Source organism: Struthio camelus, chromosome 5, assembly GCF_040807025.1.
Source record: "Struthio camelus isolate bStrCam1 chromosome 5, bStrCam1.hap1, whole genome shotgun sequence".
NCBI lineage: Eukaryota > Metazoa > Chordata > Aves > Struthioniformes > Struthionidae > Struthio > Struthio camelus.
The window spans coordinates 7,242,598-7,348,841 of record NC_090946.1 but is presented as its reverse complement, the minus strand read 5'-3'; the positions used below and the strand labels follow the sequence as shown (position 1 = coordinate 7,348,841).

Sequence of the window (106,244 nt, the reverse complement as noted above, 5' to 3'; positions counted from 1 at the left end):
AACTCCACGGCGGTGCAACCCCAGCTCGGGCTGCTGAGGAAAACTAGTTTTTGCACAGAGCTGGCAGACGGTGCGTAGAAAGCTGAGACCGAGCTACGCTACAGACCGAAGAGGACAAACAGCAACAGAGAAAGGGTTATAATCCCAAAGAGAACGTGGCGTCGACAACCAGCTGCTCCACCAGACACCGGGAAGTCGGCGTCGTTGGCGAATGATGGCAACGGCTCCTGCTCGGGCGGCGACGGTGCTACCGCGCTGGTCAGAGGCCGGCGGTCGCTTGGGCCGCGACACGGCCGCCGGGGCGCGTTTGTCGGGCACCATCACAGCCGCAGCCCCGCGTTCGTCGCCGAGGCGGCCCCGTCATGGCGGCCGCCGCCACCCCGGACTACGCCTCCCAGCGTGCCGCGCGGCGGCCCCTGACGTCATCGGCCCGCGACACGCCGGCCTCGTCCGCATGGCAACGGCCGCCGCGCTCCCTGCGACAGCTTTGCAGGAAGCGGCCGCCACGCGCTGAGCGGGGACGCGCAAACAGCTCCCCGCCGGCTGTGAGAGCCGCTGTGGCAGCGCGGGGGAGAGGGGTGTTGGGGGGGGGGGAGAGCCCCGCTCTACCACCGCGACGCCTCGGGGGACTACATCTCCCAGCATGCCCCGCGCACGCCGCTCGCCGCCTCCTCCCTCCTGATTGGCTCAGCGCAGTGCGCCTGCGCCGTCAGCGCCCGGCGCGGGGCAGGGCGGGCCCCGGCGCCCCCCGGTGGCCGCGCGGGGCAAGGCCTCAGCGGGGCCGGCGGCTCCGGTGTCGCCGTCAGGGCTGGTAGCCGCGGGGAGGGGGAAGCCGGGCTGTGTCGCTTGCCAGGGTTTTTTTCCCTTCCCCCGAGGTGCCAAGCTCGTCTGAGCGCTCGGGCGGCCTTGTGGCAGCTGAGGGCCGGCTCTGGGGCTTCCTTTGTGCCGCGCCGGCCGGCAGAACGCGTGGGGTTTTTTTTGGGGGGGGGGGGGGGCCCTTAACGGCAAGTTGGGGTCACGGGGGGGCTGGGTGAGCCCTGGGTGCCCGGCCGGCGTAGGCCTCGGAGGAGGGAGAGGCCCTGATGTTACAGGCAGCCTTAGGCCGCGCAGCGGGGCGGAAGCGTCGCTCGGGTCCGGCCTTGCTGAGGGGAGGGAAGGCTCGGATGAGTTATGACAAGCGGAGCTAATGGATGCGAAGGCCAGCAAAGTGGAAAGTACTTAGAGGGAAATGAGGTTTCTGGCTTAACGATGACAGGATTAGGCAGGCGTGTTAGCAGTGCAAATGGTGATAAGTACTGGAGGGCGCTGCCGGCGGTTGGCAGCTTTTTATTGCCCTCCTCACCCCCCCAGTCCTGTTAAATCTCTTGAGTTTTGGGGAAAGGGGTTGAAAGAGGAGGAGGCGGCGCTGGGAGCGGTGGCCGCTTTCCCTGCCTTGTAGTTGTGGACTGTAATCCTCGTGCTGTAAGCAAAATGGGGATGTTACAAAGGTCTAGGAAGAGCTGTAAAGGACAGGATTGTTTGCGTGATGATTGAACTCTGAAATTAAAGCTAAGTGCTGCGTAACCTTTCACATGCTCCCTGACCAGCAGCGCGGGGTGAGGACAATCCACTTGTTTTCGCTAGGGAAGAAAGATGCTTTTTGCAATTTGCTGTTAGCAGATGAATGGTTTCTCACTGAGTTTGATTATTGCAAATGTCAGAACAAAGAACGTGGCCTGAAAATGAAATGCTTTCTCCTTCTGAAGAAGGAAAATGAATAAATGTCATGTGCTGGTCAGGAAGGGACTCTGTCTGCTTCCCATTTCCCAAGCCTTAGGGTTTGGTTGCTTTCGTAGCAGCTGTTGCTCAGTCTTGATGTTCCCAGCTAAGAGGAAAACAGGAGATGACCTAAACAAAAAGGAGTCTGTCTAATTACAAAACTCCTGGGGTGGCAGGGGAGAGGGGAGAAGGGGTAGCACTGTCTCCTGCCAGTTGTTTCCAGAAGAATGCACTTCTGAAGGACTCTGGACAAGAAGAGAAGGTTTCCAGTTAGTCTCAAGTGATGATGGTGTCACTTTCTTCCCCTTCCTCGCTCTCTCCCACGCACTGCTGTTTCCTAGGCTGGATGTGGCTATGGAAACAGATAGGTTCTCTGCCCAGGAGTGTTAATGGAAGCTGAAACAAAAAAGAAAACAAAGTAAAAAGGGGAAAAAAGAAACCCTCAAGGAAAGCATCTAGAAGAAGCTGAGAGCTCCCGCCGAAGGGTTCCTGACTCAAACTTCTCCGCATCCCCTGAGAGCTCGTGTACTTTCTAGTCAGTACATTAGGCTTCAAACAGGCCACGCCGGCTGCCTTTCCCACAGCTGGAGAGGTGCTCGCGGCTCATGTAGATGAACCAGACCTACTGGCATGGGAGGCCTGAGGATTGTACAAGTCTGCGGGGTGGGGGGAGGAACGGACAGGGCTCTGCTTGTTTTCTCTTTGCTGCCCCTGGTTTCTCTTCTAGGCAGATGGTGGCCCAGCTCCCTAGACTCATGCTGCAGAACTGTTTGCATGTTCTTTAGGGGGAATACGGATACAACAGTCTGGAACGGGCTCCGTCCTGCCCTTTTCTCTCCTTCCCGGCCTGTAGTGGGGTGTGGGCTTCAGCTCCTCCCTTGAGACCTTGCAGGAAATCGAGCGTTAGGGCAGAGCGGGGAACAGGTCACGTACAACTGAACTGCGATGCCCCCAAAGCACTGCATCCCTGGTACGTGACATCAAATGGGAGAGAGGTGTCCCCTGCCTTCTTCCTTCTCGGCCTCCTGAGTTTACAGCTTCATTCTTGGCTCATCGGTTTCGTTACTGTAGGTGTCTGTGTGGCTGGGTTACTGTGATGTGACTAAGGGCCAGGTTAAAGTAAAGTAGTTCTTTAGAAAGTACTCTTTTCTCCTGTACTGAGCCACTTTAAGGATCAAGCTGCCTTTCTGGCCTCTAGAGTACAGCAGGAGGGTGCCGAACCCTTCCCACCTGAGGAGGTTTGTGACGACACGGGGCCTTGCAGGCAGGAGTAAGGTGAGGATGCAAAGGAGAAGGATTTTCACTGGCAAACCCTGGAGGTAGATGCTCTTCTTCCCCTTACCAGGCTGAGAGCCGCGGTCTGCCCTGTTCATCTTGAGAAGTTCAACCTTACAGGGAAGGAGAAAAACACTAGTGACATCGAGGCATGTGAGAAGATGGAAGAGCACAGAGAGGATCTGCACTCTAAACACAGGCTTCTCTTTAAAAAAAAAAAAAAAAAAAAAAAGCTGCTGGGCAAATAAAGTAGCTAGAAAAGTGGTGGAGAAAATGCTGGCAAAGTGCAGTCAGGTGGTTTTGGCTCATGAGGTTTCTTGAATCCCCAGTTGCTTTTCAGCAGGGCAGCGAAACAGCCTTCTCCTTGTCTGATCTGAACTGCCTGATCTAAGAAGTGCGTGATAGGAGAGTGGGAGTTAAACAAGCACGAGGTTTTGATGGCAAATCGGTTTGAGCTTGCTGCAGAAAGCGTGGCACTCGGGGGGAAAAGAGTGACTGCGGGCTGGGGCGCACACTCCTTGCTAGGCAAGGAACAGGACTAGGCAGAGCAGTCTTCTCAGGTAAGGCTCTGCTTTAGCGAGGCTGGAGTGTTAGCGCTAGGGAAGGAAGTAGGAATTTCCTATGTCAGGCAGAGTCTTCGCTGCTACTTAAAGCTCTTTATGGCCAGGTATGCAATTGCTTGTGAATTCCGGTAAAAGGTCTGGTAGCTTTTTTGTATGGTCATGCTGAGCCAGTTTCTACAGCTGACTTTTCTGACGGAGTTTCCTGGATTAAGTAACAATGCTGCAATTTGGGTTTATTTTTCCTCTCCATCGGAGAACTTATGTGGTGTCCGAAGTAATGTCCGCATGGTTTAGCATCTGAGTCACTCTTCACCATCCTGTTATTTCAGCTGATGTCAGCGTGTTGCTCAACGTGCACCTCCTGACTAGAGAAACGCTTTGTAAGAGGACTTAATACCGCAGCTTCCATGTTGGGGCTGCTTGAAACATCTTCACGGCTTAGTTTCCTGATGTCTGGGCCAAAGTGTTCGATGGGCAAGGGTGGGGTTCCCAGAAAATCCACTCAGGTCCACGGAAAGACACTTATTCTGTTGTTACACATTGGAAATGCCATTGTGAAGGGCTGTTCATGGGATGCATGGGGAAATCCGCTCTGTTCTTGGTGGAGACGTGCAAATCTCTGCAGCGGGCACCTCTGTGAACAAACCCCCGGATGACAGGCAAGAAGTGTCCTATATGGGAAGATCTCCCACTCCATTTTGTTCCCTGCTGCAGTGTTCGGCCTTTGCTGTTCAGCACGGCTCCGTGTCGGAGGAACGGCTGGCCGCGAGCCGTCTCTGCAGTGTGGCAGAGCTTTCAACGTGTGCGCTGGGTGCTGGGGAGCTGCTTTCTGTGGTGTTAACTCAGGCTTTGAGGGAGAGGTTCTCATTTTCTTTCTCCTCTTGGTTCCTGAGCGTGCCACCCATGTCGTCCCTGCTCTGCGCAGGCTCAGTAACGCAGCTGCGGGTCTCACCTCCAGCTGTCCCGTGCACTGACGGTCCTAACCCTGGTACAGCAGCGCGCTCGGTGCCTCGCTGCCTTGAGAGCGTGTCACAGACCTGCACGCAGTGACCCTTACAAAAAAAAAGGCTGTGGTTGCCTTCTGTTTTGTTGTTGTTTTTTCCTTTTCTTGGGCCATATGTACCGGAAACTTTTCATTCCGTGTGCAGAGGTGTTCTGGTGGCAGCATGACAGCCAGCAGCAAGTCAGAGGACTTGTCTAAAGAGGAAGTTACGTGGAGCAAATTTTGGCACTGGATATATACCCCAGGTTGAACCCCTGTGCAGTTACGGTGTGTGTCTTGGCCACATCACATGTGACGAAGCACGCTCTGGTTTCGGGGAGGGGGTAGGCTAGTAGGCTAGCTCTCAAGGATGGGGCCATGGCACTTGAAGCCGTTCCCTTCTGTCTCCCCACCTTCTTGCTTCACGTGGCTGCTGAGCTTGGCCAGCCCTCCCTCACCACCACGGCATGAAGGCATAACCTGAATCAGCCCTGAAGAAAAGGGCTCAAGGAGAGTGACTGCCTTTGCCCTGAAGCAGGTGAGGAGGGCTTCACGCCACACTGCGTGGCTCAGCTCCAGCACGCGAGCGATAGCCACAGCATGGGACGCTTGCTCCTGCAGGCCCCCGTGGATGGAGCTGTAAACGCTTTTCTGTTTATACGTTGGCAGCGCGCTCCCCTTCAGCTAAGAGCGTTAAGTCAGGGCAGCATAGCGGTGCGCTGTTGACACCGTTGCGTTTATTCCACTGTTAACAGATCTTGAGGACAAAGCTGCCTGTTTATGGGCGAGCTGATCCGACAACCTGCAGTCCTGTCCTGCTCTGGACCCTGCCTCCCACCCTGCACCTGACTCTGGGGCTCATTAGACCTGATCATCAGCCAAGCCGGCTCTGGAAACTGGCCGAAAATGCTTGACTTTTCCCGTTTCGCTTTACTCTAGGATCATGAGCTGAACTGGTTTGCAGAGGCCCTGATGAGCACCGAGGCTAGTGTGCGGTAAGCAGGGTGGCTGGGGACAGGGAAAAGGGGCAAATCAGGTGGGGAGGAAGGAGCGTGACCTCCCCGTTTTGACAACCACAAGCTGTGAAAGCGTTTCAGCCACGTGGTGTGACTTTGAGCCTACTGCTGTCCTGCAGGTCCTGCCCCTCCGTAATGGCTTTAAGAAACAACTGAGGGCATCAAACAAAAGGCAAGGAGTCCAACCTGTATTAAAAAAGCGTGGAGCGGAAATCTTTTTTCTTGTCCGACTGGAAAGTTCCTGATTTAACTGGTTTCAGTCTCAGTCATCATTGCCCATTTAGACAGGTTTTTGGGCAGTGCAACCACGCATGACTGAGCAGGTCTACTCATAACGTAGAGCAACCAAAGGGAGGGACTGATTCCTTCGGGCAGGGAGAGCATATCACAGGCCTTCCTAAACCCGAAATGAGGCTGGCAGCTATCCTAGAAGAGTCTGAGAGCCTTGCCAGACTGCCATCATTTGCTGCCCCAGGAGGCTGATGAAACAGCTTTTAGCTGGAAAATCTTTCCAGCATGCTGACCGTAAACGTGGAGCAACATTAACCGATGGCCGAGATTTAAGAGGCTAGTGCTCTGCCTGGGTTTAATGATTTGTCCTAGTCTGTTCTGCAGAGCATCTATCAACGCAGTTAGTGCTAAGGTCTGAAATGGCTGGACGTGATTCCTGAGGAGTCTGCATGCTCCTTTTTATAGAGGCACGTACTCCTGTAACTGTGCGTCCATGTTACCTAGCTGGCTGCATGGGCCAGGTGGCTGGTTCTGAGACTATTTTGTTGATTGCTGAAATGACACTATCTGTGGGCCTAGTGCAACATCTGCCAAAGTTAATGGAAGGACGTCTGTTGGTTTGCACAGCCCTTGCCTCTGATCCTACGTATTTATAGGCAGGTCAGGTCTTGACCCAACTAGAGTCTGCTGGCATCTGGCTGTTGTCTCCAGTGGGCATTGGAGGAGGACCCAGTGCTTACGTTCATCTTTCGTCACCAAAGGTGATGTACAAGCATGGACTGAGTTCAGCCAGCCTCAGTGACATGTCTGTGCCTGGGAACTTGCTCTTAGCTAAATAACAGCAGGGGAAAGAAGGGACTTGCAAAGTCTCTGGATGGAAGAGGGTGAATTCTGTGGTTTTCTGCTTACGGTAACGTTAGCCGCTCAAGACTGAGTGCTTCAGGCCCCTTTCCCCTCAGATTTTGCAGGATGATTGTAGCCACTTTGCTGTGGGAACAGCCTACGGTTTTCCCTCTATTCAAGCTGGAAGAAAACCGGCCTTTGAGATTGCCCGTTGCACTGGTCAGCTGTCCTTCGGTTGCTCGAAACATGCCTTTCACTGCATCTTTTGTAATCCCCGCTGGCTGACAAGCCACGAGGAGAGATTGGAGGGATGTCGAACGCCTCGCTAAAGTGGCCGAAGGATCGGCGTGCTCTTGGGGCATCCCCGGGAGCTGGGGAGCTGCCCTCACGGAGGTGGCACATGTCCCCCTGTGAGATGGAGGTGGCAGCAGCCAGGGTGAAGGGGATTCCTGGCTACTGCCTGGGGCAGGGACGAGGTCCTGCTGGAGCAGCAGCTGCCAAGCGCTTGCCAGTGGTTTGAGTAGTGAGCGTGATGTGGTTTCTTCCGCAGTGGTTAGGTTAGACAGGGTTAGCTCAGCCTGCTGCTGGGGCTCCCCCAGCCCAGCTCCAGGCCTCACCTCGCTCACAGGTTCCTTGGAAGTGCAGCTGTTCCTCTTGTGAGCACAGGGCTAAGTGTGAGGTGGGACCTCCAAACTTGGTACTTACCAGTCACTGTGACTAGCCGAGGTGCTAACTGCATGAAAACAAGCTGACGTAAGTCAACCCTGTGGCAGAGGGAATGGCCTTTGCCTGCCAACTATAAAACTGGAGCTAGTTTAAATATTAAAACAGCCTGTGTGTGGAAGGTCAGGGAAGACGTGGAGAACTTGGCTATTGTTTTTTGATGTCCTGCAGTTATATTTTCCGTGAGTCCTTCTGCTTCCCACTTGCTCTTGCCAACCTCTGCCTCACCTCAATAAAGAAAATCCCTCTGGCTCTTCTAAGCCACTAAAAAGACCTAGTCTCCTCACTTCCTCTAAAAAAAGCCATGAAATGAGTTCCTGGAGAGACCTGAACAAGAGCAGCAGTCTTGAAGGGCCCCCCGCCGGCAAATCCTGCCAGAGAGAGATCGTGACATGGGCTGGTGCTTGTTTTTGTGGTGGAGCTGATGTTTTATCGGGCAGGTGCATGTTCTTTAAGCTGGTGCTTAACTGCCAGTTCCATGTAAAAGCTTGTTTCTTTTCATCACGCTTGAAAGCGTTCACCCGCCTGCCATTTTTTTGGGTAGCTACATATAAAAACAAGCACCACCTACTCTAGAAGGCTTAATGCTGTATTAACGTCTGCTCAAACTTGATGCCACGCAAACTGTCAAAAAGACATCCCGGGGATAAACAATAATTACAGGCGTGAGCATGCTTAGGCAGGAGGATAGCCCAGTTTGGGGGGCACGGTCACGGGATACGGAGCCTTTCACAGAGCTGCGTGGCTCCAGCTTGCATCCGCACCGGCGTGGCGGCCTGATCTGCTGAGCCCTGACCTTGCTTCCCCCACAAGCCTCTGTCCCTTGCTGCCCGAGTGCAGTGCCGCCACGTAGGTCCGGTGGACACCCTCCAGCACGCTGGGAGCGCGTGAGCTCCCCGTGTCGCAGCCGGGGCCCGAGCGATGTGCTGTTGGCATGCCAATTCCAGCTTGCGTGCTCAAGGCTCCCCGTCGTGCATCTTCACAAAATGAACTGACGGCCTCAGTTGATATCCTCTGGGATGTTTAACGTTTGACTCTTTGACAAGTTCCCAAACGAAACCTCATCTTTACAAAAGGCTGTTTGACGTGCGCATCCTACTCAGAATGAAAGCTGTCTGATCATTCATGAGGACGTGAATGCTTACCAGTGTCTTGCAGGGGAATTCATACTGGAAAGGAGGTGATTTTTGGTGCATTGAGGAATTTCCCTATGGTTGCTGGCTTTAGCTGTATAGTTTTATTCTTTTTTCCCTAGCTTTTCAGTATTTGAGGAAGAAGTTATTAAGTTGGACATAACAGCGAGGGAGAATGAACCCCCTGCCTTGTTTTTAAAGACTTTGTAATATTGCAAGGAGGAAAAAATGGAACTCGCGGCTACAAGAGGATGATGACAATATAGCAAATGCTGTGGACTGTGGCACGCGTTGAGCTGTGGAGGTATGTCAGCGTTAGTCTTAACTGTGGCTTTTGCAACTTGGCAACTCTGCGGCATCTTATGAAAGCTCCGGTACGCCTGCCTAGTGCACGTGCCATCACTGGAATCAAATGTAAAGCTTTGGAATCGTAAAGAGTGGAGCCGGTCTTAAAATTAGGTTAAACGGAGCTGATACATGCCAGTGAATTCACCAAATTCTGCTTCTGGCCATGCGTAGCAAACAGTGTTGTTGTATTAATAACATTGTTCTTATTCGCTCTCCTGCTTCTCCAAGCACTTTTTTTCTGAGGCATTCCAAAGGAGAAAAAAAATTAGATTAAAGGGTATTCTGAGCAAATTATAGAACCGTAATCTCCTGGGGCGTTTACTTTAAACTGCCTATGTGCAAAAGAAGGAGAAGAAAACTGTGAAGACACAACTTAGAAAATGTTTGTCTGTCCAAAATGAGTTTTGTATTACTCGCTTACAAAATCCTGTAGTACAAACTGTTGCATTTTTGTTGTCTTTGGGACTTTCTTCTATAACAGAACAGCTTGCTGTTTTGTTGTCTTTGAAGCAAGTTCTCTCAAGCGACTTTGAACACCCTCTGTGTTCCTGATTTAGGACGTTTCTGGGAACTAGCAGTTCCATGTAATCCAGCCTTTTGCAGTCTGTGCTGTTTGTAAGTACTCGGTGAAACCTATTGCCTAAAACCTGAGTTTCCCTGATGCCGAAATTGGGCACCTACAAGAAATGACTGAAAAATTTGCACAGTGTTTTGCCAGAGGAGCTAGAGGAGGAGTTTGGAGCTGAGCAGGATTTCATTTTTAGGCTATCTTACAGAACAAGTGGAGCCCAGATGTTTTTAGTAAACGGCTTTCAAAACTCACAGTTGAGATCAGTGTCAAATTTCCAGCCACATGATCCAGCTTGGAGCCAAGTTTGGGTTGTTTTTATATTTACATAATGTCTGCAAACTGAAATACAGTGAAGTTTGTGGGTGGGATGGAAATTCTCCATAACAAATATTTGACTGGATGTACATTTTATCTTGTTTATGGGACTTTGAGCATTGAAAAGGAGTTACTGTCTTTTTGTCCATGTAATATTTGAGGCATGTTTAGCTATCTCTTGCTGACTGGGTTGGGACCAAAGTTTGTGTTGCTTTCTGCTCAGTTTTTAGGTCTGTGGTCGTTCTAGCCACCACGGTCTAAATTAACGTGGACGAAGAAAGCATTTTAAAGCAAGAGAGGAAGTTCCAGTTAAAAGCAGCGTTTGAGACAGCTGCTAGTACATAATGTTTCCTAAAGCAATGGTGATGCAGTAACTCAATTGGAGCAGGACTGAGACCACGCTTGGACTTTCAGAAAATTTTTGTGCCCTTGCCACTTCCTGGGGACGGCTGCTGTGCAGAAGATGAGCTGAGAGCGCTCATCCCGACTATATCAGCACAAATCTGGCTTCCATTTTTACAAGTTCAGAGTTTGCTTTCTGCAAATGTTGTCCAGCATCTGTTTAAAAATCATGTTTTCAGCCCACAGTCAGACCACTGCCAGAATTTGGATAGGTCATGTACGAGGAGGGCCCAGGTAGAGTCAGGATGAATTACATCTAAAGTAGATTTAGCAGTCACGGAAACTTTCCCTTTTTCACAGCTTTTCCTAGGTCTTACCCTGTGCAAAGTCTGTGCCACCTTCAAGTGCTCTTGCTGCATGGTGCTATGCACAGCTCTGTCTGCCCAAGTACGTATCGTGTCCTCTTCAGAAACGACCCTGAGCTCCCAAACTAACAGCCGGTTACTCTCGGCCCCTGTCTGGGGCTCTCGCTCTTTCTGCTACCGCAACACCCAGTGCTGAGAGGTGTGTGCAAACAGAGCCTTGGTGGTTTTTTTCTGCATCTAGGTATATCCTGAGCAATGTCAACCAGTTCTCGGACTTAATAATCTCCTGTATGTCTATGCAAACATTCATCAGAGAAGCTGAGGTTATTTTGCACACTTAAAATGATCTCTCCAGCTGTCATGTGAGGAAGCTAAGCGTTACTGTCCCTGAAATGCCTAGTGTTCAGGTCTGTGCTCTACACGTAATAGCTGAGCTGTAAACAAGGGAGCTGGCTCCATTGTTTCTGATGGGATCTCGGCCAAAGGAAAACAGAGATCGCCTTCAACAATTTGGAGCCCCTGTAGGCGGACAATGCGTTGACTTTTGCCTGTGGGCAGCACGAAGCATGCCTCTACTCCAGCCCGACCGAGCAGCAGCGCCAGCCTCTAGAAGCAGCTGAGAGTGGACATGAATTCAAAGTAAGGCTGCGGGTGCAGACTGCTGAGAGGATAGATCAGGCCCTGCGCAGCTGCGACGTTTGTGTGGGAAAGCGTACTGAAAGAACTAGTTGGGACTACCAGTCTCTTTTTTCCTGTATACACTGAGATCTTTAATCTTTTGGATTTGAACGAGAAAAGCCAGGATCCCCCACTAATTCTGAACAGTTTAATGAATAACGCTCAGGGGTTGTAATTAACTAGTAGCTACCGAAAGTAGTAGGGGACGAGACTAGGGTGCAAAACATTGTCAGATGTAGGGAATGATCTTGCAGTTGCAGAACGTGAATGTTATTTGATGTGAGGTCCAGCCTGACTACGATGATGCTTCTAGCAGGCTTCTTCCGAGGAACGCTCATAAATACATCCTTCAGGTAGAAAGGCTCAACCCAAGCCATAGTAGAACAGTATGGAACAAAGTCCAAGTTAAACACAATGTGACAGTAGTTTGGGGGAAGTCAACAAGTGAACAATCATCAGAAAAGGTCCTTGTCAAAGCTAACGCTAAAGTCTCGTAGGACCAGACGCTCTTCATGTTGGTCACCAAGCTATTATGAGGCATGGCCGTACCACCCGACGTGTCCTGTTCTGGCCAGGCGTGCTTTGCGTCGTTGAAGACAGCGTGTATGTTTGTGCAGTGCAATCGATCCAGAAAGCAGAACGTAGGACATTCCTCGTCTTCCTGACGTTTAGCCATGGCTGGCGCTGACTGTCCAAATGACAGAGGAAACGTTCCTTTTATTGATGGACTGCTCGCTCAACCGCTTATAAACTGTGCTGTTGCACAGCCTTTCATAAAACAGCGTAGTGAGGATTTATGTGGGCTTGACCATGACGAGATTGAAAAAACCAAACAGCAATAGCTTGCAATTTGTAAGCCACCAGGCAACTTCCTTCTGAGAGTTCCCGTGCGCCTTTGTCAATCACAGACAAAAAAGTTAAGTGGGAAGCAAACACAAACATAATTTAATTAAGAAATGGTTTAGTGCTTTACAGTTTCAGTATTAGTCTTGCTAGAATACTGAAACATACTTTTTCAATGAACTGCCAGTACAGAGGCCTGCCTGAGATCTGCCCAGCAGTTACTTCTTTTTTTTTTTTTTTTTAAATTTTATTTACATAAGCTTCTAGTTGGGAGGGGAACATAAGATTTCAAGTGAGAAGTACCCGGCAGCCTGCCAAAGCAATAGGTATAATCCACCTTAAGTTATATATCTAATTGCTTTTGATGCTTAACTGACAGAAGCAACGAAAACCAGTAAAGCAGAGGAAGACATGGGCTGCCTGTTTCCTTAGGACATTCAGGAACGCCTCTAAAACTGCCTTTGTGCTGACACAGGTCCCGCGCAGCTCTTCCCACGCAAGCGCACCCCTGTGCAGTCGCCCGTGGGAAATCACGCGTCACCGGGAAGAGCTGTTCAAAGACTGAATAAACATGGAAAGAACTGGTTAGAAGAAGAAATGGCATTTAATTATTGACAGTCCAGTGAGTAGTGTTGCCAATACCTGGGCTATTTCTGCTGAATTTCAACATCAGCTGTTGTTGTTAGTAAAGACCGAAGTTTTGGCAGCCCAGTGTTATCTCAATTTCCCTTTAAGTGGGCCATCTCTAGCCCTCCACGTTGCACTTACAATCAAGAGCCTGCTTGAATCTAGGAAATTCTGGAAAAAAAAAAATCTCAGAAACTAAAAGAACCCAGTGTTTATTGAAAATAAATGACCGCACAAACTGAATGATCATGGTAATACTGAAAGGAGCTAAAATAATGATCCTATTATCAGGTGGCTCAGTGTGTTCCTTTTGACCTTTGATTTCTCAGTTGCCTCTTTATTATTTGGCATTGTGTTTTAACTGGCTGTAGGCTCCTCTCCCAGGTCTCACCCTCATGCAAATCAAGCATCTGAGGGCCGATGCTTGGCCTGCTTCCTCCTCCTCCAAAAAAAAATAAAAATAAAAAAAAAACCCACTCAGCAATGATTGCTGCGGGTGCCCGTTGATAACTTTGAACCACCTTGAAGGGTGATGGCATCTTTCACCAGTATTTGTTCTTTCTTCCGTTGGGTTGGCTCGTTAAGGCTAACCAAGGACTTTGCCCTTTACCTAATGGTTTCTTACGTTCCTTCGGAGCAGTTTTAGGCCGCTGTCCAAAGTAGGGCACGGTCACCGAAGAAAGAAGTCTGGAAACTTCTCAGGTCTAGCCATTGACTCGCCTTCTGTTTTACTGCTGTGACAAGCCTAAGCTGCCCGCTGCCATTGACAACCAGCTGGACTTTATAATAAAATCTTTTCCAGTACAAATTACCACCTTCAGAATAAGCTGGGTGGGGGGGGCGGGAGGGAAGGAACCCGCCATAAACTGACTTCTTTCCTTCCAGCCCATTTTTGTTCCCCTCCATGCCGGCGTGTATTTATGTACCCAGTGAAAAGTTGTCCTCAGCCTTTCGGTTTTGAGCGAGCTTTCCACCTCCATTTCGGCAGTCACCCTGTCCCAGGGAGGGGAACGACGCGGTAACACCCGTGAGGTGGGACAGCCCGTCCTGCCTGGCGGTTTAGGCCACGGAGCCAAAAATAGCACCGGGACCGCAGCGTTTTGGGCCTTTCACGGGTTTCGGGGGGCCGAGGTGACGCTACTGAGGGGCGACCCTCGGCCTGCGCCCCCCCCCCTACTGCCGGGAGCCCGCCCTGAGGGAAACCGCCACCCCCCTCCCCCCCCCCGCCACAGGGCGGGCGGCCCACAGGGCTGTCGCCCCCCGCGGCCGTTGCACGACCGTTGCCCGAGCCGCGAGGCAGCGGGCCCCGCCCACCGCGGCGCGAGGTGGTGGGGGGAGGGCGGGGAGGGGAGGGGAGCAGGGGAGGTGCTGAGTCACGCCGGGCCAGCAGAACGGCGGCGCGCGGAGGGAGAGGGGCGGGGCTGCGGCGGGGGGCGGGGCGTCTTAGTGCCGCCCCTGCCTCCCCCAGCTCCTGGGGGCGCGTGCGTCGCGGCGCGAGGGGGGGGCGGGGCCTGGCGCGCGAGATGACGCGCGCGGGCGCTATAAAAGGGGGGCGCGGGGGGCAGCGGCGGTTCAGACGCGCCGGCGAGGCTTGAGCGGAGCGGGTTCCTGCGTCAACAGTGCTTGGACGGAACCGGCCGCGCCATGGCTACGCCCCCTTCCCAAGTGCGCCAGAACTACCACCAGGACTGCGAGGCGGCCATCAACCGCCAGATCAACCTGGAGCTCTACGCCTCCTACGTGTACCTCAGCATGGTGAGCGGCGGGGCAGGGGGCTGAGGGCCGGCCCGGCGGGGGCCCTCTGTGAGAGGAAGGGGGGAGGGGCCCTGCGAGAGGGGTTGGGCCCGCCCGTGGCCTTCGGGCCTGCCGGGTGTGGGGCCTCCCCCGAGGATGGGAGCGGGGGTGGGGGGGGAAGGCCGTTGCGTGCGGGATCCCCGCTCCGTGCGATACCCGCCGTGGGCCAGGCGTTGCGCCCCTTTTTTTGTCCGGGGGAGGCCGAGCCGGGCCCGGCCAGCGTTGGGTGCCCGCCGCCGTGGCGGGTGTGTGGTGATGTCGCACCCTCCTGCGGCAAGAGGCGGTGGCCGAGGCGGGGGGTGGTGGGGGGGGAAATCTCCGTGGCCGCCCGCCCGAGTGGGGGGGTCGCGGTGCGCCGGGCGGCGCTTCCCCGGGGCGTGCCCCGGCGCTCTGGGGGCCGGCTGGCTGCCTGCGCGTGTGGTGCGTTGTTTGGGGTGTGTGTGGTTTTTTTTTGGTGCCCTTATCTCTGCGGCGAGCTTCGGTTGCGCGTTAACCGCTCTCTGTTGGTCGCCCTTGGCTGACCTGTTATCAGCACAGGTCAGCCGCTGCCAAGCGGCTCTGCCCTTGGGGCTGGGCTGGATAGCGAGGGCTGCCTAACGAAGAGATTGGCACCTGTCCCACAGGCGCCCTCCTCCGAGGCACGGTTTTGCATTCGTAGTTTTGGAGTGAATTAGTAGGAAGCCATGGTTTCCTTGGAGCTGTACTTGCATGTCTCACTTGGTGCGAGACTCCAGTTTTAGCCATAGCTGAGAGAAATAACTTTGAGTCCAAACAGCAGCTCTGACCTCTGTGCAGCAATCTCGAGTCACCTGCTCATCTAAAGCACTGACACTTCCTAGTGATGCTGCAGCATGTTAGGGCATTCAGGTGAATAACTTCCCTGCTTGCTTGGTTCTGTGTTACTGTGAAGGTCAGACCCTCAGCTGCAAGCTGAATGTAACTGTGTTGGTGGGTGATAGTGGTACACAGGCACCAGTGTCTCTCCCTGAAGCTCCTACGCCGCTGGTCTAATGGTGGTGAATTCTGTGGCAGTTAGTCTTGTAAATAACTGGCAGCTGATACAAAGCTTTCCATTGAATCCTGCCCAATGGCTTTGACCAAAAAAAAACAAACAAGCTGTGTGGTGGCTTCTGACTGCTGGTACAGATGCTTTTTGACTTGAAGATTTGTCTGGTATTTGCTGTTTAACTCTGGCGAAATACATGTTCAACTATCTTTTCAAAGTGCTGCTAGCTTTCTTCAGAAGTAAAAAGGGAATTTCTCAGTCTGTTGCCTCATAAGCCCGATGAGGCATGGGAACCTTATCCCAGAAGTATCTTAAAGGCCACCTTTAGCTTGTGTTGAAGAATCCTAACTCTGACTCATGGTCACTGTTGAACACAAACAAAGGGAGCAGGGGGAATCTCTCCTTGTAGAAGAGGAACTTGGTAGCGCTACACTTAATTTGCTGTGTTGAGGCATTTGAATGGTGCTCAGAACAGGCATCTTTGGTCCCCTTCTGAATATACTTAAGAAAAGTTTGTCTCCATTTCCTCAGTAAGCAAGTTTTGCCGCAGTCCCTTGCTGTCATCACACTGCTGCTACCTTTAGTTTGGACTCCAGCCATCTTGATAAAGGGCTGGTAGGAGGCATATCTGAAACTGCAGTACTGACTTGGGCTTGTGTGGCTGCTGTAGTGAGGGTTTGGTTTTTTAGCATGTGAATTTTTCTTTTCAGTCCTACTATTTTGACCGTGATGATGTGGCTCTAAAGAACTTCGCTAAGTACTTTCTGCACCAGTCCCATGAGGAACGTGAGCATGCTGAGAAACTGATGAAGCTGCAAAATCAGAGAGGCGGGCGCATCTTCTTGCAGGACATCAAGGTGAGAGAAATAGAGCTGTGGGTGTTTCAGGACTGTAGCACAGAGCTAGACTTGAGGTCTGTCTTCAGGCTGGAAGGAGAGGAATCCCCCAGAGGATCCTCTTGCTGGAAAACACTAACAGTAACTAAGAATACTGAATTGCTGGGATTGGTGTGCAGTGTTTGAGCTGCTCAAAATCTAGAGATGCTAAACAAAAAAAGGGGCTTTCCTGTAAGAAGAGGTGCATACACCTAACCCTGCAGCAGTTTGCCCCCCCCCCCCCCCGGGGGGGGAGGGAGGAGCAGGGAAGAAGGAAGGGGGAAGGTAACTGTAACACACTACTTGCCTTGTTCTTGCCAATGACTTCAAGATAGGGCCTTCTCGGTTCACTAGACTGTTGTGTAGAGACAATGCTCTTTACTTCATGTTCCCATGGCAAGAGAGTCATATTAAGCTTCCAGTTTCTTGCTATGGCTTATTGCAAGACTTCATGGCACTGTTTCCTTGAAGTCACTTTAATTAGATTATTTAGAACAGCAGAAAGTAATGTTATATTGTTATGCAAGACTTAACTCTTCGTGGGGAAAATGGCAGAGTGAGTTGACAGACGTTTTCAGCAGAATCCTTTTGCTAGAAGTGAGTATTTGTAAAGACCAGACTTCCCTGTTCTGGTGTATAACCTGCTTTATTTCTGAGATTGTACCCATTGCCTACCTAGGTAGGTTGATGTTTAGGCTGTTAGCTTTTGATGGGAGGAGGAGGGCAGTAGTTCTGACTTAACTACAGGAGTTCACTAAACTGAATTTGAGGAGATTTTTAAGGGAATGTGGACAGACTTGGAACCTGCTGTGTGCAGAGTGTGCACTGTGTGGGAGTGCCAAGCTTTTTGAAGATGCCTTAATGCCTGAAATAGCTCTTGCTCAAAGAATGTGAGTGGAAGACACTTACTGGAGAACCTCAGAATGTGGCAAGCTGCTTTTCTAAACAGGGTTGAGTCTGATCTAGAAGACTCTTGTGCCCTTCTGCTCTATGGGTACTTACAGAAGCTGTGGTCCTGTGCTTCCCCTTTTAGAAGCCAGATCGTGATGACTGGGAGAATGGGCTGACCGCAATGGAGTGCGCTCTGCACCTGGAGAAAAATGTGAACCAGTCACTGCTAGAACTGCACAAGCTGGCAACTGAGAAGAACGACCCCCATGTAAGTGGACAGTGAAGCTGAGAATGTAGCTGTGCAATGAGTGGGGCTTGCATGAGTCTGATCCTGTGGGTTTTGGGGGTGGACTATCTGTCCCTGCTCTTCCTAAAGGTGAGAAGAGGTGTGAACTGGTCATGGGGCCCTTCTGAAGGGAAGGGTCTGGGTGATGGGCTGTACTGTGGCCCTTTTGTTAGGGTTATTGTCACCCCTTTCTAGGAGAGGACCGATTGCCTTGTGTAAGGGTGGCTAAGGCCTTCCTTACAGAACAGTGGGTGCATATGTCTTCAAATCTTTTTACTGTCCTTAGGAACAGGAAGGCACTGGTGTGAACAGCCTTTTGGAGAGAAGGGAGGGGAGACATGAGCTCTACAGAAAAGGATTGTTCCTGAGGGGATGAGTTTTGATCTTAAACCAAAGGATGCCTGTTAGGCATTTTCCTCTTAAGATGAGGTTTTAGGGTCACTTTCTCTGAATACTAAGCACTGAAACTTTGGAAGTTGGTGCCTAAAAGCAGGTTTCTTTACAGCTGGAAGTTTAAACATGAAGGTTTTATTGGCAAGGTTGGGTTGAGATTTTTTTCCCATTATTAGAATGATATTAGTGTGTGTCAACCAGTACTCTTGGAGTACCCTATGTAAGACAGAGGGAGGCAGAGGTGCTTTCGAAAAATCTTAACTGGACCATTCTGCAGATGTAAAGACTGAAGTCTATGAACCGATTTGCAGGGAGGTTTCTAAATATGCTCGAAATGTTCCTGTTGTGTGTCTTGATGGTGGGGGGGTGCTTCCCGAGTGGCCTGTTGTGAATTGTACTGTAGGGCACTGGATAAGCTTGCATCTTTCTGGTGGTGTTCTGGCACTGCTGAAGCAAAACTAAAGGCTGCTTTCTCTCAGGTACCTTCTGAAGCTTCAAAGTTGTAGTTCTGTATCTTGCCCTAGAGAAGATTAGTAGGACTTGTGTTCCTGCTTCAGCAGGATAAGTAGTGTCCCGGCATAAACACGAACTCTCTTGTCTCCCTTTCAGTTGTGTGACTTCATTGAGACTCACTACCTGGATGAGCAGGTGAAATCCATCAAAGAGCTGGGTGACCATGTGACCAACCTGCGGAAGATGGGGGCACCAAAATATGGCATGGCAGAGTACCTGTTTGACAAGCACACCCTAGGGGACAGTGACAATGAGAGCTGAAGTCTTGCCAAGAGCCACCCTGTTGGTTTCAGTGGGACTCCTACCTTGCTGCCCAGCAGTGCATGCGTCTTCAGCTATCTAGTAAAACAGTTCTCCTGTGCTCTACCAAATATCACCCCTCTCTTCTCTGGTGTTTTGTGTACTGCCCTCCATCCAATAAAGTGACTTGGTTCAAGATGGCTTTTTCTGTTTCTCTCTGGAGTGAGAGTCCCATACTTAAAGGATTATGCTCCATAGTCTCCCTTGGGGGCCTTATCTTAGGTTGGGCTTGGATGGAGGAATATGTTTTAGGGGGATCAGGTTTTACTTTGCTTGCTTAGCGCTATTTTATATATAAATCACTTTTTCCATCCAGTGGGATCTGCTGCAGTAATTGATGACTGAAGTTGCATTTTAAAATGGTTTTGCCTCCGAAGCTGCTGCTATAATGGATGTGTGAGGAACTGTGTGGGGGCTTGTCACCATGGATTTAGATGAGGTTACTGAAGGAGGGTGCCTCACCAGGTGCCATGTTTGTCTAACAGAAGTAGTTGCATCTTTTCCATGTGCAAGTGCACTGTGAACCAGGACAGAGCTGAGTAGTGTAATCAGGCTAGATTGAAGCAGTGGTACTGCAGGAACTGAGCCTAAGGCATTGAATCGGGAGTCTGGGTGTGGTGGTGACCCCTGCCTAAGTCTAAAAGCTATGCTTGGAAGACAGGGTAGACTTCTCTTGTGGAAGGAGGCCCTTTAAATGTAAGGCTTCAGAAGGGATCTGAGAGGAAATGGCCTGGAACTGATTTGCCACATCAGTGCTCCCTGTGTTCTGTATCTGCAGCTGTCCTTGAAGACTTCCTTGTCCTTAAAGCAGGATAACTTCTGTGGCTTGTTTTCTGAATTCCTATTGCTGCATGGAAACTAAAATGAGGAAATGAAACAGCTGGGCCTTGACTTCAGCCTTGCTTTTATTTTCTTAGGGAAGGTTAGTCAAAACTCATAGCTCTTAAATAGTCTGCTACCATCCAGAGCACTTCTCCTGTGAGTGCTTTCAAATCAGCAGCAGATGTAATGTGGAGCTTGTAAAGGAGACAACAGGCTGGGTAAATACCATCAACTGCAGCCACCTGTTCAAGTAGATACCTGCCCTGCCTTACTTTGTCTTTTTTCCCCCCAATATCAGGAAAATCAACTAGACTGATTTGCTAAAGCACTACAGGTCTGTAGTAAGTGATGGGACTTACTCATTTCGGTCCCTTCCTTTCCCTGGAGTATGTTCTGTCAGTAGTCCAAGTCCTGCCCAGGCTTGCTGTACTGGGTCTTGTGGCAAATGTTCACATAGGGCTTGAGTTCCAGTTCTTGCTGCAATGAGGATGAGCAGGTACCTTTAGGAATTATACTGCTCTTCTGCTGTGGTCTGTGTCTATACTGCGGGTTCTTGAGGCTGGCACCTTCTGAGCTACTGCTCTGCTGTTAGGTATTTGCAATACCTAGCGAAACTCCAGAGTCTCACGTGTTCTTTTGCTAGAAATATAGCGATGTTTTCATATTGCTGCGACACTGGAGTGCTGTGCCTGTTACTGTAGCTGAAGCCAGTAGCTCTGTGTCCCTGGTGTTGGATGCTCCAGCAGCATGAGGTGTGGCTGCCCTGCCACACCAGGATGAGTTGGGAAGGATGAGTGCCAGTGTGGCTGGGTGTAAAGATACTGCAATATCACTAATATGGCAGGTACCTTAACAGAATAGCATGTGCCTCTGTCTCCTCTAGCTGTACTGTTCTATCTGCTCTTCACATGTGCCTTCACTGGCTTCCATGATCACCTCCATCAGCCCCACATAGTCACCCTCAGCTAGAGAGATGCCAGAGTCATTGGGGGAAGGGTTCTCTGCTCTTTTTGGCCCTTTTGTAGGGTGAATGTTAGTACTTCCATTTCCGGCATCTCTTGCAGTCCCGGAAACCTCTGCAGGACGTTGGTCTGGAGCACTGGCTGTGTCTTCTGAAGTTAGGCTATGAGCATCGGGGCCTGTGTGCCCCATGTGGGACCTCTCCAGCACTGGAGAAGTGACAGGAGTGAATGAAAAGCAGAGGGAGGCACTGCCTCCAGGGGTTTTGTTACTGGGGGTGTGAAAGGCACTTGAATGGTCAGAGTTGGGGGTGACAGCTGCTGTGTTGTCCAAGGTTAGCCAGGGTGGGTGGCAGCCTTTTAAGCTCTTCAGACTCTTGAAGCTACCCTGCTTCTCGTGCTCTGGGGATTCTGCAGGGAAGGGGAATTTAGGGCTCTCTGATGCTGTGGAGTGAGCTCCTGGGCTTCCTGTGGTGGCAGCTTCTCTGCTTTTACTGTTGGAGTTCTCTTCTTCCTCTACCGTTACCACTAGGGAGTCAGGGGCTTTGCCCCGTTCTGCTGTTGGCCAAACAAATGTTTCCTTTACACCTGAGCCAAGGGAGCTCTGGCTCTTGTATGTATCGCTCATCTTGGAAGGTGAGTTGGCAATGACATCTCGAAGAGAAGCGGAACACGCAGCGATGCTGGAGAGCGCAGGGGGCTTCTTGCGGCCTTGGCGTCTAGAAGGGAAGATCATGGGGATGGAGCTGATTGGTGTCTGTGGGGCGCTGTAGAAACCAGGTCTCTCATAAAATGGTGTTGATATAAAGGCATCGAACTCCCTCAGTTTTCCATCCTCGCTGTCCCACTGCTCCTGTGTGCTGGGGTCTCCCTTTGGCTGGTTGATGCTGCAAGGGCTTCCAGACTTGACCATGTCTTGGTATGTGTAATGGGAGAAGGGGGATGTGGGGTCTCCTCGCCTGCGCAGCAAGTTCATCCGGGAAGAGGACCTAGAGAAGCTGGGTGACTGGACACCCAGGAGACGGCCCAGGTGTCCCAGTAACGGTGTGGAGTGGTTTGCCTCCTCATTCTCTTTAATTTGCTCCAGGGGCTGGAACTCCATCTCTTCTTTCTGCATGCTGGGGAAAGGCAGAACAAGGTGTTACACAGCCGCAGTAGAAGGCAGTTTCTGGTGGGCTGGGTCAGCGTTAGCAGAGGCTGGAAGCACAGGGAATGCTGCTGCTGTTGGCAAACCTCCGTCCTCCTCTATTGCCATAAGATGCCTTCCATAACGGGGATGCTCATATTGTAGTGGGGGAGGGGGGCCAAAGCTCAGAGGAATCTTTTTCCATGGAGGATGCTGGTTTTCACCTTGGGATGAGCCTAAAACTATCTTAGAGCAAGCTTTCACAAGCTATGGAGAAAGATCTTATTTTCTTATACTGTATTAGATAATATCCTATATGATGCCCGATCGAGAATGTAAACGCGATCTGTGTCTGACACCCTGGTTTCACTCGCCTGATGTCAAAGGTTGAGCCGAGGAACGATGGGCGCTTGTACTCAGCGGTGGCTGCGGTGTAGGGTGGCTGGGGGTCAGACTCGTTCCAATACAGGTCCTTCTCCAGAATGGGCAAATCCTGATGCATCTCATCCACTGCCATGAGGGAGACCTGCAGGGGACAGCAGGAACGTCACAATGGGTAAGTAACTGGAAGGAAGGAGATGCGAGAGCAATGCTCACTAGGAAGGAAGAGCTCTATGGCCAGGACTGTGTTAGGTGTTAGGAAAGACCAAAGGTGGAGAGTTACTGCCTGGAATAAAACAGGAAGCAGTTTTAGGGACAGGGTAAAATGTTAGGGAGAGGCATTCTTAACACGCAGCCACCACCTCAAAGAAAAGGCTTAGGGGAACGGGGAGCGCCTCTGTGCCCCACTGCGGGCAGGGCAGGTGGGTGACAGAGGTGTTGCAGGACAGCGCTGTGACTGCACTCCTGCTGGGGAGCTCCTTGCTGAGCTCTCGGGTGCAGTCCTGCCTCGGCATTCCTCCGCAGGTCGGGCTGGCCTTGTGGGATCTCGCCTCCGCTTTACCTGCAGGTTCCTGTCGATGAGCCAGTTGGTTTCAAAGTCGTCATCGTCCTCCCCAAAGGGGTTGATGAGCTGTTCAGCCACCTGCGTGGGGAGAGCGCACAGCAAGGGTCACGGGGATGCCTGCCCCCTTCCCTGTGGGGCAGAAGGCCTGGCGGGCAGAGTCCGGAACTGTGCTCGAGGGGGACATCCCCTGAATTTGGAGCAATGGTGCTCCTCCTGAAAAGGGGCAGGTTAAAAATGGAGGCTTGGCAGTGGCTGGGAGTCATTGGTGCTGGTGTGCACGTTTGCAGTGGGATAGGTAACAGCCCCTTGCTCACGCGGCCTTTTTGCCGTTGCAAACGACACGCAATACTCCGCAGGCAAAGTGTGCCCCACTGCCTCTCTTCTCCCCTGAACTAGCAAGGCCCAAAGCATAGGAAAGATGGAGCTGTTCTCCTGGGCTGGACACACGGAAACTGAGACAGTCTTGGCAACACCCTCAGCTCCTGTTGGCTCCCTGTTTGAGTTCCAGCACCTGGCATGTTGTCTGTAGGCCAAAAAACACAGCTGGAGTTGCTGGTGAGCACAAACTGGGAAAAACCCTTTTCTGGGTCTGATTCCGGGTCCGATTCCAGCTCCAGGCATGTTTCCTTGGACTTACCTTTAGCCAGCCAGCATAGAAGAAGAACTGCAAAAATGTAAACACAGGCACGAAGAGATCTAGTTCATGGCCAGGATATGCCTTTTCCGGGTCCAGGAACTGCCGCCCGATCAGACATGCCAGGAAGAAGCTGTAAACAGCCACGGTCACCACCTGGGAAAGAGGCCAGAGAACACACCAGAGGAGCTTGAGAGCCCAGCTTGCTTTCCCAGCGCCTCTCCTCCGTTCCACCCCACGCCTCTCCGCCGTTCCACCCCACGCCTCTCCAAACTGCAGCCAGCTGCAAGAGGAGCTGCTGGCTCTGTGGCCTTTTGAAAACCTTGTACTGACAGGCTTGTCCTCCGCTCTTTGCAGGAAGATGCATTTCCACAGAAGAAAGCTTTAACTGTAACCTTTGTCCTCTAGCTGCTATTTACGTTGTATTTCAGTCCACGCTGGCCCTGGAAGGACCTCTGTGTAGGCATCACAAAAAGCTGGCAGCAGAAGGCGGCACCTGACGTCCTGGAGAGAAAGAGCTTGAACAACTGATATGTGGCTGCGTGGTTGATCCGCTGCTGAGGTAAGGGGTGCTGCGAGCTCTTCTTATTCTTGCCCTTGCCTCTCCCGAAAGCTGCTTTGACCTCCTCATGGCTCAGCCTGCGCTGGCAGACCACGTCCAAGTCAGGGAGGGGAGATGCCAGCTCTGAACTGGCTCCTTCCTTCCTGCTCCTCACGCTGAGCTGTTTTATATTTGCCTGCTCGCTTGTCCAGACTTCAGGCCACAATGTGCTTCATGCTTTTCTCTGTAATCATGGGACTGGAAACTTCCCCTTTTTAAATTAATAGCAGCTGAGACTCTCAACACAGTGTCTTGATGCCCTGAGCAGGGTGTTTCAAAGCAAAAATGCTGTCTCTGTAGCTGAGATTCCCCTTGGTGCTCCTTGGATAGGGCTTTGGTGGAGCTGTGCTCTTTTTCTCAGGGGCCTGTGCTCCCAGGTGAGGGCTGAGCCTGTTGCAGGGGGCTGCAACGCTGTGCTGGGTGCCATAGAGGCAGTGTGCACCCTCACCCCAAAGGTAAATGTGGGATGCAAGTGCAACACACCGTGCTACTGCTTTTCTTCCTGGTGTGCAGGACACCGTGGTGTGTGCAGTTCCCAGTATATTCCCCATTAACCTTCAGCAATGCAGGAACAGGAGCAGTTCCCGTTTCACGGTGGAGTGCATTAGTGTTATCTGAGCAGCAGGGTTGTACAAGACAAAGGAGCGGTGTGGTGCCGAAACGTCTGTGTGGGGTTGCATCGAGGGAGCTATTAAACAGCTAAGTACGGGCACGTAGCTCTCCTCCACGCGCCTGGCACTACTCCATCAGAGCTGCCCTGCGCGCTGGAGCGGCGTTGCTGGCACATGGATCTCAGCTCTGCCGAGTAGGAGGAAACTGCTGAAGGGACGTGCTGCAGAGGAAGGCTGGGGGCAGTGCAGGGAGTGGATCTGCATGTGTCTGTGTTTTCACCATACCTGCATTGCGTGCATGTGCTTAGCTATCGCTGGAGAGCGTGTGCTTGGGTAGAGGTGAGAGTGTTTAAATAAATGGCTGGGCTGAGTGTGTGCAGGGTTACATATGTGAGGGAGCTGGCACAGGGTTATATGTGTAGGTGTGGATGAAGGGTCTAAGCGTACGTAAGCATCAGCACGATCCACGTGTGGGATATGTGTCAGTGGGGGCTTCCTAGCAGCATGGGCAGTGTGTGCAGGCAGGCAGTGGATCGGGAGGCGTGGGGGATGCCATTCTCACCTGAGTGTAGACCAGGGGGATGCTGATCCAGTCGTACCCGTACAACCGCCCGCACTGGCTGCGCAAGGTGTTGAGCTCCTGTAGCGGGGAAGAGGAATGGAGCATAGGCACAAACTTCCCATCTCCTCGCTGCGGACGCTGACTGTCTCCAGCCCCAATTCCCCTTCATTGATCCAGCCTGTCCCTTCCTACTCGCACCTCCTCTGGAAGCAGGGGGAACTCGGCCAGGGCTCCTGCTCCCTGCCTTTTCCCCATCAGATCACCAGCAGGGCCTTAGGCTTGCCCTGGAGGAACTCCTTGCTGCCTGGATGTCTCCATCTGAGCCCAGGCTCCCTTCCTCACTTCTAGCAGAGCTTATCTCCTCACAAAGCGAGCAGCTCAACAGATTAGGTACAAAGTGCCTCAGAAGCACCCATCTCTGTCTCCTGACTACACGGTGAGTCTAGATAAATAGCCCAGCGGGAGATACCTATCTCTGGGCAGATGAATCTCACTCCAGGTAACAGAAACAATGTGATTCTCTTTGCACATGAATGCCAAGGGAGGCTGAGCTGCTCTGGAGTGTTTTTCTTCTGTAGCTGGGCACGGATCACTGGCAGTCTTGCCCATGGAGCATGGCCTGCTTCCTAGGACAATCCATGGGTTTTCACTATAAAGTCCTCCACAGGGACCTCGGCTGCTAGTGATGCCTTTGAACTGTCCCTGTCTCTTCCCAGGCGCACGCTGTGCTTCCTCGCAACTTCTGAGCTGCGTCCTAGAGACCTCCGTTGGCCGCTGCGGTTGGCTGCTCTGGAGCGCGTGAAGGCTGGCTGTGTGAAAGAGAGCTGATCCCATGGCCTGCTACGTGGGTGCCTGCTATTACCACGCCTACCCGTGAGTCCCATGGTTCCTCCCAGGCCCACGTTCAAGAACGTTGTCTCGTTTCCCTCATCTCTCATGCATGTGACCTCACTGCCTTATGTCAGCAGGCCACCCAAAACTCTGCTCTGCCCTGAGCTGGGGAGGCTAGTGGGTGGCAGGGGGGGACATTTTCCATCAAAATTAATGTAATATCCCCAGGGCCAGGCTTGGCTCATTGGCTGGAAGTCCCACCTCACCACCCTTATTTCTTGCTTGGCCTCTGGAAATCCCTGTGGTCCCACCCAGGGAAGAGGAGCAGAATCTCAGACAGTCACCTGCTGCCTCTGTCACTCACATTCAGGATGCCCTGCAGCAGCACGCTGTCCCGGATCCTCCCCTCATTCCGTGCCTTCACGGCCAGATTGGAAAACCACACACACGGGATCCAAAACTTGTTGTGGGGGGAATTCAAGCTCTCAAACTTCTTGTGTTCTTCTGGTGTCATGAGGCCTAAGTGGAAAAGAGGAGGCAGGAAAGGGATGGCCATAGAGGGCAGAAGGGAATCAATCTGATCTGGAATGAAAACATCTAAATTTCAGGTAGCCACCTTAGCTCCCCTTATAATCACGAGAAAGATGGAGGCACTCGGTCTTTGGGAGATACCTAAAAGGAGGACAAGTGTCCTTGTTAAAACATTGAGTTACGGAGGTGTGAGGGGCAGGATTCATCTCATTTCTCTTTAGATGTCTGCAGCGTATCTTCCTTTGATCTGATCACAGCCAGCGGGGAGATGTGTTACTGCTGAGGGGGCAGTCGCCTGGCTTGCTTTAGACATTTGTGGAGAACGTGTGCCCTAGAAGTGCCTGTTTCTCTCCCTGGATTGCGAAGGCAGTCCAGGTGATGAGGGCAGGTGCAGACATCTGCATTTGGGCAGAAGCCCCTTCATCATCCAGACTACCTTCCAGCCACCAGCAGGATTACAGGTGGTGAGCAATAGGGAAACATAAATGGTTGTTTATTTGGGCAGAGCAGAGTAGGGCAAGAGCAGACGCTTAGTATCCGCTGCAAACATTAGCTGAGCATGTTGCAGCGCTATCCCTGTTCCAGTCTGGAGGTTGCAGGGCCTTCTCCAGGGCTCTTTGCCCCAAGCACAGCAGCAGGGTGCTGTCTGCCGGGGGCCAGAGATGTGCAGAAAGCAGTACCGGTACTGACCTGCTCTCACGACGTGCTCCATGCTGGGGAAACGCTTGTAGACAGCAGTGCTGACTGAGCGCAAGATCAGCACGCTGCAGAGGTTGCTGTAGCGCATGAGGGTGCGACGTAGGAGCCGCCCGTACTCATCCTCCCCATCCACATTGCAGGAGACCAGGTTCATGATACGGTCAGGCCATGGGATGCTCTCGTACTGAGCCCACCAGCGGGACACCACCAGAGCCACGTAGAAACCTAGAGGTGAGCTGAGCAAATTAGCCATCCGAAAGGAGTGGGAGATGTATGTGCTCGTGTGTAGGAAGGCTGGTACTGCTCATACAGGGACAGGGGCAGGCACGCCTAGAGGGCAACTCAGATCTTTGTGCCAAAGTTAGAGCGGGCAAGCCTGGCTTTCCCAGTCTATTCGGTGCTCTTTGGTCCCTACCCTCCTGGCGGGAGCCAGAACATGTCTGTACATCTGTGCAGTGCCGGGGGCATCCCTCACCGCTGGGACATAAGATGATGTACTCTCCGTGGGGAGGTTTTGCAAAGGCCAAGTGAGGGATCTGCTCAGTGAATTCTGCCTGCTTGCAAAGCTATATCCAGCCAGGGAGAAAAGATGCTGTCCCTTTCCCCTCCCCGCATCTTCCCAAACAGAGCTCGTTACCCAGCACAAAGGACACAGGTATCAGCTCAGCATAGTTGTTGCAGTAGAGCGCCAGCTTCTCAAACATCAGTCTTTGGCTCTCACTCAGGATCAGCCTGAAAAGGAGAAACAGAGGCATCAGCCTCAAAGAAGAGCCTCCCTGGGGCAAAGAAGATGTGCCTCCCTGGGCCTGCTGGGATAGGAGTCTGGCAAGGGAAGCCAGGGGTGCGTAGCCACGACACTGCCGCACTGTGAACCGGGGGAGTGATCAGGGTGAGCAGCCCCTGTGAGCGTGGCACATCAGCCCACATCCCTCCTGGGAAAGCCCACCTGAAACACCCTGCTGCCCAATCTACAGGAGCCGGAAGTGATCGCTGACGGAGAACGTTGTGGTAAGTGATACAGTCCGATGTCGGGGATTGCCCCTACGTTTCTCATTCAGGAGAGTGTTATCTGGTGCTTGGACGGGCACCACAGCTCATTTAATATCTTGCAGTCCAAGCCCTGCTCAGGCCAGCACTGGCTTTTACGACATGAGTTCCTGCCTCTTTCTTGAAGCTGCTTTCCTGCCTCCGTACTGCACCTGTGCACACTGACCTGGCTAGGGGAGCTCCCTGGCTTTCCCTATCAAAAACAGACCAGCCACAGAATACAGTTGCCTCATTGCAGATCTGTGGCTCCAGAGCTGATGTCTGCTCTCAGACCGGTGATACCCAAAGTATCACCTGTTGTGTGAGCAAGTGAAACTCTCTCCTGAAGCTCCCTTTTTTGGGACAGCTCCAGTACTAGCCTTGCCTTGGGCTCCACTGATCTACACATCATTCTTCTGTGGGTAACCATCAAATGCAACTCTCCATCCTAGAGAAGAGAAACTGTGTTCCTACCCAGCCCGGAAAAAGATCTGCCAGCTGCCAATATATTGAGCAGCTAACATATTGGAGCAGTGAGGAAGGACCTTTCCTTTCCTGACTTCTCAGTAGATGCGAGGGACAGGTGCTGTCTACCCTGGAGTCGATGAGCTCTGCACTTTGTGAATGTAGGCTGGCCAGTAGCTGGCCGGCTCCTCTTCACCAGGGCTACTGTCCCAGTCCTTCATTGCTCAGTTGTCCTACTCCAGGACAGGTTGAGAATGAAGGGCTGTGTTAGTGCTGGAGTGGAAGGATGCTCACCTGTAGACAAGACTGATGGTGAAGTAGAGAGTGATGAAGATAAGGAACTCAGAGTAGAGGAGTTTGTAGATGCTTCCTTTCCATTGGAGCAGGAGCTGTGAGAAGGTGCCTAGGCGAGCGTCAGCCACACGGTTGGTATATGTCACTGTCATTGCAGATTCTAGTGGAGACACAAAACAAGGAGATGCTGAGTCTGCCAACAAGCCTGCAGAGAGGGAGGAGACAAGGACAACCCCAACATCTCAGCAAGCAGGATGGAAGTAAGGAAGCAAAAAAGACAGCAAGAAAAAGGGACAGAAACAATGAGGTGAGATCAAAATACAGGTAAGACTGAGTGGGATAGAGACCAGGAAAAAAATTATGGTGGACAATTATTTTGATGAGCTTTCCGTCTTTCTCCTGTCCTTGAACTGCATGTGAGCTGGTTACAATGACAGAGAACGTATTTACCGGTGGCGCCCCAGTTTTTAGTATTTGACTGTCGGTGTGGAGCTGGTTGGAGTGGACAGCATCCACATGATACTTTTCTCTTCCACAAAATAGTTGTTTAAGGTTAATTCTCAAGGTCACAAACTCCAAAGTTGCTTACCGCAATTATTTTCTTGTAGTCTTTGGTTCAAACAAGTTGTTTCTGCAATCCTGCTTGTCAGAAAGTGTCTTCCTGGACTACTGCTGGCAAATAAACTCCAAAGGAAAGCAAGAACCCAGGAAAGAGATTTCTTGATACTGACCCAGACGGAAGTACCTTTGGAGATTTGACAATTTTTGTAGCACCCGCCCAACAAGTACGGCTGTCTCTCAGTTTGGGCTGGGGGGGGATATGCCTGGACTATGCTGGTCCTGGTCCTGCAGGCAGAACCACCCTCCCTATTTGAGACTGAGAGACTGAGTTTGGCCAGGCTCACAAAGCACAAATTCCAACAACTCCACCTCCCCTCTCCTCCAACCATACATTGCACAATAAATCAGGCTGGAAGGAAAAAGGCATTCAGGCTTGTAAGCTGCCTCCCAATCAGGCAGTGTCCCCAGTGCACAAGCTTCTAGCCTAACCCTGGGTAAATAATTATTTATCAGCAATTAATAATCGGACTGACAGTCACATCAATATGAAGATGTAAAAAACCAAACCAGTGTGTAATCCATGCCAGGCAGGCAGGTGAACGATCCCTTGGGAGCCAGGATTGTGGTTCGTGAATAATCATCCGATGTGAAAACTACTGGAATTTCTAAATCTAAACATGTTACCAGGATGTTACATTGACATTCGTCTAACAGAGGCACTAACATTAATATTTCAGGGACCTTGGGCTCTTCTCTGAGCGATGGAGGCAAAGCAGCATTTCAGGGTCTGTAGCAGCAGCTGAGGGCAGGGGAGATTGAGTCCATGCTCCTAGTTTAAGTATCTCAATGAAAGGCCTACAATTAGGTGGGGACAACTCAGGCCCCAGTGAGCTGGTGATGTGAAGAGAGGATGTGGAAAAACAGGAAAGTTTTTTGTTTGCCACCTCAGCCAAATAGCATCTTTGCCCTGGCTTTGGCTTCTTGGTGCTGCTCCTCCTTTGGGTTGCACTTTTGTAACTCTCCCTGAGTCCCCTCTCATGGGTTATATCAGAAGGGCAGAGCTGGCACCTGCCCTGCCAAGAGCTCCCCAGCTGCACAGACGTGCCTTTCACTAGGGCCTCATGTACATTCATGCTGTTTCCATATGCATTTCTGGCCAGTGCATGGGATTCAGAGGAGCATTTTTAACTGCCCTAGGCACTGCACACATACGAGCTATACAGATGAGAAATGTATGCAAACGCACATGAATTTGTTGGGGGCCACTTACAGGAAGCTGGCTATATTCTCTATGCTTTGGGTCTTGAAAGTGCTCAGGGAGACTTTTCATTGCGTAATTCAAATACAGATTCACTTTTTACCAAACATGGAAAACTTCAGCTCTTGTCCGTGTAAATAATGGATGTCGCCCATCTCCATGCAGTTCTGCTCAGGCACAGGATATGGGGTTTTTTCCCCAGTGCTTTTTCCTCCAGTCCCGAATGGTTAAAGCAGTTCCTTGTCTGCCTGCCAGTCTATGTGGGACTGCCCCGGGATGGCGCTTGGCAGCTGGCACACTCGAGTACCATCTGCGGTTGAGGTATGTGGTGTGAGGTGGCTCACCGCAGCGTTAGCACTGGCACACCAGAGTCAGCCGGGGTGGAAGACCCATCCCCTGCCTGCGAGCCCGCACAGCCTGCTCCCCATGGCGCTGCGGGAGAGCGCAGCGCCGCTGTCTCTGCACACCAGCTCCCGGTCAGTGCCTGAGCCAGCCTGGCTGATCCATTTGGACTAACCATTGCTTCTGCAGCTCATCTGACACTAATCAGACTGTAGGAGTCCGCAGCAATCACGATCCCGCAACAGAGAGCCAGAGGCAGATTTGCCTGCATCAGGTGCGTTGCCCACAGGCTAACACCGGAAACGGACATGAGCACCCGCTGCAAATACGCAGAACAAATAGGCACAGCGGAGAGATGGAGTGAGAGAAGGAGCGATGAATTCACGGACGCATAGAAAGACAGACAGATTGCCGGGCTAACGTTTGAAGGAGTCTGACTGCTCTTGTGAGAACAAGATACTTACAGTCATGGGCTCCTGAGCTGCGCTGGAGACTGCGGAAGTTTGGTCCTGCAGGTGTTCTTGCTGGGTCCTTTGTGGCCCACGCCACCACCCGCCTCCTCTTGCCCCCTCGGCTCATGGGGGGATTGAACCTGACAGACACGGTGCACTAAGGAGCCTGAAACCCACTTGGGAGCTGCAGCCGGTCACTTGATTCCATAATCCTTCCTCATTACAAAAGAGACTCTGTTGTCTTTTGCCCTGTTCCCTTCTAATCTTCTGAGTAAGCCCTGCGTGTTTATAGAGGCGGCCGAAGGAGGGGGAGGCAGGGCTAGCTGCTCCGTAGCTGCTGCTGCTAACTGCTGGCACAGCCTTGGTGGCTGCCAGAAGGGAGGCATTTTCCTCTAATTCTTTCCTGTTTGGTCCCTCTCTCTGTGTCACAATCTCACAGGAGCTCCAGGAGATTAAGTAGGGCTGGAATTTTCCACAAACGCTATAAAATTTGTTCCCCTTAGGGCCTGCGTGGCCCTCTCGTCCCTGGGCGTTGCTAGCTCCTCGGATCTGTGACCCCCCCTCTGTACTCAATGTCTCCTTTGGAAACACCTGGCTCATGCTCTCTCCAGATCTCGGCAGATGTTTCTCTGTCGCGTTCCCCACCTTCCTCACTGTGTCTTCTCTCCCTAGGTGAGTTTGTCATCTCTCCCAACTTGTGGTCTGGGTTCTGGAGACTTCCACTTTGCTACTGACTCCGAGACTCTTTCCGTGTGTTCACTTTCTTCGCCACCTGCTTCCTCAGAAGCGCTTCTGGGCTGTCACTCCCCTTCCTTGCATGCTGCCCTGGAAAATGGAGCTCCTCAGTCCCCAACCCAGAAAACTCTTTGCCTCCGTCTCTCCTGGGCTTACAGTCACAGGGCTCCCCTCAAGCCTTCCCTTCCCTTTTCTACCTCTAAGGTGTCCCTCACAATCATAAGCATTTCTCTCTTCCCCCATCTAGTGTGAGATCCTGTCTCTTTCCTGTCAAGCCCACTTTTAAGAGTCTTTTCTTCCATGAGCCTTTGAAGCAAGGCCCTTTCCCACCAATTTAGCCTCTCTGGGGCATGCATCCTTTGCGATCAATATGGTACATGAAATGCTTTGCTGTTTGAAATGCAGTGCGAGGCAGGCTCCCGGACCAGCAACTGTGGGCTCATGGGCACAGGGCTTTGCCTAACCCACAGCTCTTCAGGACACCTCTGCGGCTCTCCATCCCCTTTCTGCCTGCTCGTTTGGGAATTTGTCTCTATTGTACAAAGGATGACTGGGCATGGTAATAGTATCTGCCAACACAGGGGTGGGAGGGCAGCTGTAAGAGGTATCTCTCTGTTACAAGTGAGCAACACCTGGCACATGGCAGGACTGGGGGGAAGGAAGGGAGATTTCATCAGGGTGCCTGTGGAGCAGGGAGCTGCACCCTAGACGAGGCAGCTTGTCACGATGGATGGGCCTATGTCTTGGATTTCTCCTGATGGTACTAAGCTCCTCGTTATCGCTTTAGGCAACGAATGTCACCCCACGGAATCCAGTGGCCTTTCCAGAGATGCTGCTCAGCTTCCACTAACCCCTGGTGTGCCTAAGCCGCCTAGACACTTATATTTCCTCCAGTCAGTGCTTGCAGAGCTGCTACAGCAGTCACAGGCTCCTAGAGACAATGGGCTGCTGAGAGCCTTAAACCAAGCTATGGCCCTAACTCAGTGTCTGCGCCCAACTGCATAGGCGGGCTCTGACCCTCCTGCTCTCTGTCATTTCGCCAGCTGTGGGCCACTGTGAAGGGGGAGCATAGGTCTGTCCTGCTACGTGCAAGAGGTTTGTCCGAGTGTGGGAGGAGTGCTGAGTGAGAAGAATAGGCAGTCCTGTCTAGGAGGGCTCTGCCAGCTACTGTGGCTCCTCCGTGGAGAAGCGTGCTTGACCACACTGCCTTGTACTGGAGAAGTTGCTTTTGCTTCCTAACGCTACTTTTCTTGGCATTTCACTCCCCTCTGGTTTAGACAGCTGTCTAGCCAGCTTCCGAAAACCCTATCCTTAGGTGCTAATGCCGTTCGAACACAGAGCCTGGGACTTCTCCCTGGGTCTGGCTGCTCTGCAAGGCAGGAGCTGGGGTCCTGCGTGTGCAACATGCGGCATGACTTTGGATCGTGAGCTCTTCAGGGTGGGAGCTCTCCTGCCTCTGGGCAGCCTCTGGGTATAAGGCAGGGGCTGTTGTTCAGCTGCTATGCTATTGCCCGTTACTAGTCTGACTCTGCTCCCTCTGTGTTGAGATAACAACGTGAGCTGTGATACCACTGTGAGCTTTTGCTGACTGTCCTATGTAATTGTGTCTGCACAGGCCAGCAGCGCAAAACTGTGGAGATCCCCACAGCTAAGAGTAGCCAGAGACCCAGGCTCCACAGTGACACTCTCTGGAGTTGCAAAGTGTGCTTTTCCACTGTTTTTTTTTCCAGCAAGAAGGTAGCAAAGTCTCCAGTGAAAATAAATGAGGAGCTAGTTCTCATAATAACCTACCTTCTCTTTTGCCAGTCCCTCTGTTCCTATGTCTTGGGCACTTCTTGTTTAATATCGTCATCATCAGGGTTTAACTGGTCCCAGCTGTGAGTTTCTGCTCTTTGTGTGGCTGAGCCGAGACAAGAGGAGGGTGTCCTTTCTCTGCCTCTGCAGATGCTACCTGGCATCTGTCTAATTTGGGGATTATGGTTCAGTCCTGGGAACTGCTCTCAAGGATGGGGAGATGATAGTTTAAAGCATACGACTCAGTGCCAGTATCTGAGGTCAGATTTTAATTCTGATGTAGGCTGTGATATGGTGAATTACCTGCTTTCTGGTCCCAGTTCCTTTTTTGACGAAATGGTAGGAACAATTCTCTCTTTCTCTCTCTTTTTTTTTTTTCTCCACTGAATTTTTTGAGTCTGAATGCTGCTACTCGTGTCTGTGGAGCACTTGACCCAGGCAGGCCTCTGCTGGCATGGACTCTTGGGATGCAGTAATGAAAATAGGTGGGAATGGGGGACTCCAATAGGCAACCCCAACCATGCGTTACTGCTCTTAGACATTGTTCGTCTAAGGAAGTGACTATTTTCTGATCTATCTACTGCCAAACATGTGGAGACCTCCTGACATCTGCCAGTCTCTGGGTGGAGTCTGCTCTGTACTGGATCAGATGATGGGCAGAAGGACATGGGTGCGCATCTGATGGAGGATAAGTTGCTATATCTGGCCACATGACTAGGAGGCTGCTGTGCCATATGTAAGAACAGATATAATTTCAAGGGGAAGGGATGGACCCGGAGCACCTGGGCATTACCAGGGTCCCTCCAGTATGACCCCCCAACCATTGCTGAGTGGCTGCAGCTTCCTGACCCTGGAGCTCCCAACAGAGGTGACTTGCTTTAGGCAGGTGGGGGAGCAGTGCACAAGAGAAACCGCAGCGCAGTTGAGCTGCTATGTGAGATACTGGCCGAGTGGGCGAAGCCCGCGCGCAGGGAGGGCCTCTGGGAGAGTCTCGCATTCAAGGTGCGAGACTAGATAGGGCTGTGTGTTCTGCTCACGCTCTTATCGGCGGCCAGAGGCTATTGAATGAGGGGTTGCCTCACCGGCTCACCAGCAATAAACCCATCAGACTGACTGATGGGGCATGTAGCTTTGTGCCTACCCATCCTCACTGTCACTGAGCAGCACCTTCCAGCTCAGGGGAAAAAAAAGGAGCGTTTACAAGGAGCAAAATACCCCAGCTGTCTTCCCTTTCCAAAGCCTTGCCCCGGGAGAGTAGCAAAGCAGGTTCAGCACTGGCACGGCTACGCCTGCATGAGTGGCGTCCGTCTGGGCTGGGAGGGAGGCAGGGAGCTGTGCCCGGGTCTTGCTAGGTTCCTCGCTGCTGTCTTCCCCGATGGAATCTGTTCTGTTATGGAGCTGGGCTTGCTGCAAGGTCCCTGAAACCTCGCTCCTAGGTTGGGGCTGCTCCTGAAGGGCCCTTTTTTTTGGCCAGGATCTCAAGGCACACCAGAGAGATGAGGTTGTCCCACTGTAACAGGCTGGGATGGAGTCCCCAAGTGACTCAGGATAGCAAAGAAAGTCTCCGAACACCCAAAGAGCACTGAACGGGGGTAAGTGCTAAGAGGGCAGAGCCCAGCAGAGAGAAAGGGAGATCAAGAAACCTTCTTGTGGTTCCCTGAGTGCTCTCTCTCTGGCAGAGGATGAGCACAGAGGTCCACCCTCATCCTCTAAGCCTTAGCAGGGCTTACCATGCAAGGGCCCTGCTCCAGGGTTTGGGCCTCCCCTTTAGGAAGGTATCTGGAGAGGAAGAATTTGTGGATGGGCAGGTTGAGAGTGTTCTTGATGGCCCCAGTGACTGGGCCCCCCCCCACCCCATGGCAGTGGGACAAAAATGGTTCATGTGAGTGAGACATTTGCTGGAGCTGCTGGGAGTCTGCTGCTCCCTGAACTGAATTTTCCTCCAGATCCTGGTGGATGAGGGCCAGCAAAAGAAAATACCCCAGCGGTTCAGGCGTCCCAACATGAAACGGCAACACTCCAAGTGTCCTGCTCTTCTCAGAGGGAAGTGCTGGCATTTGGGGGACTCTGCTGCCCTCCTCTGAGAGTAACCCAGCTGGCAGCTCATGCAGCTCAGAGCTTCTGTAAGAAATGCATTAAAAAAAAAAAGCGGGATTCAATATGAAAGTAAACAACTGAGGGGCTTACTAGTGTGGCAGTGCTACTTGGGTCTCTTTTCAAGCCCCTTGTGGCCTCATTCCTTCCTGGCCTTGAGGAAAATGCCAGTCTGAAAGCCTGCCTTATACTGAAGGAGGGGAAGAAGTGAAGGGGCCCTTACATACGTGTTGAGTCTCAAAGCCCTTGTAGCGTCCCTGCAGGCCCTGGAATCATTCTCGTTATCTCCGTTTCACAGATGTGGAGACTGAGTTACTGTGACGGGAAATGAAACTCCTCCATGGGAACCCTAAAGCCCCATTCCATGTGCTGAGTGAATTTTGTTAGCTGCAGCTGTTTCTGGGAAGGGGACGGTGCCCTCCTCGCAGTCCCCCAGGCAATAACAAGTGTTTTTCTCTGAAGGACGCAGTGGGTCCCAAAGCTGAGTGAAATCCCTTCCCTTCTCCAGTTTCAGTCTGAGCGAGCGGAGATGGCGAGGCAGCTGGCAAGCAGACGTAAAACGAAAACAAAATATTGTGGAAAGTATCTGCGGAAGTGCTGTTTTGCACAGGCAGGATTGCCTTTGAGGTCTGAGCTGGCTGTGAACCTTTGAAAAGGCTGCAGTGGCTGTCACTGCTTTTGTGAGGACCTTGCAGGCTCCTTCTCCTTTACGCTGCAGGATCCATCACAGATTCAGTGCTGGCTGGTGGAGGGGAGCCCTGAGAGCTGGGGGCACATTAAGGATGCTGCCTGCTCCCTGGCTGGCACTCAGGAGCTCAGTGTGGTAATTTCTTTCTTTGCGGACCGTGTGCTGTTCTGATATAGGGAGAAGGGAGCTCAGTGCTGTAGCGGAGAGGGCCACGTCCCTGCCAAGTCCCTGTACCTTTTTTCCAGCTCTGTGACAAGTCAGAGCCGTCTGGCAGCACTGGGCTCGCTTCTCCTGTGAGGCAGAGCTGACACACAAGTGCATAAGTGGCCGTTTGTTTGGGATGGCACTGATGAAGCTGTGGGATGTCTGGGAATCCTGGACAAAGAGCTCAGGACACAGACAGACAGACTGTACATCACTGGACTTTTTTGCCTGCCCTTCTGGATACATCTAGATAGATCCCTGCCTGGGAGAGCTCAGCAGTACGAAAGCGTTACACCTATCTATTGCTTTGGGGTTTCAGTACCAGGCTCTGTTTCTCCTTCCAACTCTCTTCCTGTGTGTGCCAGTCTCTTCCTGAACCCCTACATTTTCACTTTGGGGGCCTGGAGAGTTTACGGTGTGACATCTCTCTCTCTCTCTCTCTCTCCCCCTCTGATGTTTTATTGTGTTTTGAGTTCCGTTTGTGCTGGCATAAAAAGGAAGAAAGAGTCCTTAGCTGGGTCCCCTTTTCCTTGCCTTAGCCAGCGTGGTGGGGATGAGGGATTGCCGCTGCCTCCTTGCAAACGTCGGGGGAAGGATGCTGGGCTGAGAAGTTTCTGGTTGGATAAACAGTAACCAAATCACCTCACAGAAAACAAGACCTTAGTAAAAAGCCGAGGGACGCTCCTCTTCTCTCTCTGGGTTCTCTAGCTGCTCTTCTTCCTTTTGCATCTGGTTTCTCTTCCCCTGGGTTCAGGCCGATCCCTCCCGAAGGATGCTACGCATGAGGTTGCTCCCTGTCAGCTGTCCACAGCTGAGAAGCGGCAGGGATCAGCAGCGTTTCCAGTGGGTCTCTGCACGTTGCTACAGCGTGACTGTTTCTAGCCAGCGTCTGCCTGAGAAATGGTCCCTGCTCTTCTGGCTCTCAGTCTGGGGCTGAGCATTAGGCTTTCAGTCTTTTCCTTTCACCCTGATTGCCCTGAAATGGGGGCTGCAGTTTGTTTCACACTGAAGGCAGATTCCCCTCCCTGAAATCGGAGCTCCTAGACCCAGGGATCCCAGAGGACTCTTGCTGAAGCCCTTCCCGCCAGTTGAGCAAACATGCTGCACAGCTGGCCAAGGCAGGAGAGAGTGAGGGGAGCGAGTGGGCGGATGAAGCCTGGCGTTTTAGATCCTTGTTTTCATTACCCTTTTATTTTCATGGCAATAACATCCGATCTGGCTTTGCTGGCTCAGGGGTGCAGCTCCCAGGACAGCTTTCCAAGCTCTAAGATAACCCCTGTTCCTTCTTCTTCTCATGGCCTGTGTCATTTTATTGTGGTAGCATTTGAATCTATGAGCAGCCCAAAGTGGGCTCTTTCCAATGGCTGGAAAGCGTCTGTGCTGGGCAGGGTACCAAAACTTTGAGAGCTGCTTTTGCTCCACGTGCAGCCCTGCACCTTATTTGCACCAAACTCAGGATTTTGAGTCCTGCTCTGCATTTATGACCCATTCAGAGGCAGGTGTGTGGATGCTCTGGGGTGGGCAATAAGAAGGGTCAGCGCGGTGCAGCAACCAGTGTCCCTGGGTCAGAGGAAGCCAGAGGAAGGGTTTGGGTAGGAGGGGGTGCCCTTTCCTTTGTGACTACAGGCCAGGCAGCCTTATGTCAGTCACTGGAAAAGTGATGGAGCAGCTAATCCTGGCTACCATTTCCAAGCACACGAAGGAGAAGCAGATGATCCTCATATGAGGAAAGGCTGATAGAGCTGGGACAGTTCAGCCTGGAGAAGAGAGGACTGAGGGGGGGGATCTGATCCATGCATCTGAAGGGAGGGTGTCAAGAGGATGGGGCCAGACTCTTCCCCGTGGTGCCCAGCGGTAGGATGAGAGGCAACAGGCACAGACTGAAGCACAGGAATTTCTGTCTGAACATGTGGAAAAACTTATTTGCTGTGAGGGTGAGTGCGCCCTGGAACAGGCTGCCCAGAGAGGTTGTGGAGTCTCCATCCTTGGAGATATTCAAAAGGTGTCTGGATAGGGTCCTGTGCAACGTGTTCTAGGTGACCCTGCTGGAGCAGGGGGGTTGGACTAGAAGATCTCCAGAGGTCCCTTCCAACCTCAACCATTCTGTAAGAGGAGGGAAATGAGAGGCTGGGGATGACGAGTGAGGGAGCAGAGGTAGTGGGAGCAGGGAAGATGAGGCATAGAACAAAAAGGGACGTGATTAAAAATGTCTGTGGCAGTGGGGAGGTACCATGATGGCCTCTGCAAGGGTTTGTGTCTTTTTGGGAACCTTTCAGGAGGCAGAATGGGCTTTATGACACTTTACTACCTAGAGGTCAGAGATATTTCAGCTTCTGTGACATGTGAATGGGAAATGAGGTGGGAGAGAGCCAGGTGCTTACGAGGTGCTAGATGAGAGTCAGAGCTTCCAACGACGCTGAGTCTTTAGTACTGTCTGTAGTTTTATTGGCCTCCCTTTATACCCGAGAAGGGAGTGGGGGACATGTATCTCACCCGCTGATGGGTTGGACACTTGAGGCCCAGCTCCCTGGGAGCAGCTAGCCTTGTGCAGAGGCATGGGGAAGGCAGCAACTTTTCCCGCCTCAAGGCAGCTTGAATAATACCCCATAGCCTGGGAGCGATACGAGCTTGGTTTTGCTCTGCTGGGTCTCCCCTCTGTGCTCTTGCCCCGTTCACCTGGTTATGGAGGGACCCAGCGTCTGTCCAGGCTTTGCCGTGGTGCTGCCTGTCTCTTGGGGAGCGCACACCACACTTTGGGGGCAGGTATCTCTGCAGAGGGCTTAGATTCAGCATCCCCAACTCACCCTCTCTTAATGCTTTTTGCCTGTGTTATCAGTGCTCTTCCTTCCTGCCTTTGTTTCATCCTGGAAGGAGTTCTGCCTTTCCAATCCGAGGACCCTCTGTTCCTGCTAACCAGGCCTTTGGAGTTAATAATTACAAGGACTAATAAGATCTAGTGCTGCCTTGCAAAGCTGAAGATCTTTCCCCTCCTCCCGAAAGTTTCCTGAAGATAATAAAGGCTGAAGCCATAGGGATAAACCTCTGAGACACTGGGCTCTGGGACTTCAGAGCACGGGGTCGGCCTCAGTTGTCCCTTTGGATTCTGGCCGTGAGGCAGAGCAGAGCGGCACTGCCTGCAGAGCCACACTGTAGGTGACATGGACTCCCAGGAGAGGCTGGGACAGGGAATTGTCCCCCCCCCACGCGGTATCCACAGCAGGACTCTGCCATGGACGCAGGGATCGCTCTAGCTTGCCTGCCTCTGGCCTTGTGCCTGGGAGCGAGGCAGGAGAGGGGGCAGCTGAGGCCAGGGGAGGAGGTGCCCCTGTGTCTGAAGGCTCTGAGGGAGTACTGCGGCGTGGGGGAAAACCCAGGGTAGCTGCAAGGTAGGAAGCAGTAGAAGAAGTGGGGCAAGGATTGATGGGGAAAACATATGGTTAGGGTGGTCTTGGAGGGCAGGGAGAGCTTCTGATCCACTGGTTGTGGAATCCAGCGTAGGACTGGGGCAACAGCAGGAGCATTTTGCCATTTTTATTCCTGGTGGGTAGATGTGGACAACAGACTCTGCGCTCCCTGGGGCAGCTTGCTGGGAAGGGGGGTCCCCAAGGCGCTTTAAGCCTGCCAGGCACTTCAGTGATAGTGGTCTGCGTGCCTGTAAGTGATGCCTCAGCGAAGAGGGTGAACTTGCTAGAACTGTAGGTCCTCTTGATTTCAGTGGCTCGCTGCAGCGTGGCTTGGTCTTCCGCAAATGCCCCAGGCATCAACTGCTCACTTCTGGGGCTGAGTGTTTTTGCTCCTCTGTGCTGTCAGGCCAGGACAAGACAGGAAAAAGCATTGTGTGTGAGTAACACCCTGGGCAAAGAGGCTCCTCCACAAGTGTGGTGGTGCAGAGGCAAGGAAGAGGGAGTGCACAGAGAGTGGTGCGCGTTCCCACTATTTTGCAGAGAGGATGTAAATCAACGTGGCCGCGTGACCGTTGGGAGAGCTGCCCTGCTCGCTCAGCCTTCCAGACACCAGGAATGCAAGGATGAGCTAGCTAAAAATCAGGGCCATGGAATCCAAAGTCCAAAGCTCAGTAACAGTGAGACCAACTCATCTCACTCAAGGTAAGGTGATGGAAACCCCAGTGCTTTCCCTGGAGGCTGCGAGTTTAAAAATCCTGGTCCAGTCCCAGCATTGCCCTGGACCATGCCGCTAACAGGAGCAGCCAGTTTGCCCACCTCTCCACGCGGCTGCCACCCGTGGAGAGGTTTCCCCCATCCTTTCCCTCTCCTGTATGCCCCTGCTTCTTTATCTTCCAGGCTTTCCTACTGAGCCCATAGAGCTGTTTCAGCAAGGGTCTCGGGGGATGCTCCGTGCCAGGGGGGATGAGGGGTTCGTGGCGAGCGTGAGGGGGGTTAGCGGTTGCTGGTATCAGTTTAAATGCCTGGCTGAGCACAAGCCTACTCGGAGGACCCCTCCAGCTGTAAGCGCAGTGAGGTCTGCTTGCACACAACTGCTTCCCCTGCACCAGCATGACGGCAGGGATTGTCTCTCTCTGCTTCTGCAAAGCTTGGCTTTATAAGAAGGCTTTTCACTAACCCCAGCAGCGCGCATCCTGGACATCATGAGGCGGCACCCACAAAATCAGGACACTGACTTAGAAAGTCTTGGATGTGTGGTTTTTACTATCTAGCCGCTGGGCCTTTCATATGGCTTTCAAACTCTTCCACGCAATCATAAGGGCTAGAAACATTATCTAGTTTCTGAGACTGGCGTGATTTCCAATTCCAGAAGCTGGAGGTGTTAAGGAAAACATTAGGTATCACAAGACTGATAAAACCATTGTTATTTTGCAACCTTGTTGTCCTACCCCTGGGCAAGGAAACACCCTGCCTGGAAGCACAGATCCCTTTTCGGTATCTCCAGCCTACTCTGGGAGCGATGACCTTGTGTCAACTGCGGAGACAGCAACTGGATTTCCGCTTGGGACAGAGTGTTTCCTGGTGACCTGGGGAGAACAGCTTCGCCCCCACTTGCCCCTCAGGGTGAGGATACGACCCCTTCCTGTCAGCCTTGCCCACGGGCCAGCCAGCGCCACGGGGCCCGCACTTGGCGCCGCACCTCGAGTCTGGACGGTTACTGTGACATAACGCGACAGAAAATACTGCCATACGGTGACAGCAAAGGAACACGTGAAGAAGCAGCCGCGGCGGCTCCTTGCGAGGCGCGAGGCACGGCCGCCAACGGCCGCCAACGGCCGCCGACAGCCCCGCGCCGCTGCCGCCCCTTCCCCCCCTTCTCCTCAGGGAGCCGCGCGCGGGGCGGGGCCGTGCAGGCGCACGCGCGCCTGCCGCCGTTGGAGCGGCGCCGGGGTCACGTGGCACGCCCCTCGCCCCGCCCCGCCCCGCCGCGGCCGGCGGGCGGACGCGTCCTTCAGGCGGGGTGCCGCAGAGCCGCGGTGGCGGCGGGTGGCTTCGAGCTATGGGGGTGGCGCTCGCTCCTTTTCCGTCGTGAGGAGCGGCGTCTTGGTGGTGGTGGTGGTGGTGGTGCGGCGGGACCCAGCATGCGGCGGGGGTAGGTCTGGGAGCCCGGAGCGGCGGGCTGGGAGGCTCCGCGCCGGGTTAAGGGGCGGCGGCGGCGGCGAAGCCGTTAGCGCCGGAGTGGGGGAGGGGTCGGGGGGGGGGCACTTCGTGCCCTGAGGGGAAGGCGGCGGGCGGGCGGGCGCCCCCGGGGGGTGAGAGGGGCGCCGGGGGACCGAGCCCGCGTCCTGAGGGCAGAGGCGTTTCTGCTGAGCCCCAGGCGAGCCGTGGCTCCTCGCCGCCCGTTGAGGCAAGCGTTAAGGGAGACGGGTTGCCGCGCTGCGCTCCCGGAGGAGGCTGGCAGTGCGTTGTGCGCCAAGGTAAACGGTTTTCGAGGAGTTCGTTGCGGAGCGCGTCTGTGGGGCCGGTGAGTAAACTGTCTGGGCGCGCGTGGCAGGTAGCGGCAGTGCGGGGTATCGGCTGGGCTCTGGTCTCAGGCACGCGTGGCAGCCGGAGGTTGCCGTGTTCTTCTGACTGACTTTTGCTCTGCTTGTGACAAGAGACCGGGATGGAAAAGCCGGCTCCTCTGCATAAGTTTGAGCACCACAGTATATAACCTGGAGAGACCCGCAGGCTATTCATACAGGAAGCAGTCCTGTCAGATCAGCATTAGAGGAAACATGTGGGGCCCGCTGGAAAAAGTGCGGATCCTGCACATTTTTTGCCTTTTCTACAGAATCCAACTTTAGAAGGTTGTGGGTTTTTTTTTTTTTAAAGTTTGCATTTTTTTGTGTGTGGGGGACCTTCAGAATACGATACTGAGGATTTTCTGAGGAATGTAGCCTCCAGTCAGATAAGCAATAGAAAGAAGGTGCTAGCATATGTTGTCCTTTGGTCTCGGTGGGGGTGTAGTTCAAAGCCCCAGCAGGCCAATGGAGATACAGGGGCTCTGCTGGGCAGGAGTCGGCAAAGCAGTGGCGATCTGGGGGATTCTGTTAGCACGGTGGAGAACGCACTGGTCTGTCACAGAAGATGGTGTGTTTTCAGGAGAGCTTTTTTGGTCTCTTGGTGTTATGGAGACAGTGTGGGTGGGACTGTTCTGTTCCTCCAGTTTTCTTCCACAGCAAGTATGCTAGAGTGCTTGCCTCCCAAGACAGACAATTCTCATCTGAGAACTTGAGAGCCATAAAGAAGCAATTTTTCTTCTTCCTGTTGTCTATAAGGGGAAGATTGGCTGTCTTGATAGCTTAGTGGACTGCTGAAATGCCCCTTTTGATTTATGTAGCCCTGCCTTTTCCCTTGCTCCTTTTCCTTGTTTTTCTTGTTACTTTTTACCAGCTGATCAGGTTTGAATTTAGCTTTTCCTCCACCCTCTGCTCTTTATTTCTTTCTGATCACAGAAGCTGGAGAAGCTAAGACTAACCCGGGCCACGTCGTGTCCGTTTCCCGTCTAATGCAGGAGTATCTGGAGAGATGTGTTCGCTGTAACTTAGTTTAATCTCAAAAGCCTGCAGCAGAGAGGGCTTCCACTACATCATCTGGAAGATGGTTTAGCTGTTGAACAGACCTCTCTGGAACACTTCCCCTGCTTCATGGCAAACCCAATGCAGAGAACCTCCCCTGATCTCTGTGGCAAGGATGGATTGGTCTCATTCGGTCTCCACCTTCCTGTGATTGGTTTCATTCCTTTCCTTTGGGTCATTCTCCTGCTTAATCCCTCCCCTTCCTTAGTGTTTGGAGCCTTTGGAGACCTCCTTATCCCATTAGTGATGTCACTGTTTAGGTAAGTGATTCACATTAGCTAATCTTGACTGTTCTAAACCATTTTATTTTTTCTGTGCAGTTCTGCCTTTCCTCTGATTAGCCAATGTGTCAACAGAGCAGCCAAGCTGGATGGAGCAGGCTCTGCACAGTTTGAACACCATGTAGTGCTATTTCTCTCTTTTCCTCTGACAGGCCTCAAACGGCAGATGCCTGCCCAAGCTGGGAGTTCTTGTTGGTCATGGCTCGCTCATTTAGACACATCCCTCTGACTGTGTGTTGCTTTTTATCAAGCAGTTCCAACCTGCTGAATAGCTTGATATGAATTATCTTTGCTTGGAGGCACTGGCTGTTCTTTATCCTCTGGCTGAAACTAATTTTATTTCCTTGCCTTTTCCTTTTCCCTCAGGCACCTTTTAATATTATTTTCCACATTTCCAGATTTATCATTATCACCAGGATGAACCTCCCCATCTTTCCAGTGGATGTTCAGTAGAACAGAGTGGAGTCAACAGGAGCCCAGTTCCTTCTCTAGCCTTTCTTACCTTCCAGCACTGCTGTGTGACCATCCTTCTGATGCTTTCACTTGTCCATGCTTAACAAAGACGTCAGCAACATCTTGGATACCACCTGCGTGTTCCAATCCCCTAGTGCCGAAATCAAAATGCCGTTCAGTTTGCATGGCATGGCCACCATGGATGGTTCCATGCTTGTGGCCTTCCAAAGGTTCAAGGAGTTTTCCTGTTGTGACTTTTCACATGCTTTTCTTTTTTACCTAAGTTAAATTAGCTGATGGCAGTTTTCTGGCTGCTGCTTCTTTCCCTTTTTGAAAAGTCATTGGGAGGAGGTGGGGGGGGGGGAGAGTGAAGCTTAGTCGGTATGCAGGAGACAGGGCATGATCAGGAGAGAGGGTAAAGAAGAGGCTGGAAAAAGGAAGGAACAGAAAGTGAACCTTGAAAGGTGGAAGGAGGCTCCTGTGCAGGAGAAGGCAGCGGGCAAGAAGCTGTGGCCAGAAGGAGCCTGGTAGAAGAGGGGTTGGTGCTGTGTGTGGAAGAGGACAGCAGCAGAGCTCGGCTAAGGCTTGTAACAGAGAGATAAATGGCAGCAGGTTAATCTGAATTGCAGTGTGTAAATGCTGCCGAGTGGCTGGACATGATAGAAAGCTTCTGTGTATGCAGGGCTTGATGGCACTCCCTCTGACTTCAAATGGCTAGTGACCATGTGAGGACAGCTCAATGAGTGAAAAAGGGGTGATGCTCACACCCTAGGCAACACTGTGATGGCAATGCCCCATCATGGGGACATTCAACCTTACATTTCCCCTCTTGGCAGACCCCAGCGGCTGCAGAGCCTAATGAATTCATCAACCTCTTCCAGAGCCTGTGATAGTCTTTTGACAAAATCCTACTGAGCACTGGGGAGCATTGTCCTGAGTCTCTTCTAGTTTCCTCTCTCTGTTCCGTCTGTACTTGCCAGCCACTGAAACTAAGGAATAAGGATTCATCTCAGCTCAATGGAAATACACTATGTTAGACAGCTGTGTGGAGGCCTTTAGTGGAAAACCAGCTAAACAGTTCAAACGTGGAGCCTTCCCCTCTGAAGCATGACTGGTGGGGATGGGGAAGAAGGCTAGGTTTGCAGTGAAGAGGGTTAGGGCTTGGGTGTTACTGGGGAATGTGTGAGCTATACTGTCTTTTCTTGCTACTCCCCTTCAGTTAGGGAAGCAGCGTCCCTGAACTTAAGCCCACTGGCTGTTTACCAGAGTCCTAAACAAGCCAGCTGCTGTCTCTCATTGCTCTGTGCTGTCTTGCAGGTGTGCTGACTTGCAGTGCCAAAGTTTGGGCACCTGAGTAGTTCTTCTAAAATTGGGGAGGGGAACATTCCTGGAGCAGCAGGCTTGAGTTCTCCAGCTTTGTCCTGAGTTAAAGTATCTGGGACACACCAGTTGAGAAGGATAAAACCAAGAGTTGCTAAATGCTTCCCTTTGATTAGTAAGTTGTGTGTGTGTCCAGGGTTAGCTGACCGTGAGGGAGTGCTCACTGTTGAGAAACCAGCCCTTCTTAAAAGGGATGCAGGCTGGGAGTCTTAAACTATGTGATGTGATTCTTGAAGATTCTAGGAGAGAAGTAGAGATTTTCCCCAAAGTCTTCATCTTTAACAGTCATTTCTTCTCTGTTGCTGGTCTGGAAGCAATCCATGCCAGAAGTGTCAACAGGGAGACAGTGCCTGCATGCAGTGCTGTTCACTGCATTTACTGGGCTTTGTTAGGAAGAGGCACAAGAGAAATGGCTCACACTCATGCTCTGCAGGTCTGCTCTAACTTTCAAAATTTGCTTAGAGTCAGTGTGCAGAATAGAGGAACCAAGGCACAAGTGTTTGATAGAAGTTGCTAAGTTGCTCAGTGAAGGTGAAGGAAGGGTGTGCGGGCTTGTGTGCTAGATCCAGCACTCCTAGTCCAGAGCAAGGCTGCAGCCCTGTCCTTTGCCTGTCAGGGGCAGGTGATGGTAAGTATCCAGCATTGCCTGTCGCTCGGGCTCCTTGCCTCTGCATGTGTATTTCAGCCCTAAGCTCACCAGATGTTTTACTGGTCCTTACAAGGCTTGATTGGACTGAGACTGGGTTTAGAAGTTGCTTTTGCTGATGGTAAGGAAGCTTCTGATCTTCCTTCGGACCTGTGTTCACTTCTTGGTGGTTTGATTCTGCTTGGCTGGGGACTGCCTGATGCAGAGATAAGGGAGGGGGAAAAAACATTGCTTGTCCACCTCTGTGTGAACTCTAATCTCCCTGGGAATTTGCTTTCTAACAGGCTTCCCTGGTGATTTTTTTCAATCCTTGTTTGAAGAACTGGATGGGAGGAATTGGCTCGTTTAGGACTTTCCCTTCCTAGAAGGGCCTCTGCTGAGGGAAAACAAGCCCAGCTGAGGAAAGGACCAGGTGCTGCCACTGAGCACAAAGCAGGTCCCCTAAGCTTATCCTGGCCTGTGCCTACACCATCTCCCTCCTGGCCTCACTTTAGTGCTTTGGGAGCCTGGAGGAGGAGATGTTGGGAGTGTTAGAGGAGGGCTGTGAATCGACTGCTACTCCTAGTTTTGGAGGAGGCCTGATGCTTTTCTGGCCCCTCATTCAGGTGCTGTAGTCGGATTCCTGCAGCACAGCGGCCCGCAGCCTTTTGAGTGCCTTTGGTTGGGACCCATTGCAGCTCCCCCAGCGAGCAGAGCTCACTGTTGAACGCCCTTTTAGGTGCAACGCTTCTCAGCCTTCTCAAAATGTTGGGGAAAGCCCATCAAGCCTGTGCTGATGTTGCCTCCAAGGGTGTTTCTCAGCCTGGCAGGCGTGCTGATCAGCCTCCATATAAAGCTTCACTGTGCTGTTACCCCACAGCCAGGCCTGTTTAGAGGAAGACGGCCGGAAGCAACCAGCTGTGGGTCACTGGAAGCCGCTAATGCCATCCAAAGGCGGCAAGGAGGAGCCAGAGCATGGATGCCAGGACCCAGGAGGGGATGAGAGCCAGTCCACTGAGCAGCTCAACGTCTCTCGTCTGCGCAGCTCCTCAGTGGAGATCCGTGAGAAGGGATCTGAGTTCCTGAAGGAAGAGCTGCACAGAGCACAAAAGGTAAAGGCCAGGGTTTGCGAGAACACCCGGTGATGAAGGTGCAGACTTGAGAAGTGGGGTTTTCTTAGAGGCGAGGGAGGGAAGGGGCTGAATGTGGTCATGCCGCAGTGTGGAGCATGTGGAAGAGGAGATGATGTCCTGCTCCAGAGTACTTTAGTTGGTAGGTTGGCCCAAAGCCTCTGTGCTAACATCCAAAGTAGTCCTGGAAACCTGCTATAGGGGAGTCTGAGATGCAGAAAGCAGCTTGAGGCAGGCAGTGCTGACTGTGTGGCCGTCTTGCTAATGGCAAATGAGCAATTGCAGCCTGAAAAGCCTACCGCAACTCATGGAGAGGTGCCTTTGGCGCCGGTGAAGGTGGTACAGAGCTTAGCGACAGGAGTCTTGGGGCTGAGACCCATGGTGTGATGGGGAGGAAGGGTGTGATTGACAGATGGTGGGGCAGGCAGACGTCAGCACAGCTGGGGCCTGCAGCGTGCGCACGTATCCCTGTCCATTCCCTTGACAGGAGCTGAAGCTGAAGGACAAGGAATGTGAGAGACTGTCGAAAGTCAGAGAACAGCTGGAGCAGGAACTAGAAGAGTTAACAGCTAGTCTGTTTGAGGTACCACCCTCCTTCTCTTCCCATCATTTCTTAATCTAAGCTCACTTCCATTGCCTTTGAGATAGGCTTTCCCTGAACTTCTAGCCGTACTCATGTCTCCTCCCTTAGTTTCCTCCTTCCCTCTGTTTTTTCCCCACTTGGAGAAGCAGAGTTGGGCAGTGCTGCAGGCAGAGCCTTGTGGAGGCTGATACCTGTTCCTGGGGAGGGTTTGCATGGGTTCCCCTCCCGTCCTGGCACCTGTAGGGTGACATAACACAACAAGTAAGTGTGGGTTCATGGTTGCAAACCCAAGCAAAACTGGATGTGGGGATGCGCATAGCTGGAGGTGAGCATGGCTCCCTGTCCCCATCCTGTGGCTACTCTGTCTGGACAGAAGCTGCTATGTAGTAAAGATGAGTGACAGGTGGCCCTAGCTCATGTCAGCCCTTGCCTGGGGCAGGAGCAACTGGAGCGTCCCCAGCATACTGGGCTCCAGTGACGGCTCAGAGGGCCTGTAGTTTGTGTGTGTATGTGTAAAATGGGATTCTGGCCAAATCCTATGCTGGCAAAATCCCATTTCCCACCAGCTCTAATCTCTAGATCTGACTGGCCAGTGAGGAAGGCAAGAGCCCAACTGCATCTTTGAGGCACAGGCTGGTGTTGCATGTAAGGACCCTGAGAGCGTCCCCCCTCCTGGAGATTTGGCTGCCTGGGCTCAGGGCCAACTTAGCGGTAGTGTAGCTGAGGGCTGCCCCATTTCCTTTGGTCACCTTAGAAGGAGTGATCCCAGGCACTGCTGTGGGGAGGCCTCAGACAGGGCTGACCCCACTTCCCCATGGGAGCAGCTTTTAAGCTGAGCCTCTGCTGTTTGGCCCTTGCCTGAGCTACTGCTCCTGCTATGTCGCGGCCGTGCCTGTGCTGTCGGGGAGCTGCGATGGCCTACTGCTCTGCCAGGGAAGGTGAGCTGGGAGAATAGTGCGACAAGGCAGGCAGGAGCAGTGCCAATGAGGAGCCAGGATGCGGAGCAGCAAGTTCAGGTCAGGATTGGGGCCAGAGGCAGTGATCGTGGTCAGATGCAGTCCAGTGATCACCCAGCAAGTCTGTAGTGAGAAAGCAGGTCTGAGGTCAAGCCAAGAAGCCCAGCCAGCGGCTCTGTGTCAGAATTGTGGAGGAACGAGACTGGACACAGACATAGCTGCTGCATGGCTGTGACATAGCACAGGTGGGGGCCAGCAGTAAGGCCTCAGCTTTAAAGCAGGTCTGGGGTGGGGGAAGGAGGGACAAGCTCGTGCTTCTAACTTTCTTCACAACAGCTCTTATCAGCAAAGGAGATGACCTTGGACTCGGCCAGCTAAAGTTCTAGAAGGGGGATGCACTCTGGCCCCGATGCTGAGAGCCTTGTTCTGGGGAGTTCTGGGGGAAGACTTTGCAGCTGACGGTGTAAAAACCTTTGGATGTGTCAGTGACTGTCTCCCTGCCTGCTCGCACAGAGCACGTGATATGGCAGAGCTGTGCCCTGCCTGGTGAACTCTGCGAGTTGGGGCTGCAGCAGGCAGACTAAAATTCTCTCTGGTCCAGGAAGCGCACAAGATGGTGAGAGAAGCAAACACTAAACAGGCGGCGTCAGAGAAACAGCTGAGGGAGGCACGGGGGAAGGTGAGAACTCTGCTCTCTGTGACTTGATCTCTGTGCTAGGCTGGTGCCATCCCTGCCCAGCCTCGCCATGGTGCTGTTTGTTGGCTGGAGGAGAGCAAAGCGTCTGCTGCTCTGCCTCCCTCAGATGCTGTGTGGGCTCTGCTCCCTCTCTAGCAGAAAATGACTGAGCGGGGGCGAAAGGCTTCCTTACAGTCCTCTGCTGATCCAGCTGCCCTTTGAGAAATGGATGCCAGAGGATCCATGGAGAAGCGACCTGCTGCTGTTCAATTGCCATAGCTCTGTGGATGGAGAGAGTAGGGAGCTGGACAGTGGCAATTTCCTGACTAAGCTGCATCACGGGGCTGCTGAAGTGTTGCTTTCTTGAGGACAAAGAGAAATTGCTTCTGGGTTATTGGGTTTAAAAAAAAAAAAAAAGCCTGGAGCTAAATGTGCTCAAACTGTTTAGGTGGTGAGGGATGGATTCCCAAATGCTATTGTTTCTTTAGTTAAGATTCTAGGTGATGGCAGGTGTTTGGGGGAACGAGGAGAAGGCTTCATGACTGGGCCTGTAGCTGGTAGCCTTATGTAGCCTGTCGGGGTTCTCTTTGGCTTTTGTGTTTGGTGGTGTGCTCCAGGCTCAGCAGGTGCTGAAGGTGCTGCTGACTCTTGCCTTGTCTCCTCAGATTGACATGCTGCAGGCTGAGGTGACAGCTTTGAAGACTCTGGTGATCACATCCACACCTTCCTCTCCAAACCGGGAGCTGCACCCCCAGCTTCAGAGTCCCTCCAAAGCTGTCTTCAGGAAAGGGCATGGCCGAAACAAGAGCACCAGCAGCGCGGTGGTCTCAGCTGCCAGCCAGATTGTGACCCCAGAGCCAGTCAGCCACGAGTGCAAAGAGGTAGGTGAGGGCAACTGACTCCCTCAGCCTTGGAGCACTGCTGTCACTGTGCTCCAAAGGCAAGGTTCTGTGCGGGGCTTCCTGGAAAGCTCTGTGGTTTTCAATGTTGCGAGAAGTTGTGTGAGCAGAAGTGTGACTTGTTCCCCAAACTGTGCTGAGCCAGGCCCTGGAGGGTTTCCATTTGTGGAGACTTCCTCTTCTGGGAATGGCATTCAAGGCTGCTTCAGGAAAACTGCTAGAGGAAGCAGTTTAGGGATCCCCAAAGGGCATGGACAGATCCAAGAGTCAGCAGTGCTGACGGTGGGTGTGTCAGGAGCTGCTGAGTAGAGAGCCAGTTTTCTGCTGCATCTTGACAGTTGAAACCGCTACCTACTCTGACATGATTGGCTTTGGTACCTAGTATGGCTTAATGGTTGGAGTCCAGGCCTGGATGCCAGGACTCCTCCATGAACTTCTGATCTCTTTTTCCTGTTGTTTGCTCTTGGGCATGTCACTGTTCTTCTTTGTACAAGGTATATACTTAATGTTTGTCTTCCTCACCAACCGCATGTTATTGAGAAGCATAAAAGGCATTTGATAATATCTTTCAACCAATCCTGTTTAATTCCCTTCACTGATTTTTTTTTTTTAATGATCTTTTCTGTTTGTTCCCTCCCTGCTGTGACCTTGGGTCTAAGTAACAGTCTTGCCTGCTAGAAGGACCTTTCCAGCTGAGACTAGCCAGATGTGTGCACAGCTGTGCCAGGGACCAGAAAGAAGACTGCTTGTGGAATTTGGTCAGGAAGAATGAAAATGAGCGAAAATACAGAGGAAGGTGGGGGGGTGGGGAACAGGTCTGCTGATTTTTCAGGAGCTGCAGCTTCTGTCTTGAGGCAGTGTGCAGGGAACGGGGAGGCACCTGGTCGCTTGGCACGCGTGGAGGACACGAGCATAAAGGCAGTTAATGAAATGAGCACCCTCACCAAACAAGACTCTGCTGGCGACAGTGGTAACCTCAGCGTTTGGCAATGAATTTGATGAATGTGCCTTGTTAGCTTTTATGTAGTGCTCTTGTTTCTAGAGTTTGGAGGAAATGCTTCAGGCAGTGTTGGCTCTAGTCCCTGTCCTGCGACAGCAGGAACAACAAGAGGTGAAGATCTTTAACTCTGCTCACAGAACGAGGATAGAAAGCTATATTAGAAAGAAAACTAAGGAGAAAATCAGCACAGTAACTGTAAAGCCGTGCTGCACTGGTTTCTCTTAGTCAAGCAGAGAAGAGTCCAGACATGCTAGAAGCTGGAGTCAAATATATAGTCAGTCAGAAGCTGCTTTGGGGGCCAAGAAGAAAAGTTTTTAATATTTAGGTCCTGTGACCTCTCCCAATGCTAACTATTCCTTCAGTGAGGACAGAGGAGCTGCAAACCTGAGGATCCCACCCCCCCACCCCGAGTTAGGTGAATCACTTGCTACCCTGTAGAAGTCACCCTGTGCCTACACTAAGCAGGGATAACTTTTGCCGACTGGGTCGTTCATTGGGCTATTCTCAGCTCAACCTCAGCAACGCTTGCGTGGATGTTGTTCAGAGAAATGCTAGCTCTTATAAATGACTTGCTGCTTGAAGGTCTGGACCTGTCAATGTTACAGATCGCATTTCTGTGTATAGACGTTTCCATTTGCTGCAGATATCTGTGGGCTTAAAATGCCAAGGCTTTTGAAGTGACTAAGTTCCCTAAGTAACTAGTTTTATGTATTAAGGATGACTGTGTTGTATATGTTTTGTTTTTCTTTTTTTTTTTTTTTAACTTCTTAAACTTCTGCCTCCCAAATTGCCTATGCGAGAGGTGATAAAAGGGAATCTGGCACTGGGAGAGTAAGTGCTCAGTGCTTTATGGAAAAACATGCACCTTCTTAAACTGAGCCTAAAAATGGCAGAACTGCTGTTCCCTTTTTTGCACCTCAGGCTGAAGTCCAAAGCGTGGCTTGTGGCCCCGTGATATCTTGAGGAGTGTACTTAGCTCCCAGAAGGAGAGGGGCTTCAGCCTGTCTCTTTATCTTCTGTTTGTCTCATGTTCTTTTTACGTCTCTTTCTTGCCTATCTCTAAACCCTTTCCTTGACTGTCTCTCTCTTCCTCTGCCCTCGAAGTCTGGGGTACCTGCTCTCCTCTCTCTGCTCCTTTGTATCATCCCTGGGAAGGCTATCCACATCACCTATGAACCAGGCTGGCAGGCCTTGGGGGCAGATGCTTCCTCATCCTTGTGGCAGGTAACCTTTTTGGAGGCTGGGCAAGGCATTCAGAACAGGATTGGGGAGGGTGGGACCCACGTGCCTCTCGCACTTCCAGCTTTTCAGTTCTAGCTTCCTTTTATGCTAACCTCCATTTTTGTTTTGTTTCTGTTTGTTTCTCAAATTGTTTTTCCATCTTGTGGCTCTGAAGCTGTCTCCTGGCACCAGGTGAGCGGTCTCCCTAGCACAGAGCGAGTGTGCTAGAACTCGGACCTTTCTCAGCTTTGTTCACTCATTCTCTGTATTGCTCAGTGGTGTGTGGTTTGTTTGTTTTTTCTTTTGTGGGTTTTTCTTGTTGTGGTTTTTCTCCTCCTTCTCCTTTCGGCAGCTTTAACAGGATTTGCTGGCCTTTTAAGGAGATGCTCTGTCAGTCAGGTTGGTGGTTGGGCTGATGCTACCATCTGGGGTTGAAGTGTTGGGTCCCAGAGAGTCTCCAGCCAGCCGCGAATGCAGGATGGAGGGAGTGACCTTCCTACTGGCTCAGGAGAGGGGAGCAAACTCTGTCCTGGGCCTCTTATTGCTGAGGAGTGGTAATACTTGCAAGCCCATCTGTAAAGGGAATGAGTAGGCATTGGAATCTGGATCTATTCCTGCTCTTTCAGCTCCCTTTAAGAGACCTAGCTTTTTACACTCGGCTTGCCTCTGCCAGCCTATGTGACTGCCCGGTGTTCCCATTACTTCTGAGGCTCCCTGAACACTCAAGTTCTGGACTTGGAGTGGTCTTTAAAGGGCTGGCACACCTTGTTACTTGGACTTGCTGATTGTAGTCTTGCTGATGGCTGTTTGTTGGTAGCTTTCTTCAGTTCATCCTTTCTTTGTAGCAATCCTTTGCTTACAGGGGTTCTGTCTCCTGTGTCCTGGGTGTCGTTGCTACTGTGCTTTGCCATTCAGCTGCCCTTGTTGTTCTTGTCATGGGCTGAGTGGGGACTTGGTCCATGCAGCAGTTGCCTGGTGGCTTTCCTGCAGCAAAGGCTCTGGCCTGCCTGGAGGAAGATAAGAGATGCAGGTGTCTGCAGGTTTCTGGCAGAATAAACTCACTATAGCTGTGTCAGTCTGGTGCATAACTGCTGATGGGTGGGAAACGGAAGACCCTGTGAGTGAGCCAGCTTCCATCAGATGCTTTTGTGATGTTTGAGCCTTTCTCAATGCCAAGCAGATGTGTTTAGAAGCTAGGTTTACCTGCTCGCTAACAGAAGCCTTCTGATATGGTACCTCTCTCTTCGTCCAAACTTTCCTCTTCCCGTCCTTCTTGGACACTTGCTGCAGGTCGACTCCATTTTATTTGCTGAGTTCCAGGCCTGGAAGGAGTCTCCAACTCTGGATAAATCCTGCTCCTTCTTGGACAGAATTTACCGAGAAGATGTAGGACCATGTCTGGACTTCACTAAGCAGGAGGTGAGTGCTGGGAAAAGAGGAGAAAAATTGCGCAGTTAGGCAGCACTGAAGTTGCACCCTCTCTGGAGGTGGCAGTTGCACGTCCATACCTGCAGTCTTTTCTCTTTGCTGCAGCTATCGGAGCTGGTGCGAGTAGCTGTGGAGCAGAACACACTCACTATTGAGCCTGTTGCTTCGCAGACGCTGCCTGTGGTGAAGGTGTCAGCAGTAGAGTGTGGTGGGCCAAAGTAAGGAACCTTTTTGTGCTCCCTTTTTCTTCCCTTGCCGCTGGTCTTTTTGCCACCTCTGCATGGTGTTTGGCCAGGCCTTGCACAGTCGCATGAGCTAAAAAGGTACCAGGGCTCGGCTGATTGTGCTCCTAGTTTATAATCAGCAGTAGTTCAGCTCAACTTAGTCCTCCATCTCATGTGAAGAGTTTGATATTTCGGCTCAACTGATGTACTGACACTGAGTATCAGTGGTGTGTTAGTGCCTTCAAGCTCAGAAGAGTGTGTCTGGTGGTTTTTTTGTCCCCCCCCCCCCCCCTTCTTCCTAAAAGGCAAACCCATTTTAATGGTCTCTGAAGAGTGTGTTTGTGCATACCCTAGGGTGAGAGAGCTAAGTGGGAGCTGTGTTATTTCATGTGCTTGCATCCCATGAGGTTTGAGCTTGCCTTGCACTGCTGACTTTGACAGTGCTCCAGGTGGATTTGGGCCTAGGTCATGAGAGACTCCTTCTTGCTGCTTGCCATCTCCCCCTGAGATGGCAAGGCTGATCTCTGAGGCTGTCACCTTACTATTGGAATTGGGACTGGGGCTGCTCCAGAGCTGCATGGCTGTATGTCTGATGTGACAAACAAATTACCTCAAGGAAAAAGAGCAGCAGCGGAAGGTGACGTGCCCTTCCAGGCCAAGAAAGGGGACTTCATTCAGCCATCAAATTGAAGTCTGGTCAAGGCGCTCTCTATTCTTCCTTCTTCTCCCTCTCCCCACTGTCAAGCAGAGCACCTTCTAGGCTAAGGTGTTCCTGTAACTGTGAACTCTGCTCACAGGCAGACTTCCTACCATGCTCTTCTGCATTTTTCTCTCGTCTCGTCTCGCAGGTTGTTTGGACACAATGTTCCATGAGCATGTGTCAGGCCTGTGCTGAGAACAACCCATCCTGTGTTTATCCTAATCAGTTTCCTTCTGATTTCTTTTGTCTCTTCACAGTGGGTTCCGGTCACAAATTGTAACGTAAGTGAAGTATTTATTTGTTTAGTCAGTGGTCAGAGATCTCTGATCCATTAACAAGTTACTAACTTAATGGGGATTAGCAGCTTTGAGGCCAGAATTGAACTAACCTGAATTCTTAATGCTGTTTAATTACCACCCAGACGAGGTGGTAAATAGCCTTGCTCTTGGCAATAAATGGCCCAAAAGGGGCTCGTCTGTGTTCAGATGCAAAACGCTGATTTTTAATGGCACCTTTGGGCATGTTGTGCAGCAGAGAGAAAGCAAGTGCCCTATTGCATGGGCCCCAGTCCAAAACTTTCAGGAGCCTAGGCAGGTCAGGACTGTGTTGGCTGCTGCGTTCTGTGACATTGTCCATGCAACACTGGAGTAAAATGCTGGTCTGTCCAGAAGATGCTGAGGCCTGATGGTGTGCTTGGCAAGGCACCTTGGTGTGTGGAGTGCCAAAGGGCAGGTGTTCTCATGTTTAGGTTACTCCTTGCTATAGTTGTGGTAACTTGTGTTACACGAAGTGGTACCAGTGCAGCTGGGAGTAACGAGCAGGATTCTCTTTTTTTCCTCATGTTCTGCAGTGCCTAAATTAAGGACCTCTTGAAGGTATCCGTTTTAGAAAGATACAGGTTGTCCTGCACTTTCTGAGGATTTAGTCCTCTTCAGATGTGTTAATGTTTGGGGAGCGAGCACATCTCATTGCATCTGAACGCTTGCAGCCCATGCTTCCACTTTTATCTGTTAGCTAATATTTGCTTGATAGGAGGGGAAAGCAAGTACTGACATACGCTCAGAAACTCTCCAGAGTGTCTGCTGCTGTGTTCGATGTCATCTTTTGTGGCCTCTGGAGCAATTCTTGCAGCTGGGGAGTGATGTCCCTCTTCCACCATGCAGACACTTGGTCTCTGAGACTGTGGTAATGACTATGCAGCAGGCAATTCTGCTTTACTGCATTAAGTGATGATGAAGGAAGCCACTGGCTGGTACTGAGAACCATTCATCGCTTTGTGTGAATAATGGAGGGAAATTGCAAGAAAAGAGGGGCATGCCCCCCTCTTGCTGATCACGTCCTTTGCTGATCTTCCTGGGCTCTGGGCCACCTTGAAAAGACTTCTGTTTTCTCTGCTTGACCTGCAGTCTCCTTGCAACCTCCTTGCAATTGTGAGCTAAGCTTTTACCCTGCCTGCACAAGAAGGGATTGACTTGTTCTTAGCAAGCCTTATTCAGAAACCTTTGAAATCGGTGCAAAGCCACTCCATGTGGCTTCAAGTGCAGTGGCTTCGATTTGGGCTCCAATTAATTAAAAGGAGCCCAGCATAAAGGCTGCCATGTAGCTTTTTTTGAGTTCCCAGTTTGAGCAGCTGGTGACACTATGGTTTGTGCCGCTTGGTGGTGAGAAAGGGTGGCACAAAAGCCTGAGAGGTCACGCAGAATTCCTGTTGGCTTCCTCTTGTGCCACAGAGGGGATCTCGCTTTTAAATCTTTCTTTTGAAGTTTCCATGTAACACTTGCAAGGTGAACAGCTGTCCTTAAGTGTTTTTCCTGGAGCGTGGTAGCCTTGTAGCCTTAGGTGTATGGTAAGGTCCAAGCAGGGACACCTCTCGAGGAAAATGCCACGTTGGAGGACACTGAAGAAAGGTGGCAAGTCCAGATGAATTTCAGGGCCCTACCAGTGATGGGGCTGATCCTACTCAAAAGCTGGAATTATCTGTTGTGAGACTGGGTTTAGTCCCCAGGCAGCATGTAAGTAACCCAGCAGGAAAACTGAGACGCTTGGGCAGAAGCTCCTGCTAAAGCCTCGCCTGGAATGTAGAAGAGATGTGCAGAGCCCTGATGATATTTATTATGCACTGCTTCGGGCTAACTTATTTCATGTTTTCTGTGGTTATAGGCTGTCTGCCACAGAAAGGATACTATCGTTGTTTACTTGGGCACGGACTATTTCATGGTACCAAATATGTAGTCTAAGGTCTCCTAAACCTGCTATTTCTGGAAGCTTCTGAGGAGCAAAAGGCTTGTATTAGCCCTGTTTTTTCTTCTGGAAGCTGGCTGACGCAGGCCTGGTTTCTGAGCTCTTGCTCTCATCTCTTTTTGGAGATTTTCTTTAGCTTTTTGAATTGCCAAGCTCTGCTGTGCCCCTGGATTGCCATAGGCTGCAGTGTTGTTTTTCTTTCCCTGCAGGAAGTGTGCTCTAAGTGGCCTCCCCAGGACCTGCAAACACCGGATCATGCTGGGGGATTCTGGGAATTACTACTACATTTCACCATCCTGCAGGGCCAGGGTAAGTTTTCCAGCTTCCCAGGGTACCTTGGCCTCCAAAACTGTTCCAAATCCCAAGATGGAAGAGCTCTTGGGTCAGCCTTCAAACTGACAGAGGCCTGTGAGGGTTGAGTTTGGTTCCTGGAGTTGGGGTGGCCCTTGGTCAGGGCTGCTTAGGGTGTAGGTCTCGGGTCCATCTCGGGGTATGGTGCTCTAGCTTATGTTCCTTCAGGCAATCTGTCTTCAGTGTGACAATCTTCCATGGTTTAATTCATTACAGAACCTATCTTCTTTCTTCTTTTTTTTTTTTTCCTGTTTTCCCCATTCTTTGTAGAAGACTAATTTTCAGCTCTTTAAATGCTGGCTTTTGTTACTGTTCCAGTACAGATCAATGACTCAAATGGCTATGAGAACAAACTGTCCTTTTTTTCCACAGGGCAGGGAGAAAGTGAACCATTTATTAATGTTGCTGTTGGGGTCCTGATTCAGCAGAGCACTTTAAAGCATATGCCCTGTGCTGTTCTGCAGGTTCTCAGCATTAAGCGTGTGCCTGAATGCTTTCCTGAGCTGCAGATCAAAAGAGCCAGCCCTGCAAACATGCAACTTTCTGAGACAGGCTGTTGGGTTTCCTTGTGGCCTTAATTTGACCTTTTTTTTTTTTTTTTTTTTTTGGTCACTTGCACCAAAACAGTGCAGTATGTCATGAACTCCCTTTACCTCCCTGGGCGCACACTTTCTGCACAAACCTTTAACTCCAGAGTTTTTCATTCAGGCAGGTGACAGTGTTCTTGAAGGAAGTTCCTGGCTTTGCAGCTACTTTCAATGGTGATTGCTTATGTCTGAAGCTGTCAATAATCTGGAGTTCTTGCACACTTTATGTGCCTTGGGTGGTGCAATATCTTGGGATGAGATTGCAGATGCCCAGAACTTTGTTATTTTTACCAGCTTTCTTCCTCTCTTTCGTTCTGACAGAATTGTGGTGCTATTTTCCAGGTGCTGAGTGTGTTGAGAGAGTACTCCTGCTGGGTACTGTGGCTGGCCCCTTGACAGGCAAAGCAGTTCTATAGCTGACTCCTGTTTCTCTCTCTCTCTCTCTCTCTCTCTCTCACTCTCTCTCAGATCACAGCGGTGTGCAACTTTTTCACGTATATTCGCTATATCCAGCAGGGCTTGGTGAGGCAGGATGGTAAGAGGGGATAATGGCTGGGTGTGGTGGGAGTGCCCTCTGTGGGCCGTTGGGAGCAATTGAAAGGTCCTGTGCAGCGTGGCAGAAACGGGGCCAGCTTGGGGTACCCTGAACTCTCTGTGTCCTTGAGAAACAGTTAAATGGCAGAAGAGAGGCAAGAGAGGTTAATGTCTGGGAGGGAGAGTAGCCACCCCTTCCTTGCTCATCAGCTTGATGGGAGCTTTGCCCTGGGGTTGAGCTGGTATGGGAGTAAGCTGATGGGCCTGCCCTGCTGGTCCCTCCAGCAGGTCTGCTTCCCCCCCTTTGTGGATGATTCTGGTTGGGCTGTGCCAAAAACATAGTACAAAATCAAGTCATGTCCAGCTGTGCCTTGCTCATTGTTTTTTTTCCCTCCTCTTTTCCCACTCCCTTTTGCTTTGCAGTGGAGCTGATGTACTGGGAAGTCATGCGGCTCCGGAGGGAGATGTCTCTAGCCAAACTTGGGTTTTTTCCCAGCGAGATGTAAGCTGGGGCCTGAGCGTGGAAGGAAACTGCTCCTGTTCAAATGGCCTGCCAAACATGGTTTGCCAAACAGATGAATGTGGTGCCTCTCCCGTAATGGGCCTTGCTTCCTCCCCTCCTTCGCTCCTTCTGCCTGATGCTGATCGTGGAGCAAGAAGCACAACTTTCCCCTTTGGCTGTCCCACTTCTCCTCCAACTGTGACTGGAATGCAGCCACCGTGCTGCCCTCTCAGAGCCAGGCTGGTCCTGGCTGCTCTCGGGGTGGCCACCTACGGACTGTCCTCTGTGGAGTCTCCTTTATGCAGTCTATATCCAGTTTTTAAACTTTTTGTTTTTATATGCAGTCTGCTTTGGCATAGTCTGAGGCCGGTCCTGTGCAAGGCAGGAGTCTTGGGCTCCCTTCTTTGTAAGCAAGTCTTTCAGGACAGATGCTGGCTGTCTGTCCACTCATTCCTTGGGGTGGAAGGTGCTGTTGCCCAGCCATATGCCGAGCCCCTGCTGATCACTTACTCCTCTAATGACCCTGCAAATGCCAGCAGCACACAATAATCTCATGGAGAGCCATGAACAGCTTGTTTCCAAGTACTTCCTTGCTCCTTTTAAGGAGCCTTCAAGAGAAGCTTTCTGCCAGCTGAGTCACAAAGAGGGTTTTGTTTCTGTTTTTAGCTTGCGATTTGGCACTGGGTTCTTGTAATCTGGGCTGGGGAAATGACCAGAGCTGAGGCCAGAGCTGTGCACCTGGGGCCTTCAGCAGAAGAAAGTGAGCAGGGAAATTGTATAACTCGCAGCTGGCCACAGCTTGGCTGTAGTCAGTGCAGAATGTTTTCTCCTGGCCTAGGGAATCGGCTGCAGTCATCACAGGCAGATGCAGGCCCTCAGGGATGTTGCCCTGTGACAGTCCTAGGTGCAGAAAGCCACCTGTGGTGCTCTTAAATACAAATCTTGGCCACGGACAAATGCCTTTGAGCTGTTTGTGCTGAGGGTAGCTTTGGGCACTGCTCTTCCCACTGTCCCGGTAGAAACCAAGGTCCCAAGCCAGCTTCTTTCTCTGTCCAGAAGGTGCGTGCCTAGGTTGGGCTCTGTCTTGAGACCCAGAGATTTCCTCCCCAGTATAACACCAGGCCTAGAGATTCACTTCCATTGGGGAAATTCAGCTTCTCCCAGGCTACCATCCCCCAATGGGGAAGTCTGAGACATCTTTGTATACCTGTGTGAGGGATGTGGCCACAGTCTGTTTCTGTATGCCTCAAGACATGCTGGGAGGGACGTGGCCAAAGCTTTTGGAAGGGAGGGGCCCTCTATAGCTTGAGCTCAGCCCCAGGCCCTGTCTATACAGAACTGTGTTAAAGCCATGGCAGTGTTTGATGCTGATTAGCTGCCTTCAGTGACTGTGGAATCATCTCTGTCACCACCCTGGGGCTTTCATCTCATGTAGCATTTCTGCACTCTTGCTCTGGGATGTCACCCTGTCTCTGCTGTCATAAGAGCTCCTGTCTTAGCAGATTGGTGCTCAGAACCACATCACCAGCCTCAGCTCCACTGAGTTTCGTCGTCTCCTGGGAGATGCTGCAGTAGGAACTTTGTATCTTTAGTGGAAAAAAAAAAAACCCTAACAGCTGCTGTGGTTTTGTCCAGGGGAGGGAGGAATAGACTGGAGAAGACCAAGTTCTGGTTTAGGAGCTAATGCAAGGACAGCTTCACAGCAGATCTGAGAAAATGTTGCTGTGGAAGACCTTCATGAGTGCATGCTTTTCTGTCACTGAGCAGAGACTTACTGCATGCTGCTGAGTTGCTTCTCAGGGGACTCCTTTCCTTATAGCCATACTGGCATACGTCGTCACTTGCCAAGGGTGAGTAGCCACGTGAAACCTCAGTTGTCATCCCCAGAGCTGGGAGAACGCACCTTCCGCTCCGAAAGGGCTGAAGCCAGAGTGGCTGTTACCATCCTGGTTCTGCGTTTGCCTCCCTCACAGCTGAGTGCCCCTGGCTCATGCTGTTGACCGTAGCTAGGTGGGTGCATGTGTCTGCTACTCTTCCACAGAGAAATAAGTTTCAACTGTGGAGTAACGGTATGGAGAAAACATCTTTGGTGTAGAGTCAGGCTGGGTCTTAAGCTGATAATAAACCTGCACTTTTTTTGTTGGTGTCTTCAGATTCGTGGCAATTTGACATCAGCTTTTCAAGAGGGAAAAAGTAGAAATGCTCTTCCCCAGCTGCAGATTTCAGCTCAGGTAAAGTCCATTCGTGGTAGTTTCCCCTTGGATCTGATCCCCTGACCTTTGGATGTCTACATGTTGCCCTGTGCCATTAGCTGCTGCATTGCACAGCAAGTGTTGCTGCATTGCAGCGGTGGAAGTGAGATGATCTCTGTGTAGGAGATGTTTTGGTCCGTGGGGTTTTTTCCCGCCCAGCGTCACTTTGTAAAGCACTTTGGGATGAAAGGAATTAAACAAATGCATTATATAAGGTTGTCTTGCATTTAAAAGAAAGCATAAAGAACAATTTGTAAATTAACCTGAAGTTACTCTGTTAACAGCGGGATGGTTGCACCCTACTCTTCATTAAAGGAAAATAAACATTTGCTGTTAACCTCCTGAGGTCTGGTTGCAGTTCAAGGGGTCAGGCTGGTACATATGTGTGTGAGAATTCAGTAGCCAAAAGAAAAATCCACTTGCCATGGGGGAGTTTGGCTGGCTCATGGTCTGACCTGGGATAATAGGTGGGAGTTTGCGAGGAGTGGTTGAGTGATGAGGAGTAGTAAAAAGCCTTTGAAAATTCCCTATTTACGACCTTACGGCTGCCTGGGAAGGAACAAGCAATAGAAGCGCTAGAGGATGAAGCAGAGAAGGGCTGTCAGTTTGACTGCATGACAGAGTGGATATTAGGTTTTGATTTCCCCTCAGCTGGCAGGCTCGCAGGGATTGCTTATGTTCACGGCGAGCTTAAGGGGAAAGGTTGCCTCGGTGGCAAGCTCCGTGCCCCGTGTCTGCTGCGGAGCTCTTGTGCTGGAACATGGCTAAAGGTGCTGCAGGGCGGGGGAGAACATGCTGTCTTCCAATGTGAAGCAGCTGGAGGAGTTGGATCTTCCTTCTGTAGTTAGAAATTTTAACCTTGCAGGCAGAGAAGGCAATGAATAGCCTTTTAGCGGTGCTGCTGAGCTGCAAGATGCTCTGGAAGCTAGTGCTCCCTTCTGGGCAACTGGAGTCCTGTGGGCTTATGCTCTACACGTCTCTCACCAATGTGTGTCCTAAGGGATTAGGGTTTTAAATTGTTTTTTTCAGTCTGCCCCTCCTGTAACTGGCTGATGCTTGAGTTTGGCAGGATAGCTCAACTCTTGCATTTTCCCAAGAGTCCTCCATTTGCTCTCCCTGCTGGGTGATGATTAACCCTAGTGCTGAGGGCTGGCATCCTGCAGGGCTGGGGAAGTGCCAGTTAGATCCTCACTGGACTCCAGATTGCCCAGCTTGCTGGGCTTTTAACTTGATTAATTCATCAGATTATTTGGGAGGATGAAGGGGGACTGTGGCTGGGTCATCCTTGTCTGTGGACACCCTGACAGGCTTCTAGCCCTTGGGCAACTCTTGGAGCCACAGCAGAGGCAGTGCCCTCCCTTTAGCTTTGGAGATTAACATGGAAGATCTCTTGTACCTTTGGTGATGGCAGTGGAGGGGCAAAAGCAAAAGATCAGTGATCTTTGAGAAACTAGATGGATGTACAGCCAGAGCAAAAAACAGCATCAGGCCTTGTAACAGTAGCAGTTCACCTAGGAACTGGGGGTGCTCTTGTAGTAAAGGTCAATTTGCATTAGGACGAGTGAGAGAAAGACAGGCCTCGGGGACCCTTGTGCCTGTGGGAGACTGTGCAGCAGTAGGGCTCCGCTCTTGCACAGCGGTGGCAAGAGAGGTGCTCTGGTCCTGCCCCTGGGTTTTCTCTGGATTCATGCTTGATTCAGGGGTGGTTGGGCCTCAGCAGTTTTCCCGTGCCTGTGCAAATGTGGGCGTTGCCTTCCTCTGAGGGGATGAGTGGTCAGTTGTTGCTGCTCTAAGACTGCCTTGGCCTGTTCAAGTCAGCGTGGGTGAGTAAGATTTGTCCCGACTGGATTTGCACTCTGGTGTCTCGCATCATGGGAGGGAGAGAAGGGCACAGGCATCTTGGCTTCGATGAGTGCCCGGACAAAGGGGCTGCCACCTCTCAGGTCTGGAGGACACCGACAAGCAGTTGTGCTCACCGATGGTCCTGTGACTTTTCTAAAGGTGTTGTCATTTTACAGGACAGATCATCTGGATGTGGAGAAGGGAACCAACTTACTATCACAAACAGACTGTGGTGCTGCCTGCCTGTCCTGCTTGTGCTCTCAGTACTGTTGTTGGAGTAGAAAGGGTGCATAAGCAGAGGAGAGCTGCCAGGGTGCAGCAGAACGAATCCCCGGGGTAGATGAGAGCTTCGTGGAGGAGGTGGCCCTGATGGCTGCCTGCCAGGGTGCAGCAGATAATGTCGGAGTAGTTAGGGCCAACCAAACTCAGCGCTGTTCTCTGCGTTTCACTTCCCTGATCTGTCTTGGGTGGGCTGTCACTTGTGGTTCAAACGACTGTAACGTTGCTCTGTGGTTTTTAACACCTGAATTGTCCTGCGTTAGAGCAGATGCATCTCAAACTGAGAGCTGTCTCTAGAGTGAGATATCAAATGTTGGGGGATCCTCCAGAATCTATGTTTAAAAGTAATGTACAAGTCTGTTCTCTGCAATGGGCAGTAGCCTCTCCTCTTTTTCGCCATTGGTTTGGCCCTACCTAGTGCAGCGCAGTCGCAGTGTGCAGAATGGCTCTGTTATTGCCAGGCAGCCACAAGAGGGCACAGACAGATTAGGCAGAGACTGCCCTGCCTCACTGGTGTCAGCCCTGCCTAGGTAGGGAGAGGGAGTCCCCATGGGGAAAGCAAGTATTTCATTTCAGATCACCTACGGAGTAGGTGATCCACCTCACCTCTGGCCTGACTCTGAGAAGGCAACATGGCTGCTAATTTGTTCTCTACAACTGTTTGGCAGGTGTATTTCTGTAGCCTTTCTTGCCAGCTGTGGAAAATCTTGTGTTAGATGGGTACAGCCTTCCTGGCCTGTTGCTGGGTTTGTGTGTGTGTGGCAACAGCAGCCCTTTGGTTACTGTTGAAAATGCCTCACTGAAGAGTGAGTTTTGTCATGTGTGTTTGTCCATGCGTACACTCCTAGCACTTGTGTTCCCCGCTGACAGCTGTCGCGCTCAGTGTGACGTTGGGCCCTGATGGTGCTGAGCTCAAGAGGACCAAGGCGGGTGAATGTGTTGGCTTTGAAACTGTAGCTAACAGGAGAAAGCAAGACTATGACATCTCTCTTGAGAACAAGTGGGCTCAGCCACTGCTAAATAAGCCTGTCCACAACCCAGAAGCACAGTGCACTGGTCAGGAAGCCCTCTGTAGAGCTGGGAGGGGTAAAGCTGTGTGGACTGAGCTTTCAGTGAAAGACCTCTAAAGACAGTTGTGGTGTATATTCTATATGGAGACCTTAGGAACAGCTATGTTGTGGGACAGGAAGAAGAGCTATTATATCCAGTGAGGTTATTTGAGAGTTGAATAGAGGAGCATGTGGAGGACACACATATCTAGAAAGAGGGAGTGAAATAAATTAGAATAACTCATGCTGGAAAATAAGCCCCCAGGGGGTGCAGCCTAAGTTGGGACAGCAGGTGAATGAGGCACCTGCCCTGAGTATCTCCTGCCATGATGCAGGAGACATCTGGCTCGGTGGTGGTAGGGTTTGAGTTTCTAGCCAAGCTCCAGCGGTTGGGAACTCTCCATTACCAAAGGGCAGGAGGGGCAGCCCCGGTTCAAAGTATTTCTTGTTCACAGACAGCAGCCGCAGCGGGCGAGTGAGGTTACACAGAGAGCCAGCAAGATGAAGCTGCTGTGTGCGATCTTTCCTGAGTTTAGCTGCAAGGATCTGGCAGAGCAAATTGCTTTCTTCCAAAATCCAGTGGAGGAGGAGGAGTGAAGGGGTTTTCTTGCAATGGAAACCACCACTTGCCTTTCCTTCTTTCTGTGCTCCTGGCCCCTGGAGATCTGGCAGAGCAATGGCCTGGGCCTGGGCCAGCAGAGCAGTCATGCCTGGCTTCCTCCCCTGTGCCTGTGAAGGAAGAAGGTAAGGAATGAAGTAGCCTAAATGTCCTTTCTCCCCCTTGCGCTTTGGGGAACCTGATGTCTCCTCAGCTTCCAAGTGAAATGTGGGGAGGGCAGCAGCTGTGCAGACAGTGAGTGGTGCCCGTTTGCTGCAGTGGCTGCCTGGTGCAGGGCTGGTTCCTCAATACTCTCCACTTTTGGTCCTGATTTTGTGGAACTCACGAGCAAGCTGAGGGAGGGGAGCCCCATGGCCTCCTACCCTCCCTGAGGTAGAGCTGCAGGAACGCCGCTGTGGAGCGGTATGTAACCACGTGCCAAAGAGTCCCTCCACGTGGAGACGGACTCTGAGCTTGGCACAGCCATCAGATTCTGCTCCTCCAGCCTTTAGCCATCCAAGTGCTTCGTGTCCGGCTCTTGACCTGAAGCGTCTCCTCCAGTCTCTTCCTCCTTTCTCATACCTTATGCCGCCCTGCAGAGCCCAGCTCTCCAGTGCTATGGAGAAGTTTCCTTTGATAGAGGGTCTGCTCTCCTTATGCTCCAACTAACCCCACGTCCCGTGCAGGAAGGTTTGACCTTGCAGTCCCACTGACAGCCCTGTCTGCAAAGTTTGGCCAGTTGGATTTAATTGAGTCAATACTGAGGACAGGACAGACATGCCAAGCCCTTTGAACAGAGTCTCTGGGTCTGTTGTACGTGCTGCTGTAGCCTTTCTCCTTTCTCCTTTGCCCCACAGCCTAGGGCCTGCTAGCCTGTTCAGAGCCAAACAAGGGATTTGAAGGGGTGGTAGTTAAAACTTATCCGCCTTCATAGATGCGTTTGCCTTGCTTGAAGGACAGTGGGCAAAACCATTGGAGAAGATTGTTTTCCTTCCTCTGTCCTTCATAAATCCTTTCTCCCTGCTGTAAAGAATGCGCTTATCAAAGTTTTGTATTATGTTTGGAGTTCCATGTCCATAAAGCGGCCTTTTTTTGTAATTCCCTTGCATTACCAGGCTCTGTAAGCAGAAAAGGATTTGTGTGTGACCTCGACCTCATCTTAGAGCTGCAGTGGTCTACCTGTTTGCCCTGAGGATGTGCGAATAACACCGGAACCGGGGAAGGACGCTCCAGGAAGAGAAGCGGTCCTCAGTGGTCCCTGTGACAATTCATACAGAGCCTTGGCCAGCTTTAGTAATGACGTTTTGCAGTAGCAGTATATAGATGCAAATGTATACATGCCCTCCTAGTGTATCCATAGTGCCAAACACTTTGCCACCAGCATCTTTGCTGGCAGTCTTGGATGCGGGCTGGATGTTGCCAACACACAACTGTAACCAGGTTTGCAGGAGTCAACGTGTTGTGGTCTGGTGCTGGAATGTGAATAGCCTGGCATGTTACATATTTGGCATGCGTCATGTAGGACAGCTTCTCTCTAGAACTCTCGTTGGAGTGGATAAGGTATGTACATGCGCTTGATAAATCTGGTGTACTTGTATGTGGGGCTTTGAGCATTTGTGCATGTATTAATGGTAGGGAGGGATGGGGATCTGTAGGTCCACAATAACACACCTTAGCCTGGCCTGCGAAGGAGTCTGGGTTTGGACCAGGAGTATTTTATTTCTCTAGCAGAAGCTAGCACTATGTACAATGAAGTGTGTTTAAGCACTTAAACATTAATACGAGTGAGTGCAGAATGTCGTGGACTTTGAAAGGGGAGAGCAGGATAACGGGGCCTAGAGATTTGGCTGCTCATGGGAATTTCCTAGGACTGCTGGTCCTGTCCTTCACCCTGCCTTTGAGCTTACTAAAAACTTGCTGAGGCTGTAAATCAGGCTGTCTTTGCACAGTAGGTCAGGCTGTCCCCAAACACATGGAGAGAAGTATGTTTCTGGGAATCGATAAATGGGAGATTTTGGTGTGTGTATTTATTTCATGCATGGACAAGGAAAGGGAGGAGGTAAGCAGATGGCCTTAAAATTGCTCAAAAAAATCAACTATTTCAGAGCTTTCATCATGACTAGTAACCCTCCTTTATGCCAAATGTAGCAAAACAGCAAGGATTACTGGAGACTGGGTAGGACTGTATAAACAGTGAGGAAATTCTGGAAAATCAGAGATCGTGGCCCTGCCAGGAAGCATTCGATATCCTGGCACGCTTCTGAAGTTTCACGTGGCGCTGGGAACTGGGACTGGTCAGCTCTGCCAAGCTAACACGTTCCTTATAGGAGCAATCTCTGTGGTGCCACTGTCACTGGAAGCCAGGAGGTCAGTTTTCCTATTTATCATGTCAATATTCTCATGTTTGTATGAGGGCTATCAGACTGAGCTGATAAGTGCCAGAATGCTGACTTTACCTGACCCATGAAGGCACGTGGACTTTGTGCTGGCTTACATAGAATTTGCAGAATTGTCAGGTGCCAGAACAGGCCCCCCGTGGGGTAATTCCCCTGGTTGCAAGCCATCATTTGGATAGCAGGATGCCCTCCAGCCCTGCTTGCTCTGTGGCTGTAGTGGTGCCCTTCAGATGTTTGTGTTGCTTAAAGTCCTGTAGTTGCACACCTGCTCAAGTGTGCCACTGTGCGCTTTGTGGTGTGGGCAAAACGGCTGGCACCCAGTGGACAGTGAAGGCCCTTTTGGAAGGGTCGATGCACAATGGCTGGGTCTGGGCCGTGGTAAGGCAACTACAAAAGCCTATGCTCACAGGAGCTTGGCTAAGCAGCAGCAGATGCATCCTCTTCTTATCAGAGAGATTGGCAGGTTCAAGTCCAAAGGGACCAACCCTTCTGTACTTACTGAGTAACTGTGTGTTCTGTGGGTCACTGCGTTGATCCTGGGGGATCCTGCCACGTGGAGAGTGTGGCAGAAGGCGCTGGAGCGAAGAACAGGGACAGCTTTAAAGAGGCTACTTAATGGGCAGGGACAGCAGACATGCAGGGGAGGGAATGTGAAAGGAGAGCAGATTAGAGAGGAGGCAAGTTGAGTGGCATATAGCCTTGGGAGGGGACTTGCTCTGGATACCTGGTGTGGTGGGAAATGGTGGGAGAATTCATGAAAGCTCAGTATAATTTTGTTAGTCAGAAGGCAGATGTGCCTTGCACAACCTGAAGAAGAGAGAAGTGCAAGAACTGCTTTTGGGATGGATTAGAAGGGAAAGGGAATATAGAGAAAATGAGACTGCATCTAGTTGTGGGCTGGATGTGAGGGGAAGAAGGACAGATCAGAGTTGATAGTGGTGCCTTGGCTCAGGAGACACCCTAGCACTGTTGAGTGTGCTGGAGCGGAGACAGCAGGGAAAGTTTGGGAGGGAAAGGTTAATATTTAGCTCCCTTTTGGCCAGATTGAACTGGAAGTGATTCCCCATGTAGGAGACGATATCAGACTCGTTTGGCTGAAGAGAAAAAGTTGAATCATTGGAACACTCTGGTTACTTAAAAGTAACACGAGTGACTGAAAAGTGGTGCACAGCTATTTGTACAGAAGGAAAAGAAAGAAGCCCCAAAGCAGTTCCCTAAGGGACCCTCTTAGACAAGGGAATCGTGAAAGGGAAGCTGAAAAAGAAGTTGAAGGTGGTCCTTGGAAAGTGTTGCAGAGAGAGGCTCTAGCACTCATTTTGTACTCCTTGGAAAGCTTTGAATGTTATACTCATGGACGCACAGACCTTCATGAGCTGTTTAACTGAATATATGATATCAGAGACTTCATTCATGTTTCCCGCTTATGCTTTCACTTGAGTTCTGGAGCTGTTGGTGTTCCTCTAGCAAATATATAAGCTGTAGCAGTTCAAGAGCAGCTCTTTCTGTCCTTAATTCCCCTGGCTCATTGTGCTAATTCTGCTCTATTAATCACCTTAGAGTTGATCTGAGGTGCCTTCTTCCAACAGACGTCTATGTCAATCATGACTGAAAGAAACAGCTCGCTCATTTTGCATCAGAATTGCAGCTGGGGCTGGAGGAGGTGACTTATCCATTGCCTCTGATGTCCTTCTCGTTTGTCAGGCCACCAGCTGAATGCCAGCTGCCAGAAGTGGTAAGGAACAGGACAGTAGTCCAAATCTCAGTCAAGTTGCTGACACTGTCGTGGGCATGGCAAATATTATTTCAGTGGATATTGGAGGAGGGTCTAATGGTCCTGTGAGAGGTTGGTAAGAGTGGTGTTGGTCCTGTGAGAGGTTGGTAAGAGTGGTGTTGGACAGGTGAGTGCATGGCAGAGCCTGAAAAGCCTGGCAACTCTGGTTTGCGTTAAGCTGGAAGAGTCTTCTACTTTTGTGCATGCTGACTGAGGGGACACGAAGATGAAATCTTCCCTCTAGACACCGCCAGGTAGATGGGCTCATCTGCCACTAAAATCATGATATGCAATGTGTTGGAGAGGAGAACACGGACCTCATGTTTAACTGCCAGTTCAGTTTGTCTTTCTAGCCCCCTATTCTACCAAACCATTGCATATCCATGGGTTTAGTGATACTTCACTCTTGATTTGCAAAGGGATTCCTGGGGTGCCGACTAATTTAGAAACTTCAAGCCCTGCAATGAGATCCTTAAAAACCTGCAGTGACTCTGTAAAGATTTGGGAGCTATCCTTCTGGTTCTAAATTAACACAGTCCTCCAAATATTTTGGCCTGGCCTGGTGCCGTGCTGGGTCCATGCTGTGAGATGCTTCAGGACTTGAATATGTTTCAGCCGTGTGTAGGAAACCTCTGTGATTAGTCTTCCCCTGGAGTATGAGGAAGAGAGTAAAGCAGCTGATTGGAGTTTCAGGGAGCTTGGTAGGGCTTCCCCCTTCCCTCAGAGGTTTCCGGACAGATGGAGCCTAGGAAGGAATGTCTTGTAGGAACAAACTTAGAACAGTTTCCTATTTTTCCCCCTAACAGCAGAGTGGTCATGCTTGCTGCTGCTATATTTTGTGCAGGCCATACTGTGGAAGTGCTTATTCCTATGCTTTCGCTCATATGTTGTGCACTTAAAGGTCAAGAATTGATAATGTGAGTCTGTGGCTAAGTTATGGGGTAAAATTTACCTCCTTTGCTGTGGATGCTGCTTTTGTATCATACTGCAAATGTCACAAGATCAGAGGAAAATTTAGGCTGGAAGGGATCTCTGGAGGTAATTTAGTCCTACCTCCTGCAGGGGTAAATTGGAGTTAGGTCAGATCGCTCAGGGCCTTATTCAGTCGAGTTCTGAAAATCCAGAAGTAATTCTACTGTTGTCAGCAGTAGTGTCACTAGCTTCTCTCAGTTATGCTGGCGTAAAAAGCCTGGCTTTACACATTCGGAATCCACAAATGTCCTAAATACCAGCTATTGCAGCATGTGTGCTCCTGCATTGTGACTTGTGTTCACTGTCTCAGCAGCATGCGTGTTAGAGTTCAAAAAACACAGCTATAATGGCCTTTCTAAAAACTGGGAACGCTTAAAACATATTTGAACAGAGCCCTTGAAAGTTGTCCTGACTTCTGTCTAGAGGTGGTTACAGAGCCACCACAGAAAAGAAATTGCTGCTTAATCTCCCTCCCCCTTTTTGTGCAATTCATTTGCATGTCAGGCAGCAGAGCAATGATGCAACATCTCTCTGCTTTTTCTGTATAGATTTATGGTTATGCAGACAGACACATGAATGGACTAGAAAAAAAGAAGCTGATGCTCCTATTGCTTTTTTTCTTACTATTTTTAATTTTTAATTTTTCATTGACCAGGATCAACCGTGGAGAATCTTGTCCTTAAGGCACCTTAAGCATCAGTGAAAATCATGAAAATTATGACTTCTTTGTGGTAGGACGTAGGTAATGACGCTGGCTCCTGCTTTGTGCGGGTCGCTGCAATCATAAAGGAAGATCACAGAAGAGAAAGTGCAGTGCTTCCTACCTTTAATGTAAAATGGGTCACTGCTCAACACGACAGAGGAGTGCAGATCTGACAGTAAGGTAACTGAAGTCACTTAAATGAGTCAGACCAGTATATTAACTGTACCCACTTCAGCTAGGATTTGTGCAATCCCAAGCAATTATTTTGACCAATCTTCTCATTGTCACATAAAAATTCAGCACCTGGCCAATAAATTACACTGTTGTCTAACTGGGCGAAGAACCTTGCCTTGGGCAAGGCTTGTGCTGCCGTTATGAGGATCCTTTTTATTTGCTTTTTTCCTCCCGTTCTTCTTCTGAGAGTCTTGAAGTCCAGGTGAGCCTTCATTAGAAGGCTTCTTTGGCTTGACCTGAGTAATCTGTGCCTGGTAGTCAACCATCAGTTGTTAGTAGAGGGTGGGAGAGCACTACTTCAAAATTCAGCAGTATTTAAGAAAAAAAGTCATCTTTTGCATCGGCGGGGCTTCCTCATATTTGCAACTAAGGGAGCTCCACGTGGATTGAACAGCACCTTTCTTTATAACACTGCTTGCTGCCTTGGGTGGAGTCCCAGAGCACAGGCAAAGCCTAACAATGATCTTTTTGTCTCAGGATAGGCCTTTGCAGCAAACTGTGGTCGTTCATGTTGAAGTCTTGAGTACTCTTTTTCTCTTGATAGTTCAGTTAATCCCAGGCAGGAATAAACCTCTTCTCCAAGCTGACTGGTTGATTCTGATCACCACATGCAACAGAAGTGACTGTGAGCTCCTGCAAGTGTTTCTTCAACACAGCTGGGCTTTGGGCTCCTTATTTTGCTATAGGTCTTTCAGCTTCCCTCTGGATATCTGGAACTGAATACATGGGCTATGTAATTCTGTAGCAGGCTGAGGGACAGTTTGTCTCCCTCGGGTGCTAGTTAAGGCATTTTGATGCAGACCAAAGTGTTAATCCAGGGTTTATTCGGTGACCCAGGCATGCTTTGAATCTAATGCTGGATGGACAGGGAGCCCATCTTCTCACTGAGTGCAAAAAACCACTGGCCAAAGTTGAAAAGGAGGAACGCATTCATCTTCTGCTTCAGTATTATGTTGTTGTCTACGCAAAGCACTTGCGGTTATAAAAGCCAGTTCATCAGATCCATAATCATCAAGCTTGCACCAACCTATTTCAGAAAACAAATTCCTGTATGTCATGATTTGGCCTGTGTGTCACAGAGCAGAATCCTAGATGGGAAGATTTTTCTGCGTTTCACGTTACTGATCACAGCTGGGTGTTTGTGGCTTGTTCTTGCTGGAATGCATTTTAATAGTTGCTTCCCCTTGAGCTGGGCTTTCCTTCTCTGTTCCCGTTTCCAGCAGTTAATTTTGCAGTTTGGCACCGATACGTCTCATGCTGGTTCTTAGCACAGCGTTGAATTGCTGCAGTGTGTCCTCTTCTCTGAGGAGCTAGATAGACTAAAGAGCGATGTTATTGAAATACCTCATTTTAAAAATGCACTGGGTGAGAATAAACTGCTCACAAATAGATTTGTGTGTGTTACTGTAATTGATATGTATATTGAAACTGTTCTAGATCTGTGAATTTTTGGACTAGTATCAGTGCTTTTCCTATCAAAGGCATGGAAGTGAATGTCTGCTACATATCTCTATTTGGGATAATGGAAGACTATTTTAAAATTAAGTTCTCAGCTAGCATGTGCTGCTGTTGTTCGATGCAGCAAAGTGAATTTAGACAACCTGTGGATCGGTCCCTAGATTGCCAAAAGATGGTCATCTGCCCTGCAATCCCAGTAGTGTATTTACATTCAGACGCAGTAGACTTCTCACTCCGACTTCAGTGGGAAATGAGTGCGTTTATTCCCATAAGAGCTGCAAAGTAATTGTTTTCATGTCATTTCTGGTCGGCGTGTGGGAGACAATATCCACACCCGTCATAATTCTGTTGGCAAGTGAAATGTGAAAATAGTAATTTATGCACACGGTTGGGACCTTTTTATAATTTCTCTTCCTCGTCTTGCTCATCTGTGTCGTAATGGTTCTGCAAGAGGCTGAGCCCAGGAGGTGATAAACCTTATACTTTCTGAAAGATTTCTTACCCCCTCTTGTCCTGTTGTGGGTGTTTTTGTGGTGTTTTTTTTTTTTTCTTTTTTGTTAATGGCTTAGTCAGAATGCTACAAAAGGCTACTTATGTGCCTTGCTTCAGCTTCCTGGCTAAGCTCCTGGTCTAGATCCAATTGAATCACTTGATCCCTGCAGTGGCAGGTCTTTGGGGTGCCTCTAAAACCACACGCTTTCAGTAGAAAGTGATTTCAGATTAGTAACAACTGATTAGGGATTGGACCGTCTTCCTGAAGAAGCAGAGGAACACCCTGATTCAGACCTTGGTAAGCTTTAATGGCATAATGGTCTGTGATGCTGGAAACATTGTGCAGTGTTTCTTATCACCGCCATGCTACATAAAGGAAAGTCATGTTGAGTTAAATAAATCTGTCCCAGGGCAGTGTCAGTGCTGCTGTGCTGGAACGATTCACTCCCTGTTTTTCTTTCGAATCCTGGAATTTTGTAGTATTTTCCTAAGACCTGTTTTCACAAATTTCAAGGAAGCAGAGGCATGAAGGAAATGTCTTGCAGGAGGCTACCAACTTTCTTAAATATTACCTGTAGTCCTCAGTTGCAGAGCCATATCCTATTGTGTGTAAAGAGTGCTAGGAGGGAGGGCTGGTGTATGTAGGATGTAGTATGGGAATGTTTCTGTATTATAGTTGAGGAATTGAGACAGATTTTTCCAGCTGCCCAGTAAAACATACAAAGTTTATGATAATGGGATGTAACCTCAGCACAAAGGCTGAACTAAAAACTGAGTTTCTTGAGGGGCTAAAATTGTGATTAATTTTCCAAACAGACTTTGCAAATCTATTGCAAGGAGGGAGCCATGTGTCAACGCACCTTTTGTGCTATCTAGGCAAAAGCTGTGAGCGTGAGCACCATGAACACCTTTCGTCTCTACGCTAGGTGGGCTGTGAAATGTGCTCTGTTGCATGAGACCTCTGGAATCAGACTTGTGCAGAGTAAGTAAAAACTTAGAGGAGTGTTTTTTTTTTTTAAAGCAATATTTCTAATGGATGAAAGTTTCTTTATAGATCTTGCCAGTCATCAATATCTCTTCTCTGTAGGACGTTAGCTAGCTCAAAATTGAATTGGAATTGAGGATCTGCATGTCTGGCAGATGAGTATTTTAGCAGCAGAGGCATGAGCTTCAAGTTAAAGCAGAGACCGTTTTAGTGCAGCTGTGATGTGTGGCTCGAGTGTAGGTGTCTTAATCCAGTATGTGCATCTGGAACAACCAGAGCCTTATTCCCCTTCAAGCTACATTGTGTTGACATGCTGAGAGGTTCTGGGAACAGTTGTACTCCGAGGGAAGAAAGCCAGCTGATGTATTGATTTGCAACAGACTATTTTTGTGTAAAGAATTCTTGTGTTTGTATTAGGGGAATGTGTTTATTCTAGGATCAAATAAAAGTCCTAATATTGACACCAGGTAAGGGTGTGTTTGCGGGGGGAGGTTTGAGCTCTACGACCTCTCATCTGGTGCTTTCTGTGCAGAATAAGTTGACCTATGAAGCAATTAATGTATACTCTGGAAAACTGCAGGATACTGGCTTAATACAATGCGTAACCAAAGACTGTCCTTCCTTGCCCATCATTTTGTTATCGGACTTGAGCGCAGCCAACAGAGGCAGCCAACAGAGGCAGCGAACAGACGCAGCAGTTTGCGCAGCAGTTCGCGCAGAAGGGCGCCAGAAGGCAAAGAAGGCATCTCTCCATTTTGCACAGTGGTGTGTCCTTCCCCGGGGCATGGTCATGACACGCCGCAGAGCACGTTCCCCAGTGGCTGTGGGAGGTGCTGCATTGGCTGTGTCTGAGGCCTCAACCCAGACAGACCCTCAGACAGCAGATGCAGCTCTGCAGGTGTCAGGCTGCAGGCAGTGCCTGGGGCCTCTCCGCGAGGCCTGGACTGACAGACAGCGCTCCTGTGTGAGGTGTGCTGTGGTTGACCAGTTGCGTCACCAGATAAAGGAGTTACAGGAGGAGGTTAGTAGGCTGCGTAGCATCCGAGAGGATGAGCGGGAGATTGACAGGGCGTTCTCGGAGACTGTTCAGCTCCGAGAGTCCCCTGCCCCCACTGCAGCGGAGGTGTCAGAGGGCTCAGCACCGTGTGTAAAGGTGCATCATAACGCTGTTGAAGAGGGCTGGAAGCTGGTGACCTCTCGTAGAAGGAGAAAGGCTCTTGCTCCTCCTCAAGACTTACCCTTGAAGAACAAGTTTAGCGCCCTCCAAGCCGAGGAGGAGCTGGGCATGGCTCCAAGAGAGGCAACTGGCCTGGCAGACCCTGTGCCGTGCAGGAACCCCCGGAAGAAACGGCGAGTGATTGTTGTGGGTGACTCCCTGCTGCAGGGGACAGAGGCACCTATCTGCCGACCTGACCTCTTGTCCAGAGAGGTTTGCTGCCTGCCAGGGGCTCGAATAAGAGATGTCGTGGAAAGACTGCCAAGGCTTGTCCACGCGTTGGACTACTACCCTCTGCTGATCTTCCATGTGGGTGCTAATGACACGAAAGGCAAACTGGAAACCATCAAACGGGACTTCAGAGCTCTGGGAATGGTGGCCAAGGGTCTGGGAGCCCAGGTGGTTTTCTCCTCAATCTTGCCTGTGAGGGGAAAGGACAGGAGGAGGAGTAGACGAATTTTCCAAGTTAACAGCTGGCTGCGCCGCTGGTGTTGGCAACAGGGCTTTGGTTTCTATGACCATGGGACCCTGTTTGAAGATCAACAGCTGATGGGGAGCGATGGGATCCACCTTACCAAGCGGGGCACGCGCGTCTTTGCCAACAGATTGGCCAGCCTGGTAAGGAGGGCTTTAAACTAGGCGAGATGGGGGAAGGGGAGTGGTATAGTGGCAGGGGAGTCAGTAAAACACCGCTCAAGTCAGGATGCCTCCAGCGGGTGCATACAACCAAGGGAGACAGCATGGGACATGGCTATGGAGGATCCTCTTGCACCTCTTCTGGGAAGCCTGCGTGCTTGACTGGCTCTCTGAAATGCCTGTATACCAATGCACGCAGCATGGGGAATAAGCAGGAAGAGTTAGAGATCTGTGTGCGGTCGCAGGGCCATGATCTCATTGCAGTGACAGAGACATGGTGGGATAGTTCACATGACTGGGATGCTGTCATGGATGGCTATGTGCTTTTTAGGAAAGACAGGCCAGGAAGGCGAGGTGGTGGAGTTGCTCTTTATGTGAGGGAGCAACTAGAATGTATGGAGCTCTGCCTCGGGGTGGATGAAGAGCAAGTTGAGAGCCTATGGGTAAGGATTAAAGGGCAGGGTAACATGGGTGACACTGTTGTGGGGGTCTACTACAGGCCACCTGATCAGGAGGAAGTCATCGATGAGGCCTTTTACCGACAGCTGGAAGTAGCCTCACGATCACAGGCCCTGGTTCTCATGGGAGACTTCAACCACCCTGACATCTGTTGGCAAGGCAGCACAGCTAGGCACAAACAGTCAAAGAGGTTCCTGCAGAGGATTGATGATAATTTCTTGACGCAGGTGGTGGAGACGCCAACGAGGAGAAGTGCAATGCTAGACCTTGTACTAACGAGCAAAGAAGGTCTAGTTGGAGAGGTGAAGGTTGGGGGGCAGCCTTGGCTGCAGTGACCATGAGATGGTGGAGTTCAGGATCCTGCGAGGAGGGAGCAGGGCAATGAGTAGGATTGCAACGCTGGACTTCAGGAGAGCTGACTTTGGCCTCTTCAGGGACCTACTTAGGGGAATCTCATGGGACAGGGCCCTAGAAGGAAGAGGGGTCCAAGAAAGCTGGTTAATATTCAAGCGTCACTTCCTCCAGGCTCAAGAGCAGTGCATCCCTCTGAGGAAGAAGTCCAGCAAAGCGGGCAGGAGACCTGCATGGATGAGCAAGGAACTCCTGGCCAAACTCCAGCAGAAGAAGGAAGTGTACAGAATGTGGCAAAGGGGACAGGCCACTTGGGAGGAATACAGGGACGTTGTCAGAGCGTGCAGGGATGCGACAAGAAAGGCTAAGGCCCAGTTGGAATTAAATCTGGCAAGGGATGTCAAGGACAACAAGAAGGGCTGCTTCGAATACATCCATAGCAAAAGGAAGACTAGGGAAAAGGTGGGCCCGCTGCTGAATGGGGCGGGTGCCCTGGTGACGAAGGATACAGAGAAGGCAGAGTTGCTGAATGCCTTCTTTGCTTCCGTCTTCACTGCTAAGGCCAGTCCTGAGGAATTCCAGACCTTGGAGACAAGAGAGGAAGTCTGGAGAAAGGAAGACTCTCCCTTGGTGGAGGAGGATCGGGTTAGAGATCTTTTGTCCAAACTTGACATCCACAAATCCATGGGCCCCGATGGGATGCACCCACGAGTGCGGAGGGAGCTGGCGGTTGTTATCGCTAGGCCACTCTCTGTCATCTTGGAAAGGTCCTGGAGATCAGGAGAGGTGCCTGAGGACTGGAAGAAAGCCAATGTCACGCCAGTCTTCCACAAGGGCAAGAAGGAGGAGCCAGGAAACTACAGGCCTGTCAGCCTCACCTCCATCCCTGGCAAGGTGATGGAACAGCTCCTCTTGAAGGTCATCACTAAGCATCTGGAGGACAAGAAGGTGATCAGGAGTAGTCAGCATGGATTCACCAAAGGGAAATCATGCTTGACCAATCTGATAGCCTTCTATGACAGGATGACTGGCTGGGTAGATGAGGGCAGAGCAGTGGATGTTGTCTCCCTGGACTTCAGCAAGGCTTTTGACACTGTCTCCCATCCCATCCTCCTAGGTAAGCTCAGGAAGTGTGGGCTAGATGAGTGGACGGTGAGGTGGCTTGAGAACTGGCTGGATGGCCGAGCTCAGAGGGTTGTGGTGAATGGCGCAGAGTCTCGTTGGAGGCCTGTGGCTAGTGGTGTCCCCCAGGGGTCAGTCCTGGGTCCGCTCTTGTTCAATATATTCATCAATGACCTGGAGGAAGGGACAGAGTGCCCCCTCAGCAAGTTTGCTGATGATACTAAACTGGGGGGAGAGGCTGGCACACCAGAAGACTGTGCTGCCGTGGAGAGGGACCTGGGCAGGCTGGAGAGGTGGGCGGAGAGGAACCTCCTGAAGTTCAACAAAGGCAAGTGCAAGGTCCTGCACCTAGGCAGGAATAATCCCATGCACCAGTACAGGCTGGGGGTTGACCTGCTGGCAAGCAGCTCTGCCGAGAAGGACCTGGGAGTGTTGGTGGATAACAAGTGAAGCATGAGGCAGCAGTGTGCCCTTGTGGCCAAGAAGGCCAATGGTCTCCTGGGGTGCATTAGGCAGAGTGTTGCCAGCAGGTGGAGGGAGGTGATGCTGCCCCTCTCCTCAGCCCTGGGGAGGCCTCCCCTGGAGTACTGTGTCCAGTTGTGGGCTCCCCAGTGCAAGAGAGACATGGCACTCCTGGAGGGAGTCCAGCAGAGGGCTACCAAGATGATTAGAGGGCTGGAGCACCTCTCCTCTGCAGAAAGACTGCAAGAGCTGGGCCTGTTCAGCCTGGAGAAGAGAAGATTGAGAGGGGATCTCATCAATGTGTACAAGTATCTGAAGGGGGAGTGTCAAGAGGATGAGGCCAGCCTCTTCTCCGTGGTGCCCAGCAACAGGACAAGAGGCAATGGGCAGAAACTGAACCACAGGAAGTTCCATCTGAACCTGAGAAAACACTTCTTGACTGTGAGGGTGACAGAGCATTGGAACAGGTTGCCCAGAGAGGTGGTGGAGTCTCCTTCGCTGGAGATCTTCAAAAGCCGTCTGGATGTGATCCTGGGCAATATGCTCTAGGTGACCCTGCTTGGGCGGGGAGGTTGGACGAGATGATCTCCAGAGGTCCCTTCCAACCTAAACGATTCTGTGATTCTGTGACTTGGGACAACCTGTGTGATTCCTTCTTATAGCCTCTGTCCATTGCTGTGTGCCTCTGTAGCTGATGGTACAGTTCAAGTGGATTTATTTGCAAGAACCAACAGGATCCTGGTTCGGTTACATGTGGCTCTGTTAAGGCCTCTGGGACGTTCTAAAGTCTGCTGTTGTCTGGAGCGAGCTTTGGATTGGGTTCCCTGTTAGAGAAACAACTGGAAGCTGCTTACCATGCCTCCGGATGAGCTATCAGTAGAGAGAAAATAGCTTTTGAGCTATTATAACAGGTTTCTACAGAACGTTTCATGTTGCCAGCACAATCTGATCAACCTAGTTCTCAGCTGCCTCCCTGAAGGGCCTAGTGGCGGGGTTGAATGGGGAGGGCAGGCCCTTTTCTTTTTGTATTTTATTTCTCCCAAGGAAGAACGTACTTTCTTTGGTGCTTGGGTAAGCAGTAGCATTGCTCCTTGCTTTTGCAAAGGCTGACAAAGAAACGTGTCTATTGTCAAGACCATAAAAATCATTCTACTGTTTTAATCCTGTCAAGAGGAAGGAGGGCTTTCCACAATCATTGGCAAGCTGCTCCTCTATAAAAATCTTGTGGCTAGGGAAAAACAAGGGAAGCCATAATAAGTAGCTCCTTTTTTCCAGAGCAGCTAGTGTTGGCACCTCTGCTGTTCTTAGAGTTCTTAGTCTGGTCTGGGATCTGATTTCGAATTGATGTGATAAACAAGAACAGCCATTACAAGACTAAAGCTGAAACTTGGCCTGGAATCAGCCTTTATGCCAAATCCTACCCTGACCCTTTAAGAATTCTGAATTTGAACGTCTGTTCTTGACCTCAGTGCCAAACCCGGATGGTGACGTTCATGTCCTAGAAATGTCCTAACTAGTTTCGTCGGCTTCTCCATACTAATCTTCAGTGGTTTTGTATTGCTGAAGGTATGCCAAGAGAAAACTTTATTTTGAGCATAGCAGTGGCTCTGGATGTGACTGAATAAACCACATGACACGTTTTTATGATCAACAAACAGTTATGATTTTATTGAGCAATAGAATACACTAGAAAAAATAGTTCCTTCTGAGTTACTGAAACTTTTTTTTTTTTTAAGAATGAAATAGTTAGGAGCTGTCCTATGTGGAATGTGGTTTTAATGTCTTAACAACTAGAAAACATCTTAAGTGTTAGGGCTCTGTTAGGATGGGTTTCTTAGAAAAGCATCTGCTGGAAGAGGCTATGACTAGGACCGGACAGCTTGTTGCAGGAAAGGATGCTTTTGTTCTAATGAAGACTTAAGATTCGGTCAGCCTGATCCTAGAAGAGAATGAGTTCTCCACTCTCCCCTGCAGCCAGGAGCAATGGTATCTGGACATGTGAAGCTCTGCTGGTGCTCTGAGCCTCCCAAGCTCTATTTCTGGAAGGAGCTGGGATCTTTGACTCTGCAAATGCACACGAACAAGAAAAATCTCAGTGCGAGGTGTCTCACTCTCCTTGGGCGTCCCCCTGAAAAGAGGGGGTGAGATCTCTTGCTGGTTCACTAAGCTGGCACAGACCCATGGTGCTGAACAATTTTTGCTGGCTGAAGATCTAGGCTAACTCTGTTTAGCCAGGGTGTGGGAAAAGCACATGCTTCGCAGGGGACTGAAACATGCTATTGTAAGGCACCGTGTGTGTTACACCTGTCCTGGCCCTGCTCCAAGAGCAGGAATCAGTGCAAGATCCAGCTTGGCAATGAGACATCTGACATCACCTGCATCTGCTGTAGCCAGCCTTTGCTGTTTGCCCTGAGCCGGTGCTCTGTCCTTTCTTGCCTTGTGCACCTGCACAAAACCAGTGTCTAGTCTAAGCTGTTGGCCAGCTAGATCCTAGTGGTGATGGGAGAACATGAGGCAGCTGGTTGCAAGTTGCTTTTTTCTTGTCTGCATGCCCCCATAATGTTGTTTTTCTCCCGTGCTGTCATGCTCTCCTCCCCAGCCTGTTCCCTTCACGTATTTTCCCCAGCTCCGTACTCCTCCTTCCAAAACACATGCCCAACTCTCTCCTGCCCAGACGCTTTTGTTGCCTTCCTTGCACTTGCTTGAATTAAAGCCTTTCTCTGCCGCTCATCTCTGAACATGCTAGTCCTCTAACTTCTACCAGGAGCTCTGCTAAGGAGTGATGGGAGAGAAGCAAAGTCAGCCCTTTCCTGTCTGTTGTTTCCTTATCCAGCACGTTTTAGAGATTTCTTTTCTTTTCTTTTCTTTTTTTTTTTTTTTGTATTTGTCTTGTTACGGGGGGCTGGGGGAAGACCTTTATCAAGACAGAAAGCATAAGAGATTTCACCTTCTCCTTTTTCAGAGGAGAACTAATTAGTTGTGAGAAAGCTGGGTCAAAACTGTGCTTAAATTTCTATGTTTATACCCTTTGGATGGCTAATTGGAGCCTGCAAAGGGCTGCTCCTCTGGAATTGCTGCATTTTGTCCAGGTTGGGGCCAAAGCCCAGCGAGGCCAAATGAAGTTTGCATCCATCTACAGCTTAAGTTTGCAGTTTTACTGAAACTTCTAGAGCATCTAGAAGTTATCAGGTATCAGAAGTTATCAGCATCTAGAAGTTATCAGCATCTAGAAGATAAATCAGGTTTTAGTGTGATGGTGTTTAGGATTATAGCACGGCCGGTTTCTCTAGACTTCTAGGGCTCTTTGTCAGGGATCCATTTGACTTGTTCCAGTTAATGCACAGAGAACTCTTATATCAAGGTGCATCTCAAACAATTTAAACTGAGTGATGGCAGGCTTGGTTTTTAGCGAGGAAGGGAACTACATGAGCAAGGCTACCAGAGAGGCTTCATCTGACGGAGTAACCAGCACCTTACATTTTCACGAGACAAACTTTCCGGGCACGTGAGTACAATGAATAAGAAAAGTACACTGCCAGTTACAAAGGGTTGGTGACCTGCTCTTCTTTGCAGAAAGGATGTTTTCATCTTGCAATAGCAAGAACAACACATGACACTCGGAAATCACTTCTGGCTATAACATTGCACAGTTTTGGGTTTTTTTTTTTATTTCTGGATTTTTCGCAACTGAACATTTTTCATCAAAAAGGATTTTTCGAGGGTCTGAAAGAAGCAGGTAGCTGGTGTGGGAGCGTGAGGGAGAGCTAATATCAGGCTCTCTTCTGCCCCCCTTTCTTCTCTTTGATATCTTGCGCTAAAGTCGTTGGGGGGAAGAAAATGCCTATTAGGCGAAGAGCTTTCCTTTCCTTCTGCGCGTTGTGCCAGCGTGGTTGCTCTGCTGGAACGTTTCAAAGTCTTTCAGCCATCACGAGTTGTAGCTGCTATCTCCCAGGCATGGCCAGGCCAGGCTGTTGGGCTGGAAGTACTTTGTTCTTTTAGTGAAAACCAGTCCTTCCAGTAGACTGGTCAGTGGCAAGCAGGAAGCCAAGCTGCTGAAGGAGGGTCACTTTACCTAGGCTGAGCTACCAGACTTCTGCAGTTTCTCTAAGTGTTAAAAGGCAAACGGTTTCCCAAGAAGAAAGGTATGAGAGGAAAACAAGGGGACAGATCTAATGAGGAAGAGGCACCTGTGTTCAGAAAACATTCGCTCTGGAAACAAGAACTGGAGGAGCAAAAAAATACGAACTGTCAGAAAAATAAGCTGAATGTTTAGAAGGTAACATTGCTGATGCTACAGTGTTTTTGTGGTTATCCCAGGCTGGTGCAGTAACAGTGAGATACATTCAGGGAGTCAGGAGGAGATGGAGATATTAAGGCAGTCTTAAGAGCGTTAGCCACAATTCCAAGCTAACCTGTTACTACCTGTCTGAGAAGTTACAGCATCCAGAAGGATGTTCTAATTTGTGCTATAAGAAATCAACTGTAAACGCTGATCAAAGTCTGGATGAGCTTCAGACACCCCGCGACAATAATGTCTCGCCCTACCCATTCATGGTGGTATTTCGGTTTTGTTACCTTAGAGGTATGCAAGAACACCACAAGAAGCCCTTTACAAACCTTAAGTATCAGTAGCTAGGTTAAGTTGCAATCCTGCCTATGAGTTTCCAGTCTGCAGACACGGTCATCTCATTTTATTTCCCAAAACTGAGGGCTAGGAGTATGTTTTCTGAAGTTTCCTGGAGTTAGGGACTATTGTGGGAACCCTACTCCTTTATCAAAAACTAAAGAATATGTTTGTCTCTTTTCCGCTGTGTTGCATTTTAAATTAAAGCCCACTCCTTATCTGGAGTGGGCTTTGGATTAGCTACCCTGTTAAAGAAACAGCTGGGAACTGCTCAACTGCACCTTTGGATAAGCGATTAGATTGGCCAGACGGCTTTCAGTCACTAGGTATTGGACAGAAAATAGGGTTTTAGACAAACTGGAAGAGGTTTCTACAGAAGGCTTCACCTTGCCAGCCCAGCCTGGTCACTCCTGTTCTCAGCTGCCTCCGTGAAGGGCCCGGGGGCTGGGTTGAATGGGTGGGCAGCTCCTACTTTTGCAGGAAGAACTTATTTGGTGCTTATTCCCAAGACCTTTACAGGGCCTTGCTCCTGGCCTCTGACACGCAGAAACAATCTTGATTTCTGCCAGGCACGTGCAAACAGGCAGAACTGCGTGTTTTTGCAGCCTGTTGCCCGACTGCTGTCCGCGGGTAAAAAGGCCATTTGTAGATACGCTGGAGCATTGCAGTGAATCGCTGGGCAATGAGTAAGGCTTGCCCTATGTGACCTGTGTGGGTCTTGTGTGCAAGTTTCTGATGATCATAGTGCTGTTAGTGGGCCTCGTAATAGACCCGCTGCTCATTAGGAAAATAAAATAGTCCCTCTCCCCAAAGGAGAGGCCTTGGTGCTTCAGCCCAGAGCAGTTCTGCAGACCCCTGGAAATAGCAGCTGGCCACAAAAATACAGCTGTGGGTGCAGTCCCATATTAAAACCCTCACTGAGCAGCACTGGGACGTTAGTGGTGCAGGATCAGTATCGCAGCCTTTACTAAAGCGATGCTACGGTTAGAGAGAGAAAGATGGCAGGAAAAACAGACTTCCACCAAAGCCACAGCAGGGTGGTGGGCACCGATACAGCCACGCGATGCAGCACCTGCCGATGCCCGTGGAGCGCGATTCCTGAAGGCCGGGTGCCAGGGCTCACAGCCCACCTGAGTTTCCTGTTGTGATGGTGATCGGGGCCTGTTTCATTTTTCCTTAATGAAGAAATGAAACTGTCCTAAGCGCTCTTGCACAAAGATGAGAAAGAGAAAAGAGGTGTAAAGGGACTTGGGTGTCCTCGGGTTGTGAATACCGGCCAGGTGCAGAGGTTTTCTGAAGCCTGACAAATGACATGTGTCTGTGAATCAAGGGCTTGCATATTTCAGGTAGAGCTAGAATTTTTTTTGGGGGGGGGAAGGGAAGTGGAGGGTGGATTTTGTGCCTCTTTTTAAACGCTCCTCCTCTCTGTCCTCTTCCTCCCTTCCATCTGTTTTGTGCAATAAAGGTGTTGCATTTCATCCACTGAAGCCTATGCCAAACACGTTTTAAATCTATCTGGATTAAATGGGTTGTCTAAGCCCATCCCAGTAACAGTTCACAAGACAGGAAACTCCCCTCAAACTGTGCACATGGATACAGACTGAAATCTGATAGTAAAAGATGCGTATGTGGTCACCCCCCACCCATCCCTCCCTGTCACTCACATCTCCCCATTAAGATTCAAGTTCACTTATGGAGGTAAGCATCCAGCCAGAGATCTCCAGATTTCTTTAGAGACCTGTGGAAAGAAAATGGAGAGAAACGTGGTTGGCTTGTGAATCTTGCCTCTGTCCTTCCCTTCCTACGAAGGAAGAGCCTGTTACTGAATGTGAGTATGAATCCTTAGGACACCAAGTGCCTTTCCCCAGTGTTAGACAGATATAACAAGAGCAGGTACCTCTTTTCCTCTTTAGGCCCCCAAGGTGACGAGCTTCAGACTCTGAGCAAGATTTTCAGCTGATGCCCCTTGTATCCCCTGCAGTCCTAAGGGCCTCGTGGTGACCTGCCTTTCCTCCCCTTGAATAAGCAGTGGTGTCATTGAGCAGAACAGCAGGGCTGCACCCACGGAGGAGTTTCCCCACTTTCCCCTGGAAATTTTCATGCAGGAATTTTCCTGTCTGCACCAGCTGTGCAGGGGTGTGACAGAGCCAAACTCTTTTGGGCCCCAAAGTCCTCTTGACAAAGAGGGTGCTGGAGGGGCTGTGTTTGGTCTGGGCGCCCTGTTAATTGGGGCAGGAGGAGGGGATGGCAGGGATTGCTCTCTTGAGGCTGTCCTAGTGTCCAAACTCTCATTTTGCACCATTTATTCCATAGCAGGTCATCCTGACTGTGCTGGAGCAAGCTCCAATTGAAGCTATCTGTTTTTGGCTCTCTGAATGCATGAAGGTTTTCATAGCGTGCGGTAAGTCCTCCCCCTGCCTTTTGTGTATGAACTATCTGGAAAAGTAGCTTGATATGGTTTACAGGAGGTGATCCCACTCTCAGGTGGGCAGGTAATTGCTGGGTTGAGCTGGGTTTTGAGAATTTGTATAATGACATGGTGACTGTAGCGCAGGACACGAAGCATGAGCTCCCTGGGTCTTAGTATTGTGTGCAATGTCCACGAGTTTTCAGCCCTTCTGTGTCTAGGTGGGGCCAGTCTGGTTTCATTTGCCCATGCTTATGTCAGCGGCTATCCCTTGAGTGCAGAATACTTTCTCTGTTTCCTGTCATGAAAGGCAGCCTTCCTTGGAGTAATTGAGGCAGAACCATTAATACGGAATCTGCTAGAGAAGGATTATTAAGTCTAGTACTCGGCCATGCCTACAGAGTATAGCTGTTTGCTGCTGGGATGGCTCAAACAGGTGACAGCGTAGGCTGTGATCTAACCCATCCCTTCTATTCATCTGAGTTTGCAAGCTGCAGGTGTGCTGCCAGCTCCCTAAGGCATTGATGTCAAGCTCTCAGAAGAGCATTTAGAAAAAGGTATTATGAAAAGGTCCCTATCGGGAAGTTTAGAAGCGATCTCGTTGCTGAATTCGCCCCAGGTTCTTGGATAGAAGGGCTCTGTGCTGCAGAAGCTGCTCTGGCAGATAGTTATGCCCTTTCTTCCCCCGTGAGGTAATGAGGCAGCTTCCCATATGTTGTCAACTGCTGTTGCTCCACTAAGCCAGTGGAGCTGTGTCATTTCTGCGGAGTCAACATTTCTGCAGGTGCTCCTTGGACTGTGATATGAAGGTTATTACCCTAGCTGACATGAGATTACAAAATACTGACATGATATTTCTCAGGGGGGTCTACAGTGTCCCAAATTCTATTTTTTCCATATAGATAGGATGTTCCTGTAAAAATGAATTGTAGGGAGCAGAGGGTATTAAAAGGCCCTTACCCAATGATGTCAATGAATGCTTTTCCAAGAGACTTCTCTTCATATTGGACTCCGTACTTGGCACATAACGACTTCACCAAAGGTTTAACCTTCCAGAAATTGTGGCGTGGCATCGTTGGAAACAAGCTTGAGTGGAGAAAGAGAAAACAAGCCTGAGAACTCTAGAGCTGAACCCTGAGGGCTGGGCATCTCTTTCTACCTTCTCATGGTGGCTAATTATTACCGTCTCCTCCCTAAGCCATCCGAGCAGACAGAAGAAAGAAGCTGAGAGAGAAATCTATGCTTCACAGTCCTCTCTTTCAAGGAGGCTTGTGAAAACTGAATGTGCTGATTCTGCTGCCACGCTGTCATGCCTCAAAACAAAGCCAGGTGCAGAAAGACAGGGAAAGGCAGCTTTAGGAAAGAGAGGACGCTACAAGTGGCACACAAGGGAAGCAGGAGCAAGGAAATGGCCTCAGTCTACTGAGAGAGCAGCCCATTTCCTTTGGGCAGTAACTAATGTCTCTTGCCAAATAGACCTGTCAGTGACCCCCTTTCATGTTTTTTTGGCAGCTCATGGAGCAGAGAAGCAGATAGAGAATTTGGGATCACCTTACCCTGTGCTGTTCAATGGGAATTTTAACTTCTCTCTGAGCTAAATTCCAAAGCAAGCAATTGAACCATAAACGCCATCTCTTTCACACGGTATATTGCCACTGGTAACTGTCCATATGGCTCTGGTTTCCAATCTCTTTCCTGGAAACCTCTTTGCTAGCAGTGTACGCTGTCCCACATGGCTGCCCCAAGACGATACAACAGTGAAAGTGCTTTTTGTCAGGGAGGGGAAATTTCTGAAGTGGACGCTAGGGTTCAAGTAGTTAGCGTAGGAGTGCAGGAACGCGAGTCCGTGGCCCTTGTAACTGGTAGATTCTTACCTAGCTAAAACCTGGTATTAAAATTGAGAGCGAGGGCTGAAGTATTTTGTAGCAAGAGGCAAAATACGCCATGCTTTGTGGTAGAAGGAGAAGATGCCCCAGATTAGTTTGGGACTTTCTTTCCTTCTTGATATTCAGTAGCGCGCCAAAGACTCTCTCCCGTCCTGCACACGTGTGCCTTTAGGAGTCTTTCCCTTGCCTCAAGTCCAGTGTTGTGGCAAGCCGGTAGCGGCCAGATGATTCTGGGCCCATACTCACTGGTGCTCGATTTGGAAATTCAGGTGCCCGGTGAACCAGTCGTTGAAAAAGGACTGCTCAATATTGCAAGTAGCCAGCAGCTGTGAAGGCGAGAAAGCAGCTGTGAACATTAGGGAACGCTCACCCTAAAATCAGCACAAAGCTCCTCTTGCCTGTGTCAGGGGCTGGGGAATGACATGTGTCTTACTGCACCACTGAGCCGCCGGAGCGTGGAAGGCTGCCGTGCTGAGACAGCTGGTTGCAGCAAGGGGTGCTTTAAGCCCCTGGGGATTTGTTGCGTTGCTAGTGCTTCCGGAGGTTTCAACGGTGGTAAAGGGGACGATATAAAGAGGCAGTTTATGGGCATTTGGTGGCTAGTCACACATCAGTCCAAGTATAGACACACACATCTCAGGCTGTCCAGGTGAAAAACAGCGGGTTAACAACAGGACCAAGATGGGGAAGGGGGAGGGGAAAAAGTGCATAAGCAAATGCCTGCGTTAAACATCTGAACGCTCCCATGACTTTGGTGAGCCTATTCATGTGTTTAGCGTCAAACGAACGCCAAGGTACTTTAGTGAAGCATGGCACAAAGGAGAGAAATTAGCTGTCAGATTTGAAAGCTCGTGTTCAAGGCCCCATTAATAACTACAGTTACTAATTAGAGCCATTAACACAGGAGGTGATTTTTTCTCTCAGCTCAGTTTTACCAAATTCATATGGCCTGTGTCAAAGTTGCTCTCCTTATCCTCTAGGTCTGAATGGGACCTGGAACACTATGAATAAGAAGTATCCTTTGAGAAGATTTTGAAAGCAGCTGGCTTTCATTTCAGACCTTATTCCCAAAATGCGAACTTTAGAAATATACTGAGCTCTCTTTTCAACTGGGATTGATGTGTTTTCAGCATAAGGAAAGCACACGGATTTACGCTAGCCAAAGTTAGCACATTGAGTCGCATTGAGGGTCTTTTATTTCTTCGTATGTTTATAGCAACATACACCACACAAGGAAGTCAAACCACGCTGCTTGAACCTGACACTGCCTCAAATCTGAAGGAACAAAATACAATCTTTTGGTTGTCGTATTCGTCACAGAAGTTTGGACTTCCATGTCCTGAATCAGCGTTACTTGCTCTAGGGGAAACATGCTGATGGCAGAGACAGTAGACTGACTTTGTGTAGTATCGTGGGAGATGGCTAGGGACAGTGATAATGCAACCATTCTTTGAATAAATTTCTGATCCGTTTGGAGGTGAGTAGAGTCAGAGGTACTCTTTTCCCTCCTAGTTACCTGAGAACTGAGCCAATCTCTGTGCTTCTCGCTATCGATTTCCATTGGAATGTGATTCATCTGGGTGACCCACACAAACCAGTGACTCTCCAGAAACCTTCAAAACCAGAAAAAAAGCATGACAATTTATGTTGCAGACCAAGATATGAGGTCAAGAGAGCGGGGTTTACAAGGAGCAGCAGGAGGCCTCGCGTATGAGGGAAGTATTTCTCCAAGATATGGAAGCAAACAAGTCTCTTTCCATGGAAAGCGAGAGAATCATTTCTGCAATTAATTTCTCTTCCTCTCTTTGTACCTTTAGGACTAATGCAACTATGGTTCCCTACAACCAGAATGTCCTACTGCGCTAACCCTCGACTTGATTTCTCTTCCTCAGAATTGGATTGATCTTTCATGCTACTTCCCCTTCCTGTAAACAAAGATGATCCAGTCACTTGAGAAAAGTAAGTCCTGATTTAGAAATGCTCAGTAGAACCGGTTTTCTCTTTCCTTGCTGGATATACGTTCTTTTCAAAATCCACCTGCCCATTGGTGTTAGCTTTCTGGTTATTAAGTTCAGCAGACTGGGGCTCCCAATTTTTTTGCCTCTTTTTTTTCCCCCCCACTCTCTTTTCCCTCTTTCCCTCCTCCTCCTGACCTCATTTTTTTTACATTTCCTTTACCATAATTCTCAACTCTGCACTGGGCTGCATATCGCTTCAGAGTGGCTCATTTACTTCTTGTGCTATATGACTGCGTTTTCAGCACCTGTACAATAGTCTATAAAAACCCACCTTCTTCTCCTTGCCCAAAGTGTTTTCTCTATGTTGGGGATGAGTTGCAAGTTGGCAAGACAGATGTCCAGAAGCTGTCCTTGTTATAGTTTTTGGGCTTGTTCTCTGAAAGAGCAGATGATCTGAATCTCTGCTTTCACCAACAGTAATTTCACACAACCACAGAAGGGAGTGAGCTAAGTGAAGAAGGATTTTGGAATTGTTTTGAAGTCCAGGTGTAGTTTTGATGGGTGTTTGTTTTGCTTGGTATTTTAATCTATCTGCGAGAGGATGAATGAGTCCTGTTATCTGGAGCACCAGCTGATTAGAGCAATCTCATCTTTTTAGTGATTATTCACGCCTGGGGTCAAAACAAAATGGAAATGCTTTTATCTGACTTTACATCCTTGGTATTTTGATTAAAACTAGTGACTTTCCATAAGCAACGTGCTTTCTCTGAGCAGTGGGAGGGCTGCTCACAATGTTGCATTGCTTTATAAAGCTCCTGGGGCTCCTTCCTTACTGCCTGAATTATAAGGAAACTACTGTTAATAGGGAAATGTCTCCTGATGAATCATGAGAAACTGGAAACAATTTTACAAGAGGAAAGCATTGCTTCTTGCATTTGTAGCTTAATCAGAATATGATAGTGGTAGAAATAACAGGTTGGTTGTTATAAGTTTTTCAGTTTGTTTTCAGACCAAAGAGATTGGCTAGGCACTTACACATATCAATGTCTTTTGAAACTCCTTTCTTTTTTTTCCTTAGAAACAAAGTCTTTTGCAATTGTGAAAAATTAAATCATGACCAGAGATATTAAATTGTGTGGAGGGGAAAGTTCTGATTTTATGAAAGTTTTTGCACATCTGTCGCTGTTTATTTTTCCTCAAAAAATGAAATATTTTAGAAAGTGGTTTTCATTGTGATAAAATGTTTTCCTAAAACTAATGCTGACCGTGGGACTAATTGCAGCCCTTTGCTTTTAGCTAGAAGAGTAGAAGCTACTACACGCAGGAGAGAAATACAAATTCAGTGCTGCTCTCTGGAATACTGTAACCATCCTGTGAGTAAGCTTCCTATTCATGCCATGCCCTATTCATTCAGCAGCTCATGCTTGTAGTTCATGTTTTTAGGTCTCTCACTGAACTCTCCGTGCAGCAGTCAAACAGCATAATAATAAGCATAATAATACTGTTTCAGCACTGGGAGCAGCACACTGTGAGGCCTAGTAATCACAAAGGGCTATAAGACCAGTCAAAATCTAGATACGTTAAGAAGCATTTCTCCATAGATTTAAGGAGGGGCAAAAGGTAGCTTTGGAGGACTCAAACTGGAGGGCACCAGAACTAGCTCTACTGAGAGAAGATAAAATCGGGCGATGACAGGAGGAAAGCGGAGCAGTGAAAATACTCAGGGTAACACAAAACAGGGAAGATGCCTGAAGAGGACCTAAAGAAGGAAGGCCCATGGGACATAGTATAGCTGAGACTCTGTTAGTCTGATGTTGGAGGGTGGGGAGAACAGAAGGGAGGCCCTTCATCTCCTACCTGACAAAAGTGAGGAGAAACAGGGATCCCAGAACGCCATAGAATGGGATGTACATGATGAAGTAGCGCATGTAGTAACTGGCAGCCCAGGCCAGGTCCTAGGGGAAGAGAGAAGACATTAGGCATTGCTTTGCCCTATCTCACTTAACATGATCTTACTGGTAATGTTAGGAATGCTGGATAATTAGTACAGCAAAGCATGCCCTGTGCATCCTCCCTCTGGCATCTGTCCTTGCCCTGGAGAGATGATGAGCCTCTCTCCTTGCTCAAGTGTAATTCCTTAGGAGTCAGCCGGGCCCCACGAGAACAGGGAGGACATTTCACTCACCGCCCAGAACCTGCGCTTGATCATGGTCGAGATGATTTGGATTTGGAAATACACAGGGATGAGCAGAGGTGGGAAGACTGCAAAGCAAACGGAAATGTTTCAGCCATCTAAGGAAGTGCAAAGGTGAATGACATGAGAGCAAGCCAGTGATTTAGGAACTGGTGCCAGGCAAAGCCTGCCTGACATTGGTCGGAGAAGTGAGGTTCTGGTGATAGGGGAACCCCAAGGTGGCGGTTACCGTGCTGTGAGGAAAGGAGGCTCTGCTTCGTGCCCGTTCATCTTTAGTTATCAAAGAGCATTGACTGGCAACATGCAGTGCTTCTATGGAGCCACTCACACACTGAGATTAGTTGCCAGTCTCAGCTGCTTGCCTTGCTTTACCTGGCTGTGCTGGCAACGTTAAGGATGCTTGGATATACTGAACTGACTGTGGGACATGTACAAGTAAACCATTAAGGGGACTGTGAGCCTTAGGAATGGAAGGATGAGTTGAGATGCAAGGAATTGCTCTGCTAACACAGGAGGAGGGGCTGGAAAGTGAAGAGCCTTCAACTCCCCTTACCAAAGGGAAAAATGAAGAGGGCAGTGCGGATACTCACTGAGGAAGAAGTACTCATGCTGATGATTGTAAGGCAGGTACTTCAGCTTTTTCTTGCCGTACTGCAGGACACAGATGAGAAAGTTCAGTCTTGGATTATGACACCCGCATGTAAGAGGATATTCTCTGCAATACTTCTGTATTTATTAACTCTTTTTAGCTGGAATGGGGAGTTTTGACCTAATTCCCACACCAATAAAGATAAAAAGTATTTGGTATGGTTAAATATCAACAAGTATTAACCTGTACAAAGTTATCTAACCCTACTTTTGCCTCCAGCATTACATTTCCAGTTTTGTGAGAGTGTTTCGAAACATATTGGCTGATCCTGGGCAGAGATTAGGGCCGTTCCGCACTGCAAACAGTTTATATCCATACATTTTATATCCTGACTTCCCAATTGTGCTAGGTATAAATTCCTATTTAAAGTGTTCTGGCTTGATATACAGATCTTTCTTTTTTTTTGTCACTTGACAGCCTGATAGCATTTTTATGCGTTTCTCTACCTTCTGCCATGCCTGCAGCTGAGATAAGAGTTGCTGTTATCTCTATCGTTACCTTTACAAATGTAGGGCATAAAGATGTCGGACCCTTGGTAAGTCATTACACAGGATGCTGTGGCAGAGCAAAGCACTGGACCTTAATTAGTCTTCTAAGCAACTGTCCTGACCGCTGATTCATTGTGACTTAAGCAGTCATCAGTGCCGTGAACTCCTGCCATCGGCCAGGTCTTGTAAAGCTATACCAAGAGTGGGAAAGCTAGGGTGGTCTTTTGCTATTAGTTGTTGCCATAAATGTCTGCATTCTGAGTTTTTCCTCCAGTGGTGGAACCGCAATCTACTTTTAAACCCAGTTATAAGGCACAGGATTTTCAAATGGGACACACCCACACATTTAAGAGCATGATATTGATTTACATCTTCTGGATAGTGGCTTTTTAAACCACAGGAGAAGGCTTTCGTTTTAGTCATATACAACAGACCTTTCTGTCTCTTAAATTCTGCATCTACAAGACATTCGGTGTATGTGTCCAGATATCAGGCTGCTCCAACATGTTTCTAGAGTTACTTTCTTCATAGTATAAAAGCTAACTGAGAACACATGAGCTTTTGCATTTTGTATTTCCCTGTATTGTGCTTCCAGCTGACTTTTTTTTTTTTTTTCCTGGAAACTAAAATCCTTGTTCCATTGTACAAAGACCAAGAACGGTACATTATTTCCTCCGTGCAGGTTTTTATACAGTCAACAGTAAATATTTTGGCTCTGGAAGGACAGATTGAATCAAAACACCTTAACATAGCCTGCTACTCAGTGTGCAACAAGTTGATGCGTAGTTACTGTAAGGAAATTGTTCCAGGAGGGTGGGTGCTGTAATCTACTGTAGCTCCACTGACTTAGTTGGTCAAGACGTGGCCCTCAGTCCTTGAATTATCCCTGGAGTGAGGTAGGGGTAAAATCATTCACGGCTAGCCTATACCAGCAAAAAGTTTCTCTGCATTTTACCCTTCCAACTCAGCTTTGTTGGCTTGTGCCCTCAGAAATGCAGCCAAGGAACTAATTTCTGTTATTGTGGTCAACGTAGGAAATGGATAAGGAATTATACAGTCAATCTGGCTCTTGAACCCAAGGTTTGGGAAGATATGAGGGCTGAACTCCTGTCAGACAATATAGATGCAAGCCCTGGATGAGGCATGTCTTTTTTTTTTTTTTTTTTTTTTTTCCCTGCAGCATTTCTAGCAATGCGTATGTCTATCAACACTAGCCAATCCTACTTTTGCAGAAGCATTCTCTGAAGCCCTCCAGGACAACGTTATTCTACTTTACACCTACTGTGCCTTACCTCAACGGGCTGTGAATCTCCGAGGACAAAAATATGTAGCATGTTCACATCTGGGTCCTTCTTGAATACGTTGGGCTTGGCATGGTGTTGGAAGTGACGGTGGTTCCACCAGTTTGCAGAGGCACCCTGGGCAGATGCAAGAACAAGGAGTTAATCCACGGAGAAGCACAGCTTCTCTACTGGTAAGATTACCCATTCACTCACATAAACTAAAACAGTGCAACTTTGATTATGCCCAAGCTGTTACTTACTTTTAAAATAGCCATAAGCAGTAAGTGGTTAAACTGTCAGTTGCTATGAGACTGCTGGTATGGGCCCACTAGTAACCAGTAATGCCAGGCTATTTTGCCCTGGCTCAGGATCTTTCAAATTGTCAGAACAGGCGAGAAAGTTGAACCCTAGTGTGTTATGTGTCGCTGTTGAAGTTGTTATTTCTGGCTAAATGGTAGGCTTATTTCCTCTTGCTACCTTACTAATTATTGCTATGGATCTCCATCTACTGTCTTTGTCTAGGAAGAGCCAGGCAAGACAAACTGGGCTTGTGAGAATGGCCAGAGATGTGTCCCGTTCCCTAGAAGTTCTTTCTGCAGGTGGATGCTGAAAAGCCTGGACTGCAGTGGACTTTGCCCAGGATAGAAGTTCTGAGGATCTCTAGAATGGACAGGATATAGCTGTATGGGGCATTTAAACATTACTAACCCTTAGAGTGAGGGAGGTGGAGGGCCTGGGAGAAATATGATAGGATGTTAAAATAAGAGTTTCATGCAATTTAAGGAGCAATATCCTCAGCCATGATAAACTGGTGCAGTTCCACTGAAGCTTGTGGAATTATTGTGATCTGCAGCAGCTTTGGCCGGGCTCTCTCATTTCTTCTGCACAACAGCCCCACGTGGATCTGGCCGCTAATTTCTCCTCCCTGCATTGGCTCACTGTGGAACTGCTTAGAGCTGCACTCTCCTGCTTTGACAACTGTCAAAGTTAGTGGATGCAGCTGTTTCTACAGTGCCCTGGGTCCATAACGACCTTTACCTTCAGGTGCCCAATCACAAACTTGTGGACTATGTGGTTCCACCCAGACTTCTTAAAGACGGAAAGGTGTCCAAAGTCATGTTGCAGCCAGCCTGCCTGGGTCTGGGAGGAAGGAAAAGAAAGTAGTTAGCAAGCTGGTTGACCTCAGAGTTAAGCACAAAAGGAAATAAAGATGGAAGGCAAGTTGTGTGTGTGTGTGTGTGAGAGAGAGAGACAGACACATGGAGAAACAGAGACAGAGAATCACTGGAAGGGTTAAGGGGAAGACCTCTGTTTCAGTTGTGGAGGGGGATATGTGGAAGGAAAGGCTCAAGAGGTATGAAGGCTCAAGATGTGTGAGGAGTATTCAGCAGTGGGAAGGGGTGGCCAGACAGCACAGTGGGGGCAGGTGTATTGTGAATGTTTTTCCCAGTCGCATTGGTGATTAATCTGACATGAAAAGTTCAGCATGCACCAGCCTCCTTCAGGGTGATTTGGGTAGCCAGTATGCTCTGTGCCTACTACTTCTCACCTGGGAAGTTGCAAGGATGCAGGCAAGGATGAGAGTTGTGATCCAGCCGGTACCCAAGTATGAAATCATTAACCAAGCCAAAGCTTCCATTGCAATGATATGGGCCAAGTAAAGGGAGAAGAACCAAGGGCTTGCTTTGAATAAATTCATATCCTCGGCTGCCTTCCTCAGGGTTCGGAAGTCCTCCACCAGCTGGGACTGCAAAATGGATGTACGAGACACAGCATGAGACTTATAATAGGTCTGAATGTGTTTTAGGAAGCCTAAGCTTCCATACTAAGGACTCGGGCTGTTTCTTGCAGTGGCTGGCTGCCGCCCAAGTAAGTAAGGACCTGTCTTCATACTCGTACTTTATTCAGGTTCTTCATCCCCCTTCCCTATGAATAAGCTCAGGCCTCGCTGATCTGAGCCCATATCCTGACCTTTTGCACCCTGAGCTAGGAGGGTAACTCAAGCCTGCTGCTCTGAACCAGCAGCGCTACCTTGCTGTGTTGAGAGCTGCTTCAGCATCAGCTGATCACTCTAGTCTCAGTGAGCTTTACAAGTATTAAGGAGACAGCTGGAGAAAGAGAGAATTCAATCCCATTACTTAGGCATAATTTCTAAGCTCTGGTGATGAACTCACAATATCAGGGTAGCTATGGTCTATTTAATACGCGGGTCAGCTAGCGTGCAATTGTTCAGGAAGGGCATTCCAGGGTTAGAGCCGGTTACCGTCATCGCTCCTATTGTGAGTGATACAGATACATCATAATCCTAGGCAGCCAAGAATAACAGGATGAGATTGGGTTTCGTGGTAGGAGTTAGCTGTGCTGCGCCTAGTGCCTGAATAATGAATGAATGGGTCGTCTGCGAGGGATACAGAGCCGGCCTTGTGGATGGGGAGTTCTGCTGGGTTGCTGCTCCCTAAGCCACTGAAATGAGACATCTGTTTCACTGCAGCCAGTCTGAGTCTTGAAGCAGTAGTTCCCTGGGGGTGTTCTGCCAAAGGGAAGTTGTGGAGTAAACAGTGGAAGAGATTTGTCTTGTTGAGGCAGCGAGCGACTTCACTTTGGAAGTCTTCTCAGCCTTCTTTTCCCCCTCGCCCCCTCCTTCCCCCATAACACGCAAGCAATGACGTGTGTTTCACAGCTTGGTCCCAAAAGAAGGAATAGCCGGAGGGACGCCAGCCACAAGAGCTGGCACACGTTTCCCAGTGCATGCTCCTCAGTCCGTGTTTCCCTTCAGGATGGGATCGTTCCAGTCTGGGCATCTGGAGTGGGCTGCTAGAAAGTGGACATGATTACCGCAGACAGAGCTGATGGTGGCTCTGGGAAAGGAAAGGCTTGTACTGCCAGTCTGATGTGTCACCTCCCTCCTACGCACATTTTAATCTCTACTGGGATGTGCACGTCACTGCATAGAGGCGTTCAGTCACTGAGCACTTTTCTCCCTCTCTGGAGCTGCCCGTGAGGAAGAGGGCTTTTATAGTCTGTCTAGTGGTTTTTCACATAGGGACCTGAAGGACGTCCTGAGAGCAAAAAAGTTGTCGTAGCTATTATAAATCCCAGCTCAGAAACAAATACTCACGTTCTTGTCTCGGTCCTGGCTGGGTTCCCCTGGAGCGAGCTCTCCAATAAGTAATGGCTTGAGAAACTTTCGCACCAAGGTGGGATTGATATGAAAGGCTTGGAATGCATCCTGGAGAAGAAACATGAGGAACTGGGTGAAACTCAGGACTGACTGTTGCTTCCTACCCTTTGCATCATTCCTGTCTATCTCCAGCACCGTCCTTCTCTGCAGCAGTCCCCTGTGTTATTCTGAATGAGTGGTGCCGGACTCTTGATTCCCATCTCTTTGATCGCCGTTTGATTGATACGGTATTAGTAAAGGCTGCTGAATTTGCTTACCTAGCAGGAAGCGAATGGTGAGATTTGGGCTACTCTCTAGACAAGGCACCTCAAGAAATGTCCTAAGCAACTAAATGCCTAAGTCCTGTTAATTCCCCTGGAAGGTAAGGCAGATAGGAGTTTGTGCAAATCCCCATTAGGCTATAAATACCCTTTGAAAGCCTGCTGCCAAGAGGCAATTCAAGAGAGCAGGTTGATTTTTCTTTTTTCTATTATGTGTGGCTTGGTGTTCACCCAGTGCAGGCTAGGAAGGGAGGAAGGAATGGACAGTTTGCCTAGTAGGTATTCACCGTAGGTCTTGGTCTTGCTGAAGGACCTGCTCTGTATAGATAACAAGTGTGTCTTGAATGTATTAATATTAGATATAGGTCCTTTTGGACTTCTTGTCATTTCTACCATGCTGTAGTGTACAGCTGCTTGTCCCTGTCACAGGCCCATTAGTCTCTTGTGAGACTGCTTGCATATTTGTTACTTGGTACATGCCTTGACTTGACTGTTGGATGTATTTTACTGTCATCTCTCAAACACCCGATAATGGACATAAGTAGTTTGTTAGGTTACAGCTGCAGAATCTAACTGGTGCCTCAGGAAAATTGTGACATGAATTCCACCTTGAGCATATGCTCTTGAGGCTGGGAAAGCCGGAAATCCTCCTGGAATAATATTTTTGTTCCATATGTTCAAGACTTTTAATAGTTTTTCCTGCATTGAAGCGTCCATGCCTTGTTTGTGGTGTGTTTTGATCCCAGGACCAATGAGTTTGCCACATCTCTATGTTTTAGTCCTCTTTAGTGTCTGGGGGGTTTTTCCTCTAATGCAAAGGGCTCTTTTTTTAACCTTACTCCTTCCCCTTTCTATAAGTTTGCATGTGTCTGTGTCCTACCTATGCCTGCAGGGAGCATGTATTTGACGCATCTGTTGCTAGTAGTGAAATCTTGCACACCTCTCCCTCCACATGGCATGGCTTGAATTTTGACCCCAAAGGTAGAAGTAGGAGAGAAAGTTGACCAGGGTCAGGACCCCGTACTCTGTCCTTGCCCTTTTCTTATGGTACAGAACTGGAATTAACTCTAGAAATTCACCTGGGAGAGCTGTAAAGATGTAGTCCCATGAAGCGCTGAGACTGCCCGCTGTATGGGTCCCCACAATAAACTATGTTTAAATGGCTAAATTCCTCCTTTGTGAGATGGCACTTGGCCTGAGAGCTCCAACTGTGAAGAAGGCTTATTTTCTTCTGCCCACTATGCTCCCCTTGCATCAAGCTCTAACCCTCTCTACTGAAAGCTTGATGCCTTCCACTCCTCACAGAGACAAAACAATGGATCTCATGAAGGCCAGAAGGCCAATGATTTTAAAAGTGGGATAGTTAGAGAAAGTTTGGTTTCCTAACTTTATCAGACATCTTGGCTAATGAGTCTCCTCTCGTCTTGTTGAAATCTCTATGTTATTCATTTTATGATTAAACAAAACTCAGGCACAGAAAAAAACAGAATCAAAACAGAAATCAGAAGTACCAAGTTGCAGCCTTTCTTCCTTTGTCCCATTGCCTAAAAATTGTTGGGGCTGACTCAAATCTTGCCTTTTGCTCTCCACAGGAAGAGCAGACTGGAAAGCTTAATTCCATTAAAAGGCTAGCCCTGGTGTTAAAAAAAAAAAAAACAAAAAAAAAAAACCAGCCAACAAGCTTGGTTCCAAAGTCCACCAAAATCAACAGAAACTTTCTTCTGCCACCAAGACTTTGGAAGGCGCTCCAAAATGATACTCTGACCGCAGAAGTTTTGCTGTGGGAGGTGTATGAGAAAGGAGAGAAAGGTGATCTCACTCATTTACATTGAGGTTAAAGAAATGATAAATGAGAAGTTAGAGATGGAGCATGGGGAGGGAGAGAGAAAAACTTGCTGCAGGTGCGGGAAAGAAAGAAAACACTACGGAATAATTTAGAGATTGTGAAAGCCATAAAATGCCAGGGGAAGGAGTACAGGGGAGGGAAAAAAAAGAAAGTCATTTCAATGCACAGGGGAGAAAAACCTGAATGCTAGAAACGAGACTGAGGTGCACCTCTTTTGTAGAGCACGGGATGTTCTAGTCACTCTCAGCTCAGTGGGAATGCTCTTCTTAAGGCTCACGCTGAAGTGTCCAAACCACCCCCTTTTGGGAGCAATTTCAGAGGCAAAGTGATACCTGCTACCACCGGGGAACGTCTGGGTCTGCTTGTCCAGCTCTAGTCATGAGGACTGCCTCGCTGGCAAAAACTTATCCTGCGTCAAGTGTTGAGTGAGACGAGTGCTTTCCGACTGCATTGGGTTTGCCGCTGGTATTACTTTACTGGTGCCAAAATGAAGGTACAACTCCAGGGCCAGCAGAGCTGTCACCACAGCGCTGTGCTGCGGACAGTTGGGAGTTTCCCATGTGAAGGGACCCTTGTCCTGAGCCATCAGTTTCCTTTTTTACCTTCAAGATCTGTCATTTGCTTTACCATAATTTCTGCATGCCTCACCTTCTCTGGTATTATCTTCACAGTCCTTCTGAGGTTAAAAAAGACTGTTCTCTCTCTTTTACAGAACACTAAAAGGTTGACTTGCCAAGAGGGCCAAGTAAGGCTGTAGCAGGACTGGTAACAGAGCAGCATAAGCCTTTCACTAAGTGCCTCCAGCTGTTGTAGTGTTCTGCCCTTGGTCCAAAGATGAGCCTTCACGAATGTTTCACTGAAATCTGGCTGGCTACCACCTGATCACAGTGATGGAGATCTCTCTTTATGAGTCATACGGTATTAACGGGGAGCAATTCAACTGCAGCTTCTGCCTGGCCACCTGGAAAGTATTTTTGTCTGCCTACAGCTTTCCTGCCAGCAGCCTATTTGTTGTCTAATCATGCTCATGCATACTCTGTCATGACTTTTCCAGGAAGAGATCATCTCCTCTATCTCTGGACTTAACAGCCTTGCTTGCTTCTGGGCTGGATGGAAAGCAGAGGCTGGAACTGATTGGAAATGCAATCACGTTAGAACACGGTTGTTGCTCACAACTGTGCTACTGATCTTCCAGTTCACTGCTGCCTCAAGCCCGTGTCATGAAGGAAATGCTGGCAGTAAGGAAGTGCATTACCTTCACTGGGAGTAGCTAAGAAGTAATACACATATACGTAACTGATCTAGATAGAGAAAGGGCCTTTTCAGTATAGTCTCGGAGCAGCAGAGAGAATGTCATCTCCTGAATACTCTTGCCATCAGTGGACAGAAAGCTATGGTGACAAAGGAATCGCTTTTTAATTAGGTACTTCTCATACATCTCCTTAACTAATAGGTCCTGAGTGCAAGCCACTGCCTGATATTTGGAATTATCCTCAGTGCTGTGTTGGAGGAGATGGAGAGAAAAAGGCAGAAGATATGCTCTGAGAAGTGCCATGTGGTGTTTACACCTGACCTCTCGACTTTGTGGTCTATTGGCCAGGTAAGCTGAGGTGCCTTATGGTCATGTGCAAGTGGGAATTACCGCAGCTTCTTTTGGTAAAGGCAGCTTTGCTTTGTTGAGGTATGAACTGTAGTTGAGCATTGAAGTGCTCAGTGCAATCAGAGGAAGGATGTTCTTTTACACCCTTGCACGTCTCTGAAAGACAGAGAGGCTGCAAGGTATTCTTGCATACTCTAAATCTTATCCATTTTCTGAAGGCAACCATGCATGATATGATGCCAGAACAAGTTGTCCCAGTCTGGCATGTTGCATCAATATGCTAAGGTATGGCCTGGAATCAATGCATGCTGAGTGCTGTTAGCACCTGAAGGGGAAAAGCATGCCTAAGCTAGCCTTGGCGTTCTTGACCTGACCAGCGTGAGCTGGGTGTGCGCGCATATGAGCTGACATGGGAGCTTCTCAGTTAGTTCTCTTGCAAACATCCTGAGATGAATTAGCAGAGGAGCTCATACATCACTGAGCAGTATATCTTTAGGAGTGGCCCAGCATGGAAGTGGAGTTCAGTGAGTCCATCAGTGCCAGCTTGTGGTTCTGGACAGAAATGGCTCTTTAGAGGATTGGTCCATACAAGTGGACAAGCTGCTGAGCTTCCTTTGGTGCATGTTTGCTGGACTGCAGGTCCTGACCGCATGTGGTGCTAATGACAGCCCAAGAAGGATGCGAGCCCTGTAAGAACTAGGAACGTAAAACACGTTGAACTAAATTTTTATCGCTGCCTTTTCCTCCCTCTAAGCTCTCCCAGTTGTGATATCTTGCAGCACAGAATGAATCCTGTCAGTTAGGCCTTGGCAGGGTTGAGATCAAGGCTTTCTCACCCTGAATGAAAGAGAGAGATTTTCTTTGGCAGTAAAATGTTATTCGCCATAGGGGAGCTGGAAAACAGATACCAATTTCCTTTTAGTGCTCAGGGTGGGATGGACAATTTCAGGGTGCTCTAAGACCATGCCTTCATTGAGCGTGCTCTGAATATAGTCATACTATATATGTACAGCGTACTCCATGGAGGTGGGAGGAGAGGCAAGGAGGATCAAGAGTAGTAGACTCACAGACCTGTGTTTCAGCCTCTCTTGCAAAGGTTGGAGGCGAATGCAAGACCAAATAACTTATTGATTCTAATCGAGGTATTGGAGTTAAACGCCTGGGGATAGGAGTGTTAACTCCTCTGGTTTCAACAGGCCTGCACTTCTGCAGCTGAAAGGAAAACCTGGCCCGTTTCCTTCTTTTAGATGGGAAAAGCCACTCATTCAGCGGTTTCTTTGGAAGGGGGCAGGAACACCAAAATCCGTCTCAGCACTTTCAGGAAAATAATGGAGAATAACTGCAGAGCTGGTGACCACAAGCAAATGCAGGTTGGTGGAAAGTAAAATGTTAGTAATTCTTGCTAATTAATTCTGCATGTGTGTGCACCCACCCAACCTCCTTCTTGCTTAAGGTGCTAAGAGCTATGGGAGACAAACGGTTAATGTTACAGCTTGGTCTCTCCTGCTGCTTACCTTGCACATATTCTGAAAAGCTCTTAGGCAGTTCAATTTTTATTAACCATGGGCTGGTGCCCTGGGGTGAGCGCATTCTCTCCGGATGCACTTCTGAAGAAGGTGGCTTTGGGGGAAACTGCAGACGAAAATCTCTGAGGCAATTTTCGAGTGTCCCCCCCCCCCCCCCCCCCCAGCTGTTGAAACGTGAGAGGTATCTGCAGCAAACCCACTCTGAACTGCAGGAGCAGCTGTGGCAGCAAGCAGTGACTGGTTCTCTTTTTTCCTTAGAAACCTGTAACAAAAATCTCAAGAGAATTCCCTCCTGGGAAAAAGCTAAAAAGATCCTTGTTTTAAAGCCTCAATCTCGCCCTCTTCACAGAAGCTGCTTTGAAACAGGCTCCTATTTAACCCTTTCTTGTGCTTGGCTGCTATTAACTCTGCATGGCAGAAGCTACCCACTGAAGAGGAGAAGACGTGGGACACTCGGGCCATGAAATCAGAACTCCAGGCCCAGCCTAAAAACAAGGGACAAAGGCAAACAGCAGGACTCGAGCAGAGCCCAGCAATCTCTACCGACCAATCTTCCAGATGCTGCAAACCGCCATGGATCAACGGAGCTGACTGCCAAGGATTTGCATCAGTCTGTACCAGCCTTTTTTGCTCCTTGGCGCTAAAGCAGCGAGAGGGATGAGCTGAATGTACAGCAGGTGTTAAGAGAGATGGGGAGAGAGAGGCAGACAGCGGGCTGTACAAAGACTGACTCACTTCTCAGGAACCACAAGGAAGGAAATGATCTGTCAGAGGCTGCTGCTGAGAGCTTGGAGGCAACCAGGTGTGTGTCTGTGCGTAGGTCCTTACCGTGGCATCTTCGCCGGCGCAGTGGCTGATCACTCGGTGGCCCCCCGGGTGCCTGTTTGCCCACTTGGTGATGTTGTAAACCTTGCGCTCTATCACCAGCCACTTGTCCGTCCTCAGGTTGTGCTTCTGGATCTCCTCCCAGGTGTAGAAGCGGAGCTGCGCCTCACGCTCCCCGGACTCCTCTCCTTTCTCACCCCCTTTCCCCATGGGGCCAGTGGCTCCTTTTGTCTTTTTGGCGGAACGGGGAGCCTGGCCCTGTGCCTCCTGGGGATGGGCCAGGAGGGGAAGAGCTTTTCTCGCCTGGGTTAACTCAGCTGATCCCCTGTTGCGTCCCTTCTCCTTCGCTCATGTCCTGCCTTCTCTTTGTCTCTTGCTGCCTGGCCCTTTGCAATCTTTCAGCTCCGCCGCCTGCTCGGAAGTGCCCCCTAGACTCGTTTTCCCTGCACTGACGGACTTTCTCCTCGCACATAGCCCTGTTTTGTGGGAAGCTCAGCCCCTTCCTCCTCCCCCCCGCCCCAAGCATTCTCCTCCGTTCAGTACCGGTGGGGTTCCCACAGCGATCAGCAGAGCTCCTGCACCAATCCCGGCCCTGCCGCCGCCGAGCTGGGCCCTGCCATTGGCCTTGCGCGATCTTTCGAAAGGAAAAGCCGGCTGCGGGCCAGGCCGGGGCCGCGAACCGGCGGAGCGCCGCTGCCGCCTCCGCTCCGCCGCCCCCGCGCCTCCCCCCGGCCGCGGCCGCTCCCGCTGCCCCGAGCGGCCGCGGCGGCGGCCGGGCACGCACCGCCGCTGCCCCTTCTTTCCCCCGCACCCCGCCTTCCCATCTGGATTTTGGCTCTGCTTTAAAAACAAAAAAAAAAAATCCGACTTTGTTTTTTTCCCCCCCCCTTCTTCTTTCAGAATCGCCAGCTTGCTTCTTGACTAGGCGTGGGCTTAGAAAGATTCCCATCTCCTGCCTCAAATTAGCCTTGTTTTGCTCTATTTTGCCTTCTCGAGTTAAGGACTCCATGGCTGTCCGACTTCTTTTTATTCTTTCCTCCATCACAAGAGCTGCTCATGCTCTTACTCAGCAGTCTCAGCTAGAGATGTCCTGCTTCAGGCAATGCTTTTATTAACAGGTGGGACAGTGCCATCTTTTCTTTGCCATGAGATGCCTCATAATAAAAAAAATCTGTCATTGGATTACACAAGGCGTAGCAGTTCTTGAAGTGCAAAAACAACGGAACCGCGTTTTCACTGTTGTCTTCCTCATGTCTGAGGATATGTGTGGCAGCTCTCCAGGACAAGGCAGTCATGACCCACAGCTCTCCTGCTGATACGCATATTTGCTTAGCGACTGCTTTGCATCAATTAACGGGGGGTTTATTATTACTTTCTGTAGTGGCGCTGGCTGTTTCCAAGCTGATTTTGTATACAAGCTGTTCAGATATGCTGGGGCACAGATTGCACCTCTGAAGTTATAGCACATAAGTGGTTTTCTGTTGCACGACCAAATCCTAGGATTGGAGCAGCACTGGCTTTCCGTAGCTCAGGCGTTCGCCTGTGTTGTATTTCAATAGCGCTGTGTTCTGAGATCGTCCTGCAAGGCAGGGGAAGGAACCCATATGGTTAACTGTCAACTGCTTTAATTCACAGCGATTATTTGCTCTCTAACCTCCTATCATATCCCACTGCTGCAGGAGGGAACTTGTACCTAGCGCATGAGGCCACCTCCTTCGGTGAACCCATGAAGCACCTCCAATCCTAGTCCTGTTGTGCTCCTGTCCAGACCCCAGCCATAATTTAGAGCAGGCACAGGGATGCTCTCTTTCTGCCTCCTGCCATTGGCTTGAAGGAGCTGAAGATCTAAAATGTTCTTACTTCTTTCCTTCTCTTCATCCATGGTCCCTACACAGGCTATAGGAATGGAGCGTGACGTAAAAGAACGTACATCCCTTCTATACCAATGAGAATCCCCTTGTGTTGCCCTCATGCCAAGGCGTGCTGTATGTTTCTTCTGCTCCTGTCCAATCTTAGTGCTGCACAAGGATATTAAACACCATATTTAACAGTAGCATGGGGTGGCGAAAGTCAGGAATGAAAGGAATGTTTTCCTAAGACTTGCTAGTTTTATTTAGTTCAGTTCAAAACAGACCTCTGACAAGGGTAATGAAAATGTCAGACAAGATGCTACGTTAAGGCGGACCTGAAGCTCAGCTGTATACATCAGCAGTGTGGAAAAGTTTACCACCTCGCTTTCTGTGCTGTGTTCTTTGAATGTCAGGATTGTAGTCCCACAGGTGTGGTTACACAGCGCCTGAGATGTTTTAACCTTTGTGATGCTAAGGATGTTCCCTCTGCAGCGCTATAGCCTGTCTTTCACTTGTAACCACGTACCTGGAGGCTTATGTAGCCATGCTTCTACTGTGGCGTCCCACGTACTCTTATCCTTACTGCCTTGCACAGGTGGATTTTGAAATGTTGTTTCATCTATTGTTTTCACCTAGATAGTGATCACCACCGACATGTGAATCACCCTTTCTTACCCTATTTTTTCACC

The 106,244-nt window shown here is 49.9% G+C and overlaps 4 protein-coding genes and 3 long non-coding RNA genes across 29 annotated transcripts; 5 read left to right on the top strand and 2 right to left on the bottom strand.

Annotated features, from left to right (window-relative positions):
• Positions 1-4,798: 4,798 nt before the first annotated feature.
• Positions 4,799-8,784, top strand: LOC138067391 (uncharacterized). 2 transcript variants are annotated; one of them, XR_011141256.1, is made up of 3 exons: positions 4,799-5,116; positions 5,518-5,573; positions 8,647-8,784. It is a non-coding gene; the product is annotated as an uncharacterized lncRNA (long non-coding RNA). The 2 variants fall into 2 exon arrangements; XR_011141255.1 differs by having other exon boundaries at positions 5,334-5,573.
• A 5,264-nt stretch (positions 8,785-14,048) lies between these two features.
• FTH1 (ferritin heavy chain 1) lies at positions 14,049-18,807 on the top strand. The gene is made up of 4 exons (XM_068944452.1): positions 14,049-14,368; positions 16,124-16,270; positions 17,322-17,447; positions 18,468-18,807. The coding sequence occupies exons 1-4, from the start codon at positions 14,258-14,260 to the stop codon at positions 18,630-18,632; spliced, it is 549 nt and encodes a 182-aa protein (XP_068800553.1). The 5' UTR covers positions 14,049-14,257; the 3' UTR covers positions 18,633-18,807.
• On the bottom strand, positions 18,555-33,866 carry BEST1 (bestrophin 1). Its single transcript, XM_009667407.2, has 10 exons — positions 31,404-33,866; positions 28,779-28,938; positions 27,631-27,725; positions 26,985-27,218; positions 26,128-26,282; positions 24,933-25,010; positions 23,162-23,314; positions 22,522-22,602; positions 21,953-22,104; positions 18,555-21,570 (listed from the first exon to the last, which is right to left on the bottom strand). The coding sequence occupies exons 2-10, from the start codon at positions 28,928-28,930 to the stop codon at positions 20,373-20,375; spliced, it is 2,298 nt and encodes a 765-aa protein (XP_009665702.2). The 5' UTR covers positions 28,931-28,938; positions 31,404-33,866; the 3' UTR covers positions 18,555-20,372.
• On the top strand, positions 25,763-62,295 carry RAB3IL1 (RAB3A interacting protein like 1). Of its 20 annotated transcripts, XM_068944437.1 has the most exons (15): positions 25,763-25,805; positions 27,134-27,224; positions 27,719-28,001; positions 28,936-29,085; positions 47,550-47,781; positions 48,287-48,382; positions 49,940-50,017; positions 50,680-50,895; positions 53,018-53,137; positions 54,425-54,553; positions 54,668-54,780; positions 55,744-55,767; positions 57,937-58,036; positions 59,134-59,200; positions 59,623-62,295. In XM_068944437.1, exons 4-15 carry the CDS (start codon positions 29,033-29,035, stop codon positions 59,703-59,705), a joined length of 1,311 nt encoding a protein of 436 aa, XP_068800538.1. In that variant the 5' UTR covers positions 25,763-25,805; positions 27,134-27,224; positions 27,719-28,001; positions 28,936-29,032; the 3' UTR covers positions 59,706-62,295. The 20 variants fall into 20 exon arrangements, 18 of the variants coding, with proteins under 18 accessions (XP_068800538.1, XP_068800546.1, XP_068800549.1 ...); XR_011141253.1 differs by lacking the exons at positions 25,763-25,805; positions 27,134-27,224; positions 27,719-28,001; positions 28,936-29,085 and adding exons at positions 42,849-44,190; positions 53,310-53,326; XM_068944438.1 differs by lacking the exons at positions 25,763-25,805; positions 27,134-27,224; positions 27,719-28,001; positions 28,936-29,085 and adding an exon at positions 42,291-42,462.
• A 1,926-nt stretch (positions 62,296-64,221) lies between these two features.
• LOC104139315 (uncharacterized) lies at positions 64,222-94,501 on the top strand. Of its 2 annotated transcripts, none has more exons than XR_693070.2 (6): positions 64,222-65,867; positions 66,837-67,281; positions 85,919-86,003; positions 89,713-89,854; positions 91,150-91,226; positions 94,365-94,501. It is a non-coding gene; the product is annotated as an uncharacterized lncRNA (long non-coding RNA). The 2 variants fall into 2 exon arrangements; XR_693069.2 differs by having other exon boundaries at positions 64,223-65,867; positions 85,916-86,003.
• Positions 80,617-104,221, bottom strand: FADS2 (fatty acid desaturase 2). Of its 2 annotated transcripts, XM_009667408.2 has the most exons (13): positions 103,709-104,218; positions 97,586-97,696; positions 96,017-96,214; positions 95,506-95,607; positions 94,477-94,602; positions 92,638-92,698; positions 92,039-92,115; positions 91,711-91,808; positions 89,412-89,508; positions 88,142-88,221; positions 86,970-87,095; positions 85,267-85,340; positions 80,617-81,042 (listed from the first exon to the last, which is right to left on the bottom strand). In XM_009667408.2, exons 1-12 carry the CDS (start codon positions 103,913-103,915, stop codon positions 85,289-85,291), a joined length of 1,335 nt encoding a protein of 444 aa, XP_009665703.1. In that variant the 5' UTR covers positions 103,916-104,218; the 3' UTR covers positions 80,617-81,042; positions 85,267-85,288. The 2 variants fall into 2 exon arrangements, with proteins under 2 accessions (XP_009665703.1, XP_068800533.1); XM_068944432.1 differs by having other exon boundaries at positions 80,617-85,340; positions 103,709-104,221.
• On the top strand, positions 94,535-103,702 carry LOC104139313 (uncharacterized). The gene is made up of 4 exons (XR_011141252.1): positions 94,535-94,658; positions 100,467-101,354; positions 102,551-102,724; positions 103,139-103,702. It is a non-coding gene; the product is annotated as an uncharacterized lncRNA (long non-coding RNA).
• Positions 104,222-106,244: the final 2,023 nt, after the last annotated feature.

What these genes read in the sequence shown, in the direction of transcription:
- RAB3IL1 (XM_009667402.2), top strand. Translation starts at nt 44,000, where the DNA reads ATGGCAAACCCAATGCAGAGAACCTCCCCTGATCTCTGTGGCAAGGAT. An exon ending in TCAGCCACGAGTGCAAAGAG is followed by an intron (nt 50,896 to 53,017) that starts GTAGGTGAGGGC and finishes CTGCCCTCGAAG; the next exon opens with TCTGGGGTACCTGCTCTCCT. An exon ending in TGGACTTCACTAAGCAGGAG is followed by an intron (nt 54,554 to 54,667) that starts GTGAGTGCTGGG and finishes TCTTTGCTGCAG; the next exon opens with CTATCGGAGCTGGTGCGAGT.
- BEST1 (XM_009667407.2), bottom strand. Translation starts at nt 28,930, where the DNA reads ATGACAGTGACATATACCAACCGTGTGGCTGACGCTCGCCTAGGCACC. An exon ending in TCCCCCTGGTCTACACTCAG is followed by an intron (nt 23,315 to 24,932) that starts GTGAGAATGGCA and finishes CCTCTTTCCCAG; the next exon opens with GTGGTGACCGTGGCTGTTTA. An exon ending in TCATCGACAGGAACCTGCAG is followed by an intron (nt 22,105 to 22,521) that starts GTAAAGCGGAGG and finishes TGTCCCCTGCAG; the next exon opens with GTCTCCCTCATGGCAGTGGA.
- FTH1 (XM_068944452.1), top strand. Translation starts at nt 14,258, where the DNA reads ATGGCTACGCCCCCTTCCCAAGTGCGCCAGAACTACCACCAGGACTGC. An exon ending in CCTACGTGTACCTCAGCATG is followed by an intron (nt 14,369 to 16,123) that starts GTGAGCGGCGGG and finishes TTTTCTTTTCAG; the next exon opens with TCCTACTATTTTGACCGTGA. An exon ending in TCTTCTTGCAGGACATCAAG is followed by an intron (nt 16,271 to 17,321) that starts GTGAGAGAAATA and finishes TTCCCCTTTTAG; the next exon opens with AAGCCAGATCGTGATGACTG.
- FADS2 (XM_068944432.1), bottom strand. Translation starts at nt 103,915, where the DNA reads ATGGGGAAAGGGGGTGAGAAAGGAGAGGAGTCCGGGGAGCGTGAGGCG. An exon ending in GCCAGGACCGAGACAAGAAC is followed by an intron (nt 96,215 to 97,585) that starts GTGAGTATTTGT and finishes TCCATTTTGCAG; the next exon opens with TCCCAGCTGGTGGAGGACTT. An exon ending in GCATGAGTACTTCTTCCTCA is followed by an intron (nt 92,116 to 92,637) that starts GTGAGTATCCGC and finishes TTTGCTTTGCAG; the next exon opens with TCTTCCCACCTCTGCTCATC.